This window comes from Staurois parvus, unplaced genomic scaffold (assembly GCF_062004578.1).
Source record: "Staurois parvus isolate SC_StPar_1 unplaced genomic scaffold, SC_StPar_1.0 ptg001090l, whole genome shotgun sequence".
Taxonomy (NCBI): Eukaryota; Metazoa; Chordata; class Amphibia; order Anura; family Ranidae; genus Staurois; species Staurois parvus.
This window is the reverse complement of record NW_028318886.1, coordinates 1,831,515-1,975,693: the sequence shown is the minus strand read 5'-3', so window position 1 is coordinate 1,975,693 and position 144,179 is coordinate 1,831,515. Positions and strand designations below refer to the sequence as shown.

The window sequence follows — 144,179 nt, the reverse complement described above, 5'->3', positions numbered from 1 at the left end:
GGATCGAGGGCCCTGCTCTTTCGAGCTTCGAGCTTACAATTAAAGTATAACTAAAGGCAAACTTTTTTTTTTTTTAGTTTTGGACAGAACGGAGATGGATTAGAACACCTATTAGGTTTGTTTTGCTGTCTGTGACCCGTTAGGGAGATTCACCCTCTCTATTAGTCTTGTTTGCCATTATCATCAAAAGTGAAAGTAAAAGAAACCCTAAATTGTGGGTTGTAAAAAGTAATAGGAGGGAAATTTTCCAATGGGGACACTAGTTCTGGTGAACTTGGTATCCCCAAAGAATTCCCTTCATTGGCGGGGAATTTCTCTCACTTCTGTTTGGTTATGGGACAGGAAGTGAAGAGAAATTTCTGCAATGGGACACATATGGCGAAAAAAAAATCTGACATGGGTTAGAACCCTCCCTTACTCTATCCAAAATAACAAAAAACATTTTGCCTATATTTCTACTTTAACCACTTCCCATGCGGCCCATGTACATAAATGGCCAGACGGGAGCAGTGCAGGAGCGGATTGCCGTTCAAAAACAGCACCCGCATTTACTGCCTGTGCTCGCTCCCTGGGAGTGCGCGGCACCGATCTCTGTACGGGACCTCTGTGTGAGGTCCCGATCATGTGATCACTGATTAGCCAATCAGTGATCACATGAATAGTAGTAAGCAAAATGTCACTTCCCACATCATTGCTTACTACTTGTGAAATCTGTGAATGATCACAGAGGTCACATGGTGTAACGTATATGTGACATGATGTGACGTACATGTACAGATTTGAGTAGATAAGATGTGATCAGTAGCAATATGTAATCGCAACCGTAGTTGCATTCACATGTGACATAAATGTACAGATTTGAGTAGATAAGATGTATTCAGTCAAATATTCAGTCATGGGTATTCAGACAGAAGTTCATCAATTAGCTCATCAATTGGCACCTGAAAAGCCCGGCTTCCTGGATGTGACACCTTTGTGCTAATGAGGTTGTCACCTTCTGGGAAAACCGGTTTGGAGGAAATGACTGCAGACAGGTTGTCTGCCTGACATTGGAAGCTAAAAGTGTCTACATACATCAAAGGGGTATGTTTAATCTCTCATAAAAGCTATAATATTAGTTGCAGAGAGATGAAGACACTCCCTTCTGCTTGGGCATGCTGTGCGCCACACCGACGTATGAAATCCTTATTTGTGGTTTAGGTAGAAGGCCAGGAAAATGCAGGAAATGGTTAGGTGGCGCTGGATTGCGACAGTGGAACAGTGTTTGGTACTCTCGCAATTTGACTGCAGCGCTGGTGTCGGAAATCCAATCCCCGACTTGGTGTTTCAAGCCGGTCTTAGTCCGATTGAACTTGGGCAGGTCAGGACTCAGAACATCCTATGGGCAGATACAGGAACACCCCCTATGGTCAATTGGCCGTGGACTAATGTCCCGCCTATGTCCATATCCCCATAAATGGGGTACCCGGGCATTGGGACAATGGCGATTCGTATGGAGCTGGTTGATCAACCAACGGATTGCTGACTTTTCTGACTTGCTCCAGTCACAGGGTAAATCCTGGTAAAGTTTTACTTCTGTCTTTAATTCCCTTTTAATTTATAGTGAATAGTCATTTGTGTGTCTTCTTGTATTTTTTGTATTTCTGTAACTTTTTATATTTTGTACATATTTTATGCACAGCCCACTTTCGGGAAATTAAATTTTAAAATTAATTAGTGACTTCTGTGTATTTAAGCACGTGCTCATATCTTCAGAGAGATTCGATTGGAGAGATTAGATTGGATTAGATTAGATTGTATCATATTTTAGTGCCTTTAAACGCTCGATCAAGCTCATTGCCAATCTGTATGCAACTGAACTGTGTGTGGGCAGATTGCGTGCATATTGTAAAAGGTAACAGATCGGCCAGACGGAGATCTGTGTGTGTGTGGTGTCTCAGCAGATCGTTCTGCGGATAAACTGTTGGGTGGTGGTAGGCAACCTTTTGTAGTGTGTCTGGTGTGGGGGGTGGACAGTGGAAGAGTGATTAACACCGGGGTTCAAGCTGTAGGATAGCTGGAAGGACTCTAGAAGGGTGTGTAATTATTAAGCTGGTCCTCAACTCTAGTCAGTGCACCAGATTGTATGTAAGATTTGTATCTGCCAGTGTGTGTGGTCGACCAGCTGGATTGGAGTGGAGTCTCCCTCTGGTGGTGGCCAACTGGTAGTGCGGACTGTGAAAGGATATCATGGCTGATCTTATATACGGTTTTATATATTCAAAGTTAAGTCCCTTTTATTCCCTCGTACCCCCAAGTCACGGCCAGACGTGCGCGCTTCGGTTAGCTAGTCGCTGTGGGCATGGCGTGCAGGTTAATCTGTGACACATGGTATAAGGCTATTCACAACAACCTTGTACCATGTGACAAGCTGTGATTAATCACAGCTCTCACAGCATTTCTCAATGGCTGCAAGAATGCAGTCAGAGAGAAGGAGAAATGATTGCTTTTACAGCCTTTATGGGTGTAAAAGCAATCGGTATAAAAAAAAAAAAATCTTCATCACCCCCCACAAGTAGTACAGTGTCACTATGGTGACACTGTACTGCTAAGGTGACAATATGTTAAAAAAAACATAAATAATAATATAAACAAATAAAATTAAAATGTACAAAAAACATTTTTGAAAAATTATAATTTTTGGTTATAAACTAATTTGGGTTTTTTTTTTTACTAAAAAGATAACTGAATAAATTTTGGCCATGATTTATGAAGAAAGATTATTTGCAAAATGTTATAAGAAAAACACTTTTTTCAAAATTTTTGGACTTTTTCATTTATATAGCAAAAAAAAAAATAAAATCCCAGTGAGGAATAAATACCACCAAAATAAAGTTTTATCTGTCTCAAAAAAATGCTAAAAAAAATCATATAGGTACAGTGTTGCATGACCATGCAATTGTTATTCAAAGTGTGATAGCACTGAAAGCTGAAAATTGGCCTGGACAGGAAGGGGGTAAAAGTGTCCAGACTTGAACTGGTTAAACTCGGAATGTGAGTGAGCAACATGTGTTTTCTGTTCTCCTCTTGATACAGGTTAGTCACACTTAGCGCGGCATATCTGTTTTATTGTTTATTTGAGGATTAGGGGGTCCATCCTTCTATGCCAGCAACTCATTTTGTGAATAGTGCGCTCACCCCTTTTACCCTATTTTAGTCACACTTTGCCTATGCTATCTTTGTTCAATTTTGTGTTTGTTCTGACATTCACTATATCTGTTTAATATCCTATATGTTAGTAATGGTAACTTTCTAATGCAAATTGATGAGCTTTTCCATGTGGACTGCGTCTGCCAAACTTGACAGGAGTGATCATTTTTGCTGCGGGCGCAAAGCATCACGACCATGGCATATGAACACCTCTATTCGCTGCATTTGCAACTTAAGTGGGGAGTGCTAAAAATGCAGCTCACCTGCATGTTATTATCGCCCAAAACTGCAAGGCTAAACAAGCCCTTATGCATTATTAAGCACTTGACCTCTGGGAGGTGTTACACCCTTCATGACCAGGCCAGTTTTTGCTATTCAGCACTGTGCTACTTTAACTGGCAATTGCTTGGTCATGAAATTATCATTTTCACACAACTAGATCTGTCGTTTGTTAGTATTTAATCACCACTGTTTTTTATGTTTTTTTTTTGCTATATAAAGCTATATAAACAAAAAATATGGCAACTTTTGAAACTTTTTGCAAATAAATAATTTTTCTCTATAAATTTAGGCCAAAATGTATTCTGCTACATTTCTTTTTTAAAAATAACTCAAATCAATGAATTTTATTTAGTCTGTGTGAAAGTTACAGTCTACAAACTATGGGATATACAGTATGTATATACAGTTTATTTGAAAATTGACCAGTTCTGAAGTACTGATGGTCTATCTCATTTCTTGAGGCCTAAAATGCCAGGACAGTACATATACTCCCCAAACGACCCCTTTTTGGAAAGTAGATAGTCCAAGGTAGTATGAAGCATTGAAAGTTTTTTGAAGTAGTAATTTTGTAATCACAATTTTTTTGGAAAATGAACAATTAAACACTTTTTTTCACAGTTTCACACAGTCATATGACTTGTGGTGGTGATCAGGGATACTGACCGACCAGTATGTAAAAAATTAATTATTTTTTATTACATTTTTAAAACGTTTTCTTTTTTTTAACTATTTTTTTTTTTTTTTTTACATACTTTCATCAGAGTAGTTCATTGTTACCATAGTGACACTGTACTACTCTGGGGGGGGGGGTGATCATGTATTTTCTTTTCTTCTTACTCTGTCATTGCTTATAACAGTGAAGATCGCTATTACAAGCAGTAGTCTTAGCTGTCATGAATGGGTTTCCTGTCATGACAGTTTGATTACTGTTGACATACTGTGATTGGCTACAGCTAATCACATGGTACAGGTAGGTACCATGTGATAGCTGTGGGTCAATCACAGCATCACAACAGTAATCAAGCTATCATAAATGGAAACCCATTCATGACAGTTTGCTTACATAAATATCATGTGATTGCTTTGGTTGGTCATAGCAATCACATGACATCCAGGCTGCTCATAGCAGCCGGGTACCAAACCCCGAGGGGAACGGTAGTGCACATGTGCCAGGCGATGTACCAGCCTGGCTGTGCAGCCCACCTGCAGTAAATGTACTGTTGGCTGGCAAAAACTGGTTAAGGATTGCAGGCACATATAGTTCTGTGTTGGCTGCGCACTACTATCTAAGCACTGGGACCTCTGGGACTTGTAATTTCATATTGACCCTTGACTGCTATCTAGGACACTTGGACTGGTACTGCTCTAAGTACTGTGTGGAACTTAAGACTGCCTTCTTTACACAGAGTGGTATTGTCATTGGCGTCCAACTGCTGGGTGGCACACTGAGACCTCTATTGCTTGAATCGCTTGCTTTTGCCTTCTGCTTGTTATCCCTACCTCCACCATTTTCCTGCCCTATTGTATGTCAAAGCCCCCGCAATAAAACCCTTGCACGTCATATCCTGCATGCTTAGCTTCCGTGTGCTCTCTCTTTCTGTGCTCCTAGTTCATCACACTGTTGATCTTTAAGGCTCCATTCACACTTAGGCATTTCAAATTCGCTGCGATTCTGCCCCCAATTTGAAAATGTGTGGTGAAAACGTAAAAATGCACATTCGTGTGTTCAGGTGAAATTCATTTCAATGGCACCTACAAAACGCGGGACATTTTTGATGTGATTGCTGCATGTTTTTCCACACAACAAACACATTATGATTGTGCAAACAAAATCGTGGGATATATGATGCCCAAAAAAGGAACTATTTTTGGGTGTCGCACGTACTGGGACTTTGTTTACGCGATTGCTGCGCATTTGTCACACCGTAAAACTCGCTGCAATCGATCCAAAAACGCACCGGGTTTTCAGGTGTCATTGAAATGAATGGCACCTGATCACAAGAATGTGTATTTTCACAGTGCGTTTTCAAATCGCAGGCAGAATCGTGGCGATTCCTCCCATGATTTGAAACGCCTAAGCGTTAATGGAGTCTAAGGGTAAAGCATTATTCACCTCCCCTCCAGTAAGCTCCCTTGGCACAAATATTTTCTCCCTGGCTTCTTCCAGCTTTGGGGTCCTTGGCCATTTTGTTTGGCTAGGCCACAATGATATAACTCCTGCATAAGCACACAGCAGTTCATTCATCTCAGCTTTGAGGTGTAACAAGAATGTGCAGCTCAGTGTACATTGTAAAGTATATTGTTAGGAGGAAATAAAGAAGCCTTTGTTGCAGAAGAGAAATAGTATGTCTTTTCTGTGGTAAAAAGCTTTCTTGCTCTCAAGTTTCTAAATTCACAGAGTTCCTCCTTGAAGGTGCTTCCTTGTCATTCAGTCTGGAAAACTGATGACATCTTGTGGTGGAATAGAAAGAGCCATCGAAATTAAATGTGATTTTTGCAACCTAAGCTGCTTTTTTATATTTTTTTTTTTACAATTTTGGGGCCCTTTTTGATTTTTATATTTCAGTATATTTATTAAGGATTTTTAGAAACATTATACAGAAAGACAGTAAACGCACACCAACAACATGATGAGTTGTAGAACATCAAGCAATAAAACAGTAAGTTCAAGTACAATGTGTAGCAACACAACAACGAAATCGACCAATTATCCAATTTCTTAGGAATATCAGTGGGCAATAAATGAAATAGAGCTATTTCAGGGGATCTACAAATATTAACCCCCATTATTGAGTAAAGGAAATTAAATAAACGGATCCAAAACCTACTCACCACAGGGCATTTCCACCATATGTGGAGCATAGTACCCTCCTGTCTACAATGTTGAAAACAGCTGAGTCACACAGAAAGGTACATTTTAGCAAGACGCGTAGGGACCAAATACCACAGAAGAAGCGTTTTGTAGTTAGATCCAATGAGTGTAGTGTAGTGTTAATTGAGATTTTAGATAGAGCATTAGCCGTATTCTGCCAAGTGTCCAACTCCAGAGAAATATTTAAATCCCTTTCCCAGTGCACCATATAAGAGAGCTTAATATTTGGATCAACAAGGGAAGCATATATATTAGATAGACGACCTTTCACCATCCCCGTAGCCCCACAGGAGACCTTGCGAGGGGTGAGCGTACAGGGTTCCGTTAGTAATTTAAGCTTGCTAGTTATAAAAGACACGATTTGATGATAGCAACTGCACATGCGCGCCCGCTCGCTCCTGCGCATGCGCACTCGCACTGCCGCGGCCAGAAATGATCAGGCGCCGTCCCACGGCTGCACAGAGGAGGGATCCCTGACAGTCATTTTGGCAAGCCAAGAGAATCAGGTTTGTGCACATTCATGATCCAGTTGCAGGGGTTAAAATGGTATGGCAGAGATTAGTGGACTGTTATGGTAGCCCGAAGCTACTGAAAACGCTCTACTGAAGAAACTGGAAGACTTCCCCAAAATCTCTATCAAAGAAAACATAAAGTTAAGAGAACTTGGTGACATGTTGTTGGAGCTCAATGCAACCAAGACTGAAGGCCACTTACCAGGACTGGGATACCTACACACGTGGTATTAAACCAATAGTTGAAAAGCTCCCATACAGTCTGCAAGATAAGTGAATTTCTCAAGGCTCTAAGAACAAAAAAGATAATCACGTTCCCTTCCCAACGTTCAGTTTCTTCACCAGCTTTATCATCAACCAAGCAAAGAATAGAAATGACCCAAGCTTCATATCCTTAACATGTGTGGACAGTTTAGGTGACAATTAGAGATGAGCGAATTATTCAAAAATTCGATTCGGCTGATTCGGCGAATTCGTGGAATAAATTTGATTCGAGTCGAATATATTCGCTGCGAATTTAACTTATAAAAAGGGTGTTTCTAGGCTTCAGAGAGCCTTTATATTAGTGCAGAACACTGTACCTTTAATTTAAATGCCCTTGGAGTCTGCTGGGGAAGAGAAATAATACTGTCAGTCAGTATGACATGCAGATGAGTGCCGTCGATCTTAGAATCACCGCACACTTCACTCATTTGGGCAGTCACGGGGCCAAAACCAGAGTGTGGAGCCACAGTGTGGCGGTGGAGGCAGCAGCAATGGGAGGCCATACAGCACCCTATGAAAAAATGGAACCCACCAGCAGTGTGAGGAGACCTGAAAGTGGCACATGGCAGAGTGTGGCGATGGAGACAGCAGCAATGGGAGGCCGTACAGGGACCCATGACACTCTGGACCTGGCAGCAGCATGAGGAGGCGGTACAGGGGCCCATGACACATTACGGGCCTGGCAGCAGCATGAGGAGTCGGTACGGGGGCCCATGGCAGATTACGGGCCTGGCAGCAGCAATGGGAGGCCATACAGCACCCTATGACAAAATGGAACCCACCAGCAGTGTGAGGAGACCTGAAAGTGGCACATGGCAGAGTGTGGCGATGGAGACAGCAGCAATGGGAGGCCGTACAGGGACCCATGACACACTCTGGACCTGGCAGCAGCATGAGGAGGCGGTACAGGGGCCCATGACAGATTACGGGCCTGGCAGCAGCATGAGGAGTCGGTACGGGGGCCCATGGCAGATTACGGGCCTGGCAGCAGCAATAGGAGGCGCGTAATCTGCCAGCACCCTATGACAAAATGGAACCCACCAGCAGTGTGAGGAGACCTGAAAGTGGCACATGGCAGAGTGTGGCGATGGAGACAGCAGCAATGGGAGGCCGTACAGGGACCCATGACACACTCTGGACATGGCAGCAGCATGAGGAGGCGGTACAGGGGCCCATGACAGATTACGGGCCTGGCAGCAGCATGAGGAGTCGGTACGGGGGCCCATGGAAGATTACGGGCCTGGCAGCAGCAATGGGAGGCCATACAGCACCCTATGACAAAATGGAACCCACCAGCAGTGTGAGGAGACCTGAAAGTGGCACATGGCAGAGTGTGGCGATGGAGACAGCAGCAATGGGCGGCCGTACAGGGACCCATGACACACTCTGGACCTGGCAGCAGCATGAGGAGGCGGTACAGGGGCCCATGACAGATTACGGGCCTGGCAGCAGCATGAGGAGTCGGTACGGGGGCCCATGGCAGATTACGGGCCTGGCAGCAGCAATGAAAGGCCGTACAGGGACCCATGACACACTCTGGACCTGGCAGCAGCATGAGGAGGCGGTACAGGGGCCCATGACAGATTACGGGCCTGGCAGCAGCATGAGGAGTCGGTACGGGGGTCCATGGCAGATTACGGGCCTGGCAGCAGCAATGGGAGGCCCGTAATCTGCCAGCACCCTATGACAAAATGGAACCCACCAGCAGTGTGAGGAGACCTGAAAGTGGCACATGGCAGAGTGTGGCGATGGAGACAGCAGCAATGGGAGGCCGTACAGGGACCCATGACACACTCTGGACCTGGCAGCAGCATGAGGAGGCGGTACAGGGGCCCATGGCAGATTATGGGCCTGGCAGCAGCAATGGGAGGCCATACAGCACCCTATGACAAAATGGAACCCACCAGCAGTGTGAGGAGACCTGAAAGTGGCACATGGCAGAGTGTGGCGATGGAGACAGCAGCAATGGGAGGCCGTACAGGGACCCATGACACACTCTGGACCTGGCAGCAGCATGAGGAGGCGGTACAGGGGCCCATGACAGAATACGGGCCTGGCAGCAGCATGAGGAGTCGGTACGGGGGCCCATGGCAGATTACGGGCCTGGCAGCAGCAATAGGAGGCCCGTAATCTGCCAGCACCCTATGACAAAATGGAACCCACCAGCAGTGTGAGGAGACCTGAAAGTGGCACATGGCAGAGTGTGGCGATGGAGACAGCGGCAATGGGAGGCCGTACAGGGACCCATGACACACTCTGGACCTGGCAGCAGCATGAGGAGGCGGTACAGGGGCCCATGACAGATTACGGGCCTGGCAGCAGCATGAGGAGTCGGTACGGGGGCCCATGGCAGATTACGGGCCTGGCAGCAGCAATGGGAGGCCGTACAGGGACCCATGACACACTCTGGACCTGGCAGCAGCATGAGGAGGCGGTACAGGGGCCCATGACAGATTACGGGCCTGGCAGTAGCATGAGGAGTCGGTACGGGGGCCCATGGCAGATTACGGGCCTGGCAGCAGCAATGGGAGGCCCGTAATCTGCCAGCACCCTATGACAAAATGGAACCCACCAGCAGTGTGAGGAGACCTGAAAGTGGCACATGGCAGAGTGTGGCGATGGAGACAGCAGCAATGGGGTGCCGTACAGGGACCCATGACACACTCTGGACCTGGCAGCAGCATGAGGAGGCGGTACAGGGGCCCATGACAGATTACGGGCCTGGCAGCAGCATGAGGAGTCGGTACGGGGGCCCATGGCAGATTACGGGCCTGGCAGCAGCAATGGGAGGCCCGTAATCTGCCAGCACCCTATGACAAAATGGAACCCACCAGCAGTGTGAGGAGACCTGAAAGTGGCACATGGCAGAGTGTGGCGATGGAGACAGCAGCAATGGGAGGCCGTACAGGGACCCATGACACACTCTGGACCTGGCAGCAGCATGAGGAGGCGGTACAGGGGCCCATGACAGATTACGGGCCTGGCAGCAGCATGAGGAGTCGGTACGGGGGCCCATGGCAGATTACGGGCCTGGCAGCAGCAATGGGAGGCCGTACAGGGACCCATGACACACTCTGGACCTGGCAGCAGCATGAGGAGGTGGTACAGGGGCCCATGACAGATTACGGGCCTGGCAGCAGCATGAGGAGTCGGTATGGGGGCCCATGGCAGATTACGGGCCTGGCAGCAGCAATTGGAGGCCCGTAATCTGCCAGCACCCTATGACAAAATGGAACCCACCAGCAGTGTGAGGAGACCTGAAAGTGGCACATGGCAGAGTGTGGCGATGGAGACAGCAGCAATGGGAGGCCTTACAGGGACCCATGACACACTCTGGACCTGGCAGCAGCATGAGGAGGCGGTACAGGGGCCCATGACAGATTACGGGCCTGGCAGCAGCATGAGGAGTCGGTACGGGGGCCCATGGCAGATTACGGGCCTGGCAGCAGCAATGGGAGGCCATACAGCACCCTATGACAAAATGGAACCCACCAGCAGTGTGAGGAGACCTGAAAGTGGCACATGGCAGAGTGTGGCGATGGAGACAGCAGCAATGGGAGGCTGTACAGGGACCCATGACACACTCTGGACCTGGCAGCAGCATGAGGAGGCGGTACAGGGGCCCATGGCAGATTACGGGCCTGGCAGCAGCAATAGGAGGCGCGTAACCTGCCAGCACCCTATGACAAAATGGAACCCACCAGCAGTGTGAGGAGACCTGAAAGTGGCACATGGCAGAGTGTGGCGATGGAGACAGCAGCAATGGGAGGCCGTACAGGGACCCATGACACACTCTGGACATGGCAGCAGCATGAGGAGGCGGTACAGGGGCCCATGACAGATTACGGGCCTGGCAGCAGCATGAGGAGTCGGTACGGGGGCCCATGGCAGATTACGGGCCTGGCAGCAGCAATGGGAGGCCCGTAATCTGCCAGCACCCTATGACAAAATGGAACCCACCAGCAGTGTGAGGAGACCTGAAAGTGGCACATGGCAGAGTGTGGCGATGGAGACAGCAGCAATGGGAGGCCGTACAGGGACCCATGACACACTCTGGACATGGCAGCAGCATGAGGAGGCGGTACAGGGGCCCATGACAGATTACGGGCCTGGCAGCAGCATGAGGAGTCGGTACGGGGGCCCATGGCAGATTACGGGCCTGGCAGCAGCAATGGGAGGCCATACAGCACCCTATGACAAAATGGAACCCACCAGCAGTGTGAGGAGACCTGAAAGTGGCCCATGGCAGAGTGTGGCGATGGAGACAACAGCAATGGGAGGCCATACAGGGACCCATGACACACTCTGGACCTGGCAGCAGCATGAGGAGGCGGTACAGGGGCCCATGACAGATTACGGGCCTGGCAGCAGCATGAGGAGTCGGTACGGGGGCCCATGGCAGATTACGGGCCTGGCAGCAGCAATGGGAGGCCGTACAGGGACCCATGACACACTCTGGACCTGGCAGCAGCATGAGGAGGCGGTACAGGGGCCCATGACAGATTACGGGCCTGGCAGTAGCATGAGGAGTCGGTACGGGGGCCCATGGCAGATTACAGGCCTGGCAGCAGCAATGGGAGGCCCGTAATCTGCCAGCACCCTATGACAAAATGGAACCCACCAGCAGTGTGAGGAGACCTGAAAGTGGCACATGGCAGAGTGTGGCGATGGAGACAGCAGCAATGGGAGGCCGTACAGGGACCCATGACACTCTGGACCTGGCAGCAGCAAGAGGGGGCGGTACAGGGGCCCATGGCAGAGTGGCGAAGCGTAAGCAGCTTAAATTGAAGGCCATACAGAGGCCTATGTTAAAAATAATAACATGTTTGGGGCATGATTCATGGCGGATTTAGTCAGTTGTGTCAGGAACTGGTGGTTTGAAATCCAGACTAATCCACGCCTGATTCATTTTCACAAACGTGAGTCTCTCCACACTTTGGGTGGACAGTCGTGTCCTCCGCGGAGTTACAATACCTCCTGCCGCACTAAACACGCGCTCCGATGCCACGCTACTGGCCGGGCATGACAGCCTTTCAAGGGCAAATTCAGCTAGTTGGGGCCAAAGGTCAAGTTTCGTTGCCCAGTAGTCAAGGGGATTGTCTACCTCGGTTGGCAGGGTGCTGTCCAAGTAGGCCCAAGCCTGTTGTTTGAGGTCCTGCTCCAGGTCCACCTGATGCTGCTGCTGCTGCGGCTGGTTAGTAGTTTCCTCACTGCGCTGGTGAAGAAAGCTACTCATCATCGACTGCAGACTGAGGCAGCCGCTGCTGGTGGAGCTGCCACTGCTCCTACCACCCCACCCCTCCCCTGCTGCCATGGCAGCGGAACGCGAGCGCACAGGGCCCACAGTGTCTGAGGATGGACGTTGGCGCAGAAAGGCAGAGACCAACTGACTACATAGGTGGTTTTTATAGTACGTTATTTTGGCCTCCCTCTCAGCAGGTGTGAAAAAGGCCACCGTTTTTGAACGGTAGCGAGGGTCCAACAAGGTGGACAGCCAAAAGTCATCCCTCTGTCTGATGGTTATTATTCGGCTGTCGCTACGCAAGCAACCGAGCATGCTATGGGCCATTTGTGCCAAGGAATGCGAGGGACTCCCTGCCTCCATCTCCACAGCATACTGCCACGGTGCGTCTGGGTCCTCTGTCTCCTCCTCCTCCTCCTCTACCAGATGCTCCTGCTCCTCCACTCCTGTCCGCTGAGTGGAAAAAACACCCATTTCACTCAATAATTCCTGAGCACCAATGTCCTCCTCTACCTCCTCCTCTTCTTCCTGTCCTGCCCCCACAGGGGTCATGTGGCGTTGAGATCTGTGCTCCACGTCTACCGCACCCTGACCAGCCATTGTTAACAGCATTTGTTCCAGGACGTGCAACAGAGGAATGACGTCGTTCATCCCATAGTCCTGCCGACTCACGAATAGCGTGGCCTCCTCAAAGGGCCTGAGCAAGCGGCAGGTGTCACGCATGAGCTGCCAATGGCTGACATCTAAGTTACACAGGGGAGTACCTTTATCCGCTTGTAACATCAGGAAATCGGTGATGGCCTTTCGCTGTTCGTAAAGGCGGTCTAACATATGTAGGGTTGAATTCCACCTTGTTGCAACGTCGCAGATCAGGCGATGCTGTGGAATTCCGTTCTGCCGCTGCAGCTCAAGGAGGGTGTGCTTTGCGGTGTAGGAATGGCTGAAATGCATGCAAAGTTTACGTGACATTTTAAGGATGTCTTGCACTGGGATGGTGGATTTTAGGAACCGCTTGACAACCAGATTGAACAAGTGAGCCATGCATGGCGCATGGCACAACCTTCCTTGACGCAGAGCAGACACCATGTTCTTTCCGTTGTCGGTCAACATGGTTCCGATTTTCAGTTTGCGCGGAGACAGCCATCTGTCGATTTCTCTGTTCATTACACTCAGAAGTTCCTCCCCTGTGTGACTACGTTCGCCAAGGCATACCAGGTGCAGCACAGCGTGACACCGTTGCGCCCTGCACATGTGATATGCCGGTTGGGTAATGGGACTTGGCACGGGGGTGGCGGCTGAGGACACGGCGGAAGAAGAGGTGGTAGAGGCGGACATCTTTGCTAGACCAAGGACGTGCAAACGTGGAGGCAAAAGCGGCGTGACCTGTCCAAGTTGCTGGTGCGGCTGTGCCGGCACCACGTTCACCCAGTGGGCCGTAAATGACATGTACTGTCCCTGACCGTAGTTACAGCTCCACACGTCGGCGCTGCCGTGCACTTTGGCAGAGACCGACATGCTCAAAGACTGGCCCACCATCTCTTCTACATGTGAATGCAGGGCTGGCACTGCCTTTTTGGCGAAGAAATGCCGGCTTGGCACTCTCCACCGCGGCACGGCACAAGCCATCATTTCTCGGAAAGGTGCTGAGTCCACCACTTGGAAAGGGAGGGACTGCAGCACCAGCAACTTGGACAGGAGGACGTTCAGCTTCTGCACCGTCGGGTGCGTGCTCGCAAACTGTTGTCTCTTGGAAACGGATTCCAAGAAAGACTGCTGACGGAATCCGTGAAGAGGAGTAGCAGGAGAAGGAGCATCTGAACGAGCAGAAGATGCCAACGAGCGACAACTCCCCTCAGCAGAGGTGTTGGAGCCTTGACTGGCTGATAGAGGGCGATTGACGTCGGGTGACGGAGCAAGTAACGGAGCGGGTGATGGAGCGGGGGCTGGGGCAGGCAGAACCGCCGTATCTTTATCACGGTTTTCCCAGGCCACCGAATGGCAACGCTGCATATGCTGATGCAACGCTGTAGTCCCAACATGGGCCCCCTGGCCACGCTTGACTTTCTGGCCACATAGTCGACATACGGCTACGTTTACTTCCTCGGGCGGCTTGACGAAAAATTGCCACACCGCCGAGTAGGAAACTTTGCCCCCGCTACTCCTCACTGGCTGACTGCTACTTCCTCCGTGCACACCGGCACCACTACTGGCCGTGGTGGTAGGCTGCAGTGGAGCTGGTGCTCTACTCCGTGGCCGTTTGCCTCCACTGACACTGCTGCGACCCTGCTGCCTCCTGGGCAACCCACCGACTGTTTTGCTCGCTGCCAAGCTGGCACCCTCTTCTCCTGATGATGCGGAAGCAATAGCCTGATGACGACGAGGCTGCCAAGTGCGATCAGCCTCATCATCATCAATTAGGGTCTCCGCCTCACTACTAGCCCCCTCGGCTGCGTGTGGGTCAGGAGACAGACCTGTCTCTAGACCGGCTACCGAGCCACTCTCCTCACCAGTACTTCTTCGCCTGGCTGCTGAAGAGGCGGATGTCTCCCCCCGTTCCTGACCGCCCTCTGTTAGCTCTTCCTCACTGTACAGTGGGGCTGAGCCCACAGCATGCGATACTTCGCTTGGTGAGGGAACACCAAAGGACAGGGGCAGGTAGAGGACACGTGATTTCAGTGGGCTTGCTCCCGGGCCATGCCAACTAACGGTTGTGTCTGACGTACCCACCGACCGTTGGCTGTAGGTGTCAGAGGTGACCTGGGAAGAGGAAGACGACCGAGCCAACCAATCGATGACGGCAGGGTTGTCGGTGGAGACACGACCGCTGGATGACACCGGGAGCACTGGCCTCTGGCTGCGACTAGTGCTGCCTCGACCCCTTCCTCTGCTGCCACGTCTGCTCGCTCCTGAAACATTGCCTCCTCTGCCACTCCTCTGCGTGTTGTCTGACATACTCTTTAATTCAACGATTCTGTGTCCCTGAGTAACGATTCTGTGTCCCTGAGTAACGATTCTGTGTCCCTGAGTAACGATTCTGTGTCCCTGAGTAACGATTCTGTGTCTGTCCCTGAGTAACGATTCTGTGTCCCTGAGTAACGATTCTGTGTCCCTGAGTAACGATTCTGTGTCCCTGAGTAACGATTCTGTGTCTGTCCCTGAGTAACAATTCTGTGTCTGTCCCTGAGTAACGATTCTGTGTCCCTGAGTAACGATTCTGTGTCTGTCCCTGAGTAACAATTCTGTGTCCCTGAGTAACAATTCTGTGTCCCTGAGTAACAATTCTGTGTCCCTGAGTAACAATTCTGTGTCCCTGAGTAACAATTCTGTGTCTGTCCCTGAGTAACAATTCTGTGTCCCTGAGTAACAATTCTGTGTCCCTGAGTAACGATTCTGTGTCCCTAAGTAACGATTCTGTGTCCCTGAGTAACGATTCTGTGTCCCTAAGTAACGATTCTGTGTCCCTAAAGTCTCCGTGGCCCTAACTCTGTCCCTAATACACAGAGGTCTGTCTCTCTTGAATGACCGGAGGCTAATGGAGAATTCTAAGATGGCCGCGATTTATAGCTCCACCATTACACAGTGCTGGCTGGCTGGCTGCTGATTGGCTAATGCGATCACATGTCATGAATGAATGCATTATGGGTCAGCGCGCCTTGTCTGCGCGCCTTCCCAGAGATCCCCGCTCCGTCGCCACACATGTCGCCGCCATTTTTGGGAAAATTCGATTCATGCATCCGAAGTTTGCTAATTTTCGGATCTGGCGCGAATCGAATATTTCCTAATCTTCGAAACGAATTCCACTTCGTCATGTTCGATTCGCTCATCTCTAGTGACAATGTGTTCACCAAAACTTCAAATGATGAAAGACTCGCTATGTCACTTGAAGATCATATGTTCCTTGATGTAGTTGAAAAGGAGATGTTTGTGGGTGAAGCAAACCACTAGGTAGCACCCCTACCATTTTGCTCACCATGCCCTAGACTTCCAAACAACAGGGAGAAAGCACAGAAGAGACTCCTTGTTCTACAGTGCTCCTTTGCAAGACAACTGGAAATGAAAGAACATATTGTTAACTTTATACAAAAGATCTTTTCCCGTGACCAAGCAGAACTATTCCCACCATTAAAACCAGGTGAGGAGAGTTGGCACCTACCAATCTTTGACATCTATCACCCTCAAAAACCAGGGCAGTTTTTGATTCCAGCGCTCAGTATGACGGCATCTCAATGAATGACGTACTTTTTCGCAGCCCTGATTTGAATAATACGCTGCTAGGTGTCATTATACGTTACTGCAAAGAGCAAGTTGCAGTTACTGCTGATGTACAGCAAATGTTTTACTGTTTTGTGGTTAGAGAAGATCACCACCACTACTTGAGGTTTCTTTTGGTTTCAAGATAATTACCTCAACAAAGAAACTACAGCATTCAGGATGAAAGTAAATGGCTTTGGAAATAGTCCTTCACCTTCCATAGCCATTTACAGTCTAAGACAAATAGCTAAGTATGGAGCGAGTGAGTATAGAGAAGATGTAAAACAGTTCATGTTAAGAGATTTCTATGTAGCTGATGGACTTACATCCATGCCTATTGAAGCCAAAGCAATCAGAATCCTGCAGAGAGCTAGGGAGATGCTTGCAAGATCGAATCTCAAGCTACACAAGGTGGTGTCCAATAGAAGTCTGCAGTGTTTCCTCCAGACGACAGAGCTAAAGAGTTAAAAGACCTTGTTCTAGCAATCAATCCTCTGCCCCTTCAACAGAGTTTAGAAGTAAGTAGGAACCTAAAGACTGACAGTTTTGCTTTTCAAGTGTCCAGAGAGGTCAAGCCATACATTCAGAGAGGTATCCTAGCCACAGTAAATGGACTTTACAATCCACTCAGGTTTGCAGCCCCAATCATTATGCAAGGTAAAGCCTTAGTTAGAGAGCTAGATCAATGTGACTGAGACTCCCCACTCTTGCCAGAAACTCAGAAGAGAACATGGGCAGAAGACTTGATTCATATTGAAGATCTCAGTATTCCCAGACCATATGTGCCAGTGTCGCTTATATCTACAACGCAAAGACAGGTGTTTTTTCGGATGCTTCTACTGTGGCGATAGCAGCCATAGCGTACCTCAGGGTTATAGACAGTATGGTCAATGTCATGTAGGCTTTATTATGCGCAAATCTAAACTAGCTCCAAGACCAGTCCACACAGTGCCATGTTTAGAGTTATGTGCAGCCATATTGTCAGTTGAGCTAGCAGAACTGATTCTTGAAAAAATGGACTTTCAGCCTGATACAATTAAATACTACACTCACAGCAAAATTGTGTTAGGTTAAAATCATAATACCTGAAGATGATTTTATGTGTATGTCTCAAACAGGATAATCTGCATTAGAAAATCCATTAAACCAGATCAGTGGCATTATGTTACCACTAGGCTGAACACTGCAGGTCACAGTACCAGACTAATTCAAGCAGCTCACCTAAAACATACCAACTGGTTCTCAGACCCAGACATCATGCAGGCACAAGAAAGCCACCTGAAGCCAAGGTATTTGACCTTATTGAACCAAATTCTGCCAGTGAGATCAGACCTAAAATTACAGCTTGGTCAACTAGAGTGAATGAACACCAGTTTGGCTCACATAGATTTCTCAGATTCCCAAGTATTGTTGCCACCTCATCCCTTTAAACCCGAACACATATTAATTACACAGGTTCTGTGGCTGATAAAGGTGGTAATTAAGCTGACTTGGTGCCTTATCTGCATTAAATAAGCCTTAAAAACCTGTGTAAATAATATGTGCTCGGGATTAAAGGGATGAGGTGGCAACCCTATTCCCAAATTGGAAGTCTCTGCTGAGAGGTATAGCAACACTTAGTCACATCAATAAATCCTTTTCCAGTAGCACTCAAAAAGATATATGTAAAGGTTGGCATTGTTGCAAAAAATTATATATGTAAAGTTTGGCATTGTTGCTATAAGTTATGCCGTCCATTAGATTTCCTGCATGCAGAAACTGTCATTATCACATGTGTCCAACAAGAGAGGTTTTTAGAAGAGATAAAGTCTTTATTGAAGGAAGAAAAAACACTAAATTGTCACATGTAGTCTTCGCTACATTGTTGATCGAAGTTACAGCTATAATGCTAGGCTTTCACCAGAATGAATGCTTTCCATTTCACCAGACCCCGAGAAACCTGCAATTTTTACACCAGCAATGCCCTTGACTCAGAAGGCTTGTGTAGTATTAGCACCACCTGGTGAGTTCACTTTGAAAGACCTTTACAAGTGCCAGTAGAAGCAAGTTCAGAACCTTGCTGATACCTTTTGGAAACAATGGAAGCAAGAGTATTTGTCATCCCTCCAAACAAGAAGAAAGTGGAAAGAGGAGAAATCAAATGTTTAAGTTGGAGACCTTGTTTTATTGAAAGATCCTCAAGCAAAGCACAATATATGGCCAATGGGTCTCATTATGAAAACCACTCCCAGTGGTGATGGTAAAGTTTGCAAAGTAGAGGTCAAAATCGATAATCAGAGGACTGCTAAGATATACCTGCGACCTGTCTCAGATTTAGTCGACCTTTTCCAGAATAAAGAGTTACCTAGATAAATGTTATAGTAATTCAAAGATATATAGTAGTAGTATATAGTTTTGCCAGGCAGGGAGTGTTCTGTATTCACATCATTGTGTTGAGTAGAGAGCCATCTTTTGGGTGTTCACTGCAATTGCACCTGTTTTATTATTCCTTTCAACAAAAATAGGGAGTGTTTTGTTAATAAAGATTTTCCATAAACTATTGCAGTGCCATTTTAGTTTCTTGAAGAACACCAGTTAAGGTCAAATATATAGATAAACAGCGCAACATAGACCTAAATACAAATATTAGTAAATCACACAATATAAATGTCCCATATTAACCTCTTGCCGACCGCGCATAGCCGAATGACGGCTTCACCGCGGCCGGCTAGTTCTGAGTGGACGTCATATGACGTCCTCCCAGAACGCGCTCTCCTGCGCGCCCCAGGGGGCGGGCACCCGGCGATCTCCGTGATCGCTGTGTCCTACGGACACAGCTGATCACGTGATGTGGTGAAAGGCCGATCCCACCGGCCTTTTACCACGTGATCAGCGGTGTCCAATGACACGCTGATCACAGGGAAATGCAAGTGCCGGTTCTCGGCTGCACTTTCCTCACGCTGTCAGATCGTGAGGAAAGTACTGCCGAGAACCGGCAGTTGTCACAGCGGGGATCGGCACCGATCATCAGGGCACTGATGATCAGTGCCCTGATGATCGGTGCCCAGCAGTGACACCCGCAAGTTCCGCCCAGCAGTGCGCCCACTAGCCCCGCCCACCCGTTCCCAGCAGTGTCCCCACCTGTGCCCAGCAGTGCCCCCACCTGTGCCCAGCAGTGTCCCCCACCTGTGCCACTCTGCAGTGCCACCTACCTGTGCCCAGAAGTGCCACCTACATGTGCCCAGCAGTGCCACCCACCTGTGCCCACCCACCTGTGCCCACCAGTGCCACCCACCTGTGCCCACCCACCAGTGCTGCCCACCAGTGCCACCCACCAGTGCAGCCCAGCAGTGCTGCCAGTCAGTGCCACCAGTCAGTGCCCAGGGGTTGTGCCAGTCAGTGCCGCCAGTCAGTGCCCAGAAGTGATGCCAGTCAGTGCCGTCTATCAGTACCCATCATCAGTGTCACCTATCAGTGCCGCCTATCAGTGCTGCATATCAGTGCCGCCTATCCGTGACCCCTAATTAGTGCTGTCTATCAGTGCCGCCTATCCGTGCCACCTCATTAGTACTGCCTATCAGTGCCCTTTAGTGCTGCCTATCAGTGCCCATCAGTGCCGCCTATCAGTGCCCATCAGTGCCGCCTCATCAACGCAAATCAGTGAAGGAGAAAAAATACCTGTTTGAAAAATTTTATAAAAGAAACAAATAAACTTTTTTTTTTTTTGAAATTTTTTGCACATTTTTAAATTTATAGCGCAAAAAGTAAAGCGCCCAGTGGCGATTAAATACCACCAAAAGAAAGCTCTATTTGTGAGAAAAAAATGATCAAAATTTCATATGGGTACAATGTTGCATGACCGCGCAATTGTCAATCAAAGTGCGGCAGCGCTGAAAGCTGAAAATTGGCCTGGTAAGGAAGGGGGTATAAGTGCCTGGTAGGCAAGTGGTTAAATAGTGCATGTATATATAAAAAAATCTTCAGAAAAAACCCTTAAAGTCCCTTGTGAAGATAACTGAAGATTCCAAAGATGTTTATAGCCTTCCAGCTTTCACCTGTGCACACCAACATCAAATACACTCACCAGATTTTGGTGAGTGAAAAGCCTTTAAGGATTTTTGGGGAATCCTCTACCCCCTTTTCATCAGCTCAATGATAGCCTGCCCCTCCAAGTTTAGATCTTCTTTCAGGTCCTCACCGTGGCTTCCTAGTTAGCTCCACCATATCGTCAAAGACAAAACTTATATAGTGTAATATTGCCACAATAGTATTATACTAAAAGACAAAATCCAGGCCACTCACATTTCAACGGCTTATAACAGGCACATTTATTAAGCCCATGACAGCCTTAAGATGAAAACCAGCCAACATGATCCAGGATTCCCACACCAATGCAGCCAGACAGAGCAGAGGAACAGCAGAGAACCAGCCTAGATCCCACAAAATGGCCGCTGGCACGCACCGCTCGGCGTGCGCTCCACTCACCGGAAATGATGTCAGACGTATGGCAAATCGACCGGAATTACGTCAACACGTTTCGCCCCTCCCATCTGGCGTTCTCAAGACGTCCATTTCCTGTCTCCAACATCTTAAATAGCTCACATATGGCCCACCCCTCCCTACTGATTGGACAATAATCCTCTCCAGGAATACTAAACACCGCCTCTCCTGTCCATTGACGTGGGAACCCTTTACAAAAAGAGGAACTATCATCAAAACAATTCAAATACTTTATACATCCATATAATCATCATATCTGAATACTAACATGGATATATATATATCTCTCTCCCCAAAGGCTTTTCTGATCAAGTCTGATGGACAGGCAGCACCCACTGCATATTCTGGCAAATACCAGAGAAACAAATAGAAGGAGGGAGACCACACAGCACATCAGCGTTGAATCACTCTGCTCCTCCCGCCCGTCCCATAAAAAAGCATTCTTGAGTGACACAGTAGGCACCTACTGTGCAGGAACTAGTTTCAGCAGTCGACTCCACCGACCCTTCTAACATGGACACCAGGGGCGTACATACAGGGGTCACGACTGCAGCCCGGCCCCATGCTCCAGGGGGCCCATGCGGCCCCCCCTGCACACCTGGATAGGAGAAGGCGGTAGCACATAGAGGAATGCAGCCACAGAATGCCCGCTTTTACTCCTTGATGGAGAGCAGGGAAGGGGATGTAAATGTGTCATTTACCGGTCCCTTCTTTGTCTTAAAGAATAGAATGATCGATACCAATGATCGATACCAATCAGTGATTGATACCAATTTTTATTCATTCATAGCTGAGGCATAACAAAATGTGTTTACTGTGCTTCAGTTTACGAATCAACGGGAAGCTCTGTACAAAGCTATTCCAGTTCATTCATTCTGTTCATTCATGTCTATTTAGATCCCTGATATTTTACCAAAGCCCTTCTCCCCCAAAAGGGGTCCTAAAAAAAATAATATTTTTTTTTTTAAATGGTAAAAAAAAATAAGAAGAAAAATAATAAATAACAAAAATAAAAAACTACTGACATCAGTGGCGGAACTACCTGAGTTGCAACTAGGCCCTGGCGTTCTGCCACTGCGGGGGACCCCAAGATGGCAAGAAAAGAAGGGGGCCCGTTGCAGGACCGCAATAAAGTGTCCTATGATGGGAGTAAATGGCCCTGGAATCAATGGAAAGGGCCTCGGCCAGGGGAGCCCTTTATGGTTTCTTGCACTGGGGCCCTCAAGCACAAGTCCACTCCGCTTCCAATGCTCACACAGCACATATCCTCCTACTCCCCCAAAGAGATGCTAGCATCCAAACAGGGGGTCATCATGGCATCTGGGACTCCAGACACTCCACAAGAATTGCTGGGAATGTGCCCTGGGTGCTGGAACTTGTTCTGGCATCTGGCACTGGGGCAATGAGATTTTTTCACATCTTAGGAAGGTCCCACCAAATCTGGGATGGCTGGGAGGTTATGATAGAAGTGCGTAGAGGATTTGTGCTGGGAGGAGGGACTAGGGGAAGAAGGATTTGTGCAGGGTGTCTACAGACACCCCTTAGCTGCAATAGGCAGTTTTTTGGGTAAAGGTGAACTAACCCTTTAAGGCTCCATGCACACTAGCGTTCTTTTTTAAGCTCCAAAAATGCTGGATAAAAAACACTAGTAATAGCATTTTGAGTAGTGTTTTAGTAACGTTTTATTAGTGATTAGGATCGTTAGTGGTTTATTTGCATTTTTTACAGTACATGTAGAAAAAGCTAGAAAAAAAGCTGTTAGGATCGTTTTAGTTGCATGTAGTAGTGTTTTTTCTGCTAGAAAAACGCTCCAAAAAACTCTCAAACCATTTTTTTCTGCTCCTAGACATTGAAGCTCAAAAAACACTAACAGCCTAAAGTAGTATACATAGACACATAGGATAACACTATTTAGCTTTTAGGAGCAGAAAAAACTGCTACTAACAGCTTCTAGGAGCTTAAACAAACGCTAGTGTGCATGGAGCCTAAGCAGACAATCTGGAGTAGTTGTGCATGCCAACTAATCAACTTCTAGCTTCAGCTTGTTCAGTTAAAGAACTCCAAGATAGACAAAAATCACCCATATGTAAACCCCCTAAACAAAACACTAAGGCCCCATTCACACCTGAGCATAGCTTTTTGTGAATTTTTTTGCGTGTTTGTGCGCAGTTTTTTCAGGCTTTTTGAGTTCTGGCATTTTTTGTATTAGTCAAAAGAGAAAAATTTCATCCACGACATCAATTGTTGCCATGTTTTGCCATGACATGACAAAATGCTTTTGGTCATGTGACAAAACGCGCTAAAGTGCATGAAAAAACATGATTTGCCCATTCCCATGTAATTCTATGGGAATGAAAACGCGCCGAAAGCGCATCAATCTGCCCGAATGGAGCTACAAAAGCAGCTCCAAAACTTTTTTGAGCTTCAGGCATTCTGATTCAGGTGACTTACTGTGGAGATGTAAACCATCTCCATAGAGTAATATTGATTTCCTGACAGACTCCATGGCAGCATACGTATGGGTTAGTCCCACCCTCTCTTCTCCTATAGGACCCCACTCCCATAATTCGTTGCTTCTTGCCAGAGGCCGTGTTCCTTTTTTGTCCTCCTCCTATGGAGCTAGTGCAAGTCTTACCTGGTTCCCGCATACAGATAATTGCGACCAAGGCCTGGAAAGCCTCTCCGGGAGATGCGAGGTGACGCACCGCTTGTAAATTCCATTGTCCCCAGCTAAAGGTGGGGTATTGGATGTGGTGGATGGATGTGGTGCTGGGAGTGGTGGAGCAGGCCTCCCCTCATCAAATTCCAGTGTTCCCCAGCTAATAGTGGGGTGGAAATGGGCGAGCAGGAGTCGGTGCCTGGAAAAGCTCAGGTCTGTCAATAGCGGGCGAGCGGCACTTGGGCTGGATAATGGTGCTAATAGCGGATGGCCATGTAGCGCCCTGATCGGACGAGGCGGTCTCCAAGTCAGGGGGTCGTGGCTGTGCGGTGTTGGTAAGCAGTGCCCTTGCCAGTGTTTGGGTCTCTTTTTTGCTCCTTATTTTGTTCTTTATCTTTCTCTGGTGCTAGTGGATGCCTGGAGCGCAATGCTGCACTCCAGGCCACTGCTTCCTGGTCCAGAGTGGTCTCAGGAGTACTGTGAATGCACAAGTTGGCCTCGGAACGAGGCTTGGCTTCACGCGTGCGCAGTATGGAAAGATGGCAACACTCACACACATGCAAGCGGGTGTCCTGGGGTCCGGGGCATGCGCAGTACGGCAGCGGTGATGTCACAGCTTTGGCGGCAAATTTAAACAGCTGTCAGAGCTGTTTTGTTTGGGAAATCCTGCAGGCTGAATGCGGCAGCTTCCCCAAGCTCTGTGGTCCGCTGTGAAGGTCAATACCTGTCCCTCCTGCCCCCCCCCCCCCCCAGTGCTCTGCTGGGATTTTGCATGTAATTTTTTTTTTACAGCTTGGTTGCCTTTGTAGCTTATGGATGTGTCACTGCCTCGTGTCCAGCTCCTGTGCAGTAGGTATGGATGGATGGCTTTAGCCCCTTGATCCCCCACTGGCGCTTTTCTGTGGCTTTTAACTATCCCCCATTCTGTCTTTTTTATTTTTCTCCCTCTCTCAGCCCTTCTAGGTCTGATCACCACTGCACAGCACACAATGACGGAAGTGCGCCCAGGTCTCTGCACCATCATTCGTCCTCTAATTCTGGATGCCACAGGTCTCCTTCCAGCTCCAGGCGTCATCAGAGAAGCTACCGCTCCTCCTCCAGGCATCATGTTAAGAGGCACTCCAGTCGCTCCAGTAGGAAAACTTGCTGGGGGTGCAATTCTCAGGTTCCTGATGACAGGTCATTATGTGACTCCTGTTTTGCATGGGTGACCGGCGACAGAGAAAGCCCCAACCAACAAGTAGAGGCTTTGGTCAGATGGGTCGTTCAAGAGTCCCTGAAAGAAATTTGGACTAGTCGCGTCCACAGGCCATCGGTCGGGGTGTGCTTCCCTCCCAAAGATCCCCAAGAGAGTTTGGAGCCTTCACAACCTAGCCACCTGTCAGCCGAAGCCTCAGATAGTGAGGTGGAGAGTGAAGATCCGTGTGTGGGCTTCGATTTCGCCTTGGTCTCGCCCTTAGTCAAAGTAGTCAAAGAGGCCCTGAAGTGGTAAGAAGCCGTGGAGTCTCCCCCTAAACACAGGAAATTATTTAACATCTAAGGAAGGATCCAAACGTTCCGTACCTGGAGGAACTCGGGGAAATTTTCACAGAGGAGTGGAGCAATGTCGATAAGAGGGCCTCCTTGCTAAATAAAGCAGCCAACCTTTATCTGTTCAAATCAAAGGATGCCAAACGTCTACAATCGGCCCCTCTGGTGGATGTGGCCTTGATTAGACTAGCCAAGCACGTTACCCTCCCTCTCGAAGATTCGGTGTCCTTCAAGGACAACCTGGAAAGAAGAATCGATTCTGATCTACACTACAGCTCGGATGGCTTGCCAGCCAGCGCTTGCCTTAGCAGCCTTGTCTAAAGCTATGGAAGTGTTGTCGGATAACACGGATGCGGCCCTCAGAGGAGTTCCTGAAGAGGTGGCCTGGAATTCAGGTATTTGGGAGCTGAGGTTATGGCTCGGGTTATGCTGTCCTTGGTGACAGCCAAGCGTGCATTAAGGCTTCGGTCCTGGTTGGGTGATCCAGCCTCTAAGCAGGCATGGTGCAAGATCCCCTTTGAGGGTTCCTCCCTGTTTAGGAACTGAACAGCGCTACAGCCTGAGCTACAGGCGGGATATCCGGTTTCCTGCCCCAGGATCAGCGTCTAATAGGCCAAAAGAAGGCTCAGCCCAGAAGTCAAGGCTCAGAACAAGCTAGGGATGCGCGCCTCTACAAGCCGGGCCGCAAATTCAAGAGAAGTTGGAGGAGAAGCCAATCTTTTCAGAAATCCTCCAAGGGCTCGACCTCTGGAGGTCGTGAGGCCACAAAGTCCTTTTGAGATTGGGCCAACTCAGGCAGGCCAGGTGGGGGCACACCTTTGCCACTTTCGGCATGTCTGGGTCGCTTCAAACCGGGCCGCCTGGGCCGCCAACACGTTATCTTTAAGGCATGCTTGGGCATTCAAGAGCCCTCCTCATCTCAAGTTCACCCCTACGGCCCTTCTACATTCTGAAGAAAGGAGGGAAATCCTGCTGTCCTACGTGGACTCTCTGCTGGTGCAGGGCACTATCGTGCCGGTTCTGGAGAGCGAAGAATTTCAGGGCATGTACGCGCCCCTCTTTTTGGTCCAGAAAAGAAATGGGGCCTGGAAGCCAGTTATAGATCTCACCCATCTAAATTAATTTATCAGGAAGTCAAAATTCAAGATGGAGACGCTGTTGACAATTCAATAAGCAATTCAGCCAGGCGAATGGCTCCTGTTTATAGATCTAAAGGATGCCTACTTTCATGTGCCCATTTCAAGAGATTTTCAGAGATTCCTGTGGACCATCGGCATCTCCAGTTCATGTGTCTCCCCTTTGGGCTTTCGATGTCGCCTCGGGTGTTTTCAAAAGTCTTGTTGGCAGTCGTGGCACTGATCAGAATCAGAGGCATTCGCCTGCACCACTACCCAGACGACCTGCTCCTACTATCCCAGGACAGAGTACAGCTACTACAGCACAGGGCCCACGTCATCTCAACCCTTCTCGAGTTTGGGTGGTTGCTGAATATAGAGACGAGCCAGTTGGAGCCCATGCATTTTCTAATATTCCTCAGTGCTCATTTTGATACGAACGGCGCCACAATGTCCCTGCCCGTGGAGAAGATTCTGGTGATCCGGAGAATACTACCTGCCCTGTCTTCCTCGCACCTTTGGGCCCTCCAATGCCTGAAAATCATTGGCACCATGGTGTCCACAACACCGATGGTGAAGTGGGCACAGTGGAGAATGCGACCCTTCCCGAAGGGCTTTCTTCAACAGTGGATTCAGCATGGGCCAGGTCATTTACATATCTCCTGTCGTGAGGGAGAGCCTTCCTTGGTGGCTGCAGTGGAAGAACCTGCTCAATTGCCATTTGATTGCCCCCCATCTCCTGGGTTACAATCACTATGGATGCCAGCAACTCCAGATGGGGTGCTCTCTGCCAGCCAGAGATAGCTCAGCGCAGATGAACAGGTTCCCAAAATGGGACCTGCCGCTTGTCCTCGACTTCTTCTCCGGAGGCATGCCAGAATCAGCTGGGCATCCCATAGTGAGAGAGCTCTCCCATCAAGGCAACCTTTTTGGTGGCAGTGACATCGGCAAAAAGTCTCCGAAATCAGGAACCTTGGCCGTTTTTGACATTCTTCCCGGATCGAGTGGTCCTCATCCCTATGCTAGGTTCTAATGCTAAAGTGACCTCGGTATTCCATGAGAACCAAGAGATTGTCCTGCTAATGTTTAGAGCCTCGGAGTTGATGAGGCTTACCCCCTGGATGTAGGTGACACCTTAAGGCTATATTTGCGGGTCACAGAATCCTTCCGCAGGTCAGAACGTCTATTCATCCTTTTCCATGGGAAGAGTAAAGTAGACCGGATGTCTCCCAGGTCAATCGCGGCCTGGATTGTCCAGGCCATCCAAATGGCCTACAGAGCTAAGAGCTTGGCGCTTCCAGAGGTGGTGACCGCACACTCAATCAGAAGTGTGGCTACATCCTAGGAGGTTTCCCAGCATGTTGCCCCTGAGATGATCTGCAGAGCGGCCTCATGGTCCTCAATAAACACTTTCATGGCTCATTACTGTGTAGAGCCTGCCTCCTTATACTATGTTAATTTTGGTTTTAAAGTCCTGTAGGTTGACGGGGCAAATTAAAGTCTTTTAGTATCTGCCCACCTGTGTTTGTATGGCTAGTTATTTCCCATCCGTATGCTACCATGAAGGCTGTCAGGAAAACAGAAAATTTCCTATTAAATCATTACCGTAATTTTCCTTTCCTGATGAAGTCCATGGCAGCAAGAGTACCCTCCCAATGCCATGAGTAGGCTAGTTATGGAACACGGATTCTGGCATTAGGAGAAGAGAGGGCGGGACTAACCCATATGTAAGTCCATCAGGAAAGGAAAATTACTAGTATTTGAAAGGAAATTTACGTGTTTTTTTCTCCCTGTTTTGGAGCTTAGAGCTTAACGCTACAAAACGCTGGGGCCTAAACAGTACACTTTTGAAACTCCTTACCATTAAGGGTCCTTTCACACAGGCATTCCTTATGTCCATTTTTCATTCGTCCGTTTATAGATGCAAAACTGACACCCATGTATTTCTATGGACTAGTGGGTGTAAGTGGATGATCATCTGTTTACATCTGTTAATGTCTGCATCTGTTAACATCCGTTTTTTTGAACGGAAGAAACCCCTATTTTATTTCTGTAAAAAAAAAAAACAGACTGGACGAAAAACGGATCATAAATGGATGTAAACAGATCAAAAACGGATGTAAACGGATCATAAATGGATGTAAACAGATCAAAAACGGATGTAAAACAGATGTAAACTGATATGAATATGGAGGGAAAAATGCCGGTTTAGCACTGATTTTAAAGAAACAAAATGCAACTGAACTGATGAAAAAACGGAATGCCCGTGTGAAAGGACCCTTAGGAGAAAAGTCTAAGGCTAGGCTCACACCTCTTGCATTTGATCCATTTCTGCAGTGCTTTTTGCGGTGCATTTTTGCACATGCATTTTTGACACATTGTTGCTGCGTTTTTCTTTTTTTAACTTGTTGCTGGGCAGATTAAAAAGCAAAACGCATTAGAAATACATCAAAAAGGCATTGAAGACTATAGAACCAAAAACGCAACGTTTTGTGCTTAAAAATGTCCTTGACTCCTTCCAAAAAAAAGGCACCGGGTGAAAACGCGGAGATGTGAACCTGTCCCATAGTAAATCATGTTAAATGGCAAAATGCAACAGAAACCGCATAGGTGTGAATCTAGACTGTATTTTCAGGAAGTCTTCCTTGCAATTCAAAAGATAACAGCATCTGCTCTGCCAAGAAGGAGGTGTAACAGCAGGGATTACATCATATCATCTCCTCTCTCTCTGCAGTAAAAAGAAACTACAGTTCCCATCAACCACAGGGAAATGTAGAGAAAGTGGGCGGGTACACTAGGCCTGTACATGTTGAATGTGTCTGAGAGTCTCGGTCTGCCCACCACTGCAAGTGGGGCTGAATGACATCGCTGCTTCCTGGAGAAAGAACTACAGAAGGGATGTGCCAAGACCAGGGTCTGGGGGAATAGGAGTAGCAGCCTCTGGTCTTACAAATATGAAACTAAAGTGAATTAACTGTTTGATTTGAAAATGAATAGGCTATTTCAGCGCAACTACTGAGAGAATCAGAAGATGGATGACATATTCAGTGAAAGTAGGAAATCAGCAACAAGGACAGAAGTGTCTGCTTTATGATTTGAAAATGAAAGCTAGAAGCTGTATGGCTGCCATGCACAGCTGCTCCATTCTTGAGAAATCCCCCTCAAAATATAAACAAATCTATATTGGCATTGAAGCTCAGGGGTTATTGGTGTGCACACATCTGTAGGAATAAAATCCTGGAATGTAGATCTGTTCCTGTGTGGTGTGTCATCACCAAGCAGCTCACCACAAGGGTTTGTTTACTGTCACTGACAGCATTAAAGCAGAAATGTGATTGGTTGCTATGGTAACACAAACGTCTCCCCCGATTCTAAGTGTTTCTGCGCGTTGTAGATAAACAACAGTCTCTCCCCATATTCAAGATGGCGCCTGCTTCCTACAAGATGGATCCTGTTTGTTTTATTTCCTCAACCAACATGGCGATTGCACCTGCCTGAGGAACTTTTCGGGGAAATAAATGTGAGGAAACACGGGGCGCCTGCACTCTCGCCCTTCTAAATCGGCTTTTTGCCCTGGACAAAAATGTCCGGCCGCCGCCACTCGCCCTTCACCAACATGCCGGCCGGAAGCCTTCGCCCCTAAGGAAGATGGCGGCTGCGCGCTCCCGGCCCCTCCTCTGTTGTCTATGGTTGCGGGGATCCCTGCTGGCGCGTGCGCCGTGGCCGCAGCGAGGTGCCGCGCCTGCGCACTACGTTCCTCGGGGGGACAGAGGAGCATGAATGGAGCAAGATGGCGGATCCTGTGCAGGTGAGGGGGACCCTGAGGATGTGCGGGGATCTGGCGCTGTAGGCGGGAAGAAGAGGCCGCAGATGTGGGGCGCCGGAAGCGGAGGGAGAGCTCGCTATGTCCTATGTGAGGAGACACATGGAGGGAGGGGGGCAGGAGCCTGAGGCCTGCTCTGTGTATAGATAAACACAGGGGAACTTACCTGAATGTGCCTGTGTGGGGCCCCAGACTGTGACAGGGCTAGGGACCTGCACCCATACACATGCTGTACTGTGTGATAGTGGGGGAGATGTGTGCCTGGACTGCATGGAGGGTGCCTGGGCTCTGTGGCTGGACTGCATGGAGGGTGCCTGGGCTCTGTGGCTGGACTGCATGGAGGGTGCCTGGGCTCTGTGGCTGGACTGCATGGAGGGTGCCTGGGCTCTGTGGCTGGACTGCATGGAGGGTGCCTGGGCTCTGTGGCTGGACTGCATGGAGGGTGCCTGGGCTCTGTGGCTGGACTGCATGGAGGGTGCCTGGGCTCTGTGGCTGGACTGCATGGAGGGTGCCTGGGCTCTGTGGCTGGACTGCATGGAGGGTGCCTGGGCTCTGTGGCTGGACTGCATGGAGGGTGCCTGGCCTCTGTGGCTGGACTGCATGGAGGGTGCCTGAGCTCTGTGGCTGGACTGCATGGAGGGTGCCTGGGCTCTGTGGCTGGACTGCATGGAGGGTGCCTGGGCTCTGTGGCTTGACTTCATGGAAGGTGCCCGGGCTCTGTGGCTGGACTGCATGGAGGGTGCCCGGGCTGTGCGGCTGGACTGCATGGAGGGTGCCCGGGCTGTGCGGCTGGACTGCATGGAGGTGTGCCCGGGCTGTGCGGCTGAACTGCATGGAGGGTGCCCGGGCTGTGCGGCTGGACTGCATGGAGGTGTGCCCGGGCTGTGCGGCTGGACTGCATGGAGGGTGCCCGGGCTGTGCGGCTGGACTGCATGGAGGGTGCCCGGGCTGTGCGGCTGGACTGCATGGAGGGTGCCCGGGCTGTGCGGCTGGACTGCATGGAGGGTGCCCGGGCTGTGCGGCTGGACTGCATGGAGGGTGCCCGGGCTGTGCGGCTGGACTGCATGGAGGGTGCCCGGGCTGTGCGGCTGGACAGCATGGAGGGTGCCCGGGCTGTGCGGCTGGACAGCATGGAGGGTGCCCGGGCTGTGCGGCTGGACAGCATGGAGGGTGTGCGGCTGGACAGCATGGAGGGTGCCCGGGCTGTGCGGCTGGACTGCATGGAGGGTGCCCGGGCTGGTCTGCATGGAGGGTGCCCGGGCTGTGCGCCTGGTCTGCATGGAGGGTGCCCGGGCTGTGCGCCTGGTCTGCATGGAGGGTGCCCGGGCTCTGTGCCTGGATTGTATGGAGACAGGAACAGGCTCAGAAGTAGTTTGTGCTGCACCAACATACAGCTGGAAACATCACAGGTCAACATATATATTTGCCAGCACACCACATAGCATCGAATGTAAGCTAAGAAGTTTTTTTATTCGATGACATTTGATGATCCATGGTGTGCTGGCAGATGTGTGTTGGATTGCATGGAGGGTGTCTCAGCTGCATGGTGGGTGTCTGTGTTCTGTGCCTAGGCTGCATGGAGGGTGTTTGGACTCTGTGCTTGGGTTGTATGGAGGGTGTTTAGGCGCTGTGCCTCGGTTCTATGCCTGGATTGCGTGGAGGGTGTTTGGGCTCTGCCTGGATTGCATGGAGAGTGACTGGGCTCTGTTCCTGTCCTGGGTGCCTGGTATCTGTGCCATGATTGTATGGGGGGGGGGGGGTGCACCTACACATATATCTTCGCCCTTGAACGCACAGGGCTCTAAACGGTGGTACCTTCATTCAGCCTTGTCCTGCCATAGACTTTGACAGGTGCAGGCAGTAGGCCAGGATTCTGCACCTTTCCCTCCTGTGTTTAGAGAAAAGAGTCGCGCTGTGTCTGGGGGCAGACTAGATTACTGTAAACACATCTAAACAAACATTTAGGGCTTGTTCATATGTGCAGCAGCCCCTCTGAAAAACAATTTGCAGTGGATCCCTTTTTAAATGTGTTTGACAGGCGGTAAGGAGGCAATATGTCATCTCCTCACCCCCTGCTTTAACCTGGTAAATCTGAAACTGCACTGCAATCGGTTGCTGCACAGCCCTTGACACTGAAATGGGTCACGTTTGGCAGTAGTAGCACCCGCTGAATGCGATCTGCTGTTCCATTTTTGCTGTGGGTGCCCATGGTCTGCTTTCAAAGACCCACACAGCTGTCAGATTTGGAGTAGCGGCTGTGTCTGAAATGACATGAATAGGACTGCCTGTGCGGTGCGCGGGCGTATGCTTAAGTACATCAGTGTGAACATGGCCTGACACTCTTACCTAGAGTAAGAATTTTATATTCAGCTTACCATAGTCAGATTAGTGACGGATTAGATTCAAGGGCTCATTCAAATTAGATGTAAGAGCGCACATGAAAAACAAATGATAACATACGAGTGTGAGCCTAAACCTAATCAGGCAAAAAACCTAGAAAATGAATAGGTGTTACTTTTTTTTTTTTTTGTGTGAAGTTGTATAAACTTTAGTTTCTCCTTCTGATAATTATAAGAAAACACTTTCAAGTGTAAATCATTGTTTGCTCCCCCTACTAGGAGTCTCCAGGCTGTCCTCATCGTTCCAGGTTTGAAGTGACACAAGATGTCATTGGTGTCACAGAGGAGGGAGGTGCGGATTTGATAACGCGTTTTGAAAATATTTTTAAAGCAAAATGACGTGAATGAGATAATGAGGGCGGGGGGATGCCTCAGTGTCACTGTGCTGGCAAAGCATTTTGGCGTTGGGACAAATAAATGTGGCTATAGTTGTACTTGTGTTGTGTCATCGAAAAATGTGTAAACCTTGTGCCTGTAACAGTTTGTGTGCGGGGGAGAAAGTGTACATTTGAAAAAGAGGAATAAAATAAGAAAAAGGGACGTCAGGGAATAATGCTCTTCTTGGCGGCTTTGAATTTGGCTGTGATGTGTACAATACCTATTCAGTAAAATAGAGATGGGTGAGGTATAGGAAATTCTAACATCTGACTGGAGTCTTGAAGTGTACCTAAAGGGGACAGCACTGTCCATTCCAATAAACACTTGCCAGCGTTGGCATCTGTGTGTCAGTCTTCAGTCATCTTCATTGGCTGCTGTGGGATGATGGCTTTCCTGCGCATGAATAGGAGCGACTTATCCCAGCACACATCATCACCAGAGGTATTTATATAGCACCATCAATTTACGCAGCGCTTTACATATATATATAGTATATTCAGGATCCAGGGTGTCACCCATCCTCTGGAACTCCCTACCCCACTCTATCAGACTATCACCTACTTTACTTACCTTTAGGCGATCATTGAAAACCTAAACCTATCTCTTCAGGGAAGCCTATCCCGCCCTCTGCTAATACTGGAATCCTCTACTCTTCCAACCACTCCATCCCCCACAGTTTTACCTTTTGTACCACTCACCCCTCCCTCCTAGATTGTAAGCTCCAAGGAGCAGGGCCCTCAATTCCCTCTTGTACTGAACTGTATTGTTGCTGTATTGTCTCCCGTTATATTGTAAAGCGCTGAGCAAACTGTTGGTGCTATATAAATCCTGTATAATAATAATATATTCGCATCAGGCCCTAACCCTCAAGGGGCACACAATCTAAAGTCCCTAACTTACATTCATACACATACTAGGGCCAATTTAGACAGGAGCCAATTAACCTGCCAGCTTGTCTTTGGAGTGTGGGAGGAAACCCACGCAGGCACAGGGAGACATGCAAACTCCAGACGGGTGATGCCGTGGTTGGGATTTGAACCAACGACCCTAGCAATATGGAAGTGCTAACCATTTAGCCACTGTGCTGCCCACACAGGGGATCAAGCTGGCGATGTGAGCTGTGCATGCACAGCTCAGTTTGCAGTGTGTTGGAGAAGACAGCAAGCAGGCAGGTTGGGACATTTTACTGCAGAAAAGACATCAGGCTCCCTGAGCATGTATGAGCCATGCTGCACTTTATGAATGATCTTACAGCCTTCTGAAACCTGTGATGTGTCCCAAAAGGCTGTGGGCAGGGAGGTAGGGATGTGGGAACGGGTACTTGTCAAAATTAGGTACCCTTGCCCCCCCCCCCCCCCCCAAAAAAAAAAAAAAGATATTCAAAAGTTGAAGAGGCCAAAAAACAGAACTTTCCTTTTTGGTGATGATTGTATTTCTTAATGGAACCCAATAAAAAAAGGTTGAAACAGAAAAGGCCTTGTGTAGGCTGCAAGTCAGGTCTTGGCATTTCCATGGGGCTGAGGGCTTCCTCTGTGTGACATGTGACAGTGCTGAGTGTCTGAGTAGAAAAGCACCAGGGGGATTCCATGGGTAGGAAGGGGAGAAAATCCTATACTCCTGTATACTGAGAAATAACTATACCTATCACTTTCCTTCTCTAGGTAAACAGAGCAGCAGGGAACAAAGGGAGACTAAAGCTGGATAGATACCTCCATCTGCACAAATGAGCTGGATGGTGGAATCCAAACCCCTACCCTGGAATGCAGTGATCTGCAGCTGAAGAGGATTGGCTATGGCCTTTGATTAAAAAATAAATTCCAGCATATCCCTTTGACAGAAGTCTATTAAACAATTGACTTCTGCTGAGCAGAGGAACCCACACACGGATAGAAATGTGATCAGCGTATGGTCAGCTTTAAGTACAAGCAGTTAAGGAGCTGCCATTGAAGAGAACCCATTGCCTTGTCCATGAGCAAAGCATAGGTTCATTAAAAGTTGCAGATTGGGGAGGCTGTAGGAAGTCTGAGAGTAATGCAGGCCATACATGGATCGAATTCCGAACGATTTTTCCTCCAAATATCGAAAACGTCGCTTGCTCAGTAATCCGTTAGTGCCATCAATGATTTCGAAAATCGGCCGACCAGGTCATAAAGTTCACCCCATAGGTGTAACTTCTGTTCCTTCCAGGTCACGGCTCATGCACATATTCTTTTTGGGAAAACGATCCTACGATTTGACCATCATTGAGTCGTTTTTCACAAATTTTCCAACATGCCGATCACCGAAAAGGGGAGGAACCACGAAAATCAGCCGGTGCCATTGACCCACTAACAGAGCTAAAATCGGCCAATTATTCTTAGGTCCGAAAAATCAGTTGAATTTCTACCCATGTATGGCTGGCATAAGGGTCAGTTCACACCAGAACGCGGTGTGAGAGAGGCACTTTTCCGCAGCACGTTCAGATGCACTACCGTTGTGATCTGCATGCAGGTGTCAGTGTAAAGTTAACAGCCTCCCAATCTACCATGCAATTACCTGCAGCGCATTTTTAAAAGTAGCGCATGCACTACTTTTTTCACATTCCAATGTGATTTGCAGGCCATCTAAATAAATGGGCTGCAAAATTGCACTGCTCAGGAATGCGGCACACATTCCTGTACAATCCCTTTCTGAACCAGCCATAAGGCATGCTTCACATCTATGTGGGTGGTTGCGCGTGCAGTACTGCTGCTTGAAAATGCATGGGGCTGCCATTCATTCTGAATGACACCTCCACGCATCTAAAAATGCAATGCGTTTGCTGGAACCACAGGGAAACTGCCTGGTGCAAAAAGCACATGGCGATTTCCCGCTGCTGCATTTTTAGAATGGTGCAGGAGCCTTTTAATTGTGCAAAAATTGAGGCATGCAGCCCATTCAAATGCAGGCTGTACACCTGCATAGATGTGAACCAGGCCTGAGACATGCATCAGTAGGTTCCTGCTGTACTGTTGGGAGTTTACTTTGATTTTTATGCGCATTTGACAGGTGTGCAACAGAGAGGTTACAGTAAATGCCTAGTATTTCAGAGTATGGAGGAGAACTAGTGAGGATCACTTCACTTTAAGGATCGGTTCATACTATATAAATGCAGTCCAGATGCGTTCTGGATGTGTTTTTGCATGTGCGTTTTTATGCATTTTTGGCACTTTTGATGCGATTTGACGCATTCCAATGCATTTTCTATGCATTCTAGTTAATTTTTCCCCTCTCTTCTTCAGTTTAAATAGGGACATGTGCGTTCCAGTGCATTTTTTATGTGTTTTACCACTTTCCAGTACAGTTCTGTGCAGGAAAACTGCAACCTGTTCCACTTTTTTTTTTTTTCTGGAACGGCAAGCAATGATGTGAACTATGACATTGACAACCATGTAACCTACTTTGTGCATTTTGGATGCAGAAAGAAAGCAACTCTGGTGTGAAGTGACCCTTGAGCTGAACTGCTTTGCCCTGTGTGGACATAGTACAAGCTCACTTTTTAATAAGGGGGGGGGAGTGTTGTCTAAAATATGGTTACATCTAACAGTTCCAGGCATTCAGTGCCTGAGCAGACTATGGATCTTGTGTGGCACAGAATCTAACATCTAAGTACTGTTCATTTCCAGAGAGAGTTGACACCATACAAACATAATTAATCTTCAGATTAGTTTGCTTTAGACCTCACAGGTAATCAGTCTGTTCTGTAAATTAATCACAAATAATTAACCGTTACCCATCTCAAATACCTGCAAAATTTGAATAATTCATGGGCACACTCTAGGGTACAGCTGGTACATTGAGATTTCTCTATCATAGAATTGACATAATGAGCATGTGTATTGTTGGCTAGTTTACAATTGTTTTCCTCTTTCAGTGCAGTGATACACCAACACAGGGTCATTCCACCCAAAACTGATATTTCACTTTTTGTGCAGGATTCTGAAGAGGTAACATGTGGCAATGTATTGTACAGTATATCTCAGGGGCTTTGTTGTTGAATTGTGTATACACCGACTCTTGGGAGTCCCATTCTTCTGTTCTTTCATAGGGCGTTCCATTTTTTTTTTTTTTTTTTTTCATCAGTTCAATCACGTTTTTTTCAAAGATCAGTTTCTCCATCAGTTTTTACATCCTTTATCGATGCAAAAACGGTCTGTATGTCTGTTTACAACAGTTTTTCACCCATTCCGTTTTTTTATAACGGAAGAAAAATAGGGTTTTCGTCCGTTCAAGAAAAGGATGTTAACAGATGCGGCTATTAATGGATGTAAACAGATGATCATCCATTTACATCCGCTAGTCCATAGAAATACATCGGTGTCCATTTTTTTTCATCTGTAAATGGACAGATGAAAAACGGACATACGGAATGCCCATGTGAAAGGACCCTTAGATTCTTTCAGGTGGACAGAATGGAAGTTAGGCACAAAAATCTCTGATGGGGTCTATGTATAATAAGTTCGCTGAGCAAATGTAACACACATTCCCATATTTTTAAATAACTCGCGGGGGGGAAGGCATTGTGGCTATTGGATGGCGCTTATGATCATGGGAGGTATTTTATATTGCACAAAATACATTATGGGGGAGTTTTACTAAAACTGGTGCAGCTCTTCTGAGAAACCAGTCATCTTCCAGGTTTAATTGTCAAAGCTTAAAGCAGAGTTCCACCTGGAAAAAAAAAATAAAAGTCAGCAGCTATAAAAACTGTAGCTGCTGACTCTTAAAATACAGACATTTATCTGTCCCTTGGTCCAGAGGTGTCCTCACCATGGCTGGTTTCAACGGTCGTCTTCAGTGTGGGCACCCTGCTGTGACAGCTTGCGGCTTCACAGCCGGGTGCCCACGGCGCATGCGCGAGAAGCTCTGCGCTTTATGAATGTCCCCATAGTCTTCTGGGACCTGTCGTGTGCTGGAACAACTTCTGCTTCCGATCGCTGTGGGAGCGGGTACCTGTCAAATTCCTGTCACAGCCCCACCCCCTGCTGGATGGAGATCCGCTTTAATTGACGTTGGAAACTGGTCACCATGAACAGCTGCACCAGATTCTGTGTGCTCGAGTTTTAGTAAATCTCCCCCCCATGATTTGTTGGAGTTGTACAGATGCAAGAAATCTACAAAGCAATGAGACATGTCTGTGATTTTGGCACTGTATGCTGTCTCCTGGGCTGTGCATGTTGCATCCAAGATGGCTGTGCCTAGCAGCACTCTTGGGGCTTTTCGGTGTCTACCCAAGGGAGGATGTACAGGTAAAAACAAGCATAAAGTATATTAAATGCACATGAAGGCTTCATGCACACTAGGGGTCTTCTAAATGCTTTTCTCCTGTCGGGAAAAGCAGCTGCAAAAATGCTCCTAAACTGTGTTTTTTCAAATGCGTTGAGGAGCATCAAGCTCTTGGGTGTTTATTCATTTAATTGGACAGAATATTAATTATTCTTGCCGTGGAAATGGGAAAAAATGCTGAAGTTCTAAAAGCGCCTAGTGTTAACATGGGTTTAGACGCATTTACATGTGTTTAGGCATGTCAGGCGGGTTTTTTTTTTATGCCAAAACACTACTCTCTTGAACGCACAAGTGATTTAATTTTTTTTTTTTCTATTATATACTCCCCGGCCATTAAACTGTAAACGCCTATAGTGTCCATGGATACATAAGTTAACAAGGAGGGGAGTTTAGAGGCAGTAAAAAAGAGGCCTTAATCTTGTTAAAAGATTTTTGTTGAAATAAATGTGCTAAAAAAAAGGTACAAAAGCCATTGATTATGAAAGCTAGCAGTTTCGGAAGCCTCAATAGTTGTTATACAGATTTTCTTTCAAGCTGAAGCATGGATAAAAACTTTGTTGGAGCTTGGTACCAGTAACATACTTTTAACCACCTCCCACCCACCATATAGTAATATAACGGACGCAAGGTGGTTCTCTTGTTCTAGGAGGACGTCATATGCGATTAGCGGGGGGACACAGCGGATCACCGATCACGGAAAGAGCCGAAGATGTCGGCTCGGTCATGTGATCAGCTGTGTCCAATCACAGCTGATTATATGTAAACAGGGAAATGCCAGTTATTGGCATTTCTCTCCTCGAGCAGTCACGCTGACCGCTCGAGAGGAGAGCCGGTAATCGGCTTTCCGCGGAGGGGACATGTACACTGATCATCAGGGCACTGATGATCAGTGTAGCCCCAGCAGTGCAACCTGTCAGTGCTAATCAGTGCCTCGTGCCCATCAGTGCCACATCAATGCCACATATCAGTGCCTACCTGTGCACATCAATGCCACATATCCGTGCCCATCTGAGCTGCCTTTCAGTGCCACCTATCAATGCCAGCCAGTGCCGCCTATCAGTGCCATGTATCAGTGCTGCCTTTCAGTACCTGTCAGTGTCCATCAGTGCCACCTATTAGTGCCCATCACTGCAGCCTCATTAACGCACATCAGTGAAGGAGAAAAATCACTTACTTACAAAATTTTATAACAAAAAACTAAGAGAACTTTTTTTTTTTCAAAATTTTCAGTGGTTTTTGGTTTAAGAAAAAATAAAAAACCCAGAGGTGATTAAATACCACCAAAATCAAGCTCTATCTGTCACAAAAAAAAATGATAAAAATTTCATATGGGTACAGTGTTGCATGACCACGCAATTGTCACTCAAAAGTGCGACAGTGCTGAAAGCTGGAAATTGGCCTGGGCAGGAAGGGGGTATAAGTACCCTGTAGGCTTGTGGTAACCAATAGCCGTTTGGCAGCCGGCAAAATGCTGTAGATTTCCGGGTGGACGCCATATGGCGTACCCCCGGGCATGCGCAGTTTTCGCGCTTGCGCAGCGGCGCGATCTGTCACCGGCTGTGTACTTCGGACTCGGCCAATGACAGATCTGAGTACCAGCCCCCGTTGCCGGTACCATGTGACCTGCTGTGACCAATCACAGCAGGTCAAATGACAGTTGTATACAATGGAAGGCTTCATTCATGCCATCCATTGTATACTAGTGTCTAGCTGTGAATGGTCACAGCGATCACATGCACATGTCATGTGATTAGCTGTGGCCAAATCACAGCTAAGCACAAAAAAAAAAAGCCTGAATGAATCGATGTCATTCAGGTAAATGCTTGCTTATAGCAAAGTGATTCTTTGCTATAAGCAAATTGTGTAAAAAAAAAAAAAAAAAAAAAAAAATACTGATCACTTCCCCAAAGTAGTACAATGTTACTATGGTAACATTGTACTACTTTGGACATAGTGAAATATGAAAAAAAATCTTAGAAAAAAGTAATGAATTAAAAATAATAAAAAATATATATATATATTTCATACTGTCACCAGTCAGTGTCCCTGTTCACCACCATGCCAGTTATATGATGACGCTGTACTGCACTGGTGACAGTATATAAAAAAAAAAATTGTGAAAATAATTTTTTTAATTTTTTCATTTTCCGAAAAATTATGACCAAAAAATACAACTTCAAAAAACTCGCCATGCCTCTTATGAAGTACGTCGGACTGTCTTCTTTGCAAAAAGGGGTCATTTGGGGAATATCTGTACTGTTCTAACATTCTTGGACCTCAGGAAATTAGATTGGCTGTCAGTACTTCAGGATTGATCAATATTCAGATCTATACCATAGTTTGTGAACTCTATAACTTTCCTACAAACTAAATAATACATCCTAATTTGGGTTATTTTCACCAAAGACATGTAGCAGAATACATCTCGGCCTGAATTTATGAAGAACAATTATTTATTTGCAAACTTTTATAACAGAAACAAACAAACGTGTTTTGGTTTTTTTTTCAAAGTTTTCTGTCTTTTTTTGTTAATTTAGCAAAAAATAAAAACCCCAGCAATGATTAAATTCCACCAAAAGAAAGCTCTAGTTGTGTGAAGAAAATGATAAAATTTTAGTTTGGGTACAATGTTGTATGACCGCGCAATTGTCATTCAAAGTGTGAGAGCGCTGAAACCTGAAAAATGGCCTGGGAGAGAAGGGGGTAAAAGTGCCCGGTATGGAAGTGGTTAAAGATGTGTGCCCCACTGGTGGATGCTGATGGCTGCTCTGATGACCTCTGACAGTGATGTCAATGCTGGTGTTCTGGTGGTGAAACTGATAGCCATGCCTGGAGCACGTCAGTCATAGAAGGACCTTTTGGTCTGCTGGTCCTCCATTCAAAAAACATCTTACATTCTTTTCAAAGAATACATGGTGGGTAATAAATCAAAGCTGGAGCAATTGTGCATGGTAACTAGTCGGCTTCTATATTTTATCTGCAAAGCATAAGCTGGAACTGAAGGCATTTTGCAAAAACTGCGATTTCTCTTCTGCAGTAAAATACATCTACCAGCCTGCTTGCTGACTTCTGTTGCATGTAAGCGTAGCTGTGCATGTGCAGCTTATCTGACATTGCCGGCACAATCCCTGTGCGCTGGGATGACTGACTCCTGCACATGCATAGGACTTGCATCACCCTGCGCCGGCCAATGAAAATGCCTGAAGACTGGCGCTTAGGCTGGCCATACATTATACAATTTTCTTGAGAATTTTTCTTTAGATTTACCAAAAACCATATAATATGAGGTCAAACTTAAACAACACTTTCAATTGTATCCAGTTAGGCAGGCCCTTGTACTACATAGTTGAAGGTAAATCTAAAGGAAATTGGGCAGAATTTTGACAGAAAATTGTATAGTGTATGGCCAGCCTTAGAGCAAAGATGATGGCGTGGGACCCCTTCGGGAGGTAAAAGTTGATTGGCTGTCATGCACAGCTGCTCCAGATTCTATCTTTTTCAGTTTTGATAAATTGCCCCCCACGGTGTTTTGGAATTGGACAGGGGATTTTGGATATCATAATCTCCCCTTGTCCAATCACAGAGCAGTCTAAATTGGCCCTAGTATGTGTGTGTAGGTCTAAAAATTCCAGCGGCAGACCTTGGTAACTCTTCGAAACGGGAAGATTGCAAAGCCCTCATGGTGGTAGGGATGGGGTAAAATCCGATTCTGCTCTATCTGGATCTTCATACTTCTGAAGCAGACATTAGTGGGTCACTATACCAGCAAGAAAACTAGATCTATCAGAATGAGCTCATCAATCCCTTTCTGATTCCTTTTATGACAGGTTTTGTAAACCCGAGAAATACCAATGTTGTCGTTGCCGTGACCTTCTTCTGAAAATGCTAGCTTTCTGGCTGTTAGACACTGGCTTTAGTACTATAGGTCACTTGTAAGTTTGCAGACAAAAGTTGTGCTTGAGGTGATTGTAGCGGTTTGAGTGCAGTTGCAGACAAAGGTTTGTTTATTTTATTACAGGTACTTATATAGCGCTATCAATTTATGCAGTGCTTTACATATATAATGTACTTTCACATCAGTCCCTAACCCTCAAGGGGTGTACAATCTAAGGTCCCTAACTTACATTCATACATACACATACTAGGGCCAGTTTAGACAGGAGCCAATTAACCTACCAGCATGTCTTGGAGTGTGGGAGGAAACCGGAATACCCAGAGGAAACCCATGCAGGCACAGGGAGAACATGCAAACTCCAGGCAGGCGGTGCTGTGGCTGGAATTCGAACCAATGACCCTAGTACTGATAGGCAAAATTGCTAACCATTTAGCCACTGTGCTTCGAAATTTTTATATGTATATGAGATCTTGGTTCGTGCTAGAAGGGTCATCATTGCAGCTGGGAAGCTAACCTGTTTAAAAGGAAAGGTCAGCAAAGGCACATTCCATTTTACACTTTATTATTATTATTATTATACAGGATTTATATAGCCCGAACAGTTTGTGCAGTGCTTTAAAATTAAAGGTAGACAGTACAATTACAATACATTTCAGTACAGAAGGAATAGGAAGGCTCTGCTCATGGAGCTTACAATCCTAACCACTTGTGACAAATTTCTTTTAATGGGAAGACCAGTGAAAAATAAATCTAATATTTATCGCATTAATGTGTGTAGTCTGGGGATTGAATGCTGTGTCACCATGTTACAGCTGTTTGTTATCTTTCATAGGCAGATAGCCCTCTTATATATATATATATATACCTATTCCCCTCCCATGTCCTTATCAGAGGATAGCACAGCCTCCGTGCTTCCCAGGTCTATGGTTTTCATACATGTACGTTACAAATGAACTATTTAAAAAATGCACGAGGGTTATCATGTGATTGTTATCATGCTCCATTGCCGTTACAGAGACTGGCCTTGTAAGGCAGATTACATGCTCTGTGTAGGTGGCTTCTGTATGTGTGTGTTTTACACCATTTGGAGTTGGTTAGAGCAATTGTGGACATCCTTTTTTGATATGGGGGGCTTCACATAAAATATATTGAATATTCTATGTCAGACAGCAGACACACAACAGGATATAGTCAGACTATGGGCATGACACAGATTGCCAGACTGCAGGAAGGATACAGGAGATGGTCAGAGACTGCAGGGGAGGATACAGGAGATGGCCAGAGACTGCGGGGGAGGATACAGGAGATGGTCAGAGACTGCAGGGGAGGATACAGGAGATGGTCAGAGACTGCAGGGGAGGATACAGGAGATGGCCAGAGACTGCAGCGGGGGATACAGGAGATGGCCAGAGACTGCAGCGGGGGATACAGGAGATGGCCAGAGACTGCAGCGGGGGATACAGGAGATGGCCAGAGACTGCAGCGGGGGATACAGGAGATGGCCAGAGACTGCAGCGGGGGATACAGGAGATGGCCAGAGACTGCAGCGGGGGATACAGGAGATGGCCAGAGACTGCAGCGGGGGATACAGGAGATGGCCAGAGACTGCAGCGGGGGATACAGGAGATGGCCAGAGACTGCAGCGGGGGATACAGGAGATGGCCAGAGACTGCAGCGGGGGATACAGGAGATGGCCAGAGACTGCAGCGGGGGATACAGGAGATGGCCAGAGACTGCAGCGGGGGATACAGGAGATGGCCAGAGACTGCAGCGGGGGATACAGGAGATGGCCAGAGACTGCAGCGGGGGATACAGGAGATGGCCAGAGACTGCAGCGGGGGATACAGGAGATGGCCAGAGACTGCAGCGGGGGATACAGGAGATGGCCAGAGACTGCAGCGGGGGATACAGGAGATGGCCAGAGACTGCAGGGGGCGGGGGATACAGGAGATGGCCAGAGACTGCAGGGGGGGGGGGGATACAGGAGATGGCCAGAGACTGCAGGGGGGGGGGATACAGGAGATGGCCAGAGACTGCAGGGGGGGGGGGATACAGGAGATGGCCAGAGACTGCAGGGGCGGGATACAGGAGATGGCCAGAGACTGCAGGGGGGGGGGGGATACGGGAGATGGCCAGAGACTGAGGGGGGGGGGGATACGGGAGATGGCCAGAGACTGCAGGGGGGGGATACGGGAGATGGCCAGAGACTGCAGGGGGGGGATACGGGAGATGGCCAGAGACTGCAGGGGGGGGGGGGGATACGGGAGATGGCCAGAGACTGCAGGGGGGGGATACAGGAGATGGCCAGAGACTGCAGATTTATTACATGAGACTGCACACTGCCACAACACGGTAAAAATTAAAAACAAATTGTCTGCAGGGACCCCTAAGAGTTGCAGAGAAAGTGTCAGAGGGATGCATGCAGCCCATAGGGTGCAGGTTAGGTGCCAGAAGGTTAGGGCCTTTCTTTTTGTTTTATTTAAATCACACTATTTTATTAACATTAATCTGGATGTCTTGTCTTTCAGAAGACCAGGAAGCTGTCACTGCACATCGCCAATCGGAAGCAGCTGTTCCAGAGCCACACGTTTACACACACCTTGTATACGTACAGCTGTGGAGAGAGGAATGCCTTGGCTGCTTCTGATTGGGTAATGTGCAGGGATAGGTCAGGTGCACTAGGATCTGAACACAACCGAGCTCATCCTAGTGACACCCCTGGCTCCCTCCATAGGTACAGCGAAAGAGTGAACATAACCATTTTTTTGACTGGATGTTTCTGCAGGAATAAAATGAGGGTAAAAAAGACTAAAAAAAAAAAAAGACTGCAGCCACCACATAAGAACTGGCAAGCTGCACCATAACTTTTTTTTTGGGGGGGGGGGGGGTTAGAAACACTTTTAAAGCAATTCGAAAGGTTAATTATTTTTTTTTTTGTAAAACAGAGCAGCCTGGATCCTCCTCTTCTAGAATCCCACGCAGGCTTTCCTGGCTGCTCCAGTTTGTCGGGTGCCCCCTCAGCAAGCAGCTTGCTGTGGGGGCACCCGCTGCTCCATGTGTCCATTCACACATGGAGCTGTGGCTTGGCCCCACCCCCTCTCTCTCCTCATTGACTGACTGGCTGTGATTGACAGCAGCGGGAGCCAATGGGTCCCACTTGCTGTCTCGGCCAATGAGGAGGCAGAGACCTGGGACAGCCGAGGCTGTCATTCACATCGCTGGATTGCGGTGAGGCTCAGGAAAGTATTAAGGGGGCTGGCGGATCTGCTTTTCACTAAAGGTTTTTTTACCTTCATGCATATAATGCAACCAGTACAGTTGACCTTTTAAAGGGGACAGCTACTCCCATTATGATCTGTATTGAAGGTCTCCAAGCTGGAGCTGATGACTACTTTAAAGAATAATTCCAGGTATGGCTATATTGTATATAGTTACATTGGTTCCCGGGAAGCTGGAAATCACTGGAGTAAACACTGCAATAAGTGCTTCTGGGTCTTATGCTGAGCCACTGGCCTGATGCATGCTGAACGCAGGAAGGCGACCACTCCGCACGGGTGCCATGCTGTGCATTTACTGAATGATTTCAAAGTGTTCTACAATTGGATGAGATGGAGAATGTGATGTCACCACTGCAGCTCGTCCAGTATGAGAACAGTTTGCATTCATTCAGAAAACACAAAGTATTCTCTGAATGGCACCCATGCTAAGTGGCTGACCCTCTGTGTTCAGTAAGCAGGAGTGCAGCTGTTCAGCATGGGACCGGAAGCATTGGAGGTCACTTTAGTAGTGGTGTGTACTTCAGTGATTTCCAGCTTCCCAGAATTATTCTTTAAAGACTTTTAAAGAATTAATTTAAAGCTTACGGAGAGCTTTAAGAAAACTTGCTGTACACACTACTGATATTCACACTGACGCTTGTGTACAGGGCCATTGTGTACAGTTCTATGCTTTTGTCATAACTGGTATTATTTATTTATTTTTACACGGTGGTCGCTTTCATTATTTAGCTTCTTCAATATGCGATGCATGACAGCTTATCAAATCCAGTCAGAAATAATTTTTCACCATTGTGGCTGCAGTTAATTTAAAGAAGACCTTTTTTCACTTTTTTTCATTTTGGGTAGAGTAAGGGGGGGGGGGGGTTATGACCCCTGTAAGGTTTATTGCCATCTGTGTCCTATTGGGAAGATTTTCCGTCACTTCCTGTCCCATAGCCAAAACAGGAAGTGAGAGGAAATCCCTGGTTGTTACTGGGATCACCAGAACTAGTGTTTGCATTAGAAGATATCCCTGCTTTTCCTGTTCTGGGAACATCCCGAATTTTGGGATCTTTTACATTCACTTTTGATGATAATGGTAAACAGGACTAATATGGTGAATGTCCCCAACAGGGGCAAAGACAGCAACAAAAACCTGACGGGTATACTAATCCCTCTCTACTTTATACAAAACAAAAAAATAATTGTGCTTGAAGGTTAGGTTCACACTTGTGTGGCTGTGTGAGCCGCGCTTTGCTCAGGCATGCCAGCCCATTCATTTGAATGGGCTGCTGTGCCTCCTGATATTAAAAAAAAAAGGGAAAAGGTCCCTGCATTATTTTTGATAACGCCCACATGGAAATTGTGTGGTGTGTGTGCAGACCTTAGTGAATAAGCATGCTTGTGTAAAACCCATCAAACATGATTAGTGATCATTACACTATACAGTCATAACCCAGCCCCGCTGAACACTGTCTGATAAACACCAATACTGTAATTGCCAAGTAAGCCCCAAAATTGGATATGCAGTTGTCTGATCTTTAAATTGTTCTTTTTCTGAAACTCCGATGCCTCCTTGTATGACAATTGGAGTAAGGCCTCTTTCACATGGGTGGACTCCACCAAGCAGATCTGTCTGCTGATGCCCGCTAAACAGGCAAATGACAGTTCTGTATCCGCTCCACAACAGACACAGCCTTCTGTTCTCTATGGGGAGATAAGATGTAAACAGACCACCTGTCTGTTTACATCCGACTGTCATCTGATTTGATTTCGCTAGATGGATGGGGAATGGATCCCCCATACGTCTGTTTTTAGTGGATCACGTGCAGGTGGGGTTAAACGGACACATCCATTTACATCTGCCTCCCCATAGGGAACAGTGGGTGGTCCGATTTGGTCCACCTGAAAAACAGATGGCGGACCCGATTGGTCTACCCACGTGAAAGGGCCATAAGTATTGACTGTAAGATGTGTTTTGCTTTTATTAAACGATCATGTTTGTGATATTCTGGTTATTTTACAAGATGTGTATGTATGAATGAGTTAAGGACGTTAGATTGTACACCCCTTGAGGGTTAGGGACTGATGTGAATGTACAATATATATGTAAAGCGCTGCGTAAAATGAAGTACCTGAAATAAAAAATAAAAGATGTCTTCTGTGCACTAACCTCTGTACAAATTGATTGCCCTTGGGGATGCTTGGCTTGTTCATAAAAGGGTTGCCGGGCATGCTACAGAGAGGTTACTAGTTCTACTGATTTGATAGGCTGTTCTCTCAATGTACATTTGGCGGAAGATCAGTGTTGTAGGGAAGACTAAAACTGATCAGTGCTTTTAGAGCAGGTTAAAACTAGCTAGGAATTGCTTTTACTTTTCTAAAGTAGACCTGAACCTGAAAAAAAAAAAGATTTATAAATCTTCATTGCACCTGAGCAATACCCTGCAAGCAAAATCAAATTTTTTGTCTGGGATTCCTCCCGAAAAATAATTGTGAACTTCTGTGAGTTTGTCTATATGGCCTTATAGCTGTGTATCTGAACTGTGACATCTAAGTGTGTCCATACATGCCTTGATTTTTCTCTTGTTCATCCAATGAGCTTAAAGCAGTATTAATCCCAAAACCAAAAATTTAATATATTGCACTTTACCAATCATTAGATGTAGTGGCTGCATTAGCTTACCTTTTATTTGGATTTTTCCCTGGTGATCTGGCTATTATCACTCCACCTGATGTAGCGAGTTGTAACTCTGGATGAAAGAGCACAGGAGGCACAGAAGACAGCAGTGTTGACAGTCTGGGGGGAGTGGTAAATGTAATATTTTATACTTTATAAGTAGGTGCAGCAAATATTTTTATTTCCTTTTTGGATAAAGGTTGTTTTACATGAACTAAAAGCTAAAAATTTCAAAGCGGAGTTCGGGTCCTCCCCAAAAAAGTTAAGTCAGCAGCGATAAATACTGTAGCTGCTGACTTTTAATACTAGGACACTTATCCAGGGATCCAGAGGTGTCCTTACCCCGAGCCGATTCTTCACACGGCCGTTGACTGCTGGTGCCGCCATCTTGACTAAGGGAAACCAGCATGAAGCATGCTGTGCTTTGTGAAAGGACCGCAGAGGCGCTGGGGGGGGGGGGTGTTAGCGAACTTCCAGCTCAGTACGCCAGAAGTGGGAGTGGGTACCTGGTTGCCGGGGGGGGGGGGGGGGCGCAGAAAAACGGAGCTTCCACATTTGCTTCAGCTCAGTCAATTAAAAACTTTTGTCAAGCATGGTGGTGTTTGCAGGGCCAACCACGGCTTGAATCTCAGTCGTCTTGGCAGGATTCAAGCCGTGTGTGTCCTAAAGTGGTTTCTAAAAGCAAAACCAAAAAAGGTTCAAGTCACTGCGGGGGGGGGGGGGGTCAGTAGAATCGCACAATTGAGCTGCATTATTCTTTAGTCGAAAAGGCAATGGCCAGGGTGTGTACACATGCAAAGGCCACAATGCTTTGCGTGTTCTGTGGGAATTATTCCCTCATTGCATTCAGTGGGCACTACTACCAGCTAAGTCCAGTGAATGGGGCCTCACTGTGACAACCCAACAACTTTGGGCGATGCACACAATTGCAGTGCAGCATTTAGGAGGTTAAAACAGGCATTGAGGAGGTGACATGCTGCCACCTTGCACCTGTCAAAGCGCCTCTGAGAAGCAATTCAAGCATGGATTTGCTTTTCAGAGGATCCTCAGTCCTTGCCACTAGTATAAATGAGACCTTAGAGTGTTGAGGCTAACCATTTAACACTGACAGGGTGCTTACAATGATCCGCTTTTATTTAGTGAAAATCTGTATCCCATAAGGAAAAAGAGAAAATGTTTTTGTGACAGCTTAAAAAGAGTTAGCTGGTTTTCAGCTTTAAATTTCTAGTCACTTATGTAAAGTTCATCTAAATCTACCTAATCCATCTAACACTACCCTCTCCAGACAGTACTGCTGTCTAAGGATGTCTGCATTGTTCCTGAATAGAGGAGCTGCTATAAAGCCCGTACACATGGGCTGAATATCAAGTGGTTAATGGAAACCAGCCGACATTCGGCCCGTGTGTGCCACCCGCCTGTCCGACAGAAGCCGGCCAAACAGACATGCTGGAAAACCAGCATCCAAAAAAGGCATCAGATCATGCTGTGCTCTGGCGGGATGGGGGGGGCAGTCTCCTTGTCAGAACACAATAGCTCAGCGGAGAGATTACAGTACTAACATCACATAATTAGTACATCGAGCTCCTTCCAAGCTCTTTAGTTTTTATCGTTCAGTCTGCTAGGTTGAACGAATAAAAGCTGATCATGTGTACCCAGCATTAGACAGAAAATGTTACTGGCTAGTTCACCAGGTGAATATAAAGGTAAAAAACAGAAAACTAATGCAGCCACCACATCTAAGGATTGGTAAACTGGCATTTATTACATTGAGATATGCTTCATGAGAGCTTTGTGACATCTAGTCTCGGGAGATTTGGAGTGAGATTTGCCGATATCACTACTGTGCTGCTTACTGACATGAGGGGAGAAAAAAGTCTAGTCTGGTCATTTGCCCTTTACCCTTCTCTTTTTTTGAGGTGGGCAGAGCTTTTGAGTCCAATACCTTTTGTAAACTGGTGGCCATTCCTTAGTAATTGGCAGTGGATGCAGGAGTGTGAAAAGTTTTGAAAAAACTACTTGTCCAGGGACTAAATTGGGGCCCCAATCTACTTGTCCCTCATGACAATCTACTTGTCCAAATAAAAAAAAAATTTAACAAAAACTGTATTTAAATTTGAAGTGATATTAGGAATGTATGGGACTTTTAAAAACAAAACAGGCTTTATGGTGACTTAAACATTTAATATTTTTAACATTGCTCTGTTTATCTCCTCCCCTCCTTGCCCGTCTCCAGCACCGCACCCGGGGACTAGCAGGGAGGGGAGAGACCTTGCAGTGTCATGAGCACCAATTGGCTGCTCCTCAGGAAGGGTGGGTCAGGGCTTATCCTTATCCCTTTCGCTGCAAGAGCCATTTTTGCACAAGTTTAAAAAATTATTTTAGGCCCGAAGATTACACAAACCCCCTAACATTATATATTTTTTTGAAAACAGACACCCTAGAGAATAAAATAGTGGTAGTACGCTGGTTTGGCATATGGCGGTGATCAGGACGCTGGTTTGGCATATGGCGGTGATCAGGACGCTGGTTTGGCGTATGGCGGTGATCAGGACGCTGGTTTGGCGTATGGCGGGGATCAGGACGCTGGTTTGGCGTATGGCGGGGATCAGGACGCTGGTTTGGCGTATGGCGGGGATCAGGACGCTGGTTTGGCGTATGGCGGGGATCAGGACGCTGGTTTGGCGTATGGCGGGGATCAGGACGCTGGTTTGGCGTATGGCGGGGATCAGGACGCTGGTTTGGCAGTGATCAGATTGCTGGTATGGCATATGGAAAGGATCAGGTTACTTGTATGGGGTACGGCGGTGGTCAGGACGTTGGTATGGGGTACGGAGGTGGTCAGGACGTTGGTATCGGGTACGGAGGTGGTCAGGACGTTGGTATGGGGTACGGAGGTGGGCAGGACGTTGGTATCGGGTACGGAGGTGGGCAGGACGTTGGTATGGGGTACGGAGGTGGTCAGGACGTTGGTATGGGGTACGGAGGTGGTCAGGACGTTGGTATCGGGTACGGAGGTGGTCAGGACGTTGGTATGGGGTACGGAGGTGGTCAGGTTGCTGGTTTGGCATATGGAGAGGATCAGGTTGCTGGCATATGGCGGTGTTCATGGTGCTGGTATGTGGTATGGCGATGTCTGGGGTACACGCAGAACACTAGTTCTCGGATGTGCACTCTGTGAACCTTGCACGAGTCTCTGATGCGTGAGCACATTTAGAAATGCCCACCCGCATCAGCATGCATCCCGTCCAGCCAGACGAGAAACGGTTAGAGGATAAAAAATATAAAATAAATAATAAATGCAGGTAAAATGTGCGTTTGCTGTTTTTTTTTTTTTTTTGTTTGTTTTTTTTTGGTGTGTGCTATGCAAGACTCCTGCAGAATTTGATGTATGCTGTCTGCCCATACATCGTACGGACAGGAAAAGGCAACGAACTCCCACAGCACTCTGCTAGTTAATTGAGAACTACAAGCCTACAGCCGCAAAGGATGCCAGTATTTATAGTTCATTCATTCACAGAACTCTGCAAATGAATGAGTGAGATGGTACAGGGAGCTTCTCCCCATACTGCTGTCATACCAGGTGCTCGGATCCCCGAGTGGCTGCTGGAGCGGGAATGTGTTACATGTTCCACCCTAAAAACACGTGAAACATAACATGTTCCAGAAGGGGAACTTATCCTTTTAATACTGTATTGGAAAGCTGCATTGAATGGTGAGTTTTGACACTGGCTGATTGCAGCATATGATTGTTCAGCATACTGGCGGTTAGATTAAATTGAGCACTATATGCGTTTTTAGACTCTGAGAGACTTGAAAAAATATTACTTTGTCAAAATACAGTTTTTGTTGTGACAGATTCCTTAAGTATTTTTCTACACCTTGACAATGTTGTGTGTTGTGAAATAGAAACAGACCTATATTTTTTTCCTCTGCATTAAGGTTAAAAAAACCTGCGTCACAGGGTCTCCCCAGCCCTCTTATACTTACCCGAGAAAAATCTTGATCCAGTGCTGTGCCCGAGAGCAGTGGCCCTTTCTTCTGTCTCCTTCCTCAAAGGGCAGATTGATAGTAGCGGAAGCCATTGGCTCCTACTGCTGTCAATCAAATCCTGTGATGAGTGGGCGGGGCTGAGCCATGCTGTCTGTGTCTGTAGACTTGGACAGGGTGGCTTGGGATCGAGTCTGCAGGTGTGGCACAATAGGAAGTTTCTTCCTATGGTGGCACATGAAGAACAGGAGGACCTGGGAGTGCTAACTCCCCAGAAGAGCAGAATCGGGGCTGCTTTGTGCAAAACCATTACACAGAGCAGATATGTATAACATGTTTGTTTATTTATAAAAATAAAGAAATTTGTTGACTATAATAAAGAGTACCTAACTTAGTAATATTTTCACACTCTCCTTTTGTAGGACTGTAAACTTGTTCATGGTTGGACTAACCGCAATGTGCAAAGCAATAGTGCCTACATTACTCTTCTAGAGTTATGGTATCCAGGGCATTGCATATGTACAAAATAAAAACTTCTTCATACTGCCTGTATATGACAATTCATTTAAGGAGTGCTTAATGAATATATAGCAAGATTAAAGGGTGATTTTAACAATTGCCTATCATTCTGCTTTAAGTGAGCTGTAGCTGCACTTCTATTGCACAGAATAATGTGAGCCGTATTTTTTTTTCCTTTTGGCAGAGTCTAGCCCAGCTAGAGATCCTGTGCAAACAGCTCTATGAGACCACAGACACCAGCACGCGGCTGCAGGCTGAGAAGGCCCTGGTGGAGTTTACCAACAGCCCAGAGTGTTTGAGCAAGTGTCAGCTGCTGCTGGAGAGGGGAAGTGTAAGTATGAATATAATTCAGGGAGAAGTATGCATTTGGGGGTAAAAGATAAAGACTTTTACTTTTTGACATTTATCCTTTTTTCATTTTGTCTGGTATGGATCTACTTTCCCTTTCTAGTGGCTGTCTTTATATCAAATGGTATAATAAGTGACCTACAAGAATAATCATTAAGGTTTTAGGATAAGCCACATATATTGTTTTTTTGGGTTTTTTTCAGCACATTCCTTGCTCGGTAAGGTCTCATGCAAGCTGGGCATTTAGCCCTTGTGTTGCAAATCACATTGTTTTCTGTGCCTGGATAGAACGGATGCAGCATTCAGCCCTATTGCCTGTGGCCTGTCAAAGTCTAAGACAGGCTAAAATGGCCTGCAACTGGATGTGTACTGAGTAGAACCCTATGCTTTCAGGGTCAAATACTGGAATGTACAATACCTACTTTCCAAGCATGCGTCCCTGAACTCACATGGCCCTAAGCGTGACTACAGCATCTAGATGCAGTGTATTTCAGCCTGTCCTAAACTTTGACGGGCCACAGGCAGCGAGTCTAGATGCTGAACCTGTTTTCTCCAGGAACCTGACAAGTTTAATTTTTTCGTTTTTTTTTTTTTTTTTTTTCTTAACATTTGTTCCTGTTTAACTCCTTATTAGCCCTTAATTTATCCTAATTAACTCCTTCCCCCACTCCCCTACCCTTAGTTTACCCTACCCTTCGTTTATCCTAATTAACTCCTTCCCCCACTCCCCTAAGTTATTTTCCTGATGTTTCAGTTTTACTATACATTAATATGTACCTTTTTTTTTTTTTTTTTTTTTTTTTTTTTTTTTTTTTTTTTTTTTTTTAGTGCTGCATTTTAAAGAAAAAACTAAATAAAATATTTTTTTGTAAGCCAATATCACCAGAAGTATTTGCTTGTTATATTAAGTAAAAATGTAAAATTTGCTCCGGTTCATATGGGATGTATAGATATGTAAACTGAAGTGATTAAAGATTCCTGCAAGTACAGAATATGAGTGCTAGACATGCACTTAGCATTTTTGGTGGGCTAAATGATGTCACCCCCCCCTCCCACTTATCTTTTGTTAAATTACTCAAATTACTCCCACTCTTCTCTATAATTTATTTCCACAAATTATTCTTTTGTCCAAGATAACAGGGAGGGCTAACTAGACTCATTGTAATAACATAGGAAGTGTGCATAAGACACAGGACAGCTCCAAATTTTTGACCTGCTCAAGGTTATTGAGCCATATTAGTACACTTTCAACAACACCGTAGAGTACTGTCCTTGGTGGTCTTGCTTGGGGAACCCAGGCTTTCCCAAGTATTGTCATTCTCCTACTCTTGCTGAAATGTGGTGTTGCCATTTTTTTTTTCCCCCAGCTGGACAAAGGTGTAGTGGTTGCCCACCCGCCCGCCTCCCCAACAACCCCCCCACCTTTTTTTTTTTTTTTTTTTTTTTTTTTTTCTGCCCATCATTCTCGTGGACAGTACTCAACTGTGATGTGACGTGATCACATGGTATTATATCTGTTCGTCAAGCACAACAAAATAAAATTAAATTCTTCCAATAATTTAACAAACTCAAGAGACCACATAAAAGAGGTTCATTATTTGGGTTTACATACAATTTAATGGTAAGAAGAGGACCTGAATTATGGAGGAAAAAGGGCTCCTTTACGCTTTCACTTTACAAAGAAAAAAATGTGTTTACTAGTTCTCTGGGGGTTCACGAAACTGCAACACATCTGGTCACAGACTGATTGCCAAGAATGTTCTACTCTGGATAATAAATCAAATGCCGCAGTGGCTGATTTCTCAGAACTGAAGCTCATAAATGTGGAACAGCAATGCCATTATTAGCGGCGACTGGTTTTATTTCTTGTCTCTTTTGTAAGATGAATCTTGACTGGTTTGTAGGGTGGGACAGCTGTGTGTACCAACCTGTCATAAGAGAAAGTGTGGCCTTGAAGTAGGTGGGACTTCTAGACACAGTGGACCTATGAGGGAACCTCCCATGTCTTCCAATACCATCTCTGCTATGACACCCAGATCTATCTCTCCGCTCCCCAGCTCACCCCCTCAATCTCCTCATGTTTCACAATTCTACTAAGCGACGTATCAGTATGGATGTCACATCACTACCTTAAACTCAGTCTTTCCAAAACCAAGCTTGTAATATTTCCTCCTCCCCGATCCCCCACTCATGACTTTACCAACAGCACAATCATTGGTCCTTCCTCTCATGCCAGGGTGCTAGGTGTAATCCTAGACTCTCCTTCAGGCCTCACATCCAACCACTGGCTAAATCCTGCCACCTCAACCTCTGCAACATTTCCAAAATCTGCCCCTTTCTGACCAATGACACCACAAAACAACCTATCCATGCATTGGTTATATCCTGCCTTGATTACTGCAACTCCCTCCTCGCTGGTCTACTGTTACACAGGTTATCCCCCCATCAGTCTATTATGTATGCTGCTGCTAGACTCATACACCTTACCAACCGATCAGCGACTGCTGCCCCTCTCTGCCAATCCCCACACTGGCTTCCACTAACTCAACAAATAAAATTCAAAATACTGACCTCCACATACAAAGCCATCTACAACACTACTCCTAGCTACATCACCAACCTCATCCATAGATATTGTCCAAATTGCTGCTCCGCTCCTCCCAAGACATCTTGCTCTTTAGCTCGCTCGTCCCCTCCTCCCACGCTCGCCTCCAGGACTTCTCCAGAGCCTCTTTCATCCCATGGAATTCCCTACCACAGCATGTCCAGTCAACCCTCACCCTGTCTGCCTTTAGGCGATCTTTGAAAACTCACTTATTCAGGAAAGCCTACTCTACCTCCACCTAAGAATAACTGTACTTGAGCCACCTCCATCAGATCATCGCCTGCAGCTATCACCTTTTGTACCACCTCCCCCTTCCTTTAGATTGTAAGCGTCATGAGCAGGGCCCTCCTATTCCTTCTGTACTGAAATGTATTGTAATTGTACTGTCTCCCTTTATATTGTAAAGCACTGAACAAATTGTTGGCGCTATATAAATCCTGTATAAAAATAATGCCCGCACAAACCATTGGACAGATCATCGGAGGAGAGCAGTCTGAGTTCTCAGCACAGCTAGAACACTGACCGCGCTGTGCTCTTCTAGTGTGGTTATTTTTTTAATAGGAAACAGTGGGACTGGCAGGAACACCAGGGGTTTCACAAATAGGAAGCAATTCAAAGAGAACAGGGTACTTTTTCTTATAAGTAAATTGTACAGCAGGCACATATCGGGAATATGAAATGCTGGGTTTACGTATTCATTAAAAATTTGACAACTCATATCGCTTAGCCAAATCATAAATAGGCCTCCAAACTTGAAGGGAGCTCTAACCATTCTACATTCTACTCAAATGGCTGGAGTTGGGATTTGAAGTTGCTAAATTAAATCTGTCCTCCAGGCTTCCTGCCTTATTCCAGAGATATGCAGAAGTCTGAATCCACATAATGTTCTTTCAGTCTCCTAGGTAACAGTTGATCTGTAAAGGTTGTGTGATTAGTATAGGCTGGATCAGTGAAGTCACCAAAGGCACCCTGTGCTGTACTTCAGATTTTAGTCTTGTCAGTTTTTTTTTTTTTTTTTTTTATCCTGGATAAAAATTGTTACATGGCCCTTATAAATGACCTATGCTGTACAGGAAGATAATATATGAATTGTTTGATATAGTGACAGAAATATATTAACAATAGGATGCCAGTCCAGAGTACAGTAGAGTGATCACATAACTTAGTAGTCCCAAGGACGGTGTCTAGCTGGAGCAGCAGACTGGCTACAGACAAAGTCACTACGAGATGTACACTCACCAGCCACTTTATTAGGTACACCTGTTCAATTGCTTGATAACACAAATTGCTAATCAGCCAATCACATGGCAACAACTCAATGCATTTAGGCATGTAGATGTGGTGAAGACGACTTGCTGAAGGTCAAACCAAGCATCAGGATGCAGAAGAAGGGATTTAAGTGACTTTGAACGAACATGGCATGGTTGTTAGTTCCAGATGGGGCTGGTCTGAGTATTTCAAAAATTGCTGATCTACTGGGATTTTCACTCACATCCATCTCTAGGGTTTACAGAGAATGGTCCGAAAAAGAGAAAATCTCCAGTGAGCAGCAGTTATGTGGACAAAAATGCCTTGTTGATATCAGAGGTCAGAGGAGAATGGGCAGACTGGTTGCTGTGACATTCAGGTGGTAGGGTCAAAATTTTGGCATAAACCACATGAAAGAGTGGATCCATCCTACCTTGTATCAACGGTTCGGGCTGCTGCTGGTGGTCTAATGGTGTGGGGGGGATTTTCTTGGCACTAGCAGACTAGCAAGGTGTACCTAATAAAGTGGCTGGTGAGTGTACATTGTAACTCCTACTCTGTTCAATTTTAAAACCTGAATAAGTGAAGGTTTTGCTGCTAAAAGGATGCGATTTTTAGATTGTTTTCTGCAGCAGTCTCCTTCTACTTTTTGAGTTTTGTTGGCTGCAAATTGGGGCAATATCTATTCTGCCTTTATTTCTGATTGCCATGTTATCTTACACTCTGGCTGTCGTACTGTTTCTTGTAAAAAAATTTTATGGCCACAGTGAGTAATATTTAGTGTTCACATTCAATGCTGAGGGCACTACAGATAATTCACTGCTTTGTTTACTTCACAAGATATACATTAGAAAAGTGTCACTGTTTGCATTGTTTTCAGGAACATGCTGTATAGGCTAACATTTCCTTTCTTTCTTTTCAGTCTTCATATTCCCAGCTTCTTGCTGCCACATGTCTAACCAAGCTGGTGTCCCGGAGCAGCAATCCCCTCCCACTGGAGCAAAGGATCGATATACGTGAGTGGACAAGCATTTAAGTCATTGTGCTGGTACTGTGATGTGGCTCAAAGTGTTACCCTTCTTGACAAAAGCACGAACACTAGAATTACACTGAATTGATTTCTGACCTATGAAGCATCTGAAAAGTTTTATTTTCGTCGTTTTAGACGATAGTATAAGGGGACAAACATAGGGGTGGATTTTTTTCTTTTTTTTTTCTTGCTCTGGTTAAAGCAAATGGTTTTTCTATCATTTATGTCCTATGTGTGTGGATCACTAAATATGGCTTTTGTTATTCCCAACGTCACCTAAAACAGTTATTTAAATGAAACCTTTCATTAAAAAAGCACGTAGGCTACCATTGTTGAGTTCTTTCTGCAAATGCCTAGTTCCTGGCTGTCATAACCCTCTGCCATCAATACTCAGAGTCACTAACCCAGAATTAATATGAGCTAATTTTGTTTCTCGTGCATTGATGGACATTTGAAGACAAACTCTGTAGGCCAGTCCAGAATAACCCTTCCCACTGCCAGCATGTCCCAGATTTTTTTACTAACGTCCTAGGTAGATTCATGTTTTATCTACAGCTCTGCTGTGATGAGAGTAGCTAACTTTTTGGGTTTTTTTTGTTTGTTTTTTTTGTTTTTTTCTAGCACATTTTCTTGTTAATTTCTTTCTTATTTAAGATTATTCTCTACATCTCTCTTGGATTAAAACTTTCCAGTGCAGTCATCCTCAGCCTGGACCCCACTGGACTGGAAGTCACCTTTTGGGCACTAGGTTCAGCATATGGCGTTTTTCAGACCCCTTTCTGGTCAAAGTTAGGTGTGGTGCACTTTCCAGATCCAGAGCTGTTGGTGTTGCCTCAGTGCTTATCCTGTCTCTGAAGACTAAGTGATTATGCAGGTTAGGAAGAGCACTGGGAGCCAACTCAATTATTTGCATTACTGGGCACCTTCAATCTTTAACCTTTTCAGTGGAAAACTGATGCGATCAAAGTGCAGACGTCATCCACTGGGTGAAGTGGTGAGTGTGTGTGCATTCTTTTTGCCATACAACTTTGGGGAAATTTCTCCCCACTGTTTCTCCTGTTTGCAAAGGGCAACATGGAACTTTAATCTTCGATCCGTTCCTGCTTCCCGCCTAGAGTAACTTTGGTCACCTTCAGAATGTCTGGGTTTCCTGTGGGTTCAGCCTGTAATGTGTTATCCTATGATCTTAAAGTCTGTTCCATTCTCTGAGTTCTTGTCTCCATCGGGTGTGGCTGGGCCCTCTCCTCTCTTGGCTGAGGTCTTAACCACAGTTATGCAAGATTTTGTGACCCAAATTACCCAGTGACCCAGTTATATCCTGCACTCTCTACAGCAGATTCTATATCTGATTTTGCCTCTAGCCTCAGTGGCTTCTGAGCCTTCGGCTACAAAGACTAATTCTGAGTTGCCCCAGTCCTTGACAGATGAGCTTGCCTCTGAGATATAGCAGTCTGCTGCTGTTTCAAATAGGAGAGCAGTTTGTCTCCTAATGCAGTGTGCACCACTGTAAATATAGACTATCAGCTTCTTGCTTCTACTAGTGTTTCTAGTTTTTTGCCATTTAAAAATGTTTTTCCAACTTTATTTTCCTATGGAGATTAGAAACCTCCTCTCAAGGTGTTTGCTCCCCTCCCTAACATTTACTAGCCTGTAAAAATTCAGTGAGGACTTGTTTTATTCTTTAGGCTCATTTGACATATATGCAGGTGGCTGTGAGTGTGGGAATTGCCGTGATACCCACAACCACCTGCAGTGAAACCGCATGGGGCTGCCGTTCATTCTGAGTAGCAGCCCCAGAGAAATCACATGGTCGAAATGACCCTTCGATTTCCCTGCGGACCACGTTTTGAAAAAAGGGCATGCACCACATTCTTCGAGTAAAGAGGGCACTGCAGCCTATTCAAATGAATGGGCTGCTGTGCCTGAGTAAACACAGCCTGCAAAAGTGCATAGATGTGAACCAAGCCTTACTTTGGATTTGGCAGTGTCCCACCTTAACGAGGCGCTTACTATTCCAGTAGATAATGCATTTGTCTTTAGGGACTCAACCGTTATGTGATTGGAAGCCTTTTCTAAAGCTGTGTTCTCACTTGAAAGTCCTGCTCGTCATCCAATTTTGGTTAGCTTAGTTCTCAAGCCATGTCTGACTGACCATAATCCTTTTAAAAGAGACCTAACTGTTGCCAAAGTTGATTCACGCTGCATGGATCAGATGGTTGTAGTGCTAAATTTCAGCTGTGACGGTTTGCTAGAAGCCTTCTTTCTCATTTCTCACATGTCTCATGTCAGTTCCTAGGACAGATGCTGTACAGAACCGCCCCCCAGAAATGTCATTTCCTGCTTGTGTGATTGACTTACTGATTTTCCAGAAGTCTGCACTAAGGCAGATTTTGGGCACCCTCTGCAACAAAAATACTCCCAAAGGAAATCACATCTAAGTGAATTCAGACCCTTAAATTTTCCTTAGCCCTGCAGGTGCAGCAGCTGATTGATAATTATAAAATTAACTTTAAAAAAACGGCTATTTCAGAGTAGCAAAGTGGGACTCTGCAGCAAAGTTTGTCAACAATTCTTGCACTGTGCATAGATTACCCAGAGGGGAATGTGTTTTTTTTTTTTTTTTTTCTCAACAAAAGTGAAGTTACTCTTTATCTGCTTGCCGTCCAGCCACTGTAGAATAACTGCCACAAGGTGGCACCGCTGGGCAAAATCACGTTTTAAAATGTGATTTTGCAAAACAGGTAGAGGGCGCACCCAAGGCGCGCGACCGCCCTATCCGTGCCGCCGATCGTGGCCGTGGGTGTCAATCACCGGGGCCCCGGGCGGTCATTACCCGCCGGGTCCCGACGATTGCCGGCAGACAGTGACACAGAGCACAGCTGCATTGTTTACAATGCAGCTCTGCTCCCTGACAGCTCCTAACACACTGATCCTGAGAGAGGAGTTTATCTCTCCAGATCAGCATGTTTTAAAATGTGATATTGCAAAACAGGTAGAGGGCGCATCCAAGGCGCGCGACCGCCCTATCCGTGCCGCCGATCGTGGCCGTGGGTGTCAATCACCGGGGCCCCGGGCGGTCATTACCCGCCGGGTCCCGACAATTGCCGGCAGACAGTGACACAGAGCACAGCTGCATTGTTTACAATGCAGCTCTGTTCCCTGACAGCTCCTAACACACTGATCCTGAGAGAGGAGTTTATCTCTCCAGATCAGCATGTTCCTGTGACGCGCACACACCCCCGCCCCCTAGTAAAACACTCCCCTCACACAGTTAACCCTTTCATTGCCAAAAAAAGTTAACCCCTTCCTCCCCAGTGCTATTAGTACAGTGTCAGTGTTTTTTGTTGTTTTTTTTTTTTTTTGCACTGATCACTGTATTGGTGTCACTGGGGATGTCAGTGACCCCAAGTCAGTTCTCCCCCAGTGTCAAAATGTCCGCCACAGTCCCCCCATAAGTCACTGATCACTGTCATAAATCGCTGATCACCGCCTTGTTTTATACAAAAAACTACATGTTTTATAGCAAAAAGTCCAAAATATTGTGTTTTTTTTTTTTTTTTTTTTTTTTTTTTCTCAAAATTTTCTCAATTGTCAGCCTTTTTTTTTATAGCGCAAAAAATAAAAACCGCACAGGCGATCAAATACCACCGAAAGAAAGCTCCATTTGTGGGAAAAAAGGATGTAAATTTAATTTGGGTGCAGTGTTGCATGACCGCGCATTTGTCAGCTAAAGTAACGGAGCTACGTAACACAAACTGCTTCTGTAACGGCTTCCTGACCACCCTATAGCAGAAATACTGCTACAGGGTGACTTGGGTGCGCAAAATCACACACACACACGATTTGCGCTCACGTGGTTTTCACGCCCCTCTCAGATAGTCAGATTGCCCATCAGTACACCAGTCATCACATTTAACCCTTTGATTGCCAGGAGCTCGCTCATGCGCAATAAACTTCCATTGCTAGTATAGTCTAGGAAACGGATCAATATCTTTGATCAGATCAGCACTATATACCAGTGTTAACATTAGTATAGCGTCCCCAAAAACACAGTGTTAGCGGGGTCAGCCCCGGCACCTGCCAGCACCTGTGTTTAGCCCCCCCCCCCCCTTCTCCCCCAGCAAGTGCAGTGTCAGTAGGTCACTGTCACTTGATACATTGCACACAAAACCGCAGTGTTCGCAGAATCAGGCCTAATCTCTGTTAGCACTTGCCGGTAAATATGCAGCAGAGTGCCAGTACTAGTGCCGCGCTACCATTTGGTGAACTGGCGAGTACCCACAGTACTGGGTACTCTGAATATCTGTATGCGTTTGATTGTGGATCAAAGCAATTTATGTGCACAACAATTTTATCGCCGCCAACCCAAATTCAAACCTTGCCAGACCAGTCGCAAGGAAACTCATTACGGTTTCGGAATTTTACATTTTTTTTTTTTTCTTGGGCCTAACCCTCAACATGGGCATTACTAAAAGAAATTAATTGCGGTTGTATTGGTCCACAGACCCGATTCATCATATGCCGTGTTCTCTGATGCCATGGCCAGGCATAGATATGAGAGTAATGTGTTTTTATGCATTTCAACAACAATACACTCTGTCATCCTCAGGGTGACCCTGAATTTGACCGGCTCCACAAAATTCAGCCCCTTGCAAATCACCTTAACCAAAAATTTGCAGATGTCTATACTCCCCAGCAAAACATCTGCGTTGATCAGTCCCTGATTAATTTTTCTGGCTGCCTTGCATTCAAACCATTTCTCCCCAGCAAGCGTGCCAGATATGGGGTCAAGATGTAGAAGACCTGTGAGAGGACAACAGGCTATACTTATAAGTTTTGGATTTACGAGGGAAAAGATGGTCACGTGGAACCCCCTGGATGCCCAGACTACATGGGGAGCAGTGGCAAGATAGTTTGGGACTTGGTGTCATTCTTTTTCCATATGAGGTACCACTTATACGTGGACAATTTTTATTCAAGCGTGCCACTATTTAGACATTTGTACAATCTTGGAACTGGCGCATGTGGCAAAGTGTGACCTAATGTGTGCCCACCATTAGAAGTGGTTGCATGTAGGGCGGTATATTCTAATGGTGGGCATACCACACACTTTTTTTCTGGCAGAGATTTCTTCTCTTTTTTTCCATTCAGTCCACAGGCTGCATACAAAAAAAGAACATAGCATATACACCCAACAAGGACCAGCGACCTACTGGTACATCACTGGACTTTGGTTATACCAGGATGATGCCTACAGTTGCAGACATCATCCTGGTATCATTTTTTTCAGCCAGCGATCAGCTTTCATGTAAAAGCAATCCTAGTGGCTAATTGGCTGCAGGATTGCTTTTACAAGCAGTGGGATATGATGCCCCCCCCCCCTGCTGACTTCCTTGGCTTTTTCAGGCAGTCCCGTGCCATCGGGGGAACCTGAGAATGCAGCCGGTGTTTCTACAAGCTGACCATAGAGCAGATTGGAGACCAGAGTGGTGCCAATCATCTCTATAGCCTAAGAATTCAGAAGCTACGAGCATTTCATCACTTCAGTTTTGCAGGATATAAACAGCGCCATTTGTAAATTGGAAAAGCGTCTGATCACACCGTTTTTGGTTTGATTAGATAATGCAAGGGCAGAGGAGATATCTAGAGCCTGATAGACCCCAGATATCTTAAAAAAAAAAAAAAAAATATATGACAATGCCCATTGAAGTTATGGGGGATATTTGCATTCCCTGTGATAGCATTAAAAGTGATTTAAAAAAAAAAAAATTAAAGGTACGTTTTAAAAATAATAAAAAAAAAAAAAAAACTTAAAAAAAAAAAAAACTCGCCCCTCCCATGCACGCACACCTGTGTGCACAAGCGTTGACCCTGTGCCGGTATGTAAACAGCGGTAGCACCATACATGTGAGGTATCGCTGTGAACGTCAGATCAAGGGCAGTAATTCTAACACTAGACCTCTGTAAATCTAAAATGGTAGCTTTTAAAGGCTTTTAAAATGTTGCCTATGGATATTAAAAATGTATGCAGTTTGTCGCCATTGCATGGGGCATGCGCAGTTTTAAAGCATGTCATGTTTGGTATCTATTTATTCGGCATACCATCATCTTTTATATCTTACCAAATAACTGGCCAATATATTATGTTTTTGAGCATTAAAAGTAAAAAATACACTTTTTTTTTTTAATTGCGTTTGAAAAATCGCTGCGTGAGTATTATGTGCCATAAAAAATTGTAATACCCACCATTTTATTTACTAGGGTGTCTGCTTTAAAAAAATATATAATGTTTGGGGGTTTAAATTAATTTCCTAGCAAAAAATACTGATTTTTTTCATGTGAACAAAAATTGTCAGAAAAGGCTTGGTCTTCAGGTGGTTAGAAGAGTGAGTGATGTGTGGCATAAACTTCTTAGGCTACGTTCACACTAGCCTTGTGTGCAGGCGGCAGAGAGGCGTTTGGGAAGCGTTTTTACCGCTTCCCAAATGCCTCTGCCAACTCTGCACATTACAGCACATGGTGCTGTTCTAACAGGAGCGTTTGCGTCGCGTTGCGTCGCGGCAAAACGGACGCCTCTGGTCGAGTCAGGAGGCTTTGAAGCCTCCTATTCTCGTCTATGGTGCCGCTCCGCAAACGCCCGGCCGGCGTTTGCGGTGCGGTTGCGACGCGGTTGCGGGGCGTTTGCGGAGCGGTAACACCATTCAAATGCATTATAGGCGTTTGTGGGGCGTTATTAACGCTCGGCAAACGCCTAGCAACCGCCGCTAAACCGCGCATGCGGCGTTTGCGGAGCGTTTGCCGAGCGTTAAAAACGCTTCGCAAACACCGGACCAACGCTTGCCAAACGCTATAGGGGCGTTTGGCAAGCGTTGGCAAAACAGCCTAGTGTGAACGAGCCCTAATGCTAGGCATAAAACGCCCCCACCCCCCCAAATGACCCCTTTTTGGAAAGTAGACATCCCAAACTATTTGCTGAGAGGCATGTTGAATCAATAGAAGAATTTATTTTTTTACCACAAGTTTTTGGAAAATTACAAAAATGTTTTTTTTAACACAAAATTGTCACTTAAATGATTTACTGCTCACACATGCCATGGGTATATGTGGAATTACTCCCCAAAATACATTCTGCTACTTCTCTCGAGTATGGGAGTACAACATGTGAGAGACGTTTTGGCAGTCTAGCCAAGCGCAGGACCCCAAAATCCAATAAGCACCTTCAGGCTTTTAAAGGACTTTATTTCCTCATTACACTTCCAGACTACCTATCACAGTTTCGGAGGCCCTGAAATGCCAGGATAGCGCCTAACCCCCCCAAATGACCCCTTTTTGGAAAGTAGACACCCCAAGGAATTTGATAAGAAGCATGGTAAGTATTTTGCAGATCTTATTTGAAAAGTTTTTGGAAATTGAAGAAAAAAACAAAAACATTTTTCTATTTTTTTTTTTTTTTTTTTTTTGTATATTTCAAAACCTTGTGAGAAAAATTAGATCTGCAAAATACTCACCATGCCTTTTTTTAAATTCCTTGGGGTGTTTACTTTCCAGAAAGGGGTCATTTGGGGGGGTTTGGTGCTATCCTGGAATGTCAGGGCCTTCGAAACTGTGATGGGTATTGAGGAAGTGAAATGAGGAAGTTACGCACCTTCAGACTTTCAAAGTGGTAATTGGATTTCAGGCTCCTGTATGTGGCTAGGCTCCCAAAAAGTCTCACACATGTGGTATCCTCATACTTGGTAGAAGTAGCAGAATGTATTTTGGGGTGTAATTCCACATATACCCATGGCTTGTGGGAGAAATAAATAATTTAAATGACAACTTTGTGTGTGGGGGAAAAAAAAAAAGTTTGTTATTTTCCAGAAACTTGTGAGTTAAAAAAATAAATCTTCCATGGACTCAATATGCCTCTCAGCAGATAGCTTAGGGTGTCTACTTTCCAAAAAAGGGTTATTTTGAGGGTGTTTGTACCAGGGGTGGACTGAAAACTCATGGGGCCCCTGTGTCCTCACCCACACTCAAACAACACCCAAAAAAGCCTATGAAAGGTACCAGGGGCATCTCATAGGGCCCCCTACTGACCTCGGGCAGTGCCGAGTGCTCAAATGGTCAGTCCGTCCCTGGTTTGTATTGTCCTGGTATTTTAGCACCTCAAGAAATGTGATGGGCTGTCAGAAAGTAAAAGCTGTGTAAATTGCAGTATCTATACCATAGTTTGTAGATGCTATAACTTTCACACAAAGCAATCAATATACACTTATTGGGATTTTTTTTGTTACCAAAAACATGTAGCAGAATACATTTTGGCATAAATGTATAAATAACTTTGAGTTTACTATATATTTTTTATAGCTGAAAGTAAAAAATATCGTTTTTCTTAAAAATTTTCAGTCTTTTTTTGTTTATAGCGTGAAAATGAACAAATACCACCAAAAGAAAGCTCTATTTGTGTGAAAAAAAGGACGTAAATTTCGTTTGGGTGCTGCATTACATGACCACGCAATTATCAGTTGAATTAGTGCAGCGCCGAGTAGCAAAGAGAGGCCTGGTCATTAAGGGGGGTAAATCCTTATGAGTGCAAGTAGTTAAATGTCTTCCTTTGCCCTCCATTTCAATCCTGTGGAGCAGACATCCCCATTACTCTGGACTAGTTCAGGTGGATATGGTATACTGGCCTGGTAAGGCTCCTAGCAGAAGCTCTGTGAGCACTACTGGATCGTCTGACACAGGGACCAATTTGCCATCCTGCTTTACGGTTGCTAGCTTTAATGATATGGCTGTTCTAGTTTTATCTGTGCTTCAGAAACAGCCATGTGAACCTATTAGAGACTTGCATCTGTATAATCTTACCCATGAGCTGGTGGTTCTTGTAGCCATCCCATCTACAATGCGAGTGTCTGATCTAGTAGCCCTATCCTGGAATATAATTCTTCTGGTTCTGCACAGGGACAATGTGTTGCTGAGGTCCAGCACTTCCTTCTTGCCTAAGTTAACTTCTGCCTATCATCTCAACCAGGACATTGTTAACCCATTCTCAGTCCAGCTCACCGTAAGAAAATGTCCCTCCATTGCCTGCATGTGGATTAGGCCCTGGGAGTCTCTCAGTCATTGCTTTTTTTCAGGAAGACCTTATTTCTATATTTTTTTTTTTTTGTTATTATCAAAAGAAAAACCACAAAGGGGTGCATTTGATTCTTATTCCTCCATTTCTACATGGCTTGTGCCATCCTTCATACTCGTGGTCTCAAAGAATGGGCTCCACCTTTTACTTCTAGTTCTTTTTCCCATCTTTTTTGATGCTCTCTAAGGCTTGCTGTGAGGTCAGTCAGGGTGCACCAACCCCACTGCTGTCAGACCTCACAACTAGAAAGGAGATGGCTACTTTGGGAGCAGAGAAAAGTGCAGTCTGTCAAACATTTGCTCGAGATGTGCCCATCATGAGAAATGCAGGAGGAGGGAGGGGCATGTCAGCTAAAATGTTCCAGGCAAGTTGAGATAAGTGCCTTCTGTCAAAGCAACCATCTCCTTGATAGCTGCATGTTTGGACAGAGGTGGCATGAGGGGGTTCCCACTTTGACCTCCCAGCTAACCTTAGCACCTAGGAAGATGGGACAAAAGACTACATGTACTTTTTTGCCATCATTGTCCCAGGGAGGATCATGAATTAAAATAACTCTTGAAATTGCAAGACCTATGAATTTTTGTGGGTAGATCCCATGACTTTCCACCACTAGAAATGTACACCGCAGCCTTGATAATAGCTTGTAGATACAGTTTCTAATTCTGTCTGCTGCTGCTTTTCAGGAAATTATGTGCTGAACTACCTGGCTACACGCCCCAAACTTGCTTCATTTGTCACCCAAGCCCTAATCCAGCTGTATGCTCGCATCACCAAACTTGGCTGGTTTGACTGTCAGAAGGACGAATATGTTTTCCGCAGCGTCATTGTGGATGTCACACGCTTTCTGCAGGTGAGTGTGCATTTGGTTAAATCTTATTCTCTTACTCCTACTCAAAAATGATCATTTCAAAGTATCCTACTACAAGGGTGTTTTTTTTGTTTTGGTTTTGGTTTTTATTCTTGTGCCTAGAGTTGGGGTTCAAAGTGTATCAAACTTTTTTGGTTTTGTAAAAGGTTGGGAAGTAGTAAAACCCCAGGAAGATTTTACATTTGTCCTCACTGGGAAGAGTCTTCCTCTCTATTTTGGGTTTCCCATCGCTTTCTGGTGACAATATACAATTTTTTTTATTTCCTCTGCAAACAAAAAATTAAAACCCTTTGAAAACTTAAATGCAATTGTTTTTCTAGAGCTTGCATATTTCATGTAGAGCAAGAATTAAAGGATAAGTTCACAATTGAAGCATGTTACACCCATATTTGGGGTGTAACATGTCTCAAGCCTTTCCCATGGCTGTGTGAGGCTCTGCCTGTACAGTGGCAGAATTCTTTTATGTCCTTTTTCTGGCCTCAGAATTAATCAATCCAAGTCCCTAGCTATGGATGTCTTTTACCCCCTCCACTCTGACTTCTCTGCAATCTTCCTTCTTTTTCTCTTGGACCACTAAACTTCCTTGCCTAGGGGTCTACTTGATGCCCACGTATGAGACGCTGTATCAAGCAAATTATCCTCCCCATATCAGATCTCTGGTCCCCCGTCTCCGCTTCTGGTCGCATTTTCCTATTTCTTGGCTGGGCCTATTAAACGCTATAAAAATGTCCTTTCTACCAATGCTTCTTTATTTCCGCGAGTTACCCATTCCGGGTCTGCCGGGGGTGTTGCGAGATTTACAAAATAAGGATCTCTACTTTATCTGGCATACCACCAGGCCCCGCATTAACAGGTCTGTATTATACAGACACAAGTCTAGTGGGGGATTGGGAGTCCCACGCCTCCTCTATTATTATACGGCAGCACAACTAGCCCCTCTACCCCGACTCCACTCTACTACTGAAACCACCATATGGGCTATGCTAGACGAAATTGACTGTGGCACCATGGCTTCTAAGTCCCTGCTGTGGTTGCCACCCTGTCTTCGCCTATGACCATTAGCTCCCCCCATGTTCCACTCGCTTAGAGTTTTGGATTCAATAAAATATTCTAGTGGCCTTGTCTCTCCCTACCTCCCACTGCTCAGCCTGACAAATTGCCCTCTGTTTCTCCCAGGCTTTGATGGCCCAAACAGATTCCACTGGTGGACCATAAACTGCTTCACTGACGTCGACTCCATTACTAGATTCTAAAGGCATTAAGCCTTTTAGCTATTTTCGTGATACACACAAGGCGACGTCCGGAGAAATCTTTCATTATATCCAACTCGGCATTTCACACATTCCCTCCTGCAGAACAGCCTAGCCCCTTATACACTCACATGGTTTGAGTCCCAATATCGAACAGATCCACACTCTCCAGTATATATTCTTGTCTTAATTCTTCTGCACTCTCCCAAAAAGCTACCTATATGGCCAATTGGGAAAGGGAATTGGGAGTATCCATTTCAGAAGGAGACTGGAAAGATATCTGGTCGGCCTCTTGCTCACATAATATAATTGCACTGGAAAACTTCTAGAAAGTTCTTATGTGCTGGTATCTTACGCCAGTTTGCATCTCTAATTTTGTTGCAAACCAAAAGGAGCTTTCAGTTGTGTGGACTGGAAGGTATAATGGCTCACATTTGGTGGACCTATCTGAGGGTCTGCCAGCTTTGGATTTGGGTATACTCCTTGATTGACACACTCCTCCGCTATAACTTATAGAAAGATCCGATAGAAGCATTACTGCTCAGACCCAGGCGGTGCGTAAAGACCATGCTAAATTGATTGCCTTCCTGTTTTTTGTTATTACTAAACAAACCATTGCCCACTCCTGGAAATCTCCTGTCCTCAGTTTCCAGGAAGTCAAAAACTGCCTGACTGGCTTCAAGGTTAACAAGAAATTGACAGCCATGCTGGAGATTAAACACTATAAATTCTTGCAGATCTGGCTCCCCTGGATTGAGCACAACCAATCCGACCTGAGAGCATTGCAACTGTGATCGCCTATTTTCCCCTGACTCTCTGTTGCAGGACTGACTCACCTAAGCTGGGTAGACCCTCCAGGATACTTCCATTTTTTTTTTTCTTTCTCTCTTCTCCTCTTCTCCTGCTCTCTCGGTCTCATCCTTTTTTTTTTTTTTTTTTTTTTTTTTTGACAAGTTGGGCCATTTGCTTTAGGCCATTGTTTTGTAGGGCTAGTATGGTCACCCATCCCTCCGCCACATTCCTTGTCGAAGTGTGGAGCCCTCGTATTTTCTTGGGCTCCAGCCTTTTCTCCTAGTTTTCCCCAGTGTGGGGTAATGTTTGAAACCGTATGCCAAAGTACCCTTGATTTTAATTTGGGCCATATTCCATATATGGTTTTCTAACTCTAATGACCATGGATGTTATGACGTTGCTGGTTATTTTCAGTGCCCACATCAGGGTGTTTTCACCCCCTCCATTGTACTTTTGTAACCCAGTTTGGTTGGCTGTGGTTTACTTTTAACTGTGTAATCTGCTTTTATATGCTTGTAAATTCCAATAAAAACTATTGAACCAGTGGCAAAATTCATTGACCGCGCAGTGAATGGGAAAACTACAAGTCCCATCTGCCATTGCAGCAGACTGCAATGAATTTTGAGACCGCTGATGAGTGCACTTGTAGTTCATTCACAAGCCCTGCAGCTTTCAAATTGACAGTCTGTATAGAGGTACGGGCAGAAAGCTATAGGACTTGTCTTCAGGAGCCTGACATTGCACCTGTGATCCCTGATCGTGGGTGCAATGCTTTGCAGACTTCTTGGGGCTAAAAATAATAAATGCACTTTTTTTTTTTTTTTTTTTCTCCCTGCAAAAATAGGTGCATGTATTTTTTTTCCCCAAAGGTAAAGTTGGCTTTTAACCCCTTAGTGACTTGGGGTAAAACAAATCTTAATGCCTAAACTCAATTTTGCTACTTTGACATGTTAGTAAAACTGTACATATCATCACAACTACTTTGTGTATCCAGGTGAATTATTCCTTCTTCTTTTTTTTTTTTTTTTTTCCTATTAGGAAAAACTGGGCTTTCTTTTGGTGGTAAATGGTAACACATCTCTTGATTTATTTATTTAATTTTTTTTTCAAAATCAATCAAAACTGGCCCAAAATAGTGTTAAACTTTTTTTTTAATCTAGATGTATATTTCTTGCTATTTCCATAACCTACCACCAAAAAACATCCCAAATTCTCCTGCTCCTGACGATCACAGCGATACCACACCACCACAACACTAGTATCACATGCAGATTTTTCTGCACAGTGATTTGCAATGTGTATAAAAGCTCCTTCATACCATAGTGCAGACACGTCAGTTGTTCTGCAAGGGCACCACTAAATCAGTTGTTCTCTATGTGCCCTGTTCATACCACAACACTAGTATCATGTGCAGACTTTTTTCTGTTTAGGAATCTGCAACGTGTATAAAACTCATTGCAGCGCACATAAAAGCTGATGTAAACTGATATCTCTGCAAGTGAAATCTACGTGTCTGTTTACATCAGATTTTCTGCATCTATGGTGTGAACTAGGCCTAACACCCTGGAACTGGCTTAGATCTAATATTGATCTAGGTATTTTGTTTTTTTTTTACTACACACTTTTGTTTACATTCTCCCTGCATGAGAGAGAAACTGTTTTCTCTCTCCCATTCAGAGAGGAAAAAAAAAAAAAAATCACAGGGGTGGGCTGCACAGTGACTGATCACTATCAGTGACTGAGGCTATCCCTGCGATTAGGTGACACGGAACTGGGAGTCCCGGTGACAGTCTGGTATCTGTGCTTGGAGAGCACTCCCAGCACAAACATCAATACGCATATATGCGGCAGAAAAAAGCCCAGTTCTGTAGGGCCACAGATTTGTGTATGGTCGGCATGAAGGGGTTAAGGTTACATAAAGAGAAAGGATTGTGTATCTTCAGAATATACACATTTTTAGTTGCTAAATTTAACATGTATGTGAAAGTGACTTAACCAGACATTTACTTGCTTGCTGTTCCATATTAGGATCGTAGGATTTCATATACAAGTTTTTAAATGCTCAGTCTAGCGGTCATATGAAGGAATATCATTAGTTATTGCTATTATTACTCATATTAAGGCGGAACTAAACTATCTGAGCACCACAAACCGAAAATGCTATTTAATTTATTTTTAATATTCAAAGCTAACTGAACCATACATCCATGTCTCTCTGCATTAGTTTGCTGAGAAATAACTTCGAAAAACACCCCCTAGCATTTCTGGCCGTGGCCATCTTGAGGAAGGGCAGATGATTCATGTAGCAATTACTTCCTGGAATTAATCTGTCAGTTCAAACATGGAGGCAGGAGGGTGTGCTGAGCTGAGAGAACCGCTCTTCCTCATTTGCCTAGGCATGGAAACCAGGAAGTAACTGACGAAATGTACAAAACTGTCTAAAAGCAGTAAATGTTCTATACTTTCCTATATGTTTACTAATACTAGCAGCATAAAGATTCAAAATTTGTCTGTCTTGATTGAGAGTGAAGTTCCACTTTAAGTAGAAAGCAGAGTCTAAATAAATAAATCCAGCGCAGTCTTCTGATAATTTTAGCACAGATGGATGCTGGATGGCAACAAGAGAATATTTTTTGTGTAGTCTTCTTTAGAGTTTCAAAAGCTGTTTACGGTTATGGCCTATCTAAACAATCAATTTTGTATCCTATCAAGCAGACCCTTAGACTACATTGTACAATCTTTTTTTGATCCAGAGCTCATTAATGCCTAGATCAAATTTAGCAGCAACAGTTGACTTGACAATACCTCCATGATTATTTTCCTACCTAAGTAATGTTTTAATTTAAGAGCATGTAAGGGCCCCTTCACACTTTCCCCAAAAGCTGTCCATTTTGTCTGCAGTGAGCTGGCAGCACATCACATTTCAGCACATCATTTATTTTTTTTTGTTGCTCAACTTTATTAAGGTGCACCAATACTGGTATCGGTGTCGATACTAAGCATTTGCATGAGTATCGGTACTTGTGCAAATACATCGATACTAATAAAAACTGATACCTTGTCATGTGCACACACAGAAGCCCAGCCTCGTGTGTGTAGAAGTGGCAGGCTCCTCTCCCGGCGGTGTGCGCTCTGTAGTAATACAGCAGAGGATGAGGGGTTTCCTCCTCTGCTGTATTACTACTGTCATTGGTTGTTAGGACCTCTGTCATCATAGTAACCAATGACTTCACATGTGCGTTCTACCCTGCGGTACGCTTCTCCTCCCAGGCCTCCCAGCTACTGCCGCCTACCTGCTGTTCTCTGTGGAGTGAGTCTACATGTATGGGGGGCTCTGATGGGGGAATCTGATGTAAGAGAGCTCTGATGAGGGAATCCCTGCGAGGGATACCGAGGAGCGGCTAGGTGGAGGGACCCCAAAACTGTATTTGCTGGGGTGAGCCCTCATCAGCCTAATGATTGTACTGTGTGTGGGGGCTGTACTGAGGGCTAGAGATCACCTACCAGCAAATATGCAGGACTTTCTAGTCAAAGTTAGTAGGAGTCAGCTAGGTCAGTGTAGGAATCGGGTAGATCAGTTTCCTGCACTGCTCCTGTGTAAACCCAGGCTTGTCATAGTGACTAAAGCCAGGCTTCACAGAGGAGTAGTGCAGGAAACTGCAGGAATCACATTTTATATGAGCTCAAATCACATCGCACAAAAAATAAGTATCAGTAATTGGTATTGGCGAGTACCTGATGAAAAGTATTGCGTTCTTGAAAAAAAAAAAAAAAAAAAAAAACTGGCATCAGTGCAACCCTGATTTGAAGTGTACAGAGTGATATTCGATCTCGTTCTGTATGCTGCGATAAAATGCAGTATGTCTCCATGTTAACATGCAGTATGTCTCCATGTTACTATCCATGTTAACATGCAGTATGTCTCCATGCATCGGCCACTTTATTAGGTACACCTGTTCAATTGCTTGGTAACACAAATTGCTAATCAGCCAACCACATGACAGCAACTCAGTTCATTTAGGCATCTAGACATGGTGAAGACGACTTGCTGAAGTTCAAACTCAGCATCAGAATGGAGAAGAAAGGAGATTTAAGTGACTTTGAATGTGGCATGGTTAGTGCCAGATGGGCTGATCTGAGCATTTCAAAAACTGCTGATCTACTGGGATTTTCACGCACAACCATGTCAAGGATTTACAGAGAATGGTCTAAAAAAAAGAGAAAATATCCATTGAGTGGCAGGTATGTGGACACAAATGCCTTGTTTATGTCAGAGGAGAATGGGCAGACTGTTTCGAGATGATAGAAAGGCAACAGTAACTAAAAATAACCACTCGTTATATCCAAGGTATGCAGAATAACTTATCTGAACGCACAACACATCGAACCTTGAAGCAGATGGGCTACAGCAGCAGAAGACCACTCCGGTTGCCACTCCTTCAGCTAAAAGCAGGAAACTGAGGCTACAATTCTCACAAGCTCTCCAAAATTGGACAATAGAAGATTGGAAAAACGTCACCTAGTCTGAGTCTTTATTTCAGCTGCTACATTCAGATGGTAGGGTCAGAATTTTTGGCGTAAACAACATGAAAAGCATGGATCCATCCTGCCTTGTATCAACAGTTCAGGCTGGTGGTGGTGTAATGATGTGGGGGATATTTTCTTGGCATACTTTGGGCCCCTTCATACCAACTGAGCATTGTTTTTAATTCCACAACCTAGCTGAGTATTGTTGCTGACCATGTCATCCCTTTATGAAATACAGTGTACTCCTCTTCTGATGGCTCCTTCCAGCAGGATAATGCACCATGTCACAAAGCTCAGATCATCTCAAACTGGTTTCTTGAACATGACAATGAGTTCGCTGTACTCCAATGGCCTCCACAATCACCAGATCTCAATCCAATAGAGCACCTTTGGGATGTGGTGGAACGGGAGAGTCGCATCATGGGTGTGCAGCCGATAAATCTGCAGCAACTGCGTGAAGCTATCATGTCAATATGGACCAAAATCTCTGAGGAATGTTTCTAACACCTTGTTGAATATATGCCATGAAGAATTAGGAAGTTCTTAAGGCAAAAGGGGGTCCAACCTGGGACTAAGGTGTACCTAATAAAGTGGTTGTTGAGTGTAGGTCACTGCAGTGCAGTTCCAGACTTCTTTGCAGTGTGACTAGGACATATAAAAAGCAATTTTTTTTTTTGTTTTTCTGTGTCCCCCCTAACAGTGACTGGCTTTCTTCCAGTGTGGAAAATCTTTGGTCACTATGTGAACTGGTCCTAGGGTTTTACTTAATACAATATTTTAATAAATACCTCTGACAGATTTTTTTTTTGTTTTTCATAATAAGATGACCATTTGGTTGAAAAATGTAAAATATAAAACACTGCACTTAAAAAAGGACTCATTCCTATTTGTGCAGTGAGTGTACACATAAATACACAGCAGCTGTCAGTGACCACTATTTGTAAACAAAGCCACATGATCACCATGTCATTGCTCACATGGTGATTGCATGATTGGGAACAATGCTGATTGGTTCCCGATCTCTAGTTTGTGTGTGCTGATCATACTACCATTGAATGTAGGCCAACATTCCATCTGTATGGGGCATCCGTCAAGGGAATGTTAATGTAACTAACTTCTGCTGGGTGGCATATCCTGCACATTATGGCACACATCTTGGCGTGCCCTGCACCAGTGGTGACAGATGCAGGATTCAGCTGTTTTGACGCCACCATCATCTCCACTGCTCTTTACGGATTCTGCATCACTCCTCTTCAGCTATTTAATGGCCACTAACAATGTAACTCCTGTGAATACACACAAGAGCCACCTTGAGCCTGGCACCTGGCTCTCCTTCACAGAACCCCATTGAATCAAAAGGTGCTCTGCACTGGGTAATTTTTCACAGTGAAAATTTAGCTCCACGTTAATCTGCAGTTTGCAGATGCAAAGGGGTTAAAGCTGACTGTTAGAACATGGATTGTACATGTTGGAAAATCTGTGCGAGAGAAACAAGTGATGTGTGTTATTTCTTTATTGAGAATTAATTTACCATGCTCTGTTCAGTGGAAATGCGTGTCAAATGAAAACATTATCAAAGAATCTGGCTTTTCCTGATCTAATTCTCTTCTTAGTGTGATACCTCGCAGAAAGTAAGCTTCTGCGCAAGTGCTGATCAGTGAGCACTTATTAATATACAGCTGTACAACAAATATATTTTGTTTACTTCTGACAGACGTTTGTTGTGGCCTTGTAATGCTTAGTTTTCTTTTTTTACATGGTGACTGTGATGCATTCTAGTGTAGGACCACTGGACCAGATTATTTCCTCTAATCTCTTCTAATCCTTTTCTCAGCTCTGCATTGTCAGTGCTGTCAGGTTCTCTTTTGTTTGTCTGCACTGACCCGGTTATATGAAACCTCAGACCTGCCATATACTTATTTTCTGCCTCAATTTATAAAAAAAAAACTCTAGCTACAAGAGGTTGCTTTGTAGTCACCTTGTGTTTTGGCTTGTTAGTATTTTGTGTACCTTCTTTATGGCTGAAAGACAGATTTCCACTGTCAAGTGTTGGGAAGATGACTGATGTGTAACACATGCATTCACCTTAATATTCAGCATTTTGTGCATTAATTTACCTTACGTTAGTCTTATTAAAGTGTTACTAAACCCACAACAGTAAAATCAGTCTGTATATGCAGTAAAGCATGCTTGTTATACTCACTGTGGAACCAAAGGGGTTAATGTTCTGCATTGTGTAAAAAGGCTGTTTGATCCTGACTTCTCTGATCCTTCCTTTCTTCCTGTGTCCCCCTCTTTTCTCCTGGGAAGACATATAGCGTGGAGTCAATCTGCACATGCTCAGTTTGGTGTGTATTACTAGAGTTGTTTTTGTTTGTTTTTCTTGGGAGAGCGTATGTGAGCAGCATAGGGCCAATCAGCACTATCCAGACAGGTCAGGGGTTCTGTATTCTCCTAGAGCAGAATGAAAAATTGAAAACTTCTCCTACAAGCTTTAATGTGTTTTGCTGGACACTGATAGAAGTCCCAAAACTGCTCTAACTGCTGATGAGAAAAGGTATTTAGCAGTTTCTATTTACTAAAATAATTGAATTTCCATGTAGTGTGTACTGTGGGAGACCAGATATAGTGAATGCAGGGTCCTGGGTTTAGTAACACTTTAAATCCTGGCTTGGCTCTTACTTTGCTGCTGCTTCTTGTATAAAAGCTTTCCTTTATTGAGTGAACTGGTTCAAAGTTCGTTGCTCTGGGTTTCCTCTTCTTGGGTCTTATGATGCCACTCTTTTATACATAATCTCAGGAGAGAGAGACTCAAAGCCCTTAAGATGCTGTGGGTACCCAATGCACAGAAAGCCAGAGAGGACCAGAGGTGGTGCAAATGCACAGCACAGGCAACCAGGACTAAAAGGGGACGCATATGTGTGGTGGCACTTGGAATAATGGGGCATGTAATCCCAAGCTGGTGATCCGTAAACTGTGTGAAGTTATAAATGCACGCTTATCGACTGGAGGTTCAGGGAAGCAGTGCAGAGCAACTCAGGAGCTGTGCTTTTAAACAGTGAATTTTGGCTCACACATACAGGAAACCTGACACAAGAGGCAACACAAAGGATGCCATTACTTGCTTCTTCTGAAAGTGGTAGTTCTCTGGCTGTCATGCTTGACCCTCTTGCATTCATAATAGGTATGAGTTTTGGACAGTGGGTTTTTGCTTTCATATTGAGTGTCAGGGCCTCATTTTCCTATTGGTAGATGTTGGCATTGCATTATGGGTTACAGAGTCAACTGTGCTCAGCCACATCTGAACCAGCTCAAAATACTCCATTACCAGGCCATTTTTCAGCTTTCAGTGCTTTGGTAGTATGACCATTACTTGGGCATGCAACACAAGTAACAGCTTTTTGGTGTTTTTTTTTTTTTTTTTTTTTTTTAAACCACTGGGAAAAAAACACCCCTTTCTGTAAAAAAAAACAAAAAAAAAAAACATAGCAAACATAAATGGCAAGACAGACAGACAACACATACAGAGACCCGTAAACTGACCCCTGTTTGGAAAGTAGACACATTTTTGCCACACTGTTTTGGAAAAATAGAAAAATACTGGTACTGTACCTTTTTTTGTATTTAGGCTTACCCTGATTCGCTAATGGCTGGAAGGGGAGGGCTTTCAAATGTAAACACAGGGGGTGTTTACATTTGTGATCGCTGTGACTGCCTATCAGTTGTTATTATTATTATAGGTACTTTTTATACAGCGCCATCAATTTACGCAGCGCATTACATATATATTGTACATTCACATCAGTCACTAACCCTCAAGGGGTGTACAATCTAAGGTGACCTCAATGCACAGAGCCACTCTGACTGGCTTTGTATATTGTTTCTGTGATCCAAGCCATCTGATTACTTGTCAGATCAGTCATTCACAGGCAGACTGGCCACACAAGGGTATTTTCTGCAGTGCCATTTATAAGCAGCATGTCAGAAATAAACATCCACAACTCTGCCACACTTATCGTTCAATGGTACTGGAGTGGTCAGAGACCAGGTTCTAGAGAAGGTTCTAGAGAAGGTATGTTTCCTGGGTGATCTGTATAAAGATTAAAACTCTAAATAAGCTGTAACTACGAAAGTCAATTTTATGGTGTCTGCCATTCCATGCTGGTTTCATGTAAGTTCCTATGGACAGACTTGTTTTAAATTGAGCCCTCACTTGTGGAAAGCAATGCAAACACAGTTCTGTTTAAAGTATAACTAAAGGCAAACTGTTTTTGTAGTTTTAGACAGAGTGGAGAGGGATTAGAACACCTATTAGGTTTTTATTGCTGCCTGTGCCCCCTTAGGGAGGCTCATCCTCTCTCTGTCCTGTTTACTATTAGTGAAAGGAAAAGAAAATCCCAGATTTTGGGTTGTTCCCAGAAATGTAATAGAGGGGAAATCGTCCAAAGGGGTCACTAGTTTTTTTTTTTTTTTAATTATTTCCTTTTAATCTTCAGGGATTTTCTCTCACTTCCTCTTATGGCTAGAAGACAGGAAGTGAAGGTAAATCTCTCCAATGTGAGTCAGATGGCAAAACAAATCTGACGGGTTATAACTAGTGGTGGGACCGAGAGCTGAAAATTCAGGATGCATTTGACCAAAACCTAAATGGACAATTTTTTGGGGGGTTCTTTGTTTTTTAATATATGTATTTATATATAATTGTATTTGAATTTTTAATACATTTAAATGAAAATGAATTTTATTTTCAGGACCTTTCGGCCAAAAAGCTGTGTTCACAGTGAACAATTTTTGCGGCTAAAAAAAATAAAGGCACAAGAAAAGTGCATCCCTTTTAAATTCAATGTATGTCTTCACACTGGTCCGTAGCGCTGTTAAAAAAAAAAAAAATCCTGCTTGCCACATTCTTGCTCCATATTTGGCAAGTTCAAAAAAAAAAAAAAACCTCCCCACTGAGGCCTGGCTCTCACCAATGCTCTGGGGTTTTTTTTTGTTTGTTTTTGTTTTGTGGTTTTTTTTTGTTTTGTTTTGGGTTTTTTTTTAGGGCTTTTTGCAGAAAAACACTACAGTCCACTTAGCATGGTTTCCTATGGGACACGTTCACATCTATGCTTTTTTGAGCTGCTGCATTTTTGGAAAGGGTCAGGGATGTTTTTAAATGCAAAACGTTGCATTTTTGGTTCAATGGAGACGCTGCAGAAACCGCATGTAGTGTGTTTTTGCCGCATTTTTAATGCGTTTCACTTTATCTGCCGAGCAGTTGGGTGAAAAAAATGTTTTCCAAATGCAGCAAAAGCGCACATGCAAAAACACAAAACACACTGTAAAATGGACAAAAAGCAAACTGCATTGGTGTGAACCAGGCCTGAAATGCGTTGAAAACCCTTAAAAAATGCACACATGTTGCGTTTTTGTATTTGTAATCTGTCCAGCAACAAGTTGGCCAAAAAAAAAAACATTTGAACGCAAAATTCATCAAAAAAATGCATCAAAAACACGCATGCAAAATGGACAAAACGTAAACTGCATTGGTGTGAACCAGGCCTGAAATGCATTGAAAACCCATCAATAACTCTCGTGTGTTGCGTTTTGATGATGTTGTTTTTTTTTATCAATGAAGAACGCACACTAAACATGGTAAAATCGCACGTTTTCGGCTGCTACTATTGGTACCTTTTTTTCCCTATCAGCAAAATGCCAATAACACTACTTTCAGCCGATACATTTCGGTCACCGGTATTTTGGTGCATCCCTAGTTATAACGCTCCCTTACTCTACTATCCAAAATGGAAACAACACGTTTTGCCTGTAGTTCTACTTTAAGATTTAGTAAAAAGTGTTTTTTTATTAATATTGGTTCCAATACCCCATGAGAGCAGTCCTTAACAGTTCAGTTTAATCATTTGTATTATGTACATGCCTAAGGGCCAGTTCACACTACATACATTTCAGTTGCTTTTTTTTCTGCATCCAAAACGCACAGAAAGTAGGTTATATGGTTGTCAATGTCATCACATAAGTGATTGCAGTTCCAGTGCGTTCCGGTTGCAGAAAAAAAAGTAGAACATGCTGCATTTTTCCTGCACAGAACTGTACTGGAATGCGGTAAAATGCATCAAAAACACACTGGAACGCACATGTACTTATATACATTGAAGAAAGAGAGGGGAAAAAATGAACTAGAATGCATAGAAATGCACTGAAACGTGTCAAAAATGCATCAAAACGTGTCACAAATGCGCATGCGGAAACGCATCTGTACTGCTTTTCTATAGTGTGCTGGTCCTAAAAAAAAATTACCGCCTGCACTTGTGCGTGTTCCTGTGTGATTTACATGCGTGTAATTTGAGCCCATTCATTTTGGATAGGCTGGATCACACGGGACCGCACCAGAAGTAGTTCATGCACTCGTTTAAAAAACACACTGCGCCTGGATTGCATGGTACTTCTGTACCTTGTGATCCTGTGCGTTTGCGACCTATGTTTTGGGCTGTCGTTAAATTACCATTGACACACACTACAGATCGCAACTGCAGTGTGCTTTGAACGCGGAGCAGGAACCATACTTGGTAAGCAGGTGTCCCGTGCCTTGTTCTGGTGTGAACAGGCACTTAAGTTGGCCATACACTTTACTAAGGAACTAGCCAAAATTCACGCAGTGGGTGGCCTCATAGTGCGTGAATAGAGGTGTGTTTTTTTTTTTTGTGTTTTTTTTTTTTTTTGTTTGCTTATTTGTGTTTTTTTTTTTCCTCCATTTTAGCTTGAAAGAACTATCAGGGCATGGCCAGTTATTGTTATTATTATTATACAGGATTTATATAGCGCCAACAGTTTGCTCAGCACTTTACAATATAAAGGGAGACAATACAGCAACAGTACAGTTCAATACAAGAGGGAAAGGAGGGCCCTGCTCCTTGGAGCTTACAATCTAGGAGTAGACAGTTATTTTGACAATTCATGGAAATTACAGCTTTTATTATGCAATAAACCGTAGTGGTCAGTGTATTTAATTCACACATGGCCACAAACATCAGGTTGATGTTTTCCAGAAATCGCTGTTAGTTTCCAGTTATGGTACACAAAGTATATTGTTCTCCCAAATATAAGCAGCATATCTAATAACGTTGGAATCCCAGTGATCCCTTTCGCCATAAACTGTGCAGTATTTGGTTATCCTTCTGAAATTCGCTTCTATAATTTTTATGATATGCAACTGATGTATTTAGATTCTTTGGTCCCCGCTGCTTTATTTTTGTTTTATCAAGCATGAGAACGAAACCTATAACTGGGGAATATAACCTGATGCTTGCCTCCTGCTCTTCATTTTGACTTGTGCAATAACCAGCTTTTATTTACACTCTACAGGACAGTGTGGACTATTGCGTCATTGGAGTCAGTATTCTATCCCAGCTGACCAATGAGATTAACCAGGTAAGTGACACCTTCCTGAATATGTGCCAGATTCTGCATACCAGGATCTCCAGTGTTTGTGAAAGGAATCCCTCCTATTCACTCTGATCATTTTTTCAGTTCAATATTAGGTGATACTGCTGCTTCTTTGTCACTGTCAGAAATTTCAAGTTCTAAGGGCACATTCCCACCAGTGGATCGTAGTTATGCTCCCAATAATGGCATGGTTGCTGATATGTGTGTTGTGTAATATTACAAAATGATCTTTCATTCAGCTTTATGCATTGCTCCGCTGTATACTGCTTCGCAGTGTGCTGCACTGTGTAAAATTGCAACCTATCCTACTTTTTTCCACGCACACCAATGCAGTGCATTGGTGTAAACTAAACAATAGGATATAAGGGAAATTGCTTTGTCTTTCCGTTGGGTAATGCTGCCCAATGCATACAGTTGTGACCAAAATTATTCAACCCCCAATGCTGTAAAGGGGTTTAGGGACTATAGTGTACATTTGGAATTGTATTCAGAATCAAATCCTACAAGGACGTTGTAACTACCCAAATGCAACTAAAATGACATCAATTGTTTATGTAATACAGTAGTAAATGGTTCTTATGTGGTTTCTTCATTGCCACAATTATTCAACCCCTTAAAGACTACCACTCTGAAGAACAGAGGTTCATACAGGTGCTTTCCATCAGGTATTGAAAACACCTGTGGATGTCACCGAGCAGCAATCAAGCATAATAAGCACCAATTAGGCAGCTTTAAAATGACTGTGATACTCAGCTCCTTCTAGACATTTACTGGTGTGGTTACAAACATGGTGAAGGCAAGAGAATGGTCCAGGAAGACAAGAGAAGAGGTGATTTCTCTTCACAGGAAGGGCAATGGCTATAAGAAGATTGCAAAGATGTTAAACATACCAAGAGACACCTTAGGAAGCATCATTCGCAAATTCAAGGCAAAGGGCACTGTTGAAACGCTACCTGGTCGTGGCAGAAAGAAGATGCTGACTTCGACTGCTGTGCGCTACCTGAAGCGTAGAGTGGAGAGAAGTCCCCGTGTGACTGCTGAGGAACTGAGAAAAGATTTGTCAGATGTGGGTACAGAAGTTTCAGCCCAGACAATAAGACGCACACTGCGTAATGAAGGCCTCCGTGCCAGAACTCCCAGGCGTACCCCCTTGCTGTCTCCAAAGAATAAGAAGAGTCGACTGCAGTATGCCAAAAGCCATGTGGACAAACCACAAAAGTTGTGGGATAGTGTTCTGTGGACTGATGAAACAAAATTAGAACTGTTTGGGCCCATGGATCAACGCTATGTTTGGAGGAGGAAGAACAAGGCCTATGATGAAAAGAACACCTTGCCTACTGTGAAGCATGGTGGAGGGTCAATCATGCTTTGGGGCTGTTTTGCTTCTGCAGGTACAGGGAAGCTTCAGCGTGTGCAAGGTACCATGAATTCTCTTCAGTACCAGGAGATATTGGATGGAAACGTGATGCAGTCCGTCACACACCTGAGGCTTGGGAGACGTTGGACCTTTCAACAGGACAATGATCCCAAGCATACCTCCAAGTCCACTAGAGCATGGTTGCAGAGGAAAGGCTGGAACATTTTGGAGTGGCCATCGCAGTCACCAGACTTAAATCCGATTGAGAACCTCTGGTGGGACTTAAAGAAAGCAGTTGCAGTGCGCAAGCCTAAGAATGTGACTGAACTGGAGGCCTTTGCCCATGAAGAATGGGCGAAGATACCCGTAGATCGCTGCAAGACACTTGTGTCAAGCTATGCTTCACGTTTAAAAGCTGTTATAACTGTAAAAGGATGCTGTACTAAGTACTAAGATTGAATGTCACTTGGGGGTTGAATAAAACTGATAATGCTGTGAGCACAGAAAAGACATTTGTGGTTATTTCATTATAACTGTTATGTTATATTTGTCTGACCTACAAGTGCCTCTTTAATGTAAATGTAAGCAAGATGACTGAATGATCAAAAGCAATGTCAAACTGGCCAAAACACTCAATTTCAGTGGGGGTTGAATAATTTTGGTCACAACTGTATGATGTAAGAAGGCCCTGATGCAAACTGGTATTTAAATGAACACATGGCCTGAGGCCTGAAAATATATCTAGCTTTTATTAATAACATAGCTTGAGGTGATTGTAGCTGTATTAGTGCATTTGAGACAGCAACAATTGAGTACTGTCCGTGATACTTTTTTTATTTGCACTAACATACAATTTTGAGGACAAGCTTTCTGGGAATGTCCCCTTCTTCAGGTCTAACATTACTGCTTAGACCTGAAGAAGGGGACATTCCCCGAAAGCTTGTCCTCAAAATTGTATGTTAGTGCAAATAAAGTATCACGGACAGCACTCAATTGTTTCAATTGTTTAATAACATAGAAGAGCTTTCCCAGTTTGGGTGAGACAGTGCATTGTGATGTATCAGAAAAGTTTGATTTCAGAGTTGTCATCTTACCTACAGAACTGCCCATTCATAAGAAAAACCAGAAAGAATGCTTATATGCAGGCATATATTGAAATAGATGTAAACCATAACTGGATGACATTTAGATGTACTTTTAATATATTGTACAAGGCCAGTGATCAGCAATATTACCTTTCATTGCCTACATGGTGATAAACCCATAGTGAGGTTTTTAATAAATGGTGATAAATTGATTAGGAACTTGAAAATCGGGAATAATTCATCCCCACGTTTCGTCATGTATTCCTGGTGATAAGAACAGAGAACACAAGTAGACACAAGTGCTTTATCACTATGATAAATGTGGGGAAAAGTTCCCCAAGTTTATCACCAAGTCAGATCTGGTGAAAAAATAAAAAGGCCCTTTTTTGGTGAGACAAGAACGAGAAAGTTACCATTACATATTATCAGGCATAACAGCAGGATTATTCCTGCTATAAGGCATCTAATAGAGTGCTTTGCAACATGTAGCTCCTTGTTTCTCTTCCCTTGACCTTCAAGGGATTCAACACCTACAGGACTGTGGGTGTTTCTTTTGTTTTTTTCACAGGTGTCAGGAAACTTGCACAGTACATTCACTTTTGCAAGCAGCAATTGTTATACAAATGTCCACCAATGTCACAAAGTTAAAGACCCTTATAACAGGGATATATGTTAATGGATATTGCTCATAGTCCCTAAATAGAACACAAGAATTCTTTTTTCCCCTCCTTTTTAGTCTTAATTCAGAAAAGGAAACCTATAGTGGAATGGATTACTGCAGCTCAGCATGACCAATCTAAGTGGATTTTTGAGGTGCTGGCAGCATGCCATTATAGTCTATAATTAACAGATGAAGATTTTATGGTTTCTTTACAGGCAGATGCCACCCACCCTCTGACCAAGCACCGCAAAATTGCCTCATCCTTTCGAGACTCATCGCTGTTCGATATTTTCACCCTGTCCTGTAATCTGCTCAAACAGGTGAGGCAGTAATATTTTTGCATTTCTTTCCATGCTGCTTTCCATGTTGCCTAATACAGACTTCTGTCTGAAGTCTTTGTTTTTATGAATAAAGTGTACTGTATATTTGAAGTTTAACTTTCATCACACAGCTAAATATTTTTCTACAGGATATAAATTTTTTCCATTCATTCTTGACATCTACAAAGCTCCACTACATATCCCAGCCACCACTTACAGTTGAAGTGGTATTAAACTGAAATTTTAAGAAATTGCTGACAATTGGTATTTTTAAGAGAAAATAGACCCTGTCAGTCTCTTCTGTTGTAAATGTTTTCCCTCTGCCTGTCAGCTGTAATATACGCTAAGCCGTGCATGCTTGGTGTACATTTCAGCACCTGCTCTGCCATGCAGTGATGATGTGACTGATGTGACACTGCCATGCAGTGATGATGTGACTCATATCATCATGGTTGTAAAGGCAAAAGATGTTTTTGTTTTTTTTTTTTTTTTTGTTTTTTTGTTTTTTTTTTTAACTTTCATGCATTCTATGCATGAAGGTAAATAAACCTATGTGCTGTTCCCCCCTCAGCCTCCCTAATACCTAAGCCTCTTCTCGACCCAGCGAAGAGTATGGCAGCCTCGGCTGTCCCGTGTTTCTCTCGCTTCATTGGCTGAGACATGGCAGCAGGAGCCATTGACTCCCACAGCCAGTGAGCCAATGAGGAGAGAGTGGGGGGCATGGCTGAGCTGCAGCTCTGTGTCTTATGGACACAGAGTGTGGCTCGGGAGTGAGCATGTACCTGTACCCTCATAGCAAGCGGCTTGTTGTCGGCACTGGTCAAGGGGGAAGAGTCAGGAGCGCTTGCGGGGGACCTGAGAAGAAGAGGGCCGAGGCTGCTCTGTGCAAAACCATTGCACAGAGCAGGTAAGTATGACATCCATTTTATTTAGAAAAAACAATGCATTAATAGCCCTTTAATACTTTTTTAACAAAAGCAGTTGTTCCTATACTCACTCAGGTCCTTTTCAGCATATTCCTTGTCAACACATTTGCATGCAGCACACTTGATTGGCTTTCAGTCCTGCTCCTCTCTGTTCTAGTCTGAGTTCTGTTGTGTAGCAGATTGCCGTGAGTTACTTATAAATACAGAGCTGCATTAATTGTGTATTTTATCATTTTTTATCTGCCTTGAGTCCAGCTTTCATTTCTTCAAACCAATGTCTTCGTTTGGGGCTTAGAAGCAATCTACTAATCTAGAAAAGACCAGTTCCCAATGCTTACATTCTCTCACTACAAACACTACCCTGTCCCTGGGCAAGCAAGACTACTAAATTGTAGAGCCTGGGACTAGGAGATTTGTACTTTATACCTTTTAAAGTAAAGGTACAATAAACCTTTAAAATTATTTTTTGTATTTGTTGATATTTTTTACCAGTGGAGAAATGTTCTGAATATTGGCCTCCTATCAGTCTTAAAAGTTGTGATTTATGGTAAGGTTTCTCTTCTCTGTTTCTAGGCATCTGGCAAATCCCTGCTTCTGTCTGATGGGTCTCAGCATGACCTGCTCATGCAGCTCCTCAAACTTACACACAATTGTCTGAACTTTGACTTTATCGGCACTTCCACAGATGAGTCTTCTGATGATCTTTGTACAGTACAGATTCCCACAAGTTGGCGCTCAGGTGGGTTACAAGGTAGCGGGAGTTTTAAAGGGGTTTTCTGCCTTCAACCATGATATAGGCACCACATTTTTGGTGGTTGATTATTGATAAGCAGGGGTTTCTCCATTTGGACATCCTTGGTGACTGTGCAAAATCAATTCTTGGGCTGCTGGATTGGTTGGAGCTGAATAAGTCACATAGCTCTGATCCGGAAACCCTGTTGCTTTTAGTTGGTTTCTGAGAGTTAAGCAGCTTCTAATGCTCCAGTGCATTAATGACTAATGTGATCATGAAACAGCTGCTCATCAGAAAACTGAGAGGGATAACCCTACAGGCATCTGCCCACTAGTAGAGGGTTTTCCTTTTTTTCTTGTTGAAAGTGAAAAATCCACTTTTAGAGGATGGTCTATTTAGGTTTGCCAAATGTTTTAATATGAGGATTTGGGCTGGGAACCAATATATTCATGAATAACATCATTTCTGTTTTGCCTCTGCAGCCTTCCTGGACTCTTCTACACTACAGTTGTTTTTTGACCTGTATCATTCCATTCCTCCCAACTTCTCCCCATTGGTGAGTACTAATTGGGGGATCTGGCAAGGGGTTGTGGTGGCAACATTTGTCCTACAGGTTCTATTACACAATCTTTTTCTGTTCAGGTCCTCTCCTGTCTGGTACAGATTGCATCTGTGAGACGTTCCTTATTTAATAACGCAGAAAGAGCCAAGTTCCTCTCTCATCTGGTGGATGGGGTGAAGAGGATCTTGGAGAACCCTCAAGTAAGTACGTGAAAGATCCTATAATGGGGAAGTCTTCACAAAGCTCTGTAATCTAAATCTATCTCCACTATGATGCACTCCTCATGCTTTGTATAGAAATATTCTGAAAGCTCTGCAGAATGCTGGAATCTTTTTAAAACTTTTGGAATGATATTAAAGATGATTTACATGTATTTTGCTAACTGGTAAACTAGCTACAGTCACTTTTTGTTGTCTTGTAGAGCCTGGCTGACCCCAATAACTACCATGAGTTCTGCCGATTGCTAGCCCGACTGAAGAGTAATTACCAGCTGGGAGAGCTAGTGAAAGTAGAGAATTACCCAGAGGTCATCAGGCTTATTGCTAACTTTACTGTCACCAGCCTGCAGGTAGGTATGGATGCTGCAGAAATTAACACTGCCTCCTGCTGGATGTGTAAATGTGGATTTTGTAATGTGACTTTGCATAGTGCTTAAAACTGGACCTGGCTTTATAGCCTAACAAGTTTTTGATAGCGTAGGGGAGAATGTTTGTTTTATTGCTGTACATGTTCTTATTGGGGAGATTTTCCCTCACGAGTGACATCCAGAGTACTGCCATTGCCAAAATGTCTTGTTTAAATTCAATAGAATGTTTTCACTGTCAAGAGCTCTACTGTAAGAGTGACAGCACTGAAAACGCACTGCCAATGGAAGGTATTCCTTTTCCACTATCTGCTCATGGTCTTGCTTGCTCACAGGCACATACTGATCGCCATTCAGTCACTAATCTGACACTCCAGGACCTTTTGCATTTTTCTTGTGACATCAGCTTGATGTGATCAGCCCACCTCTCTGACCCAGTTAGAGGAAGCTTTGTGTTCATAGAATATAAATGGCTGAGCAATGCTCAGCCCAACTCTAATTTGTTCTGGGTGTGAGACAGGAAGGTCTTGTCTCACCCAGAACACAAGGCTGTATACTGTATGTACATAGCTGAGACTACATACAGTTCACACAGTGCGCTCAATGGGTATACATGTTAGTGTAGTAAATAGTCTTTTTAGGCCAGCTTAGCCCAAATAAACTATATAAAGTGAAAATAAAGCTGGGGATCAGCTTTACTGCTTCTCCCAGCACTCATTACAGCAGTAGGGGGTAAATAATACATCTAACATCACTGTTATTAGTGGTTCTTACATTTTAGTATGCAACTACCACTTAATACATATCTAATGGACATGTCACTAATTTGCACGTTGCATGAACAGCTTATTTGTATGTCCCTTTGTGTCTTGCAGCACTGGGAATTTGCACCGAATTCAGTACATTACCTCCTTAGTCTATGGCAGCGTCTTGCAGCATCTGTGCCATATGTGAAGGCTACGGAGCCGCATCTCTTGGAGACATACACTCCGGAGGTGACAAAAGCCTATGTTACGTCCCGCTTGGAGTCTGTGCACATAATCCTCAGGTAAAAGGATAAGCTTGGGTTGTAGAAACCAAATTCCTAACATATACAGCAGCTTCTTTTTCATTTTAGATTGCACTTTGTGGCCTAACTTCCTTGGAGAGTTAATGGTTTGTAAGGATGGGTTTATTATATGAACCATGTGTAAGAAAAGAAGTGAAATGCGGCCTGCAGTTCAGTGGTACCAAAAGTTTGTTTATTTGTACAGATTGCAAAGTAAACAGCATATGTAAAGTAGGTTTTGCAGTGGTGACTACTTCGTAAGACTGCCACTCTTAAATTTGCTGCACCGTTTGTTTGAATAAACACTGTTTTCTATTCTCCTTGAATTTCAGGTTGGCTTTTGCCATTTTATATGTTGGATGTACTTTGTCATGTGGGAAGGACCTTCAGTGAAATTGCTCCTAGTTTCCCTGAGATATTTTAGGCCATAAAATCGTAGTACTGGGGCCATCATTTTGTATAACATGTCGGTTCTTATTGGGTTTACTATTAAGGTAAAAAGCCTTCATCTAACTGATATATCTCTGCAGGGATGGCTTGGAGGATCCTCTTGACGATGCAGGATTGGTGCAGCAACAGCTGGATCAGCTTTCCACCATTGGGCGCTGCGAATATGACAAGACATGTGCACTCTTGGTACAGCTGTTTGACCAATCAGCACAGACCTATCAGGAACTTCTTCAAAGTGGATCGGCTCCAAGTATGGAGCTGGCTGTGCAGGAGGGTGAGAATCTTAAGTGTACATGCCAAAAAAACTTGTTTGTCTTGCTCATAGTATTCCTTTGTATGTGGAGGCTGGTAAACATGTTTCTCCAATCTTGGTTTGAACTAGTTTACAACTTTTGTATAAAGTGTTAGCATGTATCAACATTCTCAATAAAAATTAATTTTACAGGCATGGTTCACAAAATGTGCTAAGCCATTTCAGCCTTTTTTTTTTTTTTTTTGCAAACAAGTCCAAACAGTGACCAAACCTTTGGATATGTTTCTTGCATTCCAAAAAAATAAAGTGCCCATTTATGGATTATAAGTTGTAAACCTAGCACCAGTATTTCTCTCTTCTTTTGGCACTCTATTTCTTTTGCTTTCGAGTCATTTTATTGCCTCCTTCTGCAGGTCGCCTCACTTGGCTGGTTTATATCATTGGGGCAGTGATTGGAGGTAGAGTCTCATTTGCCAGCACTGATGAACAAGATGCCATGGATGGAGAATTAGTATGTCGGTAGGTTTCATTGTAAAAGATGCAAGCACAGCGGTGAAGTTATCAAGGTCTCAGATGTATGTTAAGAATCTAACAATCAGAGTAAAAGTAGATGTAAATTGAACAACATTGAAAGTGATCTTTCCTAGCAAGATGATCTAATGCTGGGTTCCTGAATTCAGTACAGCTCCCACAAGTGACACGATTGCATTAATTGAGCCTGCTCCTGGTTTCCTCTCAGAATTTCCATTGTTAGGTATATAAAAAGTGACTGAATTTATTGTGTGACTGCAGTTTAAGTACATACAAGTTACATACACTAGTGAAGTACATACAAAGTTTAGGCATTGCCATAATTTACTTCCAAGTTTCCCACCTCCATCTAGAGCAGGGGTGTCCAATCCGCAGGCCGCATGCGGCCAAAGACAGTTAAGATGTTGCGCATGGCACAGACAAGCCAAGCACAGAAACATCTGGAGGGATCTCTGGCGGCACAGAATGCAGGGACTCTCCAGGCAAGTAAGTGCCTCATGGCCAGATTTAGGGGGGTGCTGGGGAGAGTTGCACCAACCCCTTCCCCCAAAAGCCCCTAGCCCACAACCCCTCTGCTCATCAGCAATCTCCTTAAGCTGGGTACACAGTCTTTTTTTTTTTTTTTTTTATACCTCTTAGGCTGAACAAAAAAAAAATGGACAGATTGTTGTACTAACACATGCCGTGTTAGTTCAACAATCTTCCCCCACTCTGCTACTGTGTTCTAACAGGGGGACTCCCACCCACTCCCCCCCAACAGAACACACTGCTGGTCGGATGCTGGTTTTCCAGCATGCCCGTTTAACAGAAGCCAGTTGTGAGACATGTACCGAATGTCCCTCTGAACTGGCAGATATTTGGATTGTGTGTACCCAACTTTATTTTTAGTGTATTTTATGTGTGGCCCAAAACAATTCCTCTTCTTCCAGTGTAGCCCAAGAAGGTCAAAAGGTTGGACACCCCAGGTCTAGAGCTTGTCCCAGCATAATTTTTTTCATTTACCTTGTTTTTTTTTTTGCTATTATTACTTCCTATCACATTACTAGACTTGCAAAATTTTTCCAGAGACAGCCACTGTGGGAGGTCAGTTCCTGTTGACATAGGCATGTCCCCAGAAATACATCTCCCAAGATTCCTTTTCAATGTGTGGAAAGGTTTTTGGTTGTCAGGGCAGCAGCATTGTTTTGCTAGTAATGAAATCCGTATATGCATGTTGAGTGGGACCAAGAGAGGCAGCGTTATTCCAGTAGGCAGCACTGACAACACTGGTGGGGATTTTAGTGTAGAAAAGGCATGGTGTCGACCCACACAGAAGCACACATCAACAGGTATTTTTCTGTATTTGCAGTGTTTTTAAAGGAAACCGTGCACATATTGGAGAGATCTGCTGAATGCTTTTATTTTGCCCTGACGTACACTTTAAATTGAATGGTCCACTTGGTCCAGATATGATTTAAATTGTTTGCTGTCTATGATTTCTTTACAAATTAAAAGTAAACTCTAGTCAAACCTGAATACAGCATGTAGTATTTGAGCACATACATTCAGCACAACCTACCTTTTCAGTAAGTGTTTCTTTTTGTCAAACCATTGCTTATGCGCACTTAGCTACATTACACTTCAGAATGCTTTGCAATCGTATATGTTGGGACATGGGATCTCAAAGTACAGAGTAACTGGCAAAATGCAGCATTTCCACCTAGAGGTATTCTAAAAATCCTTTTTGATCTGGCTGCTAGGCTTCCTACCCACATACTGTACCACTTCATCTTCACAGTGTACCCCAATAGCCTAAAATCCCGATGTACTTAGAAATAGAAATGTAAATTACAGCCAATGTCTGCATGGTTGTGTTGTAGCTTGTCACTTGTTACTATCTGCTGATCAATAACATTTTCCATCCCATTACTACTTTAAAAGGCAGGCACAGGCAACATCAAGGGCATGCTCTGTAGGCCTGTGGCCAGCTTAGCATTGTTTCACTATTGGTACATCTCATGGCTGGCATTAGCACATTGATTTCATTAGTTTCTTTGAATTGATTTTGTTAACGGTTATCTTGTCATTTCTGTCCCTTTGACAGAGTGCTCCAGCTCATGAACCTCACTGATTCCCGCCTCGCACAGGCTGGCAATGAGAAGCTGGAACTCTCTATGCTGAGCTTCTTTGAGCAGTTTAGGAAAATATACATTGGGGATCAAGTGCAGAAGTCCTCCAAGGTAAGTAGGGTGGCTAGTTTTGACTCAGAAGTAGGTGGATTTCTTTCTCCAGCTGTTCATTCCTTGATCAGAATGTATTTTTTCTTTGCTGCAGCTTTACCGTCGTCTTTCAGACGTGTTGGGTCTAAACGATGAAACAATGGTGCTGAGCATCTTTATTGGCAAAATGTGAGGCCTGTTTCTATCAGAAACATCTGACTCTTGTTATAAATGCTAAAACTCTTGCTCAAGAAAAGATATAACCTGTTCTTTTGTGTTTCCTGCAGAATCACAAATCTAAAGTACTGGGGGCGCTGCGAACCCATCACATCAAAGACCCTCCAACTGCTGAACGACTTGTCTATAGGATATCCTACACTATGTATAGATTACTGGGAAGGGGAGCTCTTACGAGTTCTTCCAAACTCACCAGGGGCCTGTTACATTACAGTCTGAATGCCAAGCCATGTTTTTATTCTAATTGGCTATATAGAATGGAAATAATATAATGGTATTAGGATTTAGGATGCTAGTACAGATAATGCATATCCTGATGGGAGTGCAACTATTTGTGTACTGCAGCACCTTTGTGTAGTTGCCATACCAGAAAAGGTTGTCTGTACTCCAGGGTGGATTGTCATGGCTTAGGTAATGTAGGTTTTTGTTTTGGACTTTTTCTAGAGAAAAATATTGAAGAGAAAGTCACCTATAATGAATTTAAATGTGGGTTACATGGGTGGATCCAGGGTACTAAATGTACATGGGCAGAAATAGCAAGTGATTTTTTTTTTTTTTTTTTTTAACTGCTTCAAGTCCAGACGCTTTCACAGTCTTCCTGTCCAGGCCAATTTTCATCTTTCAGCTCTGTCACACTTTGGCAATTGCTCACTATACCCATATGAAATTTTTATCATTTGTTTGAGACAGACAGAGCTTTGTTTTGGTGGTATTTGATCACCACTTGGTTTTTATTTTGTACTATATAAATTAATACTGACAATTTAGGGGAAAAAAAATTTTTTTGCTTAGTTTTTATTATAAAGCTTTGCAAATAACTTTTCTTGAAAAATTTAAGCCAAAATGTATTCTTTTACATTTTTGGCCACAAATAACCCAAAACAGTATATATTATTTAGTCTGTGTGAAAGCTGTAGAGTCTGCAAATTATGGGATATATTTTGAAAATGGCGGTGACCGGGACGCCGGCGTGAGGTATGGCGGTGACTTGGACGCCGGCGTGAGGTATGGCGGTGACTGGGACGCCGGCGTGAGGTATGGCGGTGACTGGGACGCCGGCGTGAGGTATGGCGGTGACTGGGACGCCGGCGTGAGGTATGGCGGTGACTGGGACGCCGGCGTGAGGTATGGCGGTGACTGGGACGCCGGCGTGAGGTATGGCGGTGACTGGGACGCCGGCGTGAGGTATGGCGGTGACCGGGATGCCGGCGTGAGGTATGGTGGGGACGCCGGCGTGAGGTGTGACGGGGAAGCCAGCATGAGGTATGGCGGTGATGAGGATGCTGGTATGGGGCATGGCAGTGATTGTGGTGCTGGTATGGGGTATGGCAGTGATCAGGACGCTGGTATGGTGGTGATTAGGACATTGGTATGGTGTATTGTGAGAACTGGGATAGTTGACAGGGGCTTGCTGCATTATTTATTACTACACTGTGGCAGTGAGCAGGGACATCGGGGCAGTGATTAAGGACACTGGGGTAGCTGGCACAGCAGTTTGTGAGTGTACATGCAGTCTGACAGGCTGCTGTACACTCACAGGCTGCAACATTGGTTCTCTGTTCTCACTGTGAGAGCAGAGAGAAGCAATGCTTAGTTTCACCTTCTATTGTTTACTATGTGATTGGACACAGCAGTCACATGGTAAAACACCCTGGATACAGCGGTAATGTGATTTACTGTCCACACAGATTGCTGGGCTCCTGGGTGCAAGCTCTGTGAGCCGCGCATGTCCCGCTGATTTGGGCTGACATGCAAGTACGTTAGCCCGCATTGGCAAATGTTCCCATCCACCGTCTATAGACTGGGTGGACAGGAAGCAGTTAAAGTATAAACCCAGTAACATTTGGCTTGCTTAAGTACAATTGGCAACAGTTTTTTTTTATTATTAAATCATCTTGTTTTATCTTTTGTTGCAAATCAGTGCTCCTGATCCCTTGCATTGGAGCATATGTGACAAGATGACAAAGAAAAACACTTTGTAGACAGGGACAGTGTTGTAACTTTATAAATGGAGTGTATCAGCCAGTACCTTCATAGCAGGAAGATATGTATTTTAATAAAAGCTGCGGATTTTAAAATTTTGAAAATGTTGTTTAAAATTACATTAACATGTCAGTTTTTATGAGATTTAGTGATAAGATTTACATATTAAGGTATGTTTCTTCTATTGACAACCAAAGTATGGCAATGTTTATATCTGATCTTGTCTTGCATGTTAACCAACTGTAAATAGTTATAATTTTTTATTGTCCTGTGTGTTTGTCCTTAACCCCTCGCACGTACAGTAGTGTCAGAAAGCTGGTGAAGCTTAGCGCTGTTCAGTTCATGTTAAACAACCACACAGTAAGTACAGTGGGAAGTAATAATGGGTATGGGGAGAAGCAACCAATCAAATCTCCCTTTCATGTGTCTGATGCAATATTGAAGAGCAGAAGGGAGAATCTAGTTGCTGTGAATAGCAAGAATGTTTGTTTTTTCCTTTCATGCATTGATCTCTGAGCCCCATGATGCAGAAATTTTAGCTAATTTTTTTTTTTTTGGTGGGTTTTACTTTTATATTTTACAGGATTTGTTTTAATTTTGCCAGCAGGCATTTTAATATATAAGTATGTAAATCAAGGTTTTCAAAATATCTAATTAAAAATCAGGATATTGTGTTAACAATGAGGAGCTGCTAAAATCACATGCTATAGTTGCCTAAAGTGTCCTTTCTACTAAAACCTGTGTAATAATATGTCAGAAGCTTCAGGATTCCTCTAGCGGTCAGAACCTGATCACAGCTCTTTGTGAAAGTTTGATATTTAAGCAATTCCAGCAAACAGCAGCTCTGCCCACTGCCATGGATGTAATGAGGTGCTGGTCAGTGAATATCACAGATTTTAGGTTCACTCAACCTGTTCCCACTGACTGTACTCCTATACTTAGGGCCTTAACCCTGAGTGACTGCAGATATTTATCCATGGGGAACAGCTTTTCTGTGCACTCTCTGCTGTCCTAGACAGCCAACCACAGCAGTCACAAGATCGGAAAGGCCGCCTACCAGCATTTAGATCCTCTTAAAGGGCCGGTGGCAGCAATGGGTTAAAAACTTCTGCTGGCCATACACAACTGGAATTTTGTTTGATTCCTGCTGAAGTGGCTGAAATTTGAACTGCGGGTGGCCCTGTTGGCACCACCTGAGTCAACAAAGTCAATTTAAAAATGTACTTAGCCGGTTGGAAAATTATCGACCAAACAGTGACTGCATCCTATGAGATGCAGGAACTGTTAGGGCTTTCAGGAATACTATAGCCTGCAGAGGAGATTCCTGTATCCATGGTAAATGTGAGAACTCTAATCATGAATGGTTAGCATTACACCTACCTTTCCTTGCAGTGGAACTGAACATAATATATCATTTGATGCCTATTTATTCCCCTGTATCAATTCCCACCCCCACTACACCATCATGTGGATTTTTAGACACCTTGTGAAAAAATATGGTATTTAGTAGATCCCTGACTGGCTTTAACTGCTGGCTCCTCTTCTCCAAAGAAGTGTTTCTGTACAAGGGATTACAGAACGCTAAAGACAGGTTCTAGTGTTATCCTGGTTGTATTAAGAAATATTTTATTTTTTTATTAAATACATCCATGGCAAACTTTTTTTTTTTTTTTTTTTTATAATTGTATTAGTTTTCTATTTAACCCTAAGCAAGTTAAATGCAAAACTGCCAAAATGCTGGATAATAAAATAGAGACAAAATAGTTTGCTTTGGAGGGAGGAAATGGTTTGTTTGGGAAATACCTCCACTTTCCTGTTTCTCAAGTTTTGTATAACTCAGCACATGCTGTATGTGACCAGTATAACAGCTAAGACCGAGCATAGGTTAAAGGGTTAGCTCACCTCTACAGAAAAAAGTAAAGGTGAATGCTGTATATCCTCCCCATCCCTCTGGTTCCTGCTGTACTTACCTTTGGCTGTCAGCTCACTCAACTTGTTCAGCAGTCTAGAGATTTGAAATCCCTGCTTTTCTCCTTCTTTTTTTTTTTTTTTTTTTTTTTTTGCACTTCTAGGGCGGGTCAGAGCGAATAATGATTGGTAGGAGCTGGCACAGTGAATCGCTCTGGTTTGTCCCAGAAGTGCTGGAACAGCTAAGTCAGCTCTGACAGCTCAAAATCAGCAGCGGGAAGAAGTACAGCAGGGTCAGTGGGGGAGGTTGGGGAGGGAGTACAGTATTCACCTTTACAGGAAAACCGTAAAGATGAACTGACACTTTTAAGTAATGTTCCCGCAGGCACACAACCTCGCTGCATATGGTGGCAGCTTTCATCCATATATAAAAATGTGTCAGGTTCACAATAGCTAGTGCTGCTCTGTTTTGATTTACCTTGTCTAGCACATTACTCCTGCTTCTGAGTAAATGTGGCTTTTGGTAAAATAAGCCAGGATAGCACTCAGAAGACAAGTTTCCTATGATGCAAATGATAAATGGTTAGCAAATTGTGGAAGGCGTCATTTTGTGAGCAAGGCCTGAAGTATTATCTTTATATTATCTTACAGAGCGAACACTTCTCTTTCCTGGGAATTAACAGCCAGTCAAATTTGTCAGATATGCGCTGCCGCACTACCTTCTACACAGCACTGGGGCGCCTCCTCATGGTGGACTTAGGTACTGTCCCCTTATTTAAGTTTTGTGAGTTTTGCCCTCTCCTCTAGCTGTGTTTACACTGTCCTTATTGTCTTTAGGAGAGGATGAGGAACAGTTTGCTCAGTTCATGATGCCTCTCACTGCTGCCTTTGAATCAATGGCCCAAATGTTCAACAGCAACAACTTTAATGAGCAGGAAGCCAAGGTAATGTGAATTGTGTCACTGTGAGTCCCACATTAGTTACCCTGTAGATTTGTGGCCCAGCAAATATTTCAGAACTGCTTCTATTATTTCCTACCAGACAATAAGCTTTAAGCCAATCTGGTTGTTCATTTGGCTGAGTATTCTTGGAGGATGGACTGAGCAGATAAGTGTGCACGTTCCTTTCCTTATCTGAAATGTGCATCCAGTCTAGTCTATTCTAGCTCTCCCACTAGTGGAAGAGCAGTACAGTCTGCTACCACTTTTTTTTTTTTTTTTTCTCCTTTTATCAGCAGAAGTCACAGTTGACTATATATTTTGTTTTGCATCTTCTAAGACAGTCATCGTGTAGGCCTGATATATTGATAAGATTTCTTTCTCAACTGTTGAAGGAGTCTTAGTATTATACTGCCACCTACAGGAGCATCGGATGCTGGCCTACAAAAAATCTGCATGCCAGCCCAAGGTACAGCCCCTCTTACTACCAGCATGCCCCAGTCTTTCGTTGGTGTCCTAGGAGGATGGAATTTTTTCTAACTATGCTGTTTTTTTATAGATAGATATATATATAGAGAGAGAGAGCGATAGAGAGATAAAAATAAGATTCTTGGGGTTTTTTTTTTTTATTTTCTCTTCACTAAACAGCTGCTGATGGTTTTACTCTCCAACTCGCCACTGTCTGGCACAGTCATAATTAGCCTGGCTTATGAACTGTTAGCCTGTATGACAGCCGGATCCCTCTGGACATTTGCCCTCAGTACTGGACTCTGCGAGGCAGTTTCTAAGCTGGTTCTGATTAAAGGATAAGTTCACCTAGTTCTTTACTAGGAACCTGCAAAGCATTGCACCCACGATCAGCAGATCATGGGTGCAATGCAGGACACCTGCAGATTGTCTGCGTGGAAGCTGTCTGCAGTTACACAATGACAGGAAGAAACTATGAACTACCTAGAGCACTCAACAACACCGTGGTAGTTCATTCACAGAGTTCTGAGAATGGGAGAACTACAAGTACCGACAGTCTCTGAGGCTGTTAGCTTGCAGTTCTCCCATTCTCAGAACTCTGTGAATGAATTATGTGGGCGGAACCCCACATAGCCGCATTCCCCCCCCCCCCCCCTCCTTATGACAGTGAGTGCAGGGAAGAAGATCCCTGACTCGATGTCACTAGAGGCGGCAAGTCATGGAACGGCTGCAGCAATGGGAACATGTTCCACCCTTAAAATGGGTGGAACATTTAACATGTTCCCAAAGGTGAACTTATCCTTTTAGGTCAGCTGCAGAGCACTCTCCAGGTCCAGAGCCACTGGCATTGTCTCTGCACTTGCCCTGTCCCTGGAGACTCACTGAGTAGGTAATTTAGATTGGGCAACAGGAGCTTCCTCATAATTATTGGTTGCTAGGTGCCACATTTATTCCATTTCCCACCAGCTTTGCTGTGGAAGAGGTAATTATGTGGGAAAATGTTTTCTGTACCTGTTTTAACAATGTTCTCTTCTATGTCTAGAGAAGTCTAGTTGGGTTGGTGAGAGACCTGCGAGGAATCGCCTTTGCATTTAACGCCAAGAGTAGCTTTATGATGCTATTTGACTGGATGTATCCTTTTCAGGCTGTGTTGGTCATTAGCTGACATGCCAAAGAACCAGCAAACACAAATGCTCCTGCGCTTGGGGATAGACTCGATGCAGGCTACAACCACATTAAGAATGTCCTGGAACATGCACACCTTGCTGCCCTCAAATGGACCGGGGGAATCCAAATATACTGAATGGGGAAAGAACAAAGAGAGGGCGCACAGGCCTAGTGCATTACCATAAAAAATGTTTAATAAGAAATAAAGTAGGTGTTGTACTCACAAACGACAATATAGTCAAGGCACATCATAAAAGAACAGCTGGGTCAACACCGCGCTGAGTAACAGTTCGCAATAGGGAGTTTAGACATCCAAAAGACTGACGCGTTTCAAGGACTTGCCTCTTCCTCAGAGCCACTGTTCTTTCCCCGTTAGCTGACATGCCCCTGATGTATTAGAGGAATTCTGGTAAAGACTACGGAATTGTGTTCATTTTTTAACATACAACTTAAAGTGGTATTAAACCCAAAACCAAAAATGCAGTATATTGCAGCTTAACAATCATAGATGTGGCTGCATTAGTTTTTGTTCTCTTAAGCTTTTTCCCCTTGAGAACTGGCCAGTAACCCACATCCTATATTAGAGTGCCTACACTCTGGATGAAGGAGCACAGAAACACCTTTAGACAGCAGAATTGTCGGTCTAGGGGGAAAGTTGGACAGTTCATCAGGGACCAGACAAAGTTTAATCCTTTTTTGGCTGTTCCTAGTAATCCTCTCGAACAAGACTGTTTGAAAATTTGTGTTTCGATCAGTGCATGCAACCAATAGGCAACAAAGCTGATCAGTGTATTCTGGCAGTGGAGGAGTCTTGTTGTCACAATACAGTAGATTCCAGCACCCTCCTCGAATCTAGAACAATCTAGAGTTGGTGCAGTTACAGCAACAGTGTTTTTTTTCCCTTTTGGGAATAAAGGTTTTACATAAATGTATAAAAGCTGATCATTGTAAGCACCCGTGGCAAATGGTTTGTTCCATCCCCCTAAGTGCTTCTTCTGCAGGACAGCTTGTTCTGTTGAAAAACAACAGATTTACTGGCTGGATCACCAGATGAAAAAAAGAAAAATACTGCAGCCATCACATGTAAGAATGTGTAAGTTGCAATGCAATAAATGTTTGCTTTGGGTTTCATGCCACTTCAAATTCATATAAATTCTGCAAACTGATTATTGCTTTCAGTTCACTTTTCATTTTTCTTTTTACTGATTGCTTGGTAAGTAGACCAGTTAAAGTGGAACTGCAGCCAACTGTCAGGTTTATTGCTGACCGATTCCTCCTCACTTGTTACCCCAAAGACAGCTGTAACTATAAATGAAAGTGAGGGGAAATTTGCTATTGGAGTCAGCTTTTCAGGGCCTTTATATAAATGAACATAAGCCTAAACTGATACATAAAATTATATATAACACAAATAAACATGCATGCAAGGATGAACCCCCTGCCGGTCCCCTATGGGGAAAAAACGTGACCATATATCTATGATGGTTTGTACATATAATCATGCAAAGGGGTACCACACTGCAGCAAGTGATAAAGTGAATAAATACAGTCCACTTCAAACAAAACTGTGATTCTTCAAAACGTGAGAGTGCCACTGGTGCCACAATCCTATAATGGTCTGAGTGCCTCCTCACCTCCCCGCACTGACCGCAAGGGCCAATACGCCTTTGTAACATATAGGATATAACCCTCAGATGTCAACCGGTCTCAGGTCCACAGTAGATTCCACCTCAAATGCTGTATTCCAAAACCACCTCCAGCCGCTCTTAATGGTGGTAGTATACCACCAGACGATGCTCAGAGACACAAACAAAAACTTCCCATAGCGTGATACTGTAATTTTATTATAAAATATAGATACAAAAAATGCCCACTCACATTTCCGCATTAGATTTAAAACATGTAGCAAGTCCTCATGTTGTCCTGGTACTGCGGGTGTACCTGGAGTCCCAATATGGCGCGTACGTCGGAAGTGACGTCACCATCAGGGGCAGACCCTGATGAAGTCACGTGTACCCGTGACGCAACGCGTTGGCACGCCCTGACGACACTTCCGGTACGCGGTGACGTCACTTCCGACGTACGCGCCATATTGGGACTCCAGGTACACCCGCAGTACCAGGACAACATGAGGACTTGCTACATGTTTTAAATCTAATGCGGAAATGTAAGTGGGCATTTTTTGTATCTATATTTTATAATAAAATTACAGTATCACGCTATGGGAAGTTTTTGTTTGTGTCTCTGAGCATCGTCTGGTGGTATACTACCACCATTAAGAGCGGCTGGAGGTGGTTTTGGAATACAGCATTTGAGGTGGAATCTACTGTGGACCTGAGACCGGTTGACATCTGAGGGTTATACCCTATATGTTACAAAGGCGTATTGGCCCTTGCGGTCAGTGCGGGGAGGTGAGGAGGCACTCAGACCATTATAGGATTGTGGCACCAGTGGCACTCTCACGTTTTGAAGAATCACAGTTTTGTTTGAAGTGGACTGTATTTATTCACTTTATCACTTGCTGCAGTGTGGTATCCCTTTGCATGATTATATGTACAAACCATCATAGATATATGCTCACGTTTTTTCCCCATAGGGGACCGGCAGGGGGTTCATCCTTGCATGCATGTTTATTTGTGTTATATATAATTTTATGTATCAGTTTAGGCTTATGTTCGTTTATATAATGACATTTGTTTAGCGCTGCACCATTTTTTAATTTTCACTTATACACTTTTTGGTTTAAAGAGGGTGCTGGCTGCTTAGTTTTTATTCATCTGAAGCGCAGGAGGTTTTAATTATATTTTTTTCAGGGCCTTACCATCCCTACTTTTTGAGAATTTCTCTCACTATTTTTCCAAAACCAAAATAGTTTACATTTAATTCGGAACTAAAAGGTAAAAAGTCTACCAATGCATATGTAGTGGTCTAACCAATAAGGATTGTCAATAGTGGAGGGGCATGTCTGATATGTAGCAGTCCTGCTCATTGCTATTCCTTAGCCATTTTCAGATACCCAGCATACATGCCCATTCTTCAGAGGGCACTAGAACTCTGGTTCCATGACCCGGCCTGTACAACACCGATCCTTAAGCTTATGGCAGAACTAGTACACAACAGGTGTGATTTCCCCTTCCTTTATTTTTTATTTTTACTGTTAAAACTGCAAATAAGAGCTGACAATGTCTGACACACATTCACAGATCACAGAGGTTACAGTTTGATGTTTCCTCACCGAATGGCATCCTCCTATTCCGAGAGACCAGTAAAATGATCACGACGTATGGTAAGCTGTTAAATAAGATGATACTCCCTTCACTTAATCTGCATTATCTTACAAATGGATAAATTAGTTTATTTAACATACCAAATTACCTTTTTTTGTTTTTTTCTGTTCCAACTATTTTTTTGTTATTTACACACCTCTTTCCAAACTGCGTGGTCACTTTGTGTGACACCACTATTTTGTAGGTTACTGACACACGTCCTAGTTTCTTCCTCCACACTTATAATGAGTTGGTGTAGAAGAGTTTGGCAGTTCTGGCTTGCACCCTTCCTTACATCACTGTCAGCCCATTGATGTGACTTGAAGGATCATTGGAATCGGTTTTTGTTTGCATGTCAGAAATATAATATCCGCTGTATAGTCAGTGCGTTGTTTTCTGTGGTTCAACTAATTGATAGACTTCCTTTGTGAGAAGAAGCAGTGAAGCACAGTCATTATTTTTTAAGAGCTTTCTTACACCAGCTGTTTTGGGATGGCACTGGGCAGCCTTTCCCAGCACAGTCTCACAGCAACACCAGGCCTTGTGAAGGATTGTGGATGACCGCACTTCGGTAAAATCATTTATTTTTTTATTGTAATATATACTGTATCTTTAAAATCAAGTGCAATTCTGCAGGTGCAGTGAGACTTCTAATTTGTTTAACATTATTGCTTAATAGCACTTAATCACAGGCTATGCATCATGCTGCACACATGCTATGTACCCATCTTACCAAAATGTTAATTGCAGCTGAAAATAATTAATGGATACTTTTGTCTCAACCAAATGAAAAACTAAAAGCATTAATCAAAACATATTAGCAAGAGACATAAGATGGCATTCTCAAAAAATGAAGGCCTCCATAATACATATAAACACGTAATACAAGATAGTAACGATAAAATAATATCCACACACTTGTGCAACTTGTCATACAACTTTGGACGCATAGGGGTTTATTTACTAAAGCTGGAGAGTGCAAAATCAGACTCACTTCTGCACAGAAACCAATCAGCTTCCAGGTTTCATTGCCAAAGCTTCATTGAACAAGCTGAGGTTAGAAGCTGATTGGTTTCTATGCAGAAGGGAGTCTGATTTTGGACTCTCCAGCTTTAGTAAATAAACCCCATAATGTCGTAAGACAAGTCCTAGCCCAATGTTTTCAATGGCACCTGTTCAGATCTATGCATTTTAAAGTTGCAGAAACTTTGAAAACTTTAACCGCTAGCCTATAGGGCACTTATACCCCATTTCTGCCGAGGCCAATTTCCAGCTTTCAGCGCTGTCGCACTTTGAATGACAATTGTGCGGTCATGCAACACTGTACCCATATGAAATTGTTGTTTTTTTGTGACATAGCTTTATTTTGATGGTATTTAATCACCTCTGGGTTTTTTACTTTTTCTTAAACCAAAAACCACTGAAAATTAAAAAAAAAAAAAAACATTTGTAGTTTTTGTTATAAAATTTTGTAAATAAGTGATTTTTCTCCCTAACTGATGTGTGTTAATGAGGCTGCAGTGATGGGCACTGATAGGCTGCAGTGATAGACACTGATAGGTGGCACTGATGGGCACTGATGAGGAGGCACTGGTAGGTGGCACTGATGGGCATTGACAGGCATCACTGACTGGCACTGATGGGCGGCACTGACTGGCACTGATGGGTGGCACTGAAAGGCAGCTCAGATGGGCACTGATATGTGACATTGATGTGGCACTGATGGGCACTGGCACTGACAAGGGCACTGATGGACACTGACAGGTGGCGCTGCTGGGGCTACACTGATCATCAGGGCCCTGATGATCAGTGTACATGTCCCCTCCGCGGAAAGCCGATTACCGGCTCTCCTCTCGAGCTGTCAGCGTGACAGCTCGAGAGGAGAGAAATGCAGATAACCGGCATTTTCCTGTTTACATGGGATCAGCTGTGATTGGACACAGCTGATCACACGACCGAGCCGACATCTTCGGCTCTTTCCGTGATCGGTGATCCGCTGTGTCCAAGGGAGAGAATGGGAGGACGTCATATGGCGTCCTCCCAGAACGAGAGAACCACCTTGCGTCCGTCATATTACTATATGGCAGGAGGTGGTTAATGCAAGTTGAATGCCAGAGAGTGTAAAGTCACATCAAAAGTCACACTCCAAAGCCTTAAACTAAACCTTTACTGTGGCTGAATGAGTCTGATGTGAGACCTAAATGGATTACTGCTTTCACAAAATGCAGGATCTCTCCATCAGCCTTTATTTGCCAAGGTCACGACAATGCATGCAGTACTTGCTTCGCATCATGCTGCAGCCTGCAGAACTGCATTAAGAAAAGAGCAAACACTTTGATTGGATCAGCACATCTGCACCACTGTCCTCCTGCACACCAGTGACTGTGTTCTTTCACAACTATTCGTATGAATGGGTCTGAACGTTGCAAAGTAGAAATCCGAGCCCAACAATGCAATGAGAAAATATGGCTGTCCCCTTGTACATGGAAAACTATGCACTTACTAAAAGGTTTGCAGAGAAAAACCTTTTGCCTGATTTTTACGCAGTTACACAATCACTCAGACCTCTGCATTCTACACCTCTCTGCATGTCAATGATCACTGAAGATGATCACATATGTCGCAGTAGAGGCTGCCTTTCTCCCCATTCAGAGGATTAGGTCTGCAGGAGACATTGGCAAGAAGCTTTCCACATTGAAGGTAGACCTTTGGAGGGAGTGTGAGAAAATGAAGGAGCACAGTAATGTAGAAAGGAGGATACTAAAAGGATTAGCAGGTTAGAAGTAGGTGAAGAAAGGGAAACCGTATTAAATGAACACCCACTTAGAGAAAAGGACTTTCACTGGGGAAAAACATTTTTATGCCCGGAGATGCTTTCAATTCAGGGGTGCATTTTGGTTCAAAAGTTAGAGACATCAAGTCCTGAATGACAATGGTGTGCATAGGGCTTACTGATTGCATAAAAGATGATTTTCAGCCTCATAGGAGCCTGCTCTCAGGAATTGATTTGTTTGCTTTGAGGAGGCGTGGCCACGCATCTGCTCATAATATTTAAATCTGTGTTAGGATAACATTTGGACCATGAAGGCAACAAAGCAAATTACTTTTTTTTTTTTTTTTTTTTTTTTTTTTTAAGCAGGAAATGTGCCTATTACATACAGTTTTATATTGTGCTTCTATTTCTGTAGAAAGTATCATCTCACTGGAGTATTGAAGTCTCTTCTTTCTGAAGCTGTTTATATGTGCTTATAGACATGCGTTTCCCCCTCAGGTAACCGAATCCTGACCCTGGGTGAGCTCCCCAAGGAGCAGCTCTATGTTCTGAAGTTGAAGGGAATCTCTATATGTTTCTCGGTGCTAAAAGCCGCTCTCAGTGGCAGCTATGTCAACTTTGGGGTCTTCCGGCTGTATGGCGATGAAGCTCTGGATAATGCTTTGCAGACGTTTGTCAAACTGCTGCTGTCTGTGCCACACAGTGATCTGCTGGTAATACTGCACTCAAAGCTCCATGTTTTTCTCTTGCAGCATAGTTATGTCTTCTGATCTGCAGGTCCATCCTAACCTCCGCTAGTAATTCGCATTTCCCTTAGTTATGATTAGGAATTTGCTGGTTGTTAAATCCAAATAAGTTTGCTTTCTGAAAAGTATCAATTAGGATTATTATAAGTATCTAATCGGGCTTATTTTGTCTTACCTGAGATGCAAATAGCATTTATGAAATCAAGTCGCTATGGGAAACATTTCTATTTTTACCACTTTATAGAACATCCTAAACATTAGCATTTGAAGATCACCACAAGATGCATTGGCTGTATAAGAAGTCATCTGCAGTTTAAATTCATAAGTTCATTTAGTTGGCCTATTATGTATACATCAGTCCTAATATTCTTTTTTTTGATGGCCCAAAGCACTGTTAGTCATATTGCTATATAAATAACATTGACTGCCCATCTGTGATTGCCAGATGAAACCAAGCTTATTCAGAGCTGTCTCCTCTGGAGTCGCAGAACAGGTCAGGAATGACCATTTCTAAAGATTTGAATCTCCTCTTCCACTTAGGAAAATGTTACATGTTCCAGCCGTTTTTAGGGTGGAACATGTAACATGTTCCCATAGCTGCAGCTGTACCTAACACCACCCCCCTCCTCTGACAGTACGGGGAAAGTTCTTCCTGTACTTTCATATTTGAAAACAGCGTGGCTGTATGGGTCCATAGAGTTCTACAAGTCCCGGCAGCCTTAGCCGCTGTCAGCTTGTAGTTTTTAATGAACTACCACAGCCTGGGGAGCACCATGGTAGTTCATTGTGTCTTCCTGTCAGATTATCGGCTTACTCGTACATCCCGTACAGCAAGCAGATATTCTGACAGGTCTGCAGGAGACCTGCATGGCATCAGTGATCTACTGAGCGCTGGTGCAATGCTTTCCAGGCTCCTGCAGACGAAAAAAAATAAATGCACGTTTTTTTTTTTGACCTGTAAAAGAATTAGCACTTTATTATTTTGTCAAAAAGGTGAACTTATTCTTTTAATCTTTGTTTTAATGATGAAGCCTTACTTCTCAGGGATAGTTTTGTGCGCTGTTAGGCCTTATTTAGACGTGCAGTTGTGGGAGGCAGTAAAAATGCACAGTTGAGCCACGTTTTTAGCACCCTCAACCACTACACCTTAAAGAGGAACTCCAGTAATTTCTATGTGTATTAAAAGTCAGAAGCTACAAAAACTGTTGCTGCTGACTTTTAATAAACAGACATTTCCCCTGTCCCAGGATCCAGCGATGTGCTATCCCGAGCTGTGCCTTCCCTCTGTCTTCTCTCCCCAGCACTGGCATCTCATCTGTGGGCACCTGGCTGTGACAGCTTGCGGCTTCACAGCTGGGTGCCAACTGCACAAGCTGCGCATTGTGAATGGTCCTGCAGTCTTCCAGGACCGTGTCCCAGATGACTGCGGGGAGGGAGGGGGAAAGGGGAACTTCCAGTTGGATCACCTAGGCCATGGTTGTCAAACTGGCGGCCCTCCAGCTGTTGCCAAACTACAAGTCCCATGAGGCATTGCAAGATTGACAGTTACAAGCATGACTCCCAAAGGCAGAGGCATGATGGGACTTGTAGTTTCGCAACAGCTGGAGGGCCGCCAGTTTGACGATCTGAGCGCGTACCCTTTCAAAACCAGACACCCACTCCACCACCAGCCCATCCCCCAACAAAAAGCCATTTGGGTGGAGTTCTGCTTTAAGCTGCAAATGGCAGCACATGAGGGTGTTTACATGCCTCTCTCTGATGCTTTGCCCCCATATCAAAAACAACCCAACTTGTCACAATTGGTGGGCAGCAAGCCCACTGAATGTGACCCATTTAGGCAAATGGGGAAGTGCTGCAAATACCCCTCAGCCCAGTGCAATGTACGCAGTTGCAGCGTGTTTGTCTGCAAAAATAGGGTTCAAACAAGTGGGGAGGAGAAGTCACATCGCCTCCTCACCGCCTGTCATTTTCCTTTGAAAAGTGATTTGTGCTTCTCAAAGGAGCAGTATTTTTACTGGAGGGAAGCTGGAGAAGTGGCATAGTTGTGGTTTTTTTCCATTCCTTTTTCATTTTTTGCCCCTCTGTCTGCTTTTCTTCATTTGTCACCTCAAAAGAACTAGCATTTCAACTGTATTAATTAAAGAAGCATTTAATGTTCAAACCCAGCAGTTTTGCTATCCTCAATATAAGCAGGCCTCAAGCATCCCATGTAATAGACGCATTGCCCCAGGCTCTGAGTTGTAGTTCTATAAATCTAACATGAAATGTTTATCTGTGATTGCAGGATTACCCCAAGCTCAGTCAGTCATATTACTCACTGCTGGAGGTGCTGACTCAGGATCACATGTCTTTCATTGCCAGCCTGGAGCCTCATGTAATCATGTACATTCTCTCCTCTATCTCTGAGGGGCTCACAGCTCTGGGTGGGTATCTGCTTGTATTTGGTATTTGAAAAAGATGTCGACATTGTGCAGTCTGTCGTTTTAATAACATGCTCTGCATTCTCTAGACACCATGGTGTGCACGGGCTGCTGCTCCTGCCTGGACCACATAGTCACATACCTCTTCAAGCAACTTTCCCGTAGTAGTAAGAAAAGGGGAGCCCCTCCCCCGCAGGAGAGTGAACGCTTCCTGCACATAATGCAGCAGCACCCGGAGATGATCCAACAGGTGACTTTAGTCATAAAGGGTTTAACATACTGTATTTAATTGGCATGCAACTAGTTCTATCCATGACTGATTTCTTCAGACTGCGATATAGCAGACATTTTTCTAAAATGCAGCTTTCTTATATGAAACCGTGTATTGAAATCGCAGCACCTAACCAGCAGCTGGAACAAGCAGGAAAACAGTTGTGGCTTCTCTACCCCTATGTAGATGTATTGCAGGAAATTGAATTGTTTGTTTAAATGCTTCCGTAATCTTTATTTTAACACTGAATTTTGCCATTTAACCCCTTCTCATCTGCCTTGGCGTCCCTTACTTAGGCTATTATGCATGGCGGGCAGGAAAGTAAGCCCATTTATGTCACCACTGTGACTGGCTGTCACAATGGTTATATGATTGGGAGCTGGTCCATGATCATTAGTACAGAACAAGAGCTGTCTTTTTGACAACTCAACCTCTGTGCTGGGAGCGTGGAGTGATTGCACTCTCAGCACAGAAACCTATGCCACCCATAGACCCATGCAGTGTGTGGGCATTAAAGCGTAACTTAAAGTCCTAAACTGTGCACAGACTAGAGATATATATATATATATATATATATATATATATATATATATATATATATATATTTATTATACACAGTTGTGTTCAAAATAATAGCAATCAGACATCACTAACCTGATCAATCACTGTTTTTGGTAGAAATGATATTTCTACATGGCAAGTTATTTACTAGCAGGTGTAGTAGAGTAATAGAAATCCAACAGACCCAACAGTCATGACATGCATGCTGCTGATTCTGTGTAATTGAATCACTAATTGAAAGGGGCATGTTCAAAATAATAGCAGTGTGGAGTTCTATTAGTGAGGTCATTTATTCTTTGAAAAACAGGTGGCAATTATTATTTAAGGAAGGAAGGCAGCAAATGTTGTACATGCTGGTTACAGTGCATTTCTCTCTGAAATTCTGAGGAAAATGGGTCGTTCCAGACATTGTTCAGAAGAACAGCGTACCTTTATTAAAAAGTTGATTGGAGCGGGGAAAACATATAAAGAAGTGCAGAAAATGATAGGCTGCTCAGCTAAAATGATCGGAAATGCTTTAAAAAGGCAACCAAAACCTGAAAGACGTGGAAGAAAGTGAAAAACTACCATTCGAATGAATAGAAGAATAGCCAAAATGGCAAGGACTTAGCCAGCAATCAGCTCCAGGAAGATGAAAGAAGGTCTAAAGTTACCTGTGAGTACTGTTACAATTAGAAGACGCCTATGTGAAGCCAAGCTATCTGCAAGAAGCCCCCGCAAAGTCCCACTGTTGAAAAAAAGACGTGCTGAAGAGGTTACAATTTGCCAAAGAGCACATTGACTGGCCTAAAGAGAAATGGCGCAACATTTTGTGGACTGATGAAAGTAAGATTGTTCTTTTTGGGTCTAGTGGCTGGAGACAGTTTGTCAGATGACCCCCAAACACTGAATTCAAGCCACAGTACACTGTGAAGACAGTGAAGCATGGTTGCGCAAGCATCATGATGTGGGGATGTTTCTCATACTACGGTGTTGGGCCTATTTATCGCATACCAGGGATCATGGATCAGTTTGAATACATCAGAATACTTGAAGAGGTCATGCTGCCTTATGCTGAAGAGGAAATGCTCTTGAAATGGGTGTTCCAACAAGACAACCACCCCAAACACACCAGTAAACGTGCAACATCTTGGTTCCAGACCAACAAGATTGACGTTTTGGAGTGGCCAGCCCACTCCCCAGATCTTAATCCAATAGAAAACTTGTGGGGTGACATCAAAAATGCAGTTTCTGAGGTAAAACCAAGAAATAGAGAAGAACTGTGGAATGTAGTCCAATCATCCTGGGCTGGAATACCTGTTCACAGGTGCCAGAAGTTGGTTGACTCCATGCAACACAGATGTACAGCAGTTCTCAGAAACAGTGTTTATACAACTAAATATTAATTGATTCAAAGGAAAGCAAAATCTTCAAACATTTTTCAGTTTATATAGTGAATGTTTGAGTTTGTAAAGAAGAATACAAACACTGCTATTTTTTTGAACAGTCTAATATTCACTTTTCTTCAGTTTTTTTAGAGGAACAACACAAATGTGATATATTTTTCTTCATGTTTTGATTTGGAATAGAATGTGTAGTGTTCCCAATGCATTTGTGTGTATGGAAATAAAAGCTACTAGAAGGATTTTGAGCTTTATTCACTTTTTTCAACACACTGCTATTACTTTGAACACAACTGTATATATATTTATTTATTTACTCTTTGATATATATATTTACTCTTTGATATATGAAATATATTAGTGTGTGTATGTATATTTGGCTACATGCAGTAGTCCATAAAGGGGATAATGTATGGAGAGCAACTTGGTTAGCTTTTTTTTATGCGTGTCTTTCTTACAGATGCTTTCCACTGTTCTCAATATCATAATATTTGAAGACTGCCGAAACCAGTGGTCGATGAGCAGGCCGTTACTAGGCTTAATTCTCCTCAATGAGAAGGTAGGTGACATGTCCCATCAGTTGCCTCTATCTTGTTTTTCATTCTGTTAATTCGATTTTCTACTGCTGCCTGCTTTATTATCCCATTAACACATTTTTAGTCTTTAAGCCATTGCAAAGTACAGTAATCAGTAGCAGCCAATCAGATTTCAGTTTCGTGGTCAGATTACCAAAAGATACATTTTATTGGCTGTCATGGCTGTGGAATATGTGTAATGTAAGGAAGGAGCGAGCAGCTTTTCTAAGCAAGCCTACAGGGCTGTAAGTATTGCCACCATCTATAACACTTTGTCTTGCAGTACTTTGCAGAGCTCCGGAACAGCATCGTCAGCAGTCAGCCTCCAGAGAAGCAGCAAGCTATGCACTTGTGCTTTGAGAACTTAATGGAAGGAATTGAGGGGAACCTACTCACCAAAAACAGAGACAGGTTAGTGTGGAAAAACTAAGATTCTAATAAATGCAATTAGAATGTCACAAAGGAAATGGAAGTGATTTGATCTGGATCATTGCATCAGCAGCTGTTTTAGTTACCAAGTTTTATTTTACTTCATAGATGGATCTGCCTTGGTGCTCCTCTGCAGTTATCAACTGTAAAGGTTACACCAATAGCCAATTCAGAATTTAGAACGACTCCCTGTTGATTAGTGAGTCTGCTCACTGTAGGGAACTTGGGGAGGCTGGGCTAAGCTTCATTTTTAGGTGATATGTCGGGGAAAGTCCTCATATAGTGGGAGACCTGGGACAATGGGGTCAGGGAGGACAGCCACCCCGGGCGCAGTGGTTTCAGGGCTGCTGAGTGGTAGTGAGCGTCCTGTGCTGGGGCGCGTAGCTTTTCAGCTCTGAGCAAAGCTCCATTAGGAAATTCAAGGAGGCATTGTAGATTTAATGCCTCTCTTGATGCAGGGCAGCAGCAGAGCTGCCATCAGTACAGGTGCCTGCTGGTGAATCCTGTGCTTCCTGTCCCTGGTCATGTGACTCATCACATGCTCAGAAAGAGGAAAAGGTTTCCCTTCCCAGCACACACACACCCATACTGTCAGGTATGAAGTAAGTGGTGGAAGCAGGCTGCATCGGCAAGTAATGCTGAAAGTCTGCCAGTTTATGATGATTTATTTAAATGACGTATTCTGCCCACCAAACCAGAGGAGGGGGGAGTCTTTGTATCCTTGTACTGACCAGTGCGTGCGTGTGTGTGTAAGTAAGTAAGTAACCACTTTCCTACTGGGCGCTTGCCCAGGCCAATTTTCATCTCTCAGCGCTGTCGCACTTTGAATGACAAGTGCGCATTCCCTGTACCCATATGAAGTTTTTATAATTTTTTTCATACAAATAGAGCTTTCTTTTGGTGGTATTTACTCACCACTGGGTGTTTTTTTTTTTTTTTGTTTTTTTTTTGTTTTTTTTTTTGTTTTTGTTTTTTTGCACTATAAACAAAAAAAGAGCAAAAAATTTGAAAAAAGTTTCTTTGTGTCTATTATAACTTGCAAACTGGTAATTTTTCTCCTTCACTGATGGGCGTTGATGAGGCTGCATTGATAGGTAGCAATGATGGGCACTGATTGGCTGCACTGCTGGGCAGCATTGATGGGGGGCACTGCTGGGCACAGGTGGGTGGCACTACTAGGCACAGATGGGCAAAGGTGGCGGCACTGCTGGGTGGCACAGCTGGGCACTGATCATCAGTGCCAATCCATCCTCTGACAATTGCCGGTTATTAGCAGTACTTTCCACACGCTGTGACAGCTTGATTAAAGTGCACCCGATAACCGGCAATTGCATTTACCTGGTGATCTGCTGTGCATTGGCCTTTTACCACATCACGTGATCAGCTGTGTCCTATGGACACAGCGATCACGGAGATTGCGGGAGGGTGCATTCTGGGAGGACGTCATATGACGCCCTCCTAGAACGGGGAAACCGCGCTGTAGCTGTCATTAGGCTATAGCGCGGTTGGCAAGTGGTTAAATTGACATCATGGATGTTTTGTGGTAAAGTAATGCTCTTTCATTGGAGGTTCCCTTTCAGGCTTCTGCATGACAGATTTTTTGTTCAAGCCAGAAACCAATTCTGCAGTGCTGAATTAGGATGCTGGTTGGTTGCTATGAACAGAGCTGAGAGTGGCTGAGGGAGTCTTCCATCTTTACCCTGGGCAGTGGATGACCTTGGTACTGTTTAGTGGCATTTAAACTTAGTGGGCTCTGACAACCTCCTACATCACCACAGTCTGGTGACACACCTGTCCATGAATAGCCCCCCATCTCTTCTGTCTAGTCTTCACATTTTGGACATCTATGCATGTTATTTAATGTGTTTTTCCGGCATGTTTTTATGCTTTTGAACACACGTTTTTTGGAAAGTTTGTTGTTAGGGGGAGGAGTTTGTTGTCATGCAGGTGAAAAAACGAAACAAAAATGCAATACCTGAATTTTTTTATGTGGCTTCATTCAATCCTGATGAACCAAAGACTGCTGTGGGTAAAAAAAAAAAAAGTCCCTGATCCTTTCCACAAAACGCACAGATGTGAACTTTAACCATAAGCAATCATGTTAAATGGACTGTAATGCATTTCTGCAAACTGGAAACCGCACAAGTTTGAACCTAGGGTTATTGTGAATGTGCAGCACTATTTATTTCTTTGAAGACTGACACTTTTTGTTTCTGCAAAAGAAAAAAAAGCCTTTGCTCATGGTAAACCATTGCTTTTCTCTAGATTTTTGGACAAAGCACTGATCGTTCAAACAACATGGAATTATATTTGATTGCAACATCACCTCATGCATTTGTTTTTGTATTTTTTTTGTCCTTCTCAGGTTTACGCAGAACCTTTCAGCCTTCCGACGAGAAGTCAACGACTCAATGAAAAACTCAAGCTGCGGCCCCAACAGTAACGAGATGATGAGCTGACCTCTCCCCACACCTCCTCCATCATCTCCCCACCACCTTTCTCCCCTTGTACAAAGTCCTGCACATTTTTTTGGTAATGTTTTGAATTCTTTCTACGGACAGGGGAAGTAAATACGGCGAGTGGATCTCTGCCTCCTCCCCCCTTTCCACAGAGTGGAGGCGGGTGGGGTGCTTATGAGCGAATGTGAGAGATGCACCTGTTCACCTGGACTTGAGCCCCTATTGAAAATTACAAATATATATATAAATATATATATGTATGTATGTCATATTGAGTGACCAGTAAAATCACCACCACCCTGCCCCCTTTCCACAGCTTCCCTTCCCCATCAGCGTGGATGTACAGAGAAGTGGCAGAGCATTGCGCTGCTAGAGTGAGGCTCTGCGGAGACTGCACTGAAAGGGTGAACAGGTTCTGCAAGGACATTTTGTAATAAATAAATCCTGTATACCGAGGGATGCAGCCCTCTCACTGCTCTTATTTTGACTGTGGGGTGAATGATTAGCGTTACAGGCCTCTGTCTTGTTGGGTCCTCCACATAATGATTGGATACAGCAAGAGAGAATGCCAGGCCACCGCTTAGCACATACACGTCCTGCACTGGAGTATTGGGAGACCAGTGGTGTGTAAAAAGCCTATAGTGTCTGATAGTTGCCTCAATGCCACGGAACAACTTATGATTTTGTAGCCAATGATCTTTTTCAAGTGAAGCAGGTCACGTTGTGTATTATGCCTGTGAAAGGGCTGGTCCGTATACCGATTATACTGCCTTAGTTTTACAGTGTAGGGAACAGTACAGTTAGTTGCCTGAATGTCAATTTTAGCAGGAAAGCCAGGCATCTAGCATTTTCAGGAGCTAAAAAGGAAGGTCCTATATTTTTCTATCAGGTTCAGTAAATTAAAATGCTGGATGTCTTTGGCTTTAATACTGACCTAGATCAGGAATGCTGCAAGTGAAGGCAGAACTGGTCTTGTTCTGGATCACTCACTCAGCAGGAGGGTTAGGCATCTAGCATTTTCAGAAGGAGATCTTAAAAAAAAAAAAAAGTATTTGTTTATTCCTTACAGATAGTAGTGGTAGTCAGCTCAGTGCCTGGAATAGATGGGTGACAGACTATACACCAAGAAGGGAGTTGCCATTGTAAAGCTGCTGTATCTGCCATTGTGCTTCTTTCTGCTGTGTGACCAAGAGTGAAAGATAAATTGGCTATGGTTGCTAAATACAACCACTGCTAGAGAAATAACTTCATCAAACCAATTTAGGGCTGGTATGTGTGTACCAGTGTTAATCATAGCATTTATATTAATGCTGAAACACTTTGATATTGAATGGACTAAAACATGAAATCACAGCAGATTCTATTTAATTTTTCAGCAGGAATTGAAATTGCTTGCTTCAAGGTAACAATACATGTTGCAAGTAGTTTGAGATGCTTTCTGTAGACATCTGAATCAGTTCCTTCTAGAAGCTGGATTCATGACATTATTGCACTTAACTACTTTTTATGTCTGTATATGTTCTACACTTTGCCACCCTGAGGAAATGCCATCACCAGCTGTAAAACTGGTGGCCAAACTAGAAGTCCCATGAAGCATTGCAAGGCTGACAGATACAAGCATGACTTGTAGAAACAGAATTGGGCACATGCCAGTGGTAGTTCAGGTAAATTGAGAGTGGGCTAAATAAATTTGAAGAGAAATTACAGCCATGGCTAAAGCACATTTTGGTGGCTGAAAACAAATTGTTAACCTGGCATGATTTTGGATGTTATTATAGGTCATACCCCACTAATCACCGTTGCCTTTCACTAGCCCCAACGCAAGGGGTGGGGGGGGAGAGGGGAAAAAAAAAAAACTCACACATTCAAAGAGCTCTCGGGTTAGGCAGTTCACATACAAATAAGACATCCACTGGAGGGTAACCTTGAGCTCCACTCAGTGTATGAATCCAAGAAATGAGCACCAGACTAATATGTCAGTAATATGGAGTCCATACAGCAAAATACAGGCAATGTGTTTTGGGTGTCATTGATGCTTGAAGTGAAGAAAAATCTAAACAGACTCAGGGAGAGACTTTGAACTGTACCCAGTACTGATAATGCTGGAACACTAATCAGTCGCTAAGACCAATAATGCAGCTGCTACTGGATGATATAGCAGTCTCTCCATTTAGATTTCTTACTCCATTGCAAGCACTGAGGAAGGGTGAGGTTGTCTGACCCTTGTAATGCATTGTGGGGTTTGTTTTGTGAATCATCTTTGCATCTCTGTTAGTCTGTGTATCTATGTACACATGAGCAATTACAGGGAAAATAAATAAAAAAAAAAAAATCACTAGCACATTCAGATGAGGAAGTTAGTTTTTTTTGTAGAAATAAATGCTAGATGTATCTATTGTGCATCCAATGGCTGGCCTAAATGAATATTCTGGTCATCGGACCCATTAATGCCCAAAGATGAGTGCGATAGGTGGCTTTAGATGTGTATTTTAAACAGCTTTTCCCCTGCCAAGAGCTCTGTTGTTCAGAAGAGAAAAGGAACTGCCCAGTGTGCGTGAAGCCTAAAGCGGTGTTGACACATTATTTTGGTCTGGCATTTGTTCCTTTTTGATTTATACACCAAAGGGGGGGGTTTGTGACAATATCAGACAGATCACATACTTCTTCTAACATGGAAAGGTACCCATTAGATTCTTGTTCCTTTAGTCCCTGGCCCAGTGATGGGTGCTGGTATGGGAATGTGAACAGTAATACATTCTTGACAGGTTTTAACAATTCCTCTCCTCTCTCCAGGCCTGGGTTGGATTTTAAGATTACAGGTTCAAATGACAACATGGCTGGCTTTGTGCAGGGGGGGGCTGTTGTTGCTGAACTGTGAGAGGAATTTGTCACAAATATTTTACGTTCTCACATAATGGGCTTGCTTTGCCATTTTAGGGCGCAAACTTGTTCAAATAATGATGCATTAATATGTACAGGATTGAGGCAACTATTCAGTCACATATGGAAGCAAGAGAGGTGTAGATATACATGTATTTTATTTTATTGGAAAAATGTTTAAAAAAAAAAAAAAAAATACTCTTGTTCGGCACTTGTTGGCTCTGAGGTGGTTTAGATGTCTGTGTTGACAGCAATGAATTCTGGGTATTTTACTGTTTGCCAAATGAGTGTATAGTGGAAACTGCAGAAAATAAAACTGAATTGTTTGTTAATTGGTATTGTGACACAAGGCAGCAAGAGCCTGCTGGGTAATGGATTGCTCTTCCATGAGTGTGTCCAGGGTGAAACAGTAGAATTGGGATTGCTGGCAGCTTGGTGTCATTAGTCCTGTTCATGGTTCATTTCACAGGTTCTGCTGCTCTGTGCTGGAAGATGACATCGTTGTATCCCTCCCTGTTCCGTGCTATTTCTATAGCATAGAATTGGATCCGGGTGGCTAGAAGACAAGAAAACCTCTAAATTTTAATAAAAGTGACGCCTGGCTTCTATATCCTAAATGTTAAAACAGCAATACAACCTTTAACATAAAGCCTACAATAGAAGAAATATAGGAGCTGCCATTCTGAGGGGGTGCTAGTTCTTTGGCTGTTGTGTACTGTGGACCTTACACACGTATGCAGATTAGAAAAGTTAGATTATCTGCAAATTTGATCCAGATCAGGCTCATTGATGTCACCAACCTAGCCAACAGGATAACTGCAACCTTAATACAACTCCCAGATTTAACAAATACCCTAACAGCCTACTAGTACCACCTTTTGAAAATTCTGGCTGTCACTAATGCAATGCCAAGTCAGTGGCTTAGGTTTGGACTGAGGTTTCCAAAAGCAACTCCCATATTTTACTCAAACAATTTACTTTAACAGAAGCGCATATACCACAACTATGCAGAGGGCCCAGTTTGCGTTGTCTGGTCTTCTCAGCAATGTTTCTTTGCCCACAGTCCTTGTCTGCATTGAAATCATATGCATGCACTGGGTCTGACCATAGATATTGATAACCCATGTCTCTTTTAAACCAGTACAAACACCTGTGATGACCACCATGCTGTAGCTCAGTTTTCTTATAAAGTGGTTGTAAACACCACCCCCCCCCCCCCCATCATCATCATACATCCAGTGATACACAAATCCTCCTGCATAAGATGTACTTTCCTATCAGCATTCTTCTCTATATCTGTGATGAATTTATAAAGATGGATGGAAAAGGATACACCTCACAGGAACAGAGCCAAGGCTGTCAATCTACTGGAGATCCCTCCCCTTTCACTATTTGTCTCTTGCTGTTGGAAAGCTTGGCAGAAATTATTCATGGTGATAGAGGAATGAAGCAGCAGATAGAAATGACACTTAGAAATCTGAACAAAGCATATCTTTCTATAGTGTGTACTTGTTTCAATTTTGAGCACTGAGGTTTCCAACCACTTTAAGGCTGCTCTACAGCAATATGTAAAAATGGCATTACTCTCTCACACTTAAGTTATGGATAATGGTGCTTAAAAGGCAATATTCATCTTTTTCAGAAAATGGCCTATGTAGTCGAGGGGTCCCTATAGATATTTCACTGTGCAGCTTTGTAGAATGTTCATTTTATTGTCATGCCTGTAGGCCATTTGGCCCATCTGTAAGCCTAACTGAAGAACTCCCCGTTAGCACCCCCTCCATGTCCTGTGTTGTAACTGAAACAGAACTAACTGTCCTACAGCTATGACAAAAATAAAGAACAATTTCAAAGCTGTACAGTGGTTTTTGTGGGGGGGGGGGGGGGGGTTTAATATATCTACTGGGGCCCCTTGACTACATAAGATTTTTTTTTTTTTAAAAAGAGTAACTCCACTTTTGTTGCAGATTCCTACATTTCATTATTCTGAAGAAATAGCTGTTTGTCTGTCCATGTGTTGAGTAATTTTGTAATTATCAATCAGCTGCTGCACCCGCAGGGCTTTAAATGAGGAAATTGACAAGGTCTATTTCCCCTTAAGTGCCCAGTCACGTCGCATGATTTCAAAGTCAGATGTCATTCCTACTTGCAAGACATGTCCTGAACTAGTGCATGCACTACTTCCAATGGTTTTTTTTAATAATTTTACAATTAGTACAAGAAACAGTGTACCATCATACACACAAATATAGGACACTAAGAACAACAAATTGTACCATGAACAACTGGTGGTTTAAGGCAAAGCACTTATTACAACCAAAACGAGAGTAAGTATATCTCACCTCATCAATATATAAAAACTATACATAATAGGGGAAAGGAAAAGATAAAGCAAAGAGTGGAAGTGAAGGTTGAGATGGGAGATGTAATGAATCCACAGGTTCCATACGCTATCAAATTTCTTTAAAGTATTTTGCAGGATACAGGTGAGCTTGTCATTAACCAAAATCCAATTTAGTTTCTTCTTAACATAAGCAAGTGAAATAGCCGATTGCTTCCAATGTGTAGATATTGTGATTCTCGCTGCCAGAAACGTGTAGATCAGCTTATGGGAACATTATCAGGGAATTTCTGAAAGTGCACTGTCTTCGGGGATCGGCGTAGATTTACTCCCGTCACTGAGTTTACCACATTAAACATGCAAATCCAAAATCTAGTTGCAATTGGACACAGCCACCAGATGTGATACATAGACCCCCCCCACTAGGCCACAACGTCGAAAACACATCGCAGAAGCAGACAGATGCATCCTTGCAATGCAAGTGAGACCCATATACCATCTCAACAAAGTTTTATAATTTGCTTCAATTAGGGTAGTATTGATAGAAATTTTTGATAGTGCCAAAGCAATATCTTGCCAATCCAATTATTCATAATTGACAGCCAAATTTCTTTCCCAGTGCTCCATATAAGGAAGTTTACAGAGCAGATCAGTGAGGAGAGCATATATTGCGGAGATACAGCTTTGTGGAGAATCCCTATTCTGGCAAGAAACTTCAAAGGCACCGCATCCAATAAAGCAAGCTTTGAGCGGAGAAATGAGACAATCAGGTTATATCTGAAAATGTGGAGATGCCAATAGCGTACCCTATCCCAAACTGTCAAAACGACCGAGTGGGGCACAGTATAGGAGGGCGCAAGCGATTAGGAAGCCAAAGCAACACCCTGACAGCAAGAGGGTGACAAGAGAGGTTCGATAGAGACCTAAAGGGGAATATCTCCCCCAGCGGTGGTGTAAGCCAACTGGGCAATTTGTGCAGCCTGGAAGTACATGTGGAGATTAGAGAAGCCAACACCAACCCATGGTCTGGGAGCATACAGCGTCTTCTGGTTCATCCGAGGCCTTCTATTATTCCAAATAAAACAGGACCTCAGCTTGTAAATGCTGTAATTCTCGTCTCTGAATCGACACTAGTAAAGTCCGGAAATAATATAACAATCTGGGTAAAACCATAATTTTGATTGAATTGACTCTGCCAAACCATGATAAAGAATAGTCTGCCTAATGGCAAAGATCGTCTTGGTGAGTGTCTTAAAGAGGGGAGGGTAGTTAGCTTGATATAGCGTCTCCATTGAAGCGGTGAGATGTATCCCTAAATAAGGTAACGACTTACCCATTGAAAATCATAGGAAGCGCGAAGTTGTTGTTCCTCAAACATGAATACGGAAACATTAAGGACTGTTGTTTTTTTGAGAATTAAGAAAAAGCCCAGAAAGAGCGGAAAATTGGCGTAACAGTAAATTAGGGATATCATTATCATAGGAGAATATACATAAGAACATAATTGGCAAAAAGGGCACATTTATGTTCCTGTTGTCTGCAACAAACGCCATAGATTTGGGGATGAGAGTGAATTGCCATAGCCTCAATTGCCAGCGCAAAAAGGAGATTAGATAATGGACAGCCCTATCTGGCACTTCTTCGGATTGGAAATACAGAAGATTTGTAGCCTTTAATGGAGACCTGAGCCAAGGGATTATCATATAACAAGTGCAGCAAAGCCTGCATGCACTACTTTAGAAAGCAGAGCCGCTCCAACCAGGTTGGAATCATACTAATAGGACCACTTTAATTGAGGACAATAGGGTGTGACTTGCCATGCGATTTGAAACTCACAGGGCAAGTTGCCCCCGGTGTGACCAGGCCCTTAGGCATGATTTCCTTTCAGGAGTATTTCGCCAAAAATTAGATTTTTGTTGCAGTTACTCTGACTTGTATCGTAACTGAGCTTTCCGGGGAAATCAGTGAGCCAATCGCACAAGCAGGAAATTATATTTTCAGGGGCTGTTCTGCACCCCATCTGTGTACAGAACACTTCCAGGTAGCCATATACTGCATTTCACAGAAAATTACAGTGCTGCAAATTGAAAAGGAAAGGTCACCTTTAATAAGGGCTGGTCACACCAGGTGCAGTGTGTTTTTATTTTTGTACATCAATAATGCATGCAGTGTTTTCCATTTGTTTCAGTGACCCTACTTCACACCAGTGCAGTCAGTTTCCGGTGCAGCAGAAAAAAAACAACTGTATTAGAACACAGCAAAACACACTGGAACATAGTGTGGTGTGAACTGTAAGCAAACGTATCCGGAACACATTTGAGTTTTTGTGCTGTGAACTGGCCCTAACATTCAATTACAATATGACTTGAGTTGTAGTTGTATACACTATTTTCTTTTATATGTTATTTTTTTCTCATCAAAGTGGAGTTACCCTTTAACCTTTACACACAATCATTTATAATTGAAGCAGTGTTTTTACTTACTGCTATGAAACAGCATTAAACAAGAACTGAGCTAAGAACTATGAAGGCTGGCTGTTATTGACTGCCTTCTGAAAATGTCAGTATACTGGCTATCTCTCTCTTCAATCCTTTGTTAGTCACTAGCCTGGAAGACGTATATGGAAAATGAAGTAAAGCCATCTGTGTGAGTAACACAGTATTGTAGCTACAGGATCAACATGACAACCAACATTCACAGCATAAGGTTAGGTAGCCTTAAACATTGTGCCTTATTTACATGCAACTCAGGATGACAACTACAGAACATCGTCCATGAATGGAAAACCAGCCTAAGCTTAGGTTCACGTACCCTATATTGCCGAAAGTATTGGGACGCCTGCCTTCATACACACATGAACTTTATTGGCGTCTTAGTCCGTAGGGTTCAATATTGAGTTGGTCCACCCTTTGCAGCTTTAACAGCTTCACCTCTTCTGGGAAGGCTGTCCACAAGGTTTAGGAGTGTGTCTATGGGAATGTTTGACCATTCTTTCAGAAGCGCATTTGTGAGGTCAGGCACTGATGTTGGATGAGAAGGCCTGGCTCGCAGTCTCCACTCTAATTCATCCCAAAGGTGTTCTATCGTGTTGAGGTCAAGACTCTGTGCAGGCCAGTCAAGTTCATCCATGTCTTTGTGGACCTTGCTTTGTGCATGGGTGTGCAGTCATGTTGGAACAGGAAGGGACCATCCCCAAACTGTGCCCACAAAGTTGGGAGCATGAAATTGTCCAAAATGCTGGCACCTTAAGAGTTCCCTTCACTGGAACGAAGGGGGCCAAGCCCAACCCCTGAGAAACAACCCCACACCATAATCCCCCCTCCACGAAAACTTTACACTTGGCACAATGCAGTCAGGCAAATACCGTTCTGGCAACTGCCAAACCCAGACATGTCCATCAGATTGCCAGTCAGAAAAGCGTGATTCATCACGCCAGAGAACACTTCTCCACTATTCTGGTGTCCTGTGGAAGCGTTCCTTAAACCACTGCATCTGACACTTTGTATTGCACTTCGTGATGTAAGGCTTGGATGCAGCTGCTCGGCCATGGAAACCCATTCCAGGAAGCTCTGCACACTGTTGTGCTAATCTGAAGACCACACGAAGTTTGGAGGTCTTTAGCTATTGACTCTGTAGACAGTTGGCGACTTCTACTCACTGTGCACTTCAGCATGCACTGACCCCGTCATTTTACGTGGCCTACCACTTTGTGGCTGAGTTGCTGTTGTTTCCACTTTGTTATAACACGAATAAAAGTTGACCGTGGAATATTTAGTAACAAGGAAATTTCACGGATGGACTTATTGCACAGGTGGCAACCTATCATGGTACCACGCTTGAAGTCACTGAGCTCCTGAGAGTGACCCATTCTTTCACAAATGTTTGTAGAAGCAGTCTGCATGCCTAGGTGCTTGCTTTTATACACCTGTGGCCATGGAGTTGATTGGAATACCTAAATCTAGTGATTTGGAGGGGTGTGCCAATACTTTTGGCAATATGGTGTATGTGCGGAGCTGGTTTCAGTGTGATTTGTCAAAGAAGTCGGATGTGGGTTTCTTCACTGATTCAGGTGCAAATTTGTCAAGTGTAAATTGCACCTGAAAATCGTACTGGACTTTTTGTGGACACTCACTGTGGCTGGCCCGAACATATATGAACCGGCTGCATAGAAATCCATATGAATCTGATGCGGTTCAAAACGCATCCAATTTACATGTATATATGAACCAGGGCTAACATGGATATGTTGTATGAAAAGTGGAAGTTATAGCTAAACTCTAATTTTTACATATTCCTCCATAGTCATTTTATGCACACAAAGCATACCAGGACATTACCTGGTAAAAGTAGCAGCAACATCAGGACTGTGCTTTTCATAGCCTAAGCAGAGCTGTGGGAGCACCCAGCAGGCCCCTTCCATTACAGGTGGTCTGCAGAAAACTACAGGAGGGAGCAGATACAAGATCAGTCACCCCCACACCTAGTTTTTTTCCTTTTTAATACAGGAGTTTTTTCATGTTGAAATACTGTACATATGTCAAGGAAATACACAAAATCACATCATGATTCAACTAACAATACACACACCATGTATTTGGACAATATTTGTTTTTCCAGTAGTTCTGTTTTAAGTCGGCCGTTTGCTTTTTACATGTATCTCAGGGCTCTTTGCCTCTTTCAACACACTTTGGTGGTCACACACATATCAATATGATCCCTAGGTACAACTAAACTGATCATATATTAATATAAAAAACCAACAGGCCTTCCATTCAATCAATTTAGTGAGTTCTCTGTCAATTCACCCTGGTGAAATTTTATTAGTTGCTCCTAATCAGTCGAACAAATATCTACAATGTGTGTCAGAGAACTGTTCACAATTCAGATTAAATATTCAATGGTTTTCAATAAATATTTTGAAACTGGTAGGTGGTATTTTACATCAATGTTGTGGAACAATCCGATGTACTGCAACACTTCATATTTTCCCCACTGTCATAATGATGCTTTGACTTCTGTACTTTCTGGGTCACTTTTATGAAGTATAGAGTTCTAACTTTGTTTTTTTATTGCACATGCTCCAGGTCAACAACTCACAAAACAGGCAAATAGCATTTGCAAAAGTGAGGCTAGCAATGGCAGCTCCATATTACCTATGACAAGTGTACCTTTGCACTAATAACAGTCATTTCCTGCTAAAACCCTGACTTTAGAAAACACCTAGCTGATCAATTGAAGAAACATGTCCAGGTCCTGTGAGGAATTCATATTTCTATATCATTCATTAGGGTACGCTATCTGATGGCGTTTAAAGAATCACGTTGTTCCTCTCCTATGGGTTATATTCTAACATATAGCCCCTTGCAAACGGGGTGGATGACACATCTGTGTCTTAGTTTCCGCAGAGCGGATACAGACAGAGCCCGCTCTGCTCTATGAGTGGCCAGCTGTAAACAAACTGCTGTCACATGGGCTTTCTGACCTGTCAGTCTTTCATCCATCCACTAACGGATGAAAAACTGACGACAATGCATTCCTATGGGTAAACGGATAGCTTCCATTTTTCGTCCACTTCCGTTCAAGTTCATTTTTTTTTTTTTTTTTTTTTTTTTAAACAGAACAAGTCTCTATTGTGTTCCCTTTAAAAAATGGAAGTGGATGAAAAACATGTAAACTGAACTAAACAGAAGATGGATGTTAACTGATATAAACTGAATCCATTTTTTTTTTCTTAGCAGACATGTTTGAACAGATGATGCCTGGGTGAAAGGGGTCTAAGGCACCGACTCTTCAGTTTCTGCTTAAAGTGGTGCTCCAGGCTTCCCCAAAGAAATTAAAGTCAGCATCTACAAATACTGTAGCTGCTGACTTTTAAGATAAGGGGACTTACCTGTCTCTGGAGTCCAGCAATGTCCTAACCTGAGCCGATTCTTCAATCGGCTTCAGGTGCTGGTACCAGAATCTTCAGTAAGGGAAAGCGGAAGTGAAGCCTTGCAACTTCACAGCCAGTTTGCTACTGCGCATGTGTGAAGCGTGCTGCGCTTTGTGAATGGGCCACAGTCTTCTGGGACCTGTGAAGTGTCCCAAAAGGCTGCAGAGGTTAGGAGGAGGGCCGAACTTACGACTCAGATCAGGTCAAAACCAGGTACTCGCTCCACTTTCCAAAAAGTGCCACATGGGAGGGGAGGGGCAGACAAGTGTAAAATCTCCTTTTGGGTGGAGTTCTGCTTTAAAGGCTTACGTCTTATTCATGCCATGTTGGATGTTGTAAACTATATACCCATTTGAGAAGCTTATACTAAGATTCTCCAGCTCTCTTTGTGCAACAGAATTCTATAGAGAAGTTGAAATGGGTAACTTGCTATATAGGGCTAGGGCAGGCTTAAAAGTTATTTTCTTTGGGCAAAATTTCTATTTACATAAAACACGCCTTGTAGCTGTAAAGCCTATACTACATCACAATATGTATTCTGTAAATGGAGGAGGTGGGGATGAACATCTCCTTGCTCCAATCACAGAACATCTTGCATTCTGATTGGAAGAGGTGCCAAGCAAGTGGCCTTTTGTGATGCCTGCACTGCAGCAGAAACTAGAAGTCTCACACTGGCAATTTAACCACTTGCCCTCCGGAGGATTTACCCTTCATGGCCAGGCCCATTTTTTGCGTGACGGCACTGCGTTATTTTAACTGACAATTGCGCAGTCATGCAACGCTGCACCCAAATGAAATTTGCGTATTTTTTTCCCACTAATTAAGCTTTCTTTTGGTGGTATTTGATCGCCTGTGCGTTTATTTTTTGCACTATAAGCAAAAAAAAAGCTGACAATTTTGAGGGAAAAAAAAAAAACAATATTTTGGACTTTTTGCTATTAAACATGTCCAGTAAAAAAAAAATCTAATTTTGTCATAAATTTAGCCCAATATGTATTCTGCTACATGTCTTTGCTTAAAAAAATCCCAATACGTGTAAATTAATTGGTTTACGTGAAAGTTATAGCATTTACAAATGGCGGTATAGATGATGGGATTTTTTTTTCTACTAGTAATGGCAGCGCTCAGCGACTTTTAGCGGGACTGTGGCGGACATTCTAACACTGGGGGGAACTAACTTGGTATCAATTTCACCAATACAGTGATCAGTGCTAAAAAAAACACAACACACTGTACTAATGTCACAGAGCAGGAAGGGGTTAATTTGAGGGGCGATCAAAGGGTGTTGCTGGGAGTGTCTTACTAGGGGGCAGGGAGCGTTGTTCACTGTAAGCACACTGATCAGGATGGCTGTACTGTGCACAGCCATCCTGAGCAGTGTGCTTGAGTTGACAGGGAGGAAGATTGTTTGTAAACAAAACAATCTTCCTCCCCGTTGGAGATGCTCAGTAATCGACGGGTGCCTTCGGGTAATTACCAGCCGGGACCCAGTGATTGAAATCCGCAGCCGCGATTGGTGGCGCGGGTAGGGCGCACGCGCCCCCTACCCGGAAGTGCAAAATCACGTGTATATATACATGTGATTCTGCGCATAGGTGCCGCACTGTAGCAGTATATCTGCTATAGGGCCGTCCTTATGTGGTTAAAATAATCTGCATAGTAGATCTTCCATGTATCTAGACTCCCAAACTAGAACATATGATAAAATATTAGTATTTTGTTTTCCTTCACTGGTTACAGAAACGTCCTGCTAGTGGAGTGGTTCAGGTTTCATTTTCACTTACCGAAGATGGTGTTTTCCTCAGTGTACTCTTTGCTGCTGTCCAGTCTTAACAATGTTCCATAATTAAAGTCTTCTACGTCGTGTTCAAATTTCATGCAGAAAGGCCGCCATTTCTGCCAAAGGATAACCATAAGAGAGGATATAGCAACCTGCTTCCAGAACACTACTTTGTGCTATGCTGTTTGTCACCTTACCTCTTTGGCTGCTGGAGATTTCAGATTTTCTGGATCCAGAACATTAATACAGAGCTCAGGAAAATCACCTCTAAATGCTGCATAAATGACATCATCTTTTTTCGTCAGTTTTAGGTGACGTGGGTCCACAGAACCTATAAGCTGATGGGCAAGAGATGTCTTAGTGGAAGAAGAGGCCATACCACGCAGGTTGTTGTGCAATTTACTTTGAGGCTCCATGCACAAAACAGGTGTTTTTTTTTTGTGTCTCTAAATACTGAGCTTAAAAAAACCGCCTCTAGTCTACCCAATGTGCATGGACACATAGGATAACATTAGTTGCTTCTACAGTCAAAACACTAAACTCCTCTAAGAACGGGGTCTTTTTAAGCCAGTATGCATGGAGCCTCAAAAGTGTTACTAAACCCAAAACAGTAAAATCAGTGTATATGCAGTAAAGCGTGCTTGTTATACTCACTGTGGAACCTAAGGGGTTAATCCTCTGCATTGTGTAAAAAGGCTGTTTGATCCTGATTTCTCTAATCCTCCCCTTCTTCCATTGTCCCCCTCTTATTTCCTGATAGGACATATACTGTGGAGTCATTCTGCATATGCTTAGTTTAGTGTGTATGGCTGGAGAGGTATTTTGTTTTCTTGAGAGTGCGCATGTGATCAGCACAGGGCCAATCAGCATGGTCCAGACAGAGGTCAGGGTTTCTGCATCCTCCTAGAGCAGAAAGAAAACTCCTCCTACAAGCTTTTAACCAGTGCTCTGCTGGACACTGATAAAAGTCAGAAGACTGAATACAAGGTCCTGGATTTAATAACACTTTAAGATGTCAAGTCCAATGTTTTGGATACATGCAAGCCTTCTTTAGCAAGGGAACAACATAAACACACATGGTGTTACAAGCAATCTATATCCACACACAAATACAGAATACTATATATATTACACATACACACAAATATAGAGCGTGCACAACCAATGTGCTCAAGCAGCAAACTAACTCCACCACCCAAGGCCAGTATGTAACAGATTTTTCACTAACACGTGGTAGTACATAGAGATGTAACACGTGGTAGTACATACGTGTTACATCGGCCATTGGCAAAAAAAAAAAAGCTGCAGGGTCTTCCCCTATATAACAACCCCCAGCTAGACTTTTTTTTGGGGTGTTCTTTCTCTCTTTAGAGAAATCATAAGAACAGATGGGTGGACCCCTATATCATGTACTGTACACCAAGAAACTGATTTTACTGGCAAGTCAAATATCCCATTTTCTTAGTCATGCAGTACAAAACACAGGATCTTTAGCCTTTAACGATGGAACGTCAACCATGAGGGTCCAACTAAGGGCTGAGCAACACAGGGAACAAACACCAACAAGCCCACATAGCAATGGATCTTAAAGGCTCAACAGACTCGGACAGTAGCCTTGTAGCACCTTATTCTTGAATCTCACATTACGTTCTGGTAGAACTTAAAGTGTAACTAAAGACTATGTTTTCAGTAGAGTGGGGAGGGTTATAACCCCTGTAAGCTTTTTGGCAGCTTACAGGGGTTATAACCCTCCCCACAGCTTTGTGTAAGCTCTGTCCCATTGGGGAGATTTCCCTTCACTTCCTGTCCTATAGCCAAAACAGGAAGTGAGAGAAAATCCTTTCAAAAGTGAGGGAATTCCGGTGCGTCACCAGAACTTGTGTCCCCATTGGAAGCGTTTCCATTTATTAATGTTCTGATATTTAACCTAAAATTTTGGATTTTCTTTCACTTTTGATAATGGCAAACAAGAAAAATAGGATGAATCTCCCTAATAGGGGCAGAGATACCTGACAGGTGTTCTAATTCCTCTCCACTCTATCGAAAAGTAAAAAAAAAAGTTTTGCCTTTATTTACCAACTCCAGGAACATGAAACGATCCACCCTTGCAATGGGGCCTCTCCCAATATGTAAATGTTCGTTCAATCTAGGGGTGCCAGATTAATTTAACCTGATCTGGCTCTCCAGCACTGTGACAGGTTCCTCACAGCCACCTCAGTGAGACATAACGGCCAGTGGTCGCACTCCCACATCCTCCATGTACATTACAGTGTTAATGAGTTGGGAGTGGGAGGGGTGATATAATGGAAGTCCCTGCAAGTTTACATTTTTTTGTGCCGATGTCCAATCACCTGAAAGTAGCAGTAAATATCATATAGTTAAATACTGAAAATCCTGTGTCCTGTGTTGCTTTTACAAAGAAATAAGATTTGGGGGTCTACAGATTATTAGAAAGTACATTCATTCAAAAGATTTCTTTTGAGAAATGCAATGTTTGGCTCTCAAAACAAATCACCAACTGAAAGTGTTTATGTGACACTGAAAAAAGTAACAGGCAAAACACCTAAAAAACAAAAAAATATATCAACGATAAAAAAAGTAGACCCCCCCAAAACACAAGCATAAAAATAATAAAAACACAGAGAAATAGTTTGCGTTACTAAACCCAGGACCCTGCATTCACTATATCTGGTCTCCCACAGTACACACAACATGGAAATTCAATTTTTTTAATATAAACTGCTAAATACCTTTTTTCATCAGCAATTAGAGCAGCACTGGTTAAAGCTTGTAGGAGGGGGTTTTCATTCTCCCCTATGAGAACTCTCTAGAAATATACACCAAACTGAGCATGTGCAGCTTGCCCCCAAAGCTCAGTTCTATCAGAAGATGAGTCAGGGACAATGGAAGAAGGGGAGAATCAGAGAAGACAGAATCAAAGAGCCTTTTAACACAATGTGGAGGATTAACCCCTTAGGTTCCACAGTGAGTATAACAAGCATGCTTTACTGCATATACAGACTGAATTTACTGTTGTGGGTTTAGTAACACTTCAGTTGGGGCTGACTGGCATTTAACCAAGGGTTAATATGGGGTTTATTAAGTATACATGTTATTTTAAAAAAATGTACTTGTAAGATTTTTTTTTTTTTTTTTTAAAGTTTGCTGAACAAATGTGACCAATATCCATACAATTCCAACTTGCCATATTCTGTGTAATATGATTACCTCCTATGATTGTATGCACCATTTAGTGGCCATTATCCTTTTTTTTTCTTATTGAGGCATAAAAAAAAAACAAAAAAAAAACAGCATTTTGGCCACTAGACGGTGATTACAATCCTAGCAAATAATACATTGCACAGAATACGGCAGGTGTCTTTAGAGCTGTGCAATGACTGTCACAATTGTTCAGTAAACTTTTATACACAGACCCCTAAGTGATGTCATATGCAGATCAAAGGTCACACCTTTGGTCTACATATGAATGAAGTAGTAAATATAATGAAACAATACATTCATATATTGAAGGGACTAAGACTGCAGCAGTCTGGCATCCAGCAATCTGTTATCCAGCTTCTACCTTTAATTTTTGAAGCTTAACCACTTCCCATCTGGCCCATGTACATAAACGGCCGGACGGGAGCAGTGCAGGAGCGGGTAGCCATTTATAAACGGCCTCCACATTCACTGCCTGTGCCTGCTTCCTGATCTGTGTGAGGTCCCGATCATGTGATCACTGATTGGCCAATCAGTGATCACATGAATAGTACTAAACAAGATGTCACTTCGTGACATTATTGCTTACTACTAGTGAAATCTGTGAATGATCACAGAGGTCGCATGGTGCAAGGCTATTCACAACAGCCTTTTACCATGTGACAAGCTGTGACCAATCACAGCTCTCACAGTATTTCCCAATGGCTGCAAGAATGCAGCCAGAGAGGAGAAATGATTGCTTTTACAGCCTTTATGGGTGTAAAAGCAATCAGTGTAAAAAAAAAAAAATCTTCATCACCCCCCACAAGTAGTACAGAGAGTAGTAGTATGGTGACACTGTACTGCTAGGTTGACAGTATGTTTAAAAAAAAAGCAACAAATAATATAAAAATGTTAAAAAAAAAATTTTTAAATTATAATTTTTGGTTATAAAACTAATTTGGGTTATTTCTTTTTTTTTTTTTACTAAAAAGATAGCTGAATACATTTTGGCCAAGATTTATGAAGAAAGATTATTTATTTGGAAAATGTTATAAGAAAAACACTTTTTTTTTCAAAATGTTTGGACTTTTTCATTTATATAGCAAAAAAATAAATCTCAGTGGTGAATAAATACCACCAAAATAAAGTTTTATCTGTCTCAAAAAAAATGCTAAAAAATTCATATGGGTACAGTGTTGCATGACTGCGCAATTGTCATTCAAAGTGTGATAGCACTGAAAGCTGAAAAATGGCCTGGACAGGAAGGGGGTGAAAGTGTCCGGACTTGAAGTGTTTAAATGAACAAGCTGATGATGGAAGTTGGTTGGTTACTATGGACAGATACTCCAAATTAGATCTGTTTCTGTTTCGATAAATCCTCCTTTCTGTATTTAATCAATGACACTTGTCAACTATCTGCAACATTTATCACAGAAGTAGCTGCATTTTGACAGCCGGTAATAGCTGGTAACAGGAAAGAGAAGCTGGACATTGGAGCGGTGTCCTAAAGACGCATTTTGTGAGACTTATTGCTTCCATTTAAAATCTTCAAGTAGTTAAAGTTGTACCTCCCAGTGAGTTCCCTCATCTGTGTAGCCACTACCCCATACTTACATTGAAGTAAACCTCCGCATGCTGATAGGCCTTCATGGCCCAAACCATCTCCACATTGGGCTGCAGAAATAAAAGGAATACAGTCAGACGATGGAGATGCTCACAAGCTCTACCAGGTTAAAAAGTACCCACATATGTATGGGTTATTTATCTGGAGAACGTATGACATGGATTTCATTTATTGTCCAGGATTGTAATCCTACACATTTACCTGCATTCATCATCCTTTCTGATCCGTTACAGGGAATGCCACTTTAATAACCATAATCCAAGCTAATTTACCTAGTGACACTAGCTGGAAATTATTATTATTAAAATTATTGTAAATCCCCCAAAAGTACAGATTTTCGAAAAGCAGAGACCCTGGAGAATAAAACTGGTCATTTTTTAAGGCACGCCATATTTGAGCAGGTATTTATCAAATACATATTTTCAAGAAAAATTACACTAAAATGAATTTAGCGCCAACACAATATTATATCCAATTTCTTTGTAAAATATAAAAGATGATGCGTTGAAAAAATAGATACCGAACATGTTAAGTCCTAAAATTGCGCAAGCTTGTGGAATTGCAACAAAACGATGGTGCCCAAAATTCTTCCAAAATTCTCAGCCTTTACAGATCATCAGTTTAGAGTTACCTGTGAATTATGGCCCTAGAATTGCTATCACTGACGTTCGTGATGATACCTGTGTGGCGCAAACACTCGCTTGCATAATGCTGTGCTTTTTATATGGCGCGTGTGCCGGGGTGAGGGGGGTGTGTTAAAGTTTTTATTAGTCATCTTTATTTTTTTGCAATTTTTGGTTTTTTTTTTTTAAATGGGGCTTTGAGGGCCCCATAAAAGTAATCACTTTTATTGGAAAGCCCTTCGCTGGCTCTTAAAGCCGGTATAAAGCTCCCACCACTTATTTGGCATTATGGCACTCTTTAAAAATGCCCTTCTCTAGTGATGCAACAGTGGTAGTCACATTTCATCTTTGCCAAAATGTCTTTTTTCCAGGTTCAGCCATCTTGTTTGTGCACAGCTACACTGAGCTGAGTACACAATTTTAAAATACAGCCAATTACATAGCCATTTACAACTCTTCCCCAAGTTACATCACCAATCTTGTCTCAAAATATCGCCCAAACCATCCTCTCTGCTCCTTCCAAAATCTCTGCTCTCTAGATCCCTTGTCACATCCTCCCCTGCTCGCTTCCAGGATCATGCATTCTGGAAGATTCATCCACTTCATAAAAGCTTCCATGGAACACCATGAGTAGAGCTACTTTTCACACATATGATCCCAGGGTGGCCCAAGTATAGGTCACCAACACACCAAGAATTCTTGAAATAAAAGACAACAGTTTATTTAATGATCACATCACAGTGAAAAGTGAAACATTTCCAGGCCACACAGGACCCCTTGTGATCACATGCCTGACGAAGGGGTCCTGCATGGCCACAAAATGTTGCACTTTACACTGTGATCACCGAATAAGCAATTGGACTTTATTTTAAGGATCCTTGATGTGCTGGTGACCTATACTTTGGCTTATGGTTCCAGTCTTCAACTGACAGTTTCTGCAGCACCTGCTTACTTCTTGCCTTGTCCAGGGATGTGTGCAAAAGAAATGCATGTCTAAAATTATGCACGGATTTGCATGTTCACGAGGGAAATAAGTATTTGATCCCCATCACAAAACATGACTTAGTACCTGGTGGCAAATCCCTGGTTGGCAATCACAGTGGTCAGACGTTTCCTGTAGTTGGCCACCAGGTTTGCACACATCTCAGGAGGGATTTTGGCCCACTCCTCTTGGTAGATCCTCTCCAAGTCTTTAAGGTTTGGTGGCTGACGTTTGGCAACTCGAACTTTCTACTCTCTCCACAGATTTTCCATCGGATTAAGGTCTGGAGACTGGCCAGGACACTTCAGGACCCTAATGTGCTTCTTCTTGAGCCACTCCTTTGTTGCCTTGGCCATGTGTTTTGGGTCATTGTCATGCTGGAACATCCATCTACGACCCATTTTCAATGCCCTTCCTGAGGGAAGAAGGTTCTCCCCCAAGATTTGACGGTACATTGCCCCGTCCATCGTCCATTTGATATGGTGCAGTTGTCCTGTCCCCTTAACAGAAAAACACCCCCAAAGCAGAGTGTTTCCACCATGTTTGACAGTTGGGATGGTGTTCTTGGGGTCATAGGCAGCATTCCTCCTCCTCCAAACATGGCGAGTTGAGTTGATTCCAAAGAGCTCGATTTTGGTCTCATCTGACCACAACACTTTCAACCAGTCCTCCTCTGCATCATTCAGATGTTCAATGGCAAACTTCAGACGGGCCTGGACATGTGCTTTCTTGAGCAGAGGGACCTTGTGGGCACTGCAGAATTTCAATTCTTGTCGGTGTAGTGTGTTACCAATTGTTTTCTTGGTGACTGTGGTCCCAGCTGCCTGGAGATCATTAACAAGATCCTCACGTATAGATCTGGGATGATTCCTCACTGTTCTCATGATCATTGACACTCCACGAGGTGAAATCTTGCATGGTGCACCGGACCTAGGGAGAGTGACAGTTGTTCTGTGTTTCTTCCATTTGTGAATGATTGCACCAACTGTTGTCACCTTCTCACCAAGCTGCTTGGCGATAGTTTGGTAGCCCAGTCCAGCCTTGTGTAGGTCTACAATCTTGTCCCTGACATCCTTGGACAGCTCTTTGGTCTTTGCCATGGTGGAGAGTTTGGAATCTGATTGTTTGATTGCTCCTGTGGACAGGTGTCTTTTATACAGGTAACAAAATTAGATTAGCAGCGCTCCCTTTAAGAGATTGCTTCTAATCTCAGCTTGTTACCTGTATGAAATATACCTGGTAGCCAAAAATCCTGCTGAATGATAGGGGATCAAATACTTATTTCCCTCATGAACATGCAAATCAGTGCATAATTTGTTAGACATGCATTTCTTTTGAATTTTTTGCTGCTATTCGGTCTCTGTGTTACAATACACCCACCATTCGATTTTTAGACTGATCATTTCTTTGTAAGTGGGCAAACATTCAAAATCAGCAGGGGATCAAATACTTATTTCCTTCACTGTAGATATTTGGATGGTAAACAAAAGCCCTGAGTGCACCGTATGTTCCAGGAAATCTTAGAAATATTTGCCATTTTCAAAGGCTTGCCCGAAATCTCAAGACCCAGACAGGGGTGGACTGACAACTCATGGGGCCCCCGGGCAATAGGGGATCATGGAGCTCCTGTGTCCTTGCCTAAACTCAAAAAAGCCTATGAAAAAGGTACCAGGGGCATCTCATGGAGCCCACTACTGACCCCGGGCCCTCGGCAGTGCCCGAGTTTCCAAATGGTCAGTCTGCCCCTGGACCCAGATGTCATGCCAATTCAGTGGTTTCAATGCTTTCTAAGTTACTGACCTGGAGCAAGCATACAGATAAGGAGTTCTTACTTCATTTACTCCTTGCTTGTTATGGGTCACCAACTCGAAGCAGGTAGGCCACAGACAGCTAGGCAACTAGCATTTTCAGAAGGTCTGCAATGGCAGCCTGTGAGCATCTTCTAAGGGCTTTCCTGAGCAAACGGAGTCACTGAACAAAATGATGGTAGCATCTACCACTACTTGACATGATACTGAAGTAGATATGCATTTTTTTCAGCTTTTAGATTCTGCAACCAGCATTACAATCCTTGACTTACAGTAAATTGGCACAGATAGTTGTCAACCAGAATACTACCAAAAAAGTAGATCCATCTTCATTTTCTGAAGTTATACAGCACATAATACAGTTTATATGTTGTAAAGCACTGTGTAAACTGTTGGCGCTATATAAATCCTGTATAATAATAATGATGGTAACATTAGCAATAGACAGTAACAACATGGGATCCTGTCACAGGCAAAATCTAATGGGCCACGTAAGCAATGCAAAATCAGATTTAGGGTTACATTCCACGTAAGGCCATGTAGTTATGCACTGCCTGAGCTCGCTACAAAGCCAGTAAAGTGCTCACCAGACCGAAGGTGGCCATACTTGAAGTTGCAAGCCACCAACCCACAAGCCACTGTGAGAGCACTAAAGGATTTCCAACACGTTATAGTTATTCTGAGGGCTTGAAACAAAGCTCATACGTTTAATGTACTGCACTACAACTCATGGGTGCGGAGCTTCCTGAATCAATACTCTCCTTTGGGGCCCCAGCAAGGTATGTGTAATGAGTCCCTTAATCTGAGTCCTCTTTGTATGGGCACTTTAATAAATTCAAGAACTCTTACAACAAGCTTGCACCTTGTTTTTTAATGTTCCCCTTTCATAGCCAGAAGTGACCTAACATACACAGACGCAACAGTTGTAAAAGTTAGAAAAACCTAAAGTGTGGTTCCTTTACTTACATCATTGCCATAGGATTCTGCTGGCAGTGATAGTGCCTGAGCCACTGACAGTGCTTCTGTCGCTCCCTAAAAGAAACAAGCGAAAATATTAAAGTGTCAGTAAACCTAAACATTTTTTGTGTCATTGGCTCTAAAAATGAGTTGCTCTTACTGGGTTTCTTTTATTACTATATTTTTAGATTGTAAATAACTGTCTGATCCTGGTATTTCCCCCTCTACTTCCTTATTCAGAATGGCAACAGTATTCTGCCACACTCAATGTGTATGTTCCTGTTCTCCCTCGGGGGAGTAGGTCATGCTTTGCTCAAGAAAGCCCAAGCATTTTATGAAAGAACACATCCCCGGCATCCCTTAAGACATGTATGGTGCTCCCTTCTGGCCACTGAGTGTTGTAGACATTAGTTGTGCCCTGTGTTTCAGAAGCAGGTCAGATAGAATGTAATCAAGGAACCGATCAGCAGATTACAGAGAAAGTCTACACCACCAGTATGTCTAAAGGGAAGCTAAGGGTGTGCATTTTCATGTAATGCTTGGGCTCACGCTGAAAGGAATACCTGCCCCACTGTCGGACAGTGAGGTACAGAGGAACATGGGCTACATCATGTGACCAAAAAAAAAAAAGTATTTGCACTTAAAGAAACTATGCAAATTAAAGCTGACGTCTATTAAATAATTATATAGGGCGCACAGCACCAGTCTAATAATGTACCACTAATGAAGGGCTTGACAAATCCCAGACACCAGGTTGCCATGGCAACTAGAAATTTAGAAATTGCATCTTGGCACCTGGGCTTTTGTCAGCAGTCCACTGTCAGGTACCGGGACACTGCTTCACTGATCCAGGGATTTGAAATCCCTGCCGCTTAATCTCTTATTCGTATATCTCAGAGTGGACGGTGCTGACCAATCAGAATATGTCTAGCCTGTAATGTCAGTGCTGGAAGGAGAGAAAGCCATGGGAAAGTGCTGGAAGAGCGTCATCCCGGTGTCTGACAACAGGGGATCGCGGGACACTTGTACAACGGGACCAGGGGGTGGTGTTCCAGAGGGTGAGGGGGTCCAGTGTGAGGTCGCCTTACTGATTTTCTGTAAAAATGTAATTACACTTTCCATCTTTCTATCTATCCTTCCCAGGAACTGGGCAGTTGTCTTAAAAAAATTGGCTCCTAACTTTTTTAGCTGGCTCCTAGATTCAAAGTAAATTTGTCAAGCCCTGCTCTAATGAGACATATCCCTGGTCCTGCTAGCTGCTGGTTAGTGCAATAGTCCCACCCTCACTGATGCTTGGTACTCCCCAAAGCTGTGTTCTTCTGTCACTCCGGGACTGAGAGGCTGTGGCTGGTACCAAGTAGGATAGCACTGCTGGCCCTCTGCCAGTTGCAATTCTCCAAGTATTGTCCCAGAATGCAAAGCGTTCTGTGAATGAAGGAGAGCAGTCCTATTTTCATCTACCCCACCTCCATTCATAGAATGCCTTGTGTAAAGAAGTTTTTTTGAAAGGCCAAGGGCAAAGGAAGAGGAGATCAAATGGCATGATCCTTCATATTCCCAACCGCAAACTCTCATTCACACAGGGCTAGAAGATCACAGCTGTGGGGAGTATCCAGCACCAGGATTATTACAGCCAGCAGGACCTGGGATACAATTCAATAGAGGTACATTATTAGAATGGTGCTGTATGCCCCACAAAAATTGTACTACACCTCAGCTTTAATGCCAGTTATTATTAGGGTTGTATTTACTGCTCATATCCAATACTTGCTTCTAATGAGTTTACATACACTTTGATTTGCAGGTATCACAAATCATACATGAGCTTTGATATTTTAGCTTTGAAATGTGATGATTTTACCATAAGAACTTGCGTTCATGTTAGAGCTACTTGATTTGTACATTTTCATTAATTACATCCATCTCTAGAACTGTAACTAAATACATGGGGATCACCCCCCAGATCTATTTCCTGTTATGAGTGATATCTACAAATCCATTAGGCTCCATGCACACTAGCATTTTCTGGAAGCACAAAAAGCACTGGAAAAAAAGCTAAATAAAAAACGCTGGTAATAGCGTTTAAGAGCATTTAGGAGTGTAAGTGTTATATTGTCCTTTGTACAGTAATTATAGGTAGTGGTGCACCGAAATGAAAATTCTAGTGCTGAAACTGAAAATTCAAAATGCACTTGGCCGAAAACCGAAACCAAAATGTGCAGTTTTTAAAAATTAACATTTTTTTTTTAGAAAAAAATACACGGATTAAAAAATATATATATACCTCAATTTTTTGAATGAGGATTATATGGTGAGTAAATAGATACCAACATGTCACGCTTTAAAATTGCGCACACGTGTGGTGCCTAAAAATCTCCATGGGTGATGCTTTAAAAATTTCTACATGTTAACAGTGTAAAGTTACAGAGGAGGTTTAGTGCAAAAATTTACATATGTGGGCATGCCCTACGTATGTGTTCAGCACTACGTGCAAGCACAGGGCAACGGCAGCACTTTAAACTTTTTTTTAATTTAATGTTTTTTTTGTTTTTTGCACTGTCGCTTTAAAAAAAATTTTACTCATTTATTATCACAAGAAATGCATGCATCCCCTCTGATAGAAATAATTAGTGACAGGTCCACTTTATGGAAAGATATGGGGTCAGTAAGACCCCACATCTCTCCTCTACAATGTAAAGCATTAGAGCAAAAAAAAAAAAAATTTATCTAGTGCTTTAAAAAAAAAAAAAAAAACAAATGGCCGGAACGGGAAGTGACATCGCTCCGGTCCTCCAAGGGCATAGAGATGAGTGGCGGCCATCTTTCCTTCACTCATCTCTATGCCCAGCGCCAGGATCGATGGTTTCTCAAGCAAGGCTGAGAACTAACGAGCAGCGGCTGGGGTTTTCCATCACCTGCATCAGTGCTTTTATTTTTCCATTTTGGCCAACGGCCAAATGGGGTGTTTTTAGCCAACAGCCGAAACGGGTGTTTTCGGCTGAAATGTTTCGGCCACTGAAATTTCAGTGCATCCCTACTAGTAGGGTAAAAAAACTAGGAAAAAAAGCTGTTTAGCATTTTTTTCTGCTGGTAGATCACTCCCAGAAATGCAAAAAAAAGCAATAAAAAGCTCATAACTAGCTACTAGGAGCTTAAAAATAAGCTAGTGTGCATGGAGCCTTGAAGTCAAACAGCTAAATACATTGACTTACCATTCAATTTATCATTCTGTTCATCTAGACTTGTGATCCACCACTTTTGATTGGCAGCTAAATGTTCCTCAGTATGACAGACACCAAGCTATATGCACCCCACTGCGTTTTCCATGCATGGCACTTTAACATATTGTGTTTCAGACACAGTTTACATGCCTTACTTACTATTCATCCCTGTGAAAGGTGCATTTTGTTTGAAACAGCACCAAACAGGCAACAAGTGGGAATTTTTAATGCACTGCATGAAACACTCTGAGGTGTAAATATGGCCATACTGGAACTGTGCTGGGCTCATGTATACATTTACTGAGAGAGGCATGACACATGAAGACAGTCAGTCCTTCAGCTGGTGCTTCAATAGATCACTGCTTTGGACCAGCTTCCTGCTAGACACAACAGTGGCCCATGCCTATAAAATAGGGTCCATTTATGAAACATCCATTGGACGAAGGGTACACACATTTGTGTAGGCTGCATAAATTTTGGCCACTAATTTCTGTACTAGAGTAATCCCTATGATTTCCAGCTCCATCTAGTGTTCAAAATACGGTATAAACTCTCATTGATGTATTTAGAATAGTATACTGCATTTTGGCCACTAGATGGAGCTGACAATCCTAGGGATTAAAGTGGTTCTAAATGGGTTTTTTTTCAGCCAAAGCTGTTTTGGCTGTACTTCTGTGTATCACAGGAGTGTAGTTCGTTCTGCAATCCTGTGACCCGTTTTCAACCAACAGCAGGCTAAAGTCCACTGTCGGCTGACGTCACTCAGCTGGTCCAAGCTGGGGAAAGATCCCGACTTTAATGTTGGGATCCACCTAGATGTCTGAACTGGCACCTGGAACAACGAGCCGCTCCATCCCCCTCCACAGCCCAGCGCTCCAGTGAGTGCTGGAGGGGCATAGCAGACAGCGGTGACTGACAGTCACTGTCTCTCTGCTCAAAGCGGCAGGGAGAACTGAGCGATTAGTGATGTCTGATCATTCAGTTCTCACCCTTTGAGCCAGAGGGGGAATGATGCAGCACTGATCAACCTAGGTAATTGATAAAAAAAGAAGCTCTTAAAATAAACATCATACTTGGTTTTGCACAGGACAGCCATGTCGGGTCCCCGCCAGCGCTTCTGGCCCCTCACCCTTGATGAGTGCCCCCAGAGCAGGCTGCTTGCTTTGGGGGAATGTGTGCATACTCGCTCCTGAGCCCCCACTGTGTGTCTATGGCTCAGTCCCATCCCCTGCTCTCTCCGCACCGGCTGTGACTGATAACAGTGGGAGCCAATGGCTCCAGCTGCTGTGATTCAGCCAATGAGAGAGAGATCCAGGAGAGACACTGCTCTCATGCACATCGCTGGATCAGGATCGGGCTCAGGTATTATGAAGGTTTCTTCCCTTCACGCATAAAATGGGCTCTTATAAAAATGGTCACCCCAATATATCTATGGGCACCTATACAGCTGCTAACCCTGATACATCTATGGGCTCTTGTACAGCTGGTAACCCCAATATACAGGAGTTAGATAAAAATATGGAAACACTACCTGATTTGCAGGTGTGAAAGTGACGACTTGTTTCCCATTGAAAGTGGAAGTGATGAGACACCTAGCTAACAGGTGGGAAGCCTCACTTTTGTCATTTGGAATATAAATAGGGCTACCCTGTTCAACTTACCAGCCTACCCCAGTCTAATAATGGCTTTTTTCAGCAAGGAACATGGATAGGTATCACTTATCAAAGAGGGGGATAAGAAAGCCAGTTCAATCTGTTAGCCAGTTAGCCAACTATCAAAAACCAAATTAACCTGTCTAAGGACATGCGTTTAAAAACAGGAGTTTCGTTAGCACACATTTGCAAATACATACGTAAGCCACAGAGCCACATCACGGCACCCTGATAATCTGTGGTCCTGACTCTATAAATCTTGAGAGTCCTCATAGTAGAGGCACATGAATTATCCCCCTCTTTTATAAGTGATACCTATCCATGTTCCTTGCTGAAAAAAGCCATTATTAGACTGGGGTAGGCTGGTAACTTGAACAGGGTAGCCCTATTTATATTCCATATGCGATGCACGTCCATGTTCACTGTTGAAGAAGCCAGTTGGTGACCAGTTTTTTGTATGTCACTTTTGTCATTCACTGCGTAAGAAAACAATTACGGTACTGAAAAAGTCACTGCAGAGCTCAGTCTCAGTCCTGTGAAGACAGAGTGAGCTCTGCAGTCACTTTTGCAACAGTTGTTTTCCTATTCCAGGTCACAGTCCTGCACAATGTCCTTTTGTCTCTTTCGGTCAGTTGACCACGTTGACTGCGCTTATGCTCAACAATGTTTTCCCGGAAACTGTTTATGCCGCCATAACCTTTAATACTGTACCTCACGACACTGCAAATCAATTGGTAACTTCAGTCACAGAGGCACCAGCTAAGCAGACACCAACAATTTGCCCTCTGAAGCTCGGTAAGCTCTGACATGACTCCGTATTACTAGCAGTGCACACAGTGAATGACAAAAGTGAGGCTTCCCACCTGTTAGCTAGGTGTCTCATCATACAGCAGAAGCAAAAGAATGTTACATTAATTGCGCCTTCAACACAAAACATGTCGTCTCTTTCACATAAATAATAATAATAATAATAAATCATGTAGCGGTTTCATTTTTTTTTGTCCAATCCCTGTAGCTGTGGGCTCCTATACAGCCGGTCACCCAGATACAGCCGGTCACCCCGATATATCCATGGTCTCCTACACAGCCAGTCGCCCCGATATATCTATGGTCTCCTACACAGCCCGTCGCCCCGATATATCCATGGTCGGCTACACAGCCCGTTGCCCCGATATATCCATGGTCGGCTACACAGCCCGTCGCCCCGATATATCCATGGTCGGCTACACAGCCGGTCGCCCCGATATATCCATGGTCGGCTACACAGCCGGTCGCCCCGATATATCCATGGTCGGCTACTCAGCCGGTCGCCCCGATATATCCATGGTCGGCTACACAGCCGGTCGCCCCGATATCTCCATGGTCGGCTACACAGCCGGTCGCCCCGATATCTCCATGGTCGGCTACACAGCCGGTCGCCCCGATATCTCCATGGTCGGCTACACAGCCGGTCGCCCCGATATCTCCATGGTCGGCTACACAGCCGGTCGCACCGATATATCCATGGTCGGCTACACAGCCGGTCGCCCCGATATATCCATGGTCGGCTACACAGCCGGTCGCCCCGATATATCCATGGTCTGCTACACAGCCGGTCGCCCCGATATATCCATGTTCGGCTACACAGCCGGTCGCCCCGATATATCCATGGTCGGCTACACAGCCGGTCGCCCCGATATATCTATGGTCTGCTACACAGCCGGTCGCCCCGATATATCTATGGTCTGCTACACAGCCGGTCGCCCCGATATATATCTATGGTCTGCTACACAGCCGGTCGCCCCGATATATATCTATATCTATGGTCTGCTATACAGCCGGTCACCCCGATATATATCTATGGTCTCCTATACAGCCGGTCGCCCCGATATATCTATGGTCTGCTACACAGCCGGTCGCCCCGATATATCTATGGTCTGCTACACAGCCGGTCGCCCCGATATATCTATGGTCTGCTACACAGCCGGTCGCCCCGATATATCTATGGTCTGCTACACAGCCGGTCGCCCCGATATATCTATGGTCTGCTACACAGCCGGTCGCCCCGATATATATCTATGGTCTGCTACACAGCCGGTCGCCCCGATATATATCTATGGTCTGCTACACAGCCGGTCGCCCCGATATATATCTATGGTCTGCTACACAGCCGGTCGCCCCGATATATATCTATGGTCTGCTATACAGCCGGTCGCCCCGATATATATCTATGGTCTCCTATACAGCCGGTCGCCCCGATATATATCTATGGTCTGCTATACAGTCGGTCACCCTGATATATCTATGGTCTGCTACACAGCCGGTCACCCCGATATATATCTATGGTCTGCTATACAGCCGGTCACCCCGATATATATATGGTCTGCTATACAGCCGGTCACCCCGATATATATCTATGGTCTGCTATACAGCCGGTCACCCCGATATATATCTATGGTCTGCTATACAGCCGGTCACCCCGATATATATCTATGGTCTGCTATACAGCCGGTCACCCCGATATATATCTATGGTCTGCTATACAGCCGGTCACCCCGATATATATCTATATCTATGGTCTGCTATACAGCCGGTCACCCTGATATATATCTATGGTCTGCTATACAAGCTGCACAATGCAGCCATGCTGTGTTCATGTGGGAAGAGGTTACCAGGCCACGCCCCTGTATAATGAGCACAGAGTGGTCCCAGGACCGTACAGAGAACCCCCCGTTCCCGGCTCACACATTACTCGGCTCTACCGTCACTTCTTACCAGTGAGCCCAAACCTGCCATCCCTCCTGTAGGGGCTTCCATCTTGCTTAACTTTCACCTCCCACCCCGGAAGTAATTTATCCCTTTACCCCTGTTCGTTCAGGAAGCCAGTTCCGCCATGTCTACTATTCCCAGCAAACACAGCCTCCTTGCGTTCCACGCATGTGTACAAAGTGACCAGCGGCGGGATGATCCCACTTTCAGCCAATTAACTTGTAGAAGGAGGGCGGGCATTGGATAGTTGCTACGGAAACCGGGCAGCGTG

General features: G+C 43.9%; 2 protein-coding genes across 5 annotated transcripts; one reads left to right on the top strand and one right to left on the bottom strand.

The window, feature by feature from the left end:
• The first annotated feature begins 30,073 nt into the window (after nt 1–30,073).
• On the top strand, nt 30,074–117,371 carry XPO7 (exportin 7). Its single transcript, XM_089658709.1, has 28 exons — nt 30,074–30,203; nt 52,822–52,968; nt 57,761–57,854; nt 67,670–67,836; nt 81,789–81,854; nt 85,188–85,292; nt 86,792–86,957; nt 87,434–87,507; nt 87,594–87,713; nt 87,935–88,081; nt 88,972–89,144; nt 89,675–89,868; nt 90,261–90,366; nt 92,462–92,597; nt 92,692–92,765; nt 92,864–92,944; nt 95,093–95,156; nt 97,356–97,464; nt 97,542–97,648; nt 99,153–99,241; nt 102,290–102,397; nt 102,481–102,563; nt 105,815–106,029; nt 108,347–108,485; nt 108,572–108,732; nt 111,157–111,255; nt 111,555–111,682; nt 114,066–117,371. The coding sequence occupies exons 1-28, from the start codon at nt 30,186–30,188 to the stop codon at nt 114,157–114,159; spliced, it is 3,264 nt and encodes a 1,087-aa protein (XP_089514835.1). The 5' UTR covers nt 30,074–30,185; the 3' UTR covers nt 114,160–117,371.
• On the bottom strand, nt 99,447–143,979 carry PBDC1 (polysaccharide biosynthesis domain containing 1). 4 transcript variants are annotated; one of them, XM_089658716.1, is made up of 7 exons: nt 143,915–143,979; nt 136,297–136,362; nt 131,908–131,967; nt 127,290–127,430; nt 127,097–127,208; nt 123,718–123,820; nt 117,179–117,595 (listed from the first exon to the last, which is right to left on the bottom strand). In XM_089658716.1, exons 1-7 carry the CDS (start codon nt 143,954–143,956, stop codon nt 117,481–117,483), a joined length of 639 nt encoding a protein of 212 aa, XP_089514842.1. In that variant the 5' UTR covers nt 143,957–143,979; the 3' UTR covers nt 117,179–117,480. The 4 variants fall into 4 exon arrangements, with proteins under 4 accessions (XP_089514846.1, XP_089514842.1, XP_089514843.1 ...); XM_089658717.1 differs by lacking the exon at nt 143,915–143,979 and adding an exon at nt 139,500–139,911; XM_089658720.1 differs by lacking the exons at nt 117,179–117,595; nt 123,718–123,820 and adding an exon at nt 99,447–99,664.
• Between the last annotated feature and the right edge of the window lie 200 nt (nt 143,980–144,179).

Excerpts from the sequence above, each read along its gene's own strand:
- PBDC1 (XM_089658716.1), bottom strand. The coding sequence starts at position 143,956 with ATGGAAGCCCCTACAGGAGGGATGGCAGGTTTGGGCTCACTG. Across the intron at positions 136,363-143,914 it reads TGGCAGGTTTGGGCTCACTG|GGAGCGACAGAAGCACTGTC; the intron begins GTAAGAAGTGAC and ends TGTTTCTTTTAG. Across the intron at positions 131,968-136,296 it reads CAGAATCCTATGGCAATGAT|CCCAATGTGGAGATGGTTTG; the intron begins GTAAGTAAAGGA and ends TTATTTCTGCAG.
- XPO7 (XM_089658709.1), top strand. Across the intron at positions 90,367-92,461 it reads GATGGAGAATTAGTATGTCG|AGTGCTCCAGCTCATGAACC; the intron begins GTAGGTTTCATT and ends TCCCTTTGACAG. Across the intron at positions 92,945-95,092 it reads CTGAACGACTTGTCTATAGG|GTACAGTAGTGTCAGAAAGC; the intron begins ATATCCTACACT and ends AACCCCTCGCAC.